Source organism: Peromyscus leucopus, chromosome 12 (genome assembly GCF_004664715.2).
Source record: "Peromyscus leucopus breed LL Stock chromosome 12, UCI_PerLeu_2.1, whole genome shotgun sequence".
NCBI lineage: Eukaryota > Metazoa > Chordata > Mammalia > Rodentia > Cricetidae > Peromyscus > Peromyscus leucopus.
In genome coordinates, this window is record NC_051073.1 from 46,916,273 (window position 1) to 47,060,451 (window position 144,179).

The window sequence follows — 144,179 nt, forward strand, 5'->3', positions numbered from 1 at the left end:
AATGTCTATAAATTAGCATATCTGGGTTTGGATATTACATTCCATCTTTCTGTAGCAAGTATTTAATTTTATTCCTCTAAACACAAATATTAATGGTTAAAATATGTAGAACACTGCCTTCTGACTTTGTAATCAGATGATGTACTGTAACACAGCAAACACATTCATGTGCATGCAGCACTCACACCCACACATGCGCTCTCTCTCTCTCTCTCTCTCTCTCTCTCTCTCTCTCTCTCTCTCTCTCTCACACACACACACACACACACACACACACACACACACACACACACACACGTTTCCAGAAAGCTATTGTGTTTGTCTGGCTCACAAGGAAGAACTCAAGGAGAACAAATTTATTATGAGACCGTGTTCCTCAAACTGAAGTAGCCCTTATCTCAAGCTGAGAATTATGGGAAGCAACTGGAGTAAACCGTGTAGCTGATGCCCTAAATTGTTTATTTTAGTCAATGAATTAAACATCATTTTTTTTTTTTTTGTATAAAAACTGGTACAGCTACTTGAAGGAGGAGAATGCAAATTTCCCATGAAAATTTAAAGACTGTAGCAACATAGACTGCAAAGAAATGTAGAACTTGAGGTAAAAACTGCTCGGGCTCTGTCAGAGTGCCAGTCTCACAGGTTCCGTTTGTTTCTTTGTTTAAGTGGGGAAGTCAGGCATTCTTGTACAGGCTTGGCATAGAGACACACACAGCAGCTGCCGCCCCACAGAAGCCAACGTGGAGACTAAAATGCCGCTCTCCTAACTAAGTCAACTCATGCACCGAGGGGTTCTGGGAACAGAGGTATCAGGACACCGTCAACAGCAGAGCCCCATGTCCTTGACCCCGGAACTTGAGAAGGGTCTCTATGTCAGCTTCCGCAGTTCTTATGCCCACCAGCTGACACTCCTTCCACACTCTCAGTTTCTCTCAGTTTCTGCGTTCTCACAGGTTTGTTTTCTAATTTTAGCACATATAAGATCTCCTTGTTAGCCTATATCCATGGTAAAAACGAGTTTCAGTATGACATTTTCACACATGTACATGATGTACTTTAAACATATTCACGATCCCATCCACACCCCTTGTACTCTTTCTCTCTTCAGCTGATCCCCCTCTTCTTCCTACACGGTCATCTTTCTATTCATGTCTTCCCATAACTTTGGGGGCCAACTTTCTCTCTGGGTCTTTGGCTCCTAATTTCATATCCCTAATGTCTAAATAAATTTGTATGTCAAATTTCTATCTCCACAAAGGTGAGAAAACAATTCCTTCATTTAAGCACAAGTATCCCCATTTTCACATAGATTTGGTGCTACACTGGCACAGAGCACACTCGCCAGCCTACACTCTGCCCCCGAGCTCACTGTTGGCTTTTGGAAGGGGCCACTGTGTAGTTGGGGTACCACGGTTTAAGGATTAAGGTCATTCAACTTTTGGATCGACCACGGTCGTGTTTCCTCTGCACAGCACTGGAAATAAGCTAGGGAAATCCTAACTCGCTCTGAAAGGTGTCAGATACTGATTCACTCAAAATGATGGCTCAGTGACAGAGTAAGATAAAGAGCCAAAAAAAGGCTTAACACTGAAACCAAAATTATACAGAAATGTGAAGAATGGGATCTCTAGTTGAATGAAGATTCCTGGATGTTGTGGATATCTTTTTTTTTTTAATATGTCTTTTCTTTTAAAAGTTTTTAAAAATTTTCTGTTAGAGGGATAACTTAAATATCCTTAGTACCAAGCCTACCATCACTATTCTCTAATAGAACCCTCGGCCTCAGAGTTAGTTATGTTGCTGTAACAAAACCCCTGCTATTAAATAGTTCTTTTAAAAGGAAAAAATGTACTTCTCACAGTCTTGCATGTTGGGAGTTCAAGATCAAGGACCTCTCAGGTTTAGTGTCTGCTGGAAGTCAAGTTTACACTTGTATTGTGTTGCCTTGTTGCTGCATTCTCTGGAAGGGAGGACATTTGGACTTCAGGTTAATGAGAGCCAGAGGAAGATTCCTTCAAGTCTGAGCCATATCATAAGAAAGCTAATCCTATTCACAAGGCCAGAGCCCTCAACTTACCTCCCAAAGACAACATTTCTTACCACATTGCGTTGGAGATTGTGATATATGTTTTAGTTTGGACCATGTGTTGTGTGACTTTTCTCTGAGAAATGTGAACGAATGTTTCTTTGTCCCAGGTACAGACCAAAGAAATGATTCACCCAAATATGGCTTAGCAGAGCAGTGCATTTATTGGAGTGAGTTATAGGAGAGGAGTGAGAGGTTATGCTGTGGGATGTCTTTCTGTACGTTGTGAATATATGTTGCTGTGATTGGGTGATAAATAAAGCTGCATTGGCCTATGGCAAGGCAGGATGGAGTCCGGTGGGAAAATCCAAGAGAGATAGTGGAAGGAGAAAGGAGAGAGAAGAGATGCTGCTAGCCGCCACCAGGAAAAGCAAGATGTAAAAGTACCAGTAAGCCACAAGCCACGTGGCAAAGTATAGATTTATAGAAATGGGTTAATTTAAGATGTAAGAGCTAGCTAGTAAGAAAGTTGAGTCATTAGGTCATATAGTTTAAAAATAATGTAAGCCTCTGTGTGTTTATCTGGGACCAAGCAGCTGCAGGACTTGGGTGGGAGAGATACATCCTGACCACAGGGCCCGGGCAGGACTGGAGAAATCTTCCAACTACAAGGTTACTTATAGAAACACAGATGACTCAAAGGCAGGTACATCACTAAAACATCCACCCCAGGTTGAGTGACAATTTAGGAGTACCACATCCCTGGAGCTTCCTGTCTTGCTTGCAGGCAGGTCTATATGCCAGAGAGTTTCTTCTCCCCAGAAATAGCTTTACTGCTTTTCTAATCTTGATTGTCAACTTGACACACTGAGGAAGAGGGAATCTTAATAGAAGAATTTCCTCATGGCAGATTTGTCTGTGAGCATGTCTGGGGGGCGGGGGGGCAGTGAGTTTCTTGATTGCTGATTGATGTGACAAGACCCAGCCAATCCACTATGGGAGGTGCTATTCTTGGGTGAATGGGCTATATAAGAAAGGCAGTTGACTGTGAGCCTGGGAGCAAGCCAGTAAGCAGCATTCCTCTGTGGTTACTGCTTCAGTCTCCTGTCTTGAAGTCCTGCTGTGGCATCCTTCAATGGCAGACTATAACTTGCAATCTAAAATGAACCTTTTCCTTGCCAAGTTTCTTTTGGTCATACTGTTTATCACAGCAACAGAAACAAACTAGAATGGAAATTGATAGCAGAAACAATGTGGAGTTGTTGCTGTGATGGACCAGACCATGTTGTTTGGGGAGTAGTTTGGGGAAATGTTTGAAATTGAGCTGGAAAAGCCATTGAGGGCTCATAGCTTAATATTACTCTCTGCAGGAGGTTGGGTGAGACTAATAGAATGAATGGAAAAAGGATCCATCCTTCTGCTGCCCCTAAGAACATCAATATCAAGAACAGACATCACCTCAGGGTAAAAGGATAGAAAAAGGTATTCCAAACAAATGGACCTAAGAAACAAGCTGGTGTAACCCTTTTAATTATCTGAAAAACTAGACTTCAAACCGAAACTAATCAAAAGAGATAGGGAAGGATACTACCTACCCATCATCAAAGGAAAGACTCATCCAGAGGATATTGCAGTTCTTAACATCTATGCATCAAAAACAAGGGCACCCAAGTTTGTAAAAGAAACGCTATTACAGCCTAAATCACATATTTACCCTCACACAATGACAGTTGGAGACTTCAATATCCCACTCTCACCAATAGACAGGCCATCCAGACAAAAACCAAGCAGAGAATTGTGGGAGATAACTGACGGTATAAATTAAATGGACCTAACCCGTATCTACAGAACATTTGACCCAAATACAAAAGAACCACATGGAACTTTCTCCAAAATTGACCACATACTCAGACACAAAGCAAGTTTTGACAGACAAGGAAACTGAAATAACTCCCTGCATCCCATCCGACCACCACAGATTAAAGCAGGATCTCAATAACAACAGAAACAGCAGAAAGCTTACAGACTCATGGGAACTGAACAACTCTCTACTGAACGAAAAATGGGTCAAGACAAATTGAGAAAGAAATGAAAAAGACTTTCTAGAATTAATGAGAATGAACACATAGCATACACAAACTTATGGAAACAAAATGCAGGTGGTTCTAAGGGACGAGCTCATATCACTAAGTGCTTACATTAAAAAAAAATGGAAGAAAAGGAAATCGAGAGACCTCATGCTAACTAACAGTGTACCTGAAAGCTCTAAAAGAAAAAGAAAAAAATCACAGCCAAAAGAAGTAGACAGCAAGAAATAATCAAACTCAGGGCTGAAATCAATAAAATCAAAACAAACAAACAAATACAAGAATCAATGAAATGAAGAATTGCTTCCTTGAGAAAATCAATAAGATAAACAAAACAAACCCTTATTCAAATTAACTAAAAGGTAGAGAGAGAATATCCAAATTGGCAAAGTCAGAAACGAAAAGGAGACCATAACAACAGACACCAAAGGAATCCAGAGAGTCAGATGGACATAGTTTAAAACCTGTACTCCACCAAATTGGAAAATCTAAAAGAAATGGATAATTCTCTCGATAGGTACCACTTACCAAAATTCAATAGAGATCAGATAGGCGATTTAAACAGACCTATAAATAAATCCTAGTGAAATAGAAATAGTCATTAAGTCTCCCAACCAAAAAAAGCCCAGGGCCACATATCGTTTTAGCGCAGAAGGTGGGGAGGAACTGGGAGGAGTAGAGGGAGGGGAAATCATTATCAGGATATATTATCAGAGGAAAAAAAACCCTCTATTTTTAATAAATGGAAAAATACAGGGGAAAGGAAGTGGGAATTAAAAAATAACTGAGCAAAATGGAGACAGTGGAGGTAAGAACGTGACATTTCTGATGGAAACAAAAACTGTATCGAGGCTGTTTGTGTGACATTCTGTGGACGTGAAACCTGTGCTTCCCTGGGATAACGGATGTCATCATCTGGGGCTGAAGAACCAGTTATGACAATTACGTGGCCAGCATCATTGAAGCAAAGGCTTCTGGGAAGTATTTTTGCAGAGTCAGCACACAGAAGCCATGCTGCAGCAGGGCCCAGGATGCATCTTAAATCGACAGTCTGATTTGGCAATGAATGAGTCTCTCGTTCGGTACTGGTTCCGGTGGCCTGGAAGCTATAAGACTGAAGGGGTCATGGAAAGAAGCTGAGGCTTGGAACCATGTGGCAGGGTTAGAGTCGCTAAGGAAAGCCAGGAGACGACACTGGTGAGGGTGAAGTCTCGCACAACGCAACGGAGGTCTCAAGAGATTGTAGATGCCAGGACTGTGGGTTACCAACAAGAGCAGTGACCGATATGGAATGGCGCCATCCTGAGCCTATGTGTGCTCTTCAGGTAGCAGAGCCAGAGAAAACGAGCTACTCAAGCCCTTTGGAGCCAGATCATGAGAGAGCCGCTGATGTCCGAAGCTGAGCCAACTCTACTATTGGAATTTGGTTTTACTTAAGTGTGATTAGAACTGTCCCTGGTTCTTCCATTTTGGAACTAGAAAGTACGCAATTTAGGCTTGATTTTTTATAGGAATCCACAAGTAAGAGGCTTTGGATTTTTAAAGAGACATTGGACTTTAAAAGTGTTGAAAAATTTAAAGCCCGTGAGACATTTGAAGTTGTGCTGTGTTTTATATTGTTACGTTAACATGTAATTTTTTTTTTTTTAAAAAAAAAAAAAGCAAAGGTTATAGTTTAGCAGTGATGTGTTTGTGTGTCAAGTTGACAAGGGGTAGACTTGTGATAGCTAGGCTTGGTTGTCCATTTGACATACTTAGGAAGAGAGAACCTCACTTGAAGAGCTGCCTCCTCCCGAGTAGCTTGTGAGCATGTCTGTGTGGTGTTCTCTAGTTTACTCATTGATGTGGGAGGGCCCAGCTCACTGTGGGTGATACCACTCCTGTGCAGGTGGTCCTGGGTTACCTAAGAAAGCCGTCTGTGCATGAGCTAGAGAGATAAAACCAGAACAGTGTTCCTCTGTGGTTCCTGTGTTAGTTCCAGCTTCCAGGTTCCTGCATTGGCCTCCTGCTCTAACTTCCTGTAATTATGGACTGTAACCTGAATAAACGATTTCCTTCCCAGGGTCATGGTGTTTACCACAGCAACAGGGGAGCACACTAGAACACTAAAGGTTGTTCAAATCCTGTAAGTTTTAGAAACTTCCTGGGTCTCGTACCATTTTTCATTTCATGAGTCTTAGGACCCTCCTTCCTCTCTCCAGGAGGGAATGTTTATACTAAGGGGAGATGGCTGCAGGTTTCCCAGATTATAAATCCCTAGCAACGGTGAATCATTCAAGTTCTAACCCCCCTGCCTCCAGTTAACCACAAAGAAAATCTCCAAACTACCTTAACCTGATAATAGCATCCTCCTTATTCTAGAAGAGTTTTGTCTTAATTCTCTAGAGAATTCTGCACAGAGGGGTTCAAATGGATCTGGATACACAGGCCTTGCTGGGTTCCTCTCCCAGCCTATAAACCAGCATGCCTATGTAATGGACCTTCATAAAATCTCTGAAGTTGAGAATCTTCTGGTTAACTGAACACAGGGACATTAGTAGAGAGTGGCTGGAGAGAGCTTAGACACTCATGGCCCTGTCTCCCAAACCCACCCTATATTTGTTCATTTGTACCCTTTATAATAACACACCTGCAAATATCAATATATGCTTCTCCAAGTTCCGTGAGTGACTCAAGCGAATTAATTAAATTCAAGGAAGAGGTGTGGGAACCATCTCCCTGTTACTCAAAAGCTCAGGTAGAATAATCTTGGGGTGTGCCTGGAATCCAAAGCAGTTTTGGGAACTGAGCCCTGATCTGTGAGGCCTGATGCCATTTCCAGGAAGGTGGTGTCGGAATTAAATGGGATTAGAGGACAGGATCTGGATTAGAGTGGAGCAGCTGGTGTCCACTGCCGCAAGACTGCTTGCAGGTTGGGGAAAATTTGTGTTTTGAGGTCACAGAAATTCTGTATTGACTGCAATGCGAGAATGGACGGAAGCAGGAAGCAGTTTTCTTTTTCTTGACACAGGGGTTAAACTAAAACATGAATTTGGAGCAAGGACAAAAACATTTCAACTACAACATCTTCTTTGATTGACTGACTGATGATTGACAGAACTACTCTCCACAATATGCATCACAGGTATTTTAACTGACACCTAGAACTCACTGTTTTATAAGAGCATCATCTTGCTACACACACACACACACACACACACACACACACACAAAAAAAAAAAAAAAAAAAAAAAAAAACCCTCTCTAATTTTTAGATAATTGTTTCTAATATTAAGCCAAAATGTCTTTACTGAAACTTGTTTTTAGTTGTCTCGGGTCTTTCTTGTAAAACCATATGGAAAAAGTCTATTTCTTCCCTCTTCAAAATAGAATCTCAACTCCATCAATTTAGCTACCATAACACCAGGGTTTTCACTTTCCCATGTGAAACATAGTGTTTCCTCACTAGTTCTTCATATAATATGGGATTAATATACCTCACCATTTAGTTACCTTCTCTTAAATACACTCTGTTTAACATGCATTTTTAAACTGTGGGTTGTATTAGTCAATCAATACAGAAGGAGGAGGAGAAATGGGGTGCAAATAACACCAGGGTTGTTTGATAAAACCCCAAGAAATCATAATATTTCAAATTTATCTAAAAGTATACTATATTTATGTATATCTTAAGGGAAGTATATCCAGTTGGGCTGATCATATTCCCTGCAAAAAAAAAAAAAAAAATAGACTAACAAATATCCCAGTACCAGTCAGGAGAAACCTCCTTCCCAGTGGTTGGTCAAGGTAGTCCAAGAGACTTCCAAAACAATAAGGACTACTAATGTCGCCCTTGGCTGCCTCTCTGAAGTTGAAGTTAAGCCCCTGCTGATGAGAACACAGGGTTTGGATTATTTGAGCTGGATCCAACCTGAAAACTCCCTTGCTGGAATTTAGTTTCCATAGCCAGAAAATCCTATGGAAGCTGCCAACGGAGGGAAGCAATTAATAGTTCTCCGCAGCAGTGATACCTATGAACTGCAACCAGGACCAACATGGCAAGATACCCTTAAAGGTACCTAAGTGGTACTCACATATTGGTGATAGCCCACAGCTGTCAAATTGGATTTAAGAACACTCAAGGGCGGGGGGTGGGAGTGGGGGGGGGGGGGGATCATGTCTGGTACCGGAAAGCTAGCCAGCATCCTGGGCTAGTGAGATCACATACTTGAGAAAAGAATCTGCTACTGCCTCTTTGCTAGACCAGAAAAGTTCCTAACTACATTCTAAACATTATTCTTATACCCACAGGTAAGTGTAGCTGCCACGCCTCATCAAAGAAGCTTCTCTTTACAGCAGATAGAGAGACCATCACAGAAAACCACAGCTGGACACAATGCTAGATCAACAGATTGTGGTGATCCCAACACCAATGAATACATCTCCATCCACAGCTCCTGCTCCTATGGCTCAGGGAACATCATGGAGAGGGGACAAAAAGACTGTAAGAAGCAGAATATCAGGAAATCAGCTATGAAATATTCTGTCCTAGAAATCATTGCATAGACAAGACCAGAACAATGGCAACATCAACAGACATGCTGATGTGGAAGGGGGAAAAGTTCAAGGATCTCACCCCTAGACAAAGAATTGCAGGTAACTAATGACTGTTGGGGAGAGAGAATTAGCCTTTCTTAGGGATAGTCCCCTTATTAGTTAGCAATAAAAAATAGTCAACCCTGAGACCATATATACACAAAAGACTAAAACAGACTCAGAGGTTGTATTTATGTATTTGTACATACATATACATATATGTGTGTGTGTGTGTGTGTGTGTGTGTGTGTGTGTGTGTGTGTAATAATAAGAAAGAAAAAAGGATAATTTGAGAGTTGGTGGGGACAGAAGAGTTTGGAGGGAGGATACCTGGGAGGGGCTGAAGGAGGAAAGTTATGTAATTCTGTTTTAATGTAAAATGTATACAAATTAAGAATGGTAAAAAATAATAAATAGGTTGCACTAGTCAGTTCTTTGTCACTTGAGGCAACTAATTAAGAAAAAAGACTTATTTTGGTTCACAGTTATGGAGATTCCAGGACAAAATTGAGCCCCGCCCCCTGGCTTGGGGTTCTGTAGTAAGGGTGACAACTCATGTCAGGAATGCAGGGCAAAGGACAACTTTGACCCCACGCTCCAATAAACAGGAGGAAACAGACAGAGAGCATGGGCCTACAGTCCCATGGCCTAGTAACCTCCCAGAGGTTCTTCTTCCTAATGGTTCAACCACTTCTCATCAGTACCACCCTGGGGAGCAAGCCTTCCCTACATGGCCCATGAAAGACATCCAACATCCAAACTCTAACAAGGTTATTAAACTACTTACATTTTTAAATATTCAAAAGTAGTTTGCTTCACCAGTACATGAAGTAAGGGCACAGCTTTGTCCCTCCCCACTTAAGTTCAAATTCTGCTAATGCCTTCTCAAATTTGTAGTAGTTTCTGTTCAAAATAATATTCCCCTTTTTGACCCTCATTGAACTTTAAATCTTCATCAAGTGAACTGCTGTCAATCTGAAGCTTGCCTACCTTGTATTTAAGTAGTTGATTCTTTGAACTTGGATGCAAAACTTAACATTTAACCCTATTAAGCGTATATTGTTAATTTCATTCCATTCTTCTCCTTTTCAAGGTCTTTTGACTTAAGTTTGATTTCTTTCAATCTGGTTTATCAGCTTTACCTCTAACTTTCCGTCATGTGTAAATTTGATAGGCCAAGTTTTTTTTTTTTTTTGTCTTGTTTTGTGTTTTGTGCTTTTGGTTTTTTAATGAGACAGGAACTCACTATGTAGTTCTGACTGGTCTGAAACTCATATGTACACCAGGCTACCCTTAAACTCACAGGGATCTGTCTGTCTCTGCCTCCTGGGTGCTAGGATTAAAGGTGTGTGTTGCCATACCTGGCCAGCCCGGGTGTATATTAGAATCCAAACTACTAACTGATTAAAATGTTGACAATTTTAGGAGGGTGGAGAATGACTTCACAGTAATTCTCAAATTTGAGAGTGTTAAAGAATCACTCAGGCCATGTGTTCAATATGCTTGATCCCTGAGTCTCATTTCCTGAAATTTGGATTCAGTGAGTCTGAGACGTGACTCCAGGAATGTGCATTTTTAACAAGCACCATATGCTATTCTGATGCTTTTGGTCTTAGGCCACATCTCGGAAGCATCTTCAGAAAGTTTCCTTAGGTTGAAGTTGATGATGCGCGCCCTAGTTTGAACAGGGTGCTGTGGCTTTCTGGCACAGTGTAGAATAGAGAATTAATAGGGACTGAGTGAAGGTGTGAACAAAGGAATGAAGGAATGGCAGGATGGTACTGGGCTAATAATTTAGCTATGTTTTCCAGCTTACTCGCGCAGACAATACGATCAGCCTTGTCAAATACTCTGTGTCTTTAAACTGATTGATACCGTTGATGCTCCTCACTGGGAGAAAAATAAAGAGGGAGGTTTTGCATGACCCATGCTTCAAGAACATATGTCATCTCTTAGTGATCACTGCTTTTCCTTTCCAAGTGCTCAGAAATCACATACTGCATCTGTTGGGACTCTGAGAATTAAGCAGTGTCTTGTCTTAACCTCCAGAAACTTCCTCCAATGCTTCCTGCTTCCCTTGCAAAAAATTAGGGTGTAGGGTTACGTGGCATTGTCTGTCCTCCTCTTTTTGTGTGTGTGTGTGTGTGTGTGTGTAGTCTACGCACTTCTACAGACTAAAGCAGTAATTCTCAACTTTCCTAATGCTGTGACCCTTTAATACACTTCCCCATGTTATGGTGACCTCAAGCGTAACATTATTTTGTTACTACTTCGTAACTGTAATTTTGCTACTGTTATGAATCATAATGTAAATATCTGAAATGCAACCCGCCCCCCCCCCAAAAAAAAAAAAGGTTTCCAACCTACAGGTTGAGAACCACTGGGCTAGAGGATAATCTCTCTCATTGTTCCTCAGGCACCTCACATTTCCCTTAACACAGGGTTTCTAACAGACCTGAACTTGTCAAACAAGCCAACAAGCCCCATGCTGGGTCACATGTGTGCTCTTTCATGGGTTCTAATGACCAAACCAAGATCCTCATGCTGCAAGGAAAGGACTTTATCAATGAAACCATAGCCCGTCTGTTGATTGTCCTTCTTCTTCTTCTTCTTTTTTTTTGGGGGGGGGGTAGGGGGTTTCAAGACAGGGTTTCTCTGTTTAGTCCTTGCTGTCTAGAACTCACTCTGTAGACCAGGCTGGCCTTGAACTCACAGAGATCCACCTGCCTCTGCCTCCCAAGTGCTGGGATTAAAGATCCACCACTGCTCAGCTGTCCATATTTCTTAATACTTCTTCAGAATAATAAGAATCTAAGGAAGAGGTACTTTAACCAGCAGGCATTTTTTTTTAGTATCCTCCAAATATAACTTCAAAGACTTTTAAGGATCACCAGAAAAACTCAGAAATAAGACACCGTTCTTAATCTAGATTAATGCCTGTTTGCATTTTGCCCTGCCTGTGAGGTTTTTTCCTGACCCAATGGATCCATGTACTTCTTCAGTCCCCTTTTAGAGAACAATTCCTCTGCCCTGTTTTCGGCCTTCCCAGATGGGCACTTGGGTTCTCAGAGTGTACTTAATTTTGTTTGCTTACTTTTTCCAGTTTTGTTTTTTAGACCAAACAGTAAAACGAAAGAGACTTTACCAAAGCCAAAGTTAAACATTGCTCCTGCAGGGAGAGGAGGGTTGTACTTAACTCTTCGCCACCGGTATGAAGGCATCTAGAGAGGGCTGATCTTAAAGTAAAAGAGGAAAGGAAGGCTGGAAGGAAGGATCTAGGCCACTGGGGAGTCAGAGGACACAGGAGAACCCTAAGGGATTTCTCCAACAAAGTCAGCCAACAGATCTATCCCCACCTCCCAGGAAGGGGCCTGCATTGGCTATCCCATTAGCTGAAAACAGTGGTGGAAAAGTGGCCTGGATACAGATAGACTGTAGACCCTAGTCCCTCAATCTGCAGTCTGAGGAGACCCAGGTGGTGACTCTCTCAGCTATGACACAAAGCCCCCATTTCAGTCCCTGGGTGACTCTCTTCTGATTGCTTGTGGAGACACAAAGGCCCCACTCTCACCCCAGCTTGGGGCAGACGTGGAAGTTTCTCCCTGAGGTTCTGAGAAGACTGCATCCCAGCTCAACCGCCCACTCTTGTCAGCCTGCCTTCTACTCTTCCTGGTTCCTGGTACTCCTGAATTTCGGGGCACCTTTCTGCGTACCCATCTACAGGCACTGCTCTGAACTCTTGCTGCCTGCAGAAATCTTGACAGCCCTGTGGTGTCCGTGCCAAGAGCACCCTCCATCCATCTTATTCCTGAGGTAACTGAGGCTCAAGAGAGTAGGCATGTAGCTGCTCCAAGGCACTCCTGACACTGGGAAGTGGACGACGTCATTCTAATTCTTTGCATCCCTCTCACCTGCCATTCACTGCGCCTCTTATTGACACAGAGACAGCAGTTGCTTCACAGGGCACTACAGAAGAGCTTCCTGAAGACCTACCGTGGGAGAGCGTTTGTTGCAGTTGTGGAAGACCGTCTGTGTGAAAGTCGGTGCTCGCCTTAGTCTTTACTCTTCCCCAGAGCCTTATGGGGGAGGTGGGACTTGTGTCATCAGTCCAGTGCATTTCCCAGGGCTCAGCTTTCCCCTGGCAACTGGAAGCCAAGGGCCACTCCCCCTCTACACAAGGAAAGCATATACACAGTGCCAGAATGAGAGACTGGCAGGCAGGCCCCTCTTCCTCAACACAAGAGTGACCTCCTTGAGTGCACATTGAGACTGAGTGATGTAGCTAAGCCGGATGGACAGTCTAAGCACTCTGCTCATTATTAACAAGCGCTTTAAGAGGTGACTTTGGCAGAAGTCTGCAAGGCCACTGTAGCCATAGCTATATGGACACCGAAGCAATTATTAAGACGAAGGTTGACATTTAGAGGGGAGATGTTTTTTTTATTAGAATGAGGCTCTCAGTCCAAAGGTAGGATGATGGCCAACTGTCCTCACTTCCTTGAGGATTTTGCAGAAGCAGAGAAGCCTTGGCAAACTGGGATAGTTGGTGGCACTACAGTGAACATTATATGGCTCAGCTTTTGTGGCTTTTAACTATGGAGTGTCTTCCCCTGTATTGAAGATACTTTCTGTTCTTTTCAATGGTGTTTATACGGCATTGCTCATCTAGGAAACTGCCTATTGAACCCGTAACAGGCAACAAAACGGGAAGTGAAAACTATCAGAGCCCATACTCTAGCAACCACTGTTTAAACCTTCCACAGCTTCCACATGTCCCTGTGTGCACGCGTGTGCATGTGTGTGTCATGAAGATAAAGCTGGGCAGTGCAAATATGTTTGCAGGCCATTTTCCCATCAATAAACATTCTTTAAAATCCCACTGCTAATGGCTGTATGGCCTCCATTGAGGATGCTCAATACTTTAACCACTTTCCAGTTGTTCAATATTTAGGCTAATTTCCACTATGAAAGGTAATGTTGCTGTGAATATTTTTAGGACTCTAATGATTTCTTTTGGAGAAGCTTCCGGGACTTTATTGAACAAAGCCTTGGAGGTGTAATTAAAAGCCACTGTATCTTATCTCTAGAGCACCTCTCGGAAGTCTGTACCTCACTTCGCAACCCCGCTCAACTCCCGCTAGTGTCTAGGTTTTCCATGTTCAGCAGCCCTAGAGTGAAGAGAAGAAAATTTCCCCACACATCCTTCATGTCTTTGTTTACTAGCACAGTTCAAACATCTTTCATCTCTTCCTCATTTGAATTTTTTTTCCTAAAATTGTTTGTTCATACACTTTCCCAGAACTTTTATTGAGTTTTAAGATCTTGCTTCTCATTTGCCTAAGCTAGTTACAAAGTTGCTACAATAAATCTTTTCATGACATCCTTGTTTTGAACACTTTCTTGACTGGAGTTTGGCAGACGTTTTAAAAAGTGCTGTCCCTCAAAAAATGTTAACCGTTTATAGCCTTTAAAGGAGTTAAACCTGTGCACATATCTCCACTGGAGATTCCTCCTACCCACTGTTAGCTCATTAGCACTGACCGAAATTGTTTTATAATGCCTGAAAATAATATGTCACGTACGTATGATGAGGAGCTTGAACTCCTCAGCTGCACTGTGCTGGAACCCCGCCCACCCCTCCCTGCCCCCACGTAGACCTTGATTTTTCCAACATGGGACTACCATGCCACTTGTGTTGTTATTGCTCCCTCTGCTTCGAACTCCTACCCCTAGTTTTATGATGTGTATGTGTGTTCCTCTAATCATGCATGTGCTTTTCTTACCTTTGAGCTTCAGGAAAAAAAACAAACACAAAAAACTTTGTAGTCTAAAGTTTTCCATGTCCTGCCCAATCCCGCAGTCACTGGGGCCCAAGTAAATACACAGAGGCTTATATTATTTACAAACTGTATGGCCTAATGTCTCAGGCTTTTCACTAGCTAGCTCTTATATCTTAAATCAACCCATTTCTATTAATCTATGTTTTGCCATGTTTTCTGTGGCTTTACGGATCTGCTGGCATCTTGCTTCTCCTTTGGCGGCTGCTGGCGGCTGTCTGCCTCTCCTTTCTCTTCCTCCTATCTGCTTGGATTTTCCTGCTTGGCTCCATCCTGCCCTGGCATAGGCCAATGAAGCTTTATTTATCAACCAATCAAAGCAACACATATTCACAGCATACAGAAAGACATCCCACAGCAGTTCTTCACAAAAATTTATTTTTTATCTCACTTATTTTATCTGACTTATTTTTTTCCCTCCATGGGTATAGAGTTTATCTATATTTTATAAAAAGATGTGGCTCAGTCATTTTCACCAGTGGATAATGTTTTGTTTTCTAAATATTTTTGGTATGCATATTCTTGGAGCCTATGGGTGAGGGTTTCTCTTGAGGCTACATGTAGGAGTAATATTACTAGATGGAAGTGTATTTGCATGATCTGTTTTACAAGCCAGGGCCAAGTAGTTTTTTCCAGTGGTTGTGCTAATTACATCCCCAACTGCAGACTTTAAGATCATGTTGTTGGGTTTCCTTGCCAATACTCTGATATTTTCAAGTACTGAAATCTGCTAGCCATTTTCACCCAGTGGATTCACACCAAGGTTTTAGGCTTTTTTTTTTTTTTCTTTTTTCTTTTTTTTGTCCAAGTTCCCGACACCTGAAAAGCAAATCTCAAAAACAAATCAAACCCCTCTTATTTGGCTTTTCAGTTTCTCTGTAGGGTCAGACACTTAGCAAACTGTTCATACCTGTCATACTGAGCCTGTTCTTGGGCCCTGGGAAGAGCCGGTCACATCACTGGGATGAGTGAACAGTAGATTGAGTAGAAATTAAGAAGCCGGTGTTCTAGCCTGCTTCCACCCCTGATGCTCTGTAGAGCAGGCATCTAAGTCACATCACCTCTGCATCCTAGTTGCTCACCAGGAACAACAGAGCTGACCTCTCTCCCCTCCCGCTGTGAGAATGAACATGCCACCGCCCCCTCCACACAGCATTTTGAAATCTTTGGATGGCAGAAAAGACAGAAGCGCCAAGTGTGATTGTTACCCGTGCCAGCAACACTAGAAGACAGCATAAAAATAGGAAGCAAAGAAAATTTCCCCTTGTACAAGCTTCAGTGAGAAAATTGGCTGGTCAGAATGTCATTCCCTGTTTTGGGTTCCATAGACATTGGCATTTATAAAATTAAGAGGGAAAAAAATAATGTGCACAGGCTTTTTTTTTTTTTTTTTTTTTTTTTTATCTTGGTCAGGCAGAAGTCTTGCGAGTACTCTGATTCTTGTGAGACCAGGTGAGTCGCTGCTTCAGAAGGAAGGGTGATGCCTGAGGAGCTCCGGTCAAAACAGTTCTTATGGATGCCCTTCACATCCACCTTTCATCCCAAGGCATCTAAGCCGTAAAGTCTGAGAGGATGTCACAGGCTGAGGACTGGGGAGAGTTGAAGCCTTGATAATGTCAGAAAATGGCACTTAATCTACTTGCAGCAGACACAGATCATCCTTTGGCTGTGGCCTACTACCTTCTGCTTCATCTTCTCAGACCTCCTTCCTGCCCTGTATGTGAGAACATGAGAGATGCAGAGAGGAGACGTTTTTTTCAGCAACCTTTGATATATTGGGAACCACAGAATAAAATGAGTCATGCCCATTAATGTGAAGGCTCATTCTAAAATTGCCTTAACCGTGATTTTAGTAGCTCATATCCATCTTGGTCTGCTGCTCTAAGTGAGTTGTGATGGGCCATAATCACCTTTACTTATAAATGCGATGGGCTGTGGAGACAGTTCCAAGCCACAGGAAAGGTGTTTCCCACTCTGAGCTTGGAATCTGAAATAGGAGGTTTCATTTGATTTTTTTTTTTTTCTCCTCTGCTCTAGATCTTTACACTGGAGATTTTAAAAGTCAAAATTGCACAGGGTGGTTTGGTTGCTGCACCCTACAGAGAAGTTCAGAAAGTAAAAGGTAAGGAGGTGTAGCCTTAGGCTGGTAAGGGGGATGTGAGTGACGTGTGTCCACCCACAGGAACTGTTCTGTGAAGTTATGAATCATAGAGTACTCGACTCCTAATTTTCACCCAGGAAGGGAAAGCTACCGAGCACTGTTGAAATGTTTTGTTCAAACGCTTCCCCCAGAGAGGGTCCTCATAATGCCTTCTAGGGTGAATGTGTGCTCTAATGGATGTAATGAAATTATTGCCCTAGAATTGGTGTGGTGTGGTTTCAGTAGGAATCCTTTCCATCAGGAAACATTTCTTAAGAAAAACATTGTCTACTCTGGTACCCAGCCACATGGCAAAGTGTTTATTCAATTCTTCCACCTCCTGAGGAGGGGCATGTTCTACAGATTTGGAATCACCTCCCTGAAGAGATTAGTTGAAAAATGGAATGCCAGCCTGCTGGTAGTTTCCTTTTTTGCCCACACCTAATAAATGGTTGAAGTGATCTTTCTCTTTAAATTGACAGATTATTTACTCCCATGTGAGTTACAATGTTGCTTGAATCTTTTCAAAAATTGTATGTGTATGTGTGTGTGTTTTAAGTTTAAAACTGTTCACAGTAACCTCAAATTCAGTTTCCCTTTACCAAGTTCATCTGTATCAGATTTCTTAACAATGACAAGAAAGGGAATAATCATCCAGCCTTGAAATGTCACCGTGATGGAGGGCATGGAGAAACATAGGAAAGTGATACAATGCTAAGTGGTATCCAATGGTGTGCTGTAGTTACAAGGTCCCTCCCGAATGCATACTGACATGGGACGCTATTGTAATCAGTGTTAAGGGGGTGCCAGACTTAAAAAGATGAAGTCTTTCTCGAGTGAATTAAAACTGTTCCGTGGGAGTGGGCTTTTGATGAAAGAGAAAGACCTTCTTCCCTCTTACTCTGTTGCATTCACTTACCTCACCACCATGTTAGGACTTGTATAGCACAGACAGCAGCCAGACGACACTCCCTGTCCTTGGACTTCCCACCTTCCAGAGCCATTATTCCTGTTGTTCATAAATGACCCAGCCTGCGTATTATGTTACAGAAGCATAACACGCATGAAGGCATCATGGTTTCGGCCTTATAAGTTGTGCATGTGAGTGAACATGGAAAAGAACCCAGAGAAGAGAGAGACAGATGGCTGGTTAAGATGGCGGACGCGTGAGAATTCCCTTCACCCTTTGTTTCCCATCAACATTCTTACACTATTGCTCGTATAATAAACATGGCTGTAAAGGTATTCAGGTAAATGCAAGAGAAGACATATAACGATGCTAATAAGGTGTAGGTTCCAGGTCCCTTCCTGTTCAGGGTGTTTGGTGTGAGTGCCTGGGTTGCTAAGGCTCCAGGTGGAGAGAGGAAGCCGGGTTATAATCAGCAAACGTTTCTGTGTCAGCATTTCTGGCAAAATCACTTGTAGGGATTTTTAGAAGAAAGGGGCCTAATTCTCCAGCACTCCTGTAATTTGTCACGATATAATTTCTCATTCTAAGTAAATATTCAGTTTCATGTCTAATTTTGTATTTGTAATTCCGCATCTTTTTCTTAACGAGGGTTCCTATAATTGGTTCAGCACCATGTCTCACCAACTCTGAAGGTGCCTTTGGTTAGGCGGGTCATGGGAACACAGCTATGCACAGTGAACTGGAAAGCAAGCCCTGGCTCCCATCCCTACGTTTCCTAAGAATCGCAGGACAAAATGCTACTGTGGCCAGTGCTTCTTCCTACCTCACCACATCCCCTGACTTCCCTGGCTTTCTAAGTGGCTTGGAGGTCTTATTCACAAGAAAGTCGGCTGGAAACACTGGTTGGGGGCGGGGGAAGCGGTGCCACAGTGACGTCATGTCCAGACATGCTCTTTTTTTCACGCTTGCCTTCATTTGAGGGGGTCTCTAGCCCAAAACCTTGGGTGTAGGCAACTCATAGAAAGATTTTCCTTTTCTGAAAAACCAGCCAGCTGCCACTGGTGTTACTGTAAACCTCTGGACTCGGTAGAACAAGTTATCAAATTAGATGATAGCGGCAGAGGAAAAGAGAAAGAAAGGAACATTAGCCACGCCCCCCCCGGCCCCCCACATTCCTTGTTAGTCATGCTGTGTGGTATTTCATTTAACCTCAATAACATTCTGAGAAGGGTATTGTTATTTTTAATATCTAAAATTGCCAGATTTAGCAACAAAAAAAAAAAAAAATAGAAGTTGACCAAATAAATTTGAATTTCAGATAAACATAGCTTTTTAATATATGGGCTCCCCAAATCGGAATTGACAAGACCGATTGAAGTGCCACTCATTTTGCCGGGCTATCTTACCATTATTCCCATTTGCGAGCTGATGAAACCAAAGCCCAGAGCTTCGTAAGAAGCCCAGCTGGTACTCAAGCCCAGGGCTTTGCCCTTTAAGCACGGTGTTAGTGCCCCCTCCTCATATCACGGAATTATGTGACATCAGCTCTCCTTCACCCCTAGATAAGTGAGGAATTAATTGGCCCTTAGAGGAGATCCTCCCAAGCTTTGAAAACAACAAGTGAACTCTTTGCTGAGAGAGTCCCCAGGAAATTGCATCTCAGAATTTCAACATTGCAGATGGCATTCCTGGGGAGAAAGCAACAGGGCCTCAGCTGGAGAAAACACTGAGAATGTGTGGCTTTCAGAGGGAGAAATTCGAACAGGGGACTGAAAGCCCTGAGCAGTGTTGCTCCTGGAAAGCAACCTCCCCTGAGGTCCCGACAGTGGGAGGGGAAAGAGGCTGGGGAGTTGTGGGTCTTCTCACCTGGGTGTTTGTTACTGGAGCCTGAGGCCGGCTCACATTTCCTGTCACCTCTGACGCTGCTGATTTACCTTCTACTCCCGTTCTACACTCTGCAGAACTAATTGCCTGCCTAATTGCCAAAACTAATTGCTCTGACGCCCATTGTTCATCTGCTCCCTTCTCCTGCTTGAATCTGGGCAGACTGGCTCCCCAGAGGGAAAAGCTAGGATAATTCTTGCTTCGGGATAGGGCGCTTCAGGCCCAGGAGTGTTTTTTTTTTTTTTTTCTTGTGGGTATCGACCAAGGAAGCATCTCCCTCACTTCCGGAAGGCCAAAAGCTCTCAGCGGGGCGGAAAGGCTTCCTGTGTCAGCCATGCTGTTCATTGTACTTCTGGGGTGTTTCTCTCTAATTGAGAGTTTAGCATTAGAGCTGGTGATTAAGGTGCCGAGACCCAGAAAGGTTAACGCTGTTCCCAAGTCACAAACCCCTTCATGGCTGGGTTGCATCTGTGACTTAATATTTCTCAATTTAGAGTCCAAGATTCCTATCATCCCATCCTGTAGTTATTAGAGCTATAATAATAATTCTTTTCATTTCCATGCAAACATTTATTAAACCACTTTTGAGTAACATTTTCTTGCTTGTAGCCAGAATATGACTCATTCACATCTATTGAGTTGTAATGGCTATTAAGCCTTTTCTAGGCATTATTCATATAATCATATAAAAAAGTATAAATGTCTACTTTAAGTAAAGGGAAACTGAGGCAAAGGATGGTTAATAACTTGCCATGTGCATACCATTCTTCTGATTCACGGATGACCTTTTGAAACCATTTTAGAGCTGAAGCTGGAGCAACACAAAATTAATTATGTAGAGGCAGGAACCATGTGTTCCCATGCCTCTCTACTGCTGAAATAAATACAAACGATTACAAGACCAGCTTGTAATGGACTTGAGGAGGTGTGAAGAATTTCTGCAATTTCCTGGGTAGTGGAAAATCCAGTGAATTGGGGGTGTGAGCTAGGTATATAGCCCCGGGGGTGCCTATGTGCCCCAGTTTCCTCAACTCTGAAATGAGGGGATTAGGCTCTATGGTCTGAAGACCCTGCCGGCCCGTTCTTCTCATATGGGTGGAAGCACACGATGTCAGAGGCTCACAGTGATCTTCATGATATTTCTCTAGTGGCCGCAAATGAGAGTCTGATCATTTGATAAGGTCTTCTCCCACACTGTGATGGAACGAATAATAAAAGCAATGATACTATAGTTTGGAATAAGCATTTTCTCATCCAGAAGAAAACGACGGCCTTTACAAACAGTAACCATTTGGAAGGTCCAAAAATAACTCATATAATTCATTGAATTTTGAGGGGGAAAAAGTTATGATACAGGAGAAAGAAGATTTAAAAGTGAAGAAAAAGGTTTATTATTTCATTAGCTAAAAAGGATCTACTAAACAGTAATTATGTGCATCAAGAAAGCACTATTTCTTAAGTGGACTTCTTTTAAGCGGACCTAAAAGGGACAGTCTAGGCATATAATAGGAGCATGGTGTGGGGGGAGGGTTTTATTTTTTCCCTGGAGGGGGAGGGTTGTCTTTATGAAAACCAGGGCTTTAAAATAAATATTTTTGTCATCGGTTCTTCTGTCAGTAGTTTTGGGTGACTTTATGAAGTGTTTGTGACCTTTGAACTTCCAAATCATTGCATGTAGGAAGAAGAGTGGTAAGATACAGAGGACAACCGTGGCTTCAGGAGTTCGTGCCTGCAGCCCGTAGTGCTGGAGACTCAAGGAAGTGGTGTGCCTCAGAGGCTGGGGGATTTTTCCTGCTCTGTGACCTTGGGCAAGTCCATCCCCTCTCACGGTCTCTTGGTGCTTGTCTTCCTATATGAACTTGTGGGACTGAACCCATTTGAAGTCTCCTAGGTTACATCTGGGCTTCTAACTATATATATAACAGGATAGCATTTTCTGGTTAGAGGCTGTTAGTCATCGAGGTCAAAGCCATGAAATCTCATCTTTAACACTGTTAGGTAGAAAGCGAATGTTTGTATGTATGTTTGTGTTTGTGTTCTGGGAATCCTGGTAATAGAATCAATTCTAGAGTGGTCCCCCTGCCTTCCATCCTGAAGGAGAAGAGAGGTAACTTGTTTTCCACCCTTTCTTGTGTTATTATGGTAGCACAAAACCTGGCCCCCTTAGAGCAGTAGGGACACCCATGTAACTGTCATTTGAAACTGCTCTGTGTGCAGACGAGGGATAATCATTCTGATCCCCACTCCCATCTCAGAGTCCAACAACACAGACCGGGTGACTGCTCACAATCTCGAGGTTAGAAAACCAAAGTCAAGATGTCAACAGGGTTGATTTCTTCTGAGGCCTCCTTCCTTGGCTCGTCGATGCCTTCCTTGTCATCCCCTTGTCTCATCACGGTGGGTTAGTTCACTCTTAATGGGTCTGCCTTTCTGCCCCTCCCCCCTCTTAATTAATAACACAGAAAGAAGTCTTCGTGGAATAGACATTCTGGCCATCTCCTTTACATTTTTACTGTGTGCCGTTCACTTTGTGTGTGTGTGAATGTGTGTAGGGGTGTGGGGAGTGGGAGTACGGGTACATATCATGGCCTGTGAGTTGAGGTGAGAGGACAACTCATAGAAGTCTGTTCTGTATCTTCACCATGTAGGTCCCAGGAATAAAAGTCCAGGAATAAAGCTCAGTGGCAGAATACCTTTACCTGCATCACCACACACGCGCACACACACAGAGTCTCTGAATAATGTGATAATTTTTAAAGGAGCTTGCTAGACTGTCTAGTCTAGAAAGATTGCCATCCTATTTTTAGAAAAGCCATCTCACTAGCCCTAACAACCTTTTAATTTGATTACCTCCGTAAACACCTTTCTCCAAATTGGCTTGCATTCTAAAACACTGGAGGCAAGGCTCTAACTTATCATTGGGAGAGCATCCAATATAACCATAACATGACTCACAAGGAAGAGACTTCCTACTGGTTTATGTTACCTGGAATCTGTCGAGAGAGCCTTCCTCTTCCTATGTGCAAAGGAGAAAACAATTCACTGCTGGCACTTTGCTCTGGCAGCAGGAAATTGCTGTAGGACACCGTTGGGGGAGCACCCGCATAATTCAGTTGTGACAGTAACTGTATTTCCTCTCACAAGCCCTGGCGGAGCTGCTCCATCTAGGGGATACAAGCATGTTCAGCATGGCCACTGTGAGCCAAGCCCGCACTTCCGCTGTAGGCTGGGCATGACACATGGAACAACTGTCATCTGGTGGGAGGCAAAAGCTGCCTATGAAAGGGAAACACCTGCCATAGAAGACTCACTGAAGCCTGAGAAAATAAAGGTCAAAGACTCTGGGCTGAGCCACTGCCATTCTCCACTGTTATTCCAGGGCAGAAGGCAGCTATCAATTCATAATGCTGTGAAAGAAAGTAAGAAAGGCCAGGGTGGTGAGTGCTGTCCTACAGAGATAATAAGCCCTGAAGGAGGGAGTCTGAGGAGCTGGGACTGAGGGGAAGTCAGGGAACACGATTAAGGACATTGGAGGGGTTGGATGTAATGGCCTAGGGCCTATGCCTCTCTCTATATATGACATGAAACCTGAAAGTGTGTGGGAATGTGTGTTTGTGTGTTTCGTATGCATGTGTGCAGGGGTTGTGAAGTATGTGCACCTGTTTATCTGGGTGAGTGACTGTGCAGGAGAAGGAGGAGGAAAGGGAGAGAAAAGAAAGTGTTAAAAGCATAACAAGTTGATAAGTAGCTGAAACATTTAATTGCTACATAGTGTTCTGAGGCCTTATTTACAGTCAGCTTATCCAAACTCTAGGTTACTACACTGTAGATGTCTGTGAAACTAATTTAGTCATACGGGGGTTCTTAATCTGAGGGTTGTTGACATGGACCCATTCTTCAAGGCCCAAGAAAAGGATTGACTTTTAATATAATTATTTCCTTTTGTGATCCTATGAGTTTTATTTTTATATGTTGTAAAACATTCAAAGCAGGGATGCACAGTCTTTATCATGTTGGTTAGAAATGGCATACACATATACAAAAAAGGTTAAACATTGCTAGATCAAAATTAGTATCTTAATTAGGCTGAATAGAATATGTTAAAATGAATTAAAAATGTGAATCTTGACTATAACAAGGAAAAAATGTTCTGTACAACTTTTTGTTTTAGGAATGCAAATATTTAAATGCTTATAAATATGTATGTTGTATATATTCATGTGATTGTATATTTATTTCCAGTTGTAGAACATGGTAAAAAATGTTTGATAGACAGTTATCTTCAGGCTACTAGACATTTGGGCGAAGACAAATCAATCCATTGTTCCAATGATGAATCAGGACCGTGGTGAGTCTTTTCTGGGTTAGACTGAAGTGGTCTGCTCACTTTAGGCGTGTTCTGGCCATCTTCCTAGTGAATGGTGACCACAGCCAGTAGAAGATGGCAGTATCCATCCTTGCTTTGCTAAGACCTGAGTGAATCTGAGTGCCTCTGAGACATGAGTCAGTTCCCAAGTCTGCAGAATGTGTTAGAATCAGAGGCCCTGTTTCCTGGGTAGAGGCTCTTCCTGTTATTGCTGCCAGGAAGTACCATCTTCTGGGCAGAGACATCAATGCCACCAGAAGATGCAGTGAATGGCTTTTTGGGAAGGTGACAGCAAAGGAGAAAAGCCAAAAGAAGTAGAGGGTAGGGAGGTGGGATGGAGCAAGCATTCAGGCAAGGAGGAGGAGCGCCAGTGAGCATGGAAAAAAATAGGAAGTGAGTAAAACAAGTAGCTGGGCCAGCTGAGCTGAGGGTATTAGAGGAATCTACTGCACCATGAGGGTAGTGGTGGTAGTGGTGGGGCTGTTAACCTCCTGCAGGTGTTACAGCATTAGGTAGAGTGGGATATAGTAGAGTAGTATATGGGATATAGTAGAGGAGTACAGTGGGATGCAATAGAGTAGTACAGTGGGATGCAATAGAGTAGTACAGTGGGATGCAGTAGAGTAGTACAGTGGGATATAGTAGAGTAGTACAGTGGGATGCAGTAGAGTAGTACAGTGGGATACAGTAGAGTAGTACAGTGGGATGCAGTTGAGTAGTACAGTGGGATATAGTAGAGTAGTACAGTGGGATGTGGTAGAGTAGTACAGTGGGATGTGGTAGAGTAGTACAGTGGGATGTGGTAGAGTAGTACAGTGGGATGCAGTAGAGTAGTACAGTGGGATACAGTAGAGTAGTACAGTGGGATACAGTAGAGTAGTACAGTGGGATGCAGTAGAGTAGTACAGTGGGATACAGTAGAGTAGTACAGTGGGATACAGTAGAGTAGTACAGTGGGATGCAGTAGAGTAGTACAGTGGGATACAGTAGAGTAGTACAGTGGGATGCAGTAGAGTAGTACAGTGGGATATAGTAGAGTAGTACAGTGGGATACTGTATAGTAGCACAGTGGGATACGGTAGAGTAGTACAGTGGATACAGTAGAGTAGTACAGTGGGATTCAGTAGAGTAGTACAGTGGGATACAGTAGAGTAGTACAGTGGGATGCAGTAGAGTAGTACAGTGGGATGCAGTAGAGTAGTACAGTGGGATGCAGTAGAGTAGTACAGTGGGAATTGTGGGACTGGGAGAAATAAGGCTGTTCATCTGGAAAGCTCAGCAGAAACAAATCTTGGAATGGAGCCATGCTGCTACTATTAGAGTTGAAGGAAGCCAGGATTACGGCTGCCGGTTACTGGCTATGGTTAACCTACTAGTAAATTTCAGCTGACTGGTGTTTACTTGGTTAATTTAGGAAATGCCAGATCCATTAGGGCAGGACCCTTTTCCTTCTCATTCCTCAGTATTCCCAGGGCCTTGGAGAGGCCTCAGCATACATTTGAAAAGGAATTTACATGGTCTGCTGGGAGCTGCTATTGGAAATTACTGGAAAGAGCTGGAGAGACAGTCCTACCAGCAAAGTACATGCCACATTAGGACCCAACATCCATCCCTCAAACCCATATTAAAAAGCCAGGCATGGTGATGAACACTTTTAATCTCTCAACACTGAAGAGCAAAGACAGGTTGATCAGCAGTATTCACCCATCAGCCAGCCTAGCAGAATCAGCAAGCTACAAGCCAGTGACCCTGTCTCACAAAACAAGATGGATGGCTCCTGAGGAATAACACTCAAGGTTGACTTCTGACCCTTATACACAGGCTCACACACACCCATATGTGCATACACCGGCACATGCAAGGACACACACACACACACACACACACACACACACACTCATAGGAAACTACTTGAAATAGTAGCAATACTAATAACTAAATTTAATATATCATGCTTAATAGTTAGAAATCAATTTCATGCATATTATCTCACTTAATCCTTACAGAGTTCCATCAAATATCACTGGTACGTTTTTCATTATAAAGTTGAGGATGCTGGTTCCGCGCCACTCTATGACAAATGTCTGGGATTTAATCAATATCTAATATCAAAGCCGACTTAGCATTTGGCGTATTTTTGTATGTTGGATATAAAAGCTTTACGGATCTGAGGAGGTGTTTCCCCAGCAGGCTTTCTGTTACTGTAACAAAATGCTGGAGATAAGAAGATACTGCCTTCGTATAAAGAGGAAGGACTTGGCCAGGTGGTGGTGGCATATGCCTTTAATCCCAGTGACTTGGAGGCCAGCCTGGTCTACAGAGTGATTTCCAGGATAGGCTCCAAAGCTACAGAGAAACCCTGTCTTGAAAAATCGAGGGGCGGGGGAGAGGAGAGAGGAGAGAGAGAGAGAGAGAGAGAGAGAGAGAGAGAGAGAGAGAGAGAGAGAGAGAGAGAGAGAGAGAGAGAAAGGACTTGTTTTGGCTTACAGCTTAGAAGGTCTTTGTCATGGTTGACTGGTTCTGATGCCTCTGGGCCTATGATGAGCAGCATTCACAGAGGAGAGCCCATGGAGGAACAAAACCATTCACATAGGTCATGGTGGCCAGGAACTGAAGAGAAGGTGAGGCCAATCCATGTCCTACACTCTCCCTCCAGATCCTGCCCCAGTGATATAGAATTAACCACTTTTAAATTATACCATGGTTACAAACTTTTAAAAGAAGGGCATCAGGGCATACTTCAGGTCTAAACTAAAGCAAAAGGTGTGTGTATTAGTCTGACTCTCCACAAAGCAGGAATCTCGACAGAGTTAGGAGTGTTTGTGGAAGAGAGGTTCCCAAGTGTGAGCCACGATGGGAGTGAATCAGGTGGACAGAGATGCTTACCTGTCAATTACCTCTCAACTATAGGAGGAGAGGTAGAAGGAAGTAGAGTCTGTCTAAGAATACTGTGGGTTATGATGCAGATCTAATGAGATTAGTCAATACACTGAGAGCCCCAGAGAAAAGTTATCTGCAGCCGAGTTCTGCATTAGGTAGAAAGGCCAAGGTGTGATTCTCCACCACGATCAGTCAGTGTTGGGTCTTTCAGACACGCTGGCCTTGGTGTGAAAGCTGAGGTAGATTCTCCAGCACTGTGGCTAGAAGCCACAGCTGGCTGGGTCTCTCTCTCTCTCTCTCTCTCTCTCTCTCTCTCTCTCTCTCTCTCTCTCTCTCTCCCTCTCCCCCTCCCTCCCTCTCCCTCTCCCTCTCTCTCTTTCTTTCCTCCTTTCTCTCCTTCCTTCTTTCTTCCTTTCTAAATTGTGTGTGCATGTGTGTGTGTGTGTGTGTGTGTGTGTGTGTGTGTGTGTGTGTGTGTTCATGAACATGAATACAGGTGTTTAAGGGAGCCAAAGACAGTGGGCTTCCCTGGACCTGGAGTTACAGGAAGTTGTAAGCTCTCTGGTCTGGGTTCTAGGAACTAAACTAGGATCCTCTGCTGGGTCCTCACCTAATAGCACTTGTTGCAAATGAATGGTCAATTTTCTTGCAGGGAGGGGCAAGTGGCACATTCCCACAACATCACAGCATAGAATAGTTGTTTTGAACCATGACATTTTCTCTACAATTTCAGCTGAAGTAGGTTGGTAGAATGTTGTTTTAGGTGGCATAGTATCACTTCCTAGTTTGTAAACTGATTACCACATAGTGACTAAATGTCCCAGTTTGAAGACAGTAGATTCCCACCCGAAGGGTTAACAGGGTTTCAAGTATTACATTAGGATGAGCAATTAAACTTGAATAGGCTGGACCAGGCCAACTGTTACAAAACACAAATGCATCACTCCATTTTTTTCATATCCGTGGCAGAGTTGGCCAATTGATCACAACACTCTTCCTTATAAGTTGTGTTGTCTGCCTCAAAATTATTCTCAACACAGTGATCCAGACAGCCACTACCCATCTATCAATGCTGACACCTGAGATGAAACCAATTTATCATCCTAACACTAGTGAAGAGGGCAAGTATAGGTCTTTGAGCAAATGTGTGTGTGTGTGTGTGTGTGTGTGTGTGTGTGTATTACGTGTGTGTGCATGTGTGCTAGCAAAAGTTCAAGCTTGGGGAGATATAATGAAAATGAACACCTGAGTTTGTTGAACAATTAGAAGTTTATGTTTCCTTTTTAAAGAGAATTATGCATCTGTTTGGAGGCAGAACACCTTTCTCTAGAAACAATTCTCTAATAAGTATTAGATGCAAAGTCAACAGCTAGATTTTCTTCTCACCCATACATAACTATCAGCGAGATGCTTTTGGACCCTAAAAACCTCAAAATTTATTGACTACAATGCACAAGAGCTTATAGGTTCAGGCTTCTAATTACAAATGCTTACAGTTCAATTACTGCCTCTTTCATAGTTGTAGAATGGTGTCTGTTAGTCCAGATATTGCTTCCAGTGCTGGAGAAATCCAGCCTCTTCCCAAGGGACTTCCATTTAGGTTCATGAACCATAACAGGATCACATAACTGTCCTGGTTTTAAAAATTAATAAAATTCTTATTTTATTTTCCAGTCTCTGTGGTAAGAGGCACTGATATAGAAAATGTTAGGAGTAGCTTTTGGATAGTTAACTGGTACGTGAAGGCGCTTAGAGCTAAAAGACATATAATTATATTCTAGAGTGAAAATGTCCCTTAGATACTTTTGAACAAGGAAGAAAATATCCTCTTTTCATTCTTCTACTAATTCCCACTTTCTGATAAAAAATGAACTATACAGAAATACATGTCTCTGTGCATTTTTTGGACATTATTGGACAAGGGTAGAGTCTATAGAGAGGTGTTTTAACAAATCTTCTATTTTGATTTTCAGTGTAGCAATGTTTTAAAATCTAATCATCAGGTAGTTTAAAGCCCAAATATTATTAGTATGTTACTATTCTTCATGTAATTTAACAAAACAATGTAACACAAATTAAAACAGAATTCAAAATTAAATGAATAATGTGTTATGCTTAAAATAGCAGAAATTGAAATCTTCATCCCACACATGACAACACTCAAAATATACAGCATATTTACTACAACTTACAGACATTCCAAAACATTTCCAGGTCTTTAAATGAGTCACATACCAAAATGAACAGCCTTTTGGTGCTATGTGATCTTTATAGAATATAAAATACGTCCTGTGGAAACTCTGATAATATGCTCATTTTAGATACCTTAATCTTTAGCCACACATAGTCAACCACTAGAGAGAAGCACTTCATCCTCCACAGGAAAGTTCAAGACATTGTCTCCTGACATTTGCTTCATAGAACTAAAGAAAGGACATTGTGTGTGTATGTGTGTGTGTGTGTGTGTGTGTGTGTGTGTGTGTGTGTGAGAGAGAGAGAGAGAGAGAGAGAGAGAGAAGACAGACAGAGACAGAGACAGAGAGACAGAGACAGAGACAGAGCAGATGGAGGGAGGAGGAGGAGAGAGAGAGAAAGAGAGAGAGAGAGAGAGAGAGAGAGAGAGAGAGAGAGAGAGAGAGAGAGAGTGTTAGTTTTAGGTCCATACACATCATAAATAACCAGGATATATTTGAAGAAAGCACCAGTTTGAACTGAATTTTTGGGAAAGGCCCCGAAGTCCTTCATAGCCTAATTTCCTTATCAGGTCAGAGTACTAACACAAAAGTCTATTTAAAACTAGGCTTTAGGTGGATCCATTTGTTGGAAATTTCAGGGTCACCAAGTTGGTTCTCCTAAAGGTAATTGCAGGAGCAAGGGCCTGAATCAGTTCTCGAAGCTCCTACCCATGACTAGTGTTCTTGTTCATATGTATTCTGTACCATGTATGTCTAGAGGTTATAGAATAAAATGCAGCATATTGAAGGCATTAAAAGGCTATTTCTTTTGAATATGCATAACAACCCCCAGCCCCAAGTCATTCTCATTTGTCTCTAATGGAAATTTATGGAGGCAGATGATTGCCTTCTCCAGGGATCAAGCCCTCCTGGAATTAATTTGAAACTGGGACCCACAAAGTGTCAAGATACACAACTGTCCCAAAGTTTTCCATTCTGTCCCTCTATCATCCCCTGGCTAGTACTATGTATTAGCTTACGTGTGGCATGCTGGTGTGTTGGGTGGCTTCCTTTTTGTCTCTCAGAATCATTTTACTCTCCGATAATTCATTCTACGTTCACAGGAAACACCGCTTTCCTCACCACTTCCAATTGCATGTGTGTGGAGGGGCAGGGCATGCCAGTAGGGGCCAGTGACCAAATCTCCCAGTATCCTCTTCTTCCCTCCTGTGTGAGACGGGCTCTCTCTTTTTGTTGTGCCCTACTGCAAATACCAGCTAGCTGGCCCACAAGCTTCCAGGGATTCTCCCATCTCCACTGTTCTTTCATCATAGGTGTACGAGGATGGAAGATGTATGCTACCACTCCTGGTCTTCCATGGGGTCTGGGTACTTGAACTCATGTCCTCACGCTTGCATGCAAGCATTTTAACTTCACTAAGCCATCTCCTCAGCCTATCACTTTCAGTTTCAAAAACTTTCTTTGTTTTCCATGCTAACTGTGTATTCAACATGGACCTTTAACATCTCCTAGCTCCTGGACTTATTGGACCAGATGGAGTTAACAAGTTAACGATGCTTGGAAATTTTTTTTTTTTTTTAAACAAGGTTTTCAAATGAAAGGAATGCAGTGATGGTGAACAATACAAAAAACAGCAGTATAGATTTCAGTATCGTGGCTGGCCCATGTAATCCTCACAGACAAATCCAGTTTTATTTAAAGACATCCATCCACAGATTAAATGTGGTAAACAGAACAACATCTGTAACTAGTCTTCTAATTTCACAGGTTTATTATTCGGTTAAAGTGAATGCTGTCCAAACTGTGAAGTGACATTGAAATCTTCCCACAATTCCACATTGAGGCATGATAAACAGATCTTTGTGGTGCAACAGGATTGTCAGCTCTAAGTTGGATTTCCTTGAAGATGGGAGAGAGAGGGTCCTGACTCATAGAAGTGTAGCCTCACTCACAGCAGGAGGCCAAGTAGAAGCAGAATGTCTATTACGAATAGCTTGTTAACACCTTTCATTTTGCATGAAAACACCTTCCAGAGTTTGCTTCATAGAGGGCACCTTTGCAGTCAATCACTCCACAAGAGTTCCGGATTGGATCAAAACAGGACACAGGTTAAGATTAGGGTTAGAGGTTTTATATTACATCTCTGAGTGCCTATATAATTACACTGTGGTGATTTTGAGTTGAAAGCTTGTAGATAATAAACAGAGGATTCATTTAGTGGTACTTCTGAAGCTCGGTGGGAATCAGGACACATCAGTGCTGGCACACGCTCCTGTCAAGCAGAGGATAACGAATTTTTAGGCTGAGTCTCCAGTCACACAAATGATACACTAAGGAGGGGTCCAAGAGACCATCCGAAGGAGGACAGAATGGGAAAACTTCCAGGCACACTTGTCTTAGCCCACAACAACTGTAGACACTTCATCAGACCTTTAAAAGCCATTTCCCTCTTCCCCTTCACTTCCACTATGGAAACCAAGCTGAGTATTTATTTTCCCTGCTGAGTGGGAGTGTCAGGAAGAGCTCAAGATTAGAGCAGGCTTAGGCAAAACTGTAATGTAGGTGAGATTGTTGCTGCAGCCTGCATGTTGTCTCTGTGTTCTGGCCCATCTGTATCACCAGCCACCCCACCTCTTCAGATGTAAACTCACCCACAGAAATGCTCCCGGCTCTTTAAACAGCGCCCTTGACTTGATCTCTCGCTCAGTGCCAGCTAACATGTAATGATTCTAATATTTATTTATCCAGGGCCTTGGCTTATGGACATGAACTTGTGCTAATATTTCTAGGATAGGATTCCTATGCTCTTAATAGCATTTCTGGCAAACGGTATTTAATTTTTAAAAGGCAAATAAATCCACGATGAGACTGATGTAAATATCTATTCCTCTAGGAAGCTTCTTCAGCCCACCTTATCTCCTGGGTTAGAGGCGGCCACTAAGGCTCCCCCACGTGTGTTTCCTGTCAGGCACATCAAAGGGATCACTTCTGTAACTGTCCCCTCCCAGTTCAGCTGTGTGCAGCCTCGTGTGTATTCATACACATAAGCCATTACACTAATTCCCGCTGCCCAGCGCTTTGCCTGAATGGTTGGAGGATCTTGATAAATATCTTCGTAGAACACACGAACAACGTTGAAGATCTCAGGAACTACAGCAAAGTGATGGGTTAGGGGAAAGCAAGGTGGTATTTGAAGGCCAGATGGCATTTCCTACTTAGCTATTTTATACGCCTCAAAAGTCCTGCTGATAAACTTCTGAAAATACCGCTTGAAAATAACAGATCTCAAGAACCCCTTAAGTGCCTCAGAAGCCCCTTCAGCATTGGAGGTAAATGGCTAAGGAACATAACCTTGATCTGCTCTGTTCATAAGTACCTTTAATACACAGAAAATATTCCTCAAGTGATTTGGTGTCTGTGTTTTATCCAGCGACAGAGTCTGTGCCTTATACGTTGACACAATACCTTCTACCGAAATAGGGCATAACACAGAAACAAAAATAAAAATAAAATCTCCCCATGGCCACAATCACAACACAAGTCTTGGTGGGGGGCAGAGGAGGACAGAGAAATATTTCAGTGGTATCTTAGGTAAATAAACCTAGGCGTCTGGGCTCAGTGTGCTATAGGCATGAATCTACCTTAATAACAATGAAGGCTCAGAGAGGTAAGTGAACTCAGAGGAAGTGAATTAGAATATGAGTGGCTAAGAACTCAGCCTCCCAGAGCATGCAGGGAAGGCTCCACTGGGTGAATATAAATAAGAAGGAGAGGAGACCTTGTCCCCTATGAGAGAGTATGCTACTAAATGCTCCCACGGAGTCGCAGTCCCTGGTGAGGGAGTTTGCAGTTTATGCTGGAGTTTCACTGTCTGTGACTAGGGTATGTGCTTCTAAGGAATGGCCTTCAGTCACTTTTGATAACCAGCCTTATCTTTCTTTCTTCCTTTCTTTCTTTCTTTCTTTCTTTCTTTCTTTCTTTCTTTCTTTCTTTCTTTCTTTCTTCTCTCTCTCTCTCTCTCTCTCTCTCTCTCTCTCTCTCTCTCTCTTTCTTTTTAAAATCACTTCTTCCTCCATCTTCCTATCTCTCTTTGTCTTCTTTCTTGGCTTTCGTTTAGTGCGTCAGTTGATAACTATCTACGGAAGTGGTATACCACAAAAAGCGTAGTACGTAAAACTCAGCCTGAATCTTTCACTGCAGCTCTCTTTCAGTCTGTTACATGTTACACACACACACACACACACACACACACACTGTTCGGTCTAGTTTTCTGTCAAATTGACGCAACCTGGATTTTTCTGAGAGGAAGAAACATCAATTGAGAAAATGTCTCCCTAAGATTGGTCTGTAAACAAGCCCTATGGGGCATTTTCTTAATTCGTGATTCATAGGGTAGGGTCCAAATCATTGTCTGTGTCCAACCCATGAACTGTGATCTTGGGGTAGGGGGGGACTATAAGAAAGCAGGCTAAGTAAAGCCCTGAGGAACAAGCCAGTAAGCTGCACTTCTGGAGAAGTGATGGCCTCTGGCATCAGCTCCTGCCTTGAGGTTCCTGCCCAGATTTCACTTGATGATGGACTGTGATGAGGAAGTATAGGCAAAATAAACTCGTTCCTTCCGAAGTTGGTTAGTTCATGGTGTTTTAACACAACAATAAAAATAATAACTAAGACACACACACACACACACACACACACACACACACACATACACACACGGTTCACTTAATTTCTCCCCAGAGTCTTACTCTCTAGTAATTTCATTTCCATGTCATTAGAATTAGTAAACAAATTCAGGTTAATTGATTTAACAGTGAAAAATTGCTAGAATACAGAGCCTGAATTTTAAGTTACGCAGTTTGGTTTCAGAGTCTGTACCTTTTTTTTTTTTTCTTTTATATCTTGGGATATAACAGATACAAAGTAGGTAAAGAACAAACTTTTTTTTTTTTTTCTTTTTGTGGTACTGGAGAGTGGAACCCAGACTCTGACACATGCTAGGTAGGATCTACTACTGAGTCTCATCCCCAGAATTCAATGGTGTATTTATAGTTTGCCTTGGATAATGATGCAATGTTTTTATTGTGGTCTATACTTCTCAATTTTGAATGAAAACATTGTTTTTTAAAACTATACGATATACATGAGAACCCAGAAGCTAAGGTATTTTGACACCCAGCAGCTTCATGATGTACTTCTGAGACTGGGCTGGCCTGGGCTGATGGACAGAATGCCTGCATTCTTGGCCTGGAGAGGTTAGCCACATCGGTGTTCCTGAACGGGAGTGTAGGGTTCCAAGGATTTGGTAGGTTCCTCCAGTGCAGCATACCTCATGGCTTCCCATGGACTACTTTCCCAGGTGACTGGCCTGCTTCAGGTACCGCTACAGCTCCTGTTGCTCCTGCTCTCCCATCTTTGACTTCCACTGTGACTTGGAACAGGATCAGAACATTGTTATCATTTGATGTACTTCTATGACAACTTAGTGTTCTTACTTGCAGCTCTTAGAATTGATGGGGAGCAATAATTTAGAATTCCTATGCATGGGCCAGGCATGTTGGCACATGCAAATAATCCAGGCACTTGGAAGATTGAGACAGAAAGATTACCACGGGTTTGATCCCACCCTTGGATAGATATCATGTACCAGGATAGCCAGGGCTCTATAGCATGATGCTATCTCTTAATAATGATGATAATGATAATGATACACAAGAGAAAGACTGCACACATGTGAACACTATGAAGAACCTTGAGCTTCACCTAAAGAGGAGATACACAAGACATTGCACTGAGAAAGTGTTGAGGAATGGCAAATGGAGAGAAGAAACATTTTGCTTAAGAAAAACAAACTGATCATAAACCCTTCATCCTGCTCAGCACATGATTTAACAGGTGTGTGATTTATTCATTTATTCACAGACTGTCTGACTAACCATTCCATCACAGCGCTATTGTCTGCAGAGCAAAAACACATTCACAGCAAGCTGCACCAGCTTCACAGAGAGGCGGAATTAGCCAATCTCTAGAAATCCTTTGTTTCCCAAAGAAAAAGAAGGTTAACATCACCAAAACAATGACCCTAAAAAAATTAAACATTACCTCAGTAAAGTCGCACCCATTGTAGAATCCTGGGTCATCCCACATAGCCCGCTATAAACAGTGCTTGATACTGAAAAGGAGAAAATAAAGCAGTGTGTTATTTTCATTGACAAAACACAAGGCTGTCTCCATATGCAGCCAATATCATCAGGGTCCTTCGTGGATAAGAAAGGCTTGCCTTTCCCAGGCAACTCATCTCTTTCCTCGGGGAGTCATTGTTGGGTTTAGTTCAGTTATTAGGGTTTCATAGAAGTTATACATGCCTGCCTCAAGTTGCCGTGGTCAACTTGCTCCAGCTCCATTTCTTGAATTTGCTTTTCACTTGTAGGGTGGGTGACTAGGAGTATTTTTGAGGTGTTTGGATGTTGATGTGCAGCCAAAGAAACTGGGGTTCAGCTGGTTTTCCTGCATGGTTTAAGGAAGAAACATGTACTCTTAGGTGAATTTTGCCCAGCTGACCCTGTGTTTGGATCGCACACCATATTATGCCATCCAGCTTCAAGCTGATACGTTGCCTTGGTCCTCTGCCTTTTCCTTTGGCCAGGTCCATAACTGTAAGGGACGTGATGGTTGAATGAGTGATTTTTACCCTGCCCCCAAACTCCAACGGAAGCAAGAGTTCCTGGAGAGACGCAGGACAGCAAGGAGATTGGGAATAAGAAAGAAGGGATCCTTAATGTGTACACCTGTGGGTGGGTGTGGAAAGAGCTACTTTTCAGTAGCTGCCTGACTTTAATACATTAGATTGTCCTAATTAAGGAAATGAAAGAGCTGCATCTGACAGTGTTCCCTGTGGCCACAATATGGTTGGCACAGTGGGAACCAGGCAATCAATAAGTAAACAGACAGTGCCAGTCTGAAGACCTTTCAGAAAAGCATTTCTATTCAGGGGGAAAAAAAAACACTTAGCAGTGGTTTTAGTCTCTTTAAATAACGTTCCTCAAGATCTTTTATATTTCAAGTGACACTGTTTTGCCTTTAAACAAGTACCCTTCACCCCATGCTTGTCTTTGGTAATGACCTAAGCTAGAGACCACTCAATATTCAACCTCTGAGTGCTTTAGCATCAGACTCCACCCACAGAAATTCACATGCAGTAAAATGAGTTTTGCTTACCAAGACAGATTCACTTTTTGCTCCCTTCAGCAATCCATCAATCCAATGGAAAAAAGAAAAGCTCTCATAATAATGGGAATAGACTTCAAGGAGCATGAGCTGATATCAACACTTTGTTTATTAATGTCAATTATATTGACTTTAGCAATTCTATTGCTATACATTTGATGCCAATCCAAATTTTATTTTAAACAAGTTTTCTTGTCATTCTGAATTCTCTCTCTCTCTCCCTCTCTTTCTCTCTCCTGATACCACATTTTACTAGCCTACTGTTGATGATGTTACTATCAACATTTTCAACACCTTAATAAGCATTTCTAGAACAGTCTAAATTTCTCTTTCAGCTGGGTTTTAGATCATGTAAAAATTTCTTAGTTGACATAATACAATCAGAAACAAAAAAATACACCTTTAAAAGATAACATAGAAGAGCAAGGTATGAATGTCAAATTTTCATACTTTTATATCAGAATTTATACAATATAGGTCACTTAAAATTTGTTAATGGATACATTGACATAAAATTATTTATAAGGAACTAGGTAATGTTTTCATGCATATATACATTATATAATGTTTAAACTGTTGCAGACAAGTCTCTCTTCTCAAACATTTGTCTTTTGTTTAAGATGAAAACTTTCAAAATCCTTTCTTCTACCTTCTTAAAATGTATAATACATCATTGTTATCTGTACTTACTTTACTGTGCATACTACAGCTTCTTGCTTATAGATGTAATTTAGCGTCCATCAATTCTTCTTGAGCTAACTATGAAACATTGGGTCTCCTCATGTCTTGGCCTTGGGTCATACTTACTGTGTGTTCTCTGAAAGCAGAGATCTGCTCTTCTTGAGTGATTGATAAAGTAGTTTCTGGATACTCAGAATCAAGCTAAAAGTTTAAATGAATCGAACCATTTAGAACTCCCAGGACTATTAGAGAGCAGTAGTGAATGTTTTGTTTCTGTTTTAGAAATAAAGGAAATTTCATTGAGGATATCTTAGTAATTTTTCACCTGGTCTCATGGCAAGGAAGTAACAATGGTAGATAGAAATACAAGCTGTTTAGTCAGATCCTGTGCTCTGAACCAGTGTGGCATATCACCATTCATTAGTGTAAAGATATTGCAGTGATTTCAGTCACACTTGAGAGTCCAAGTACCTTGAAAACACCAAGGACTTAAAAGTTTCAGTCACCTTCAAAAATCTGCACTCCAGTGCTGTGGGATGGTCTGTATGTCAAATTGCTCTGATTGGTCAATAAATAAAACACTGGTTGGCCAGTGGCCAGGCAGGAAGTAGGTGGGACAAGGAGAGAGGAGAATTCTGGGAAGTGGAAGGCCGACGTGGAGAGACACACTGCAGCCGCCACCATGACCAGCAGCATGTGAAGACACCGGTAAGCCACCAGCCACGTGGCAAGGTATAGATTTATGGAAATGGTCAATTTAAGCTATAAGAACAGTTAGCAAGAAGCCTGCCACAGCCATACAGTTTGTAAGCAATATAAGTCTCTGTGTTTACTTGGTTGGGTCTGAGCGGCTGTGGGACTGGCGGGTGACAAAGATTTGTCCTGACTGTGGGCAAGGCAGGAAAACTCTAGCTACACTCCAGTGTCTCAGAGACACTTCAAACTAAACACACCCCAAAGTGAATGCCTATTCCGCTCTTCAAATTCACTCTTTTCTTTGGTTTGGTTTGGTTTGGTTTGGTTTGGTGCCATAGTACCTTGCCCTGTAGCTCAGGCTGGCCTTGAACTTGCAAGTCCCTGAACTTGCAATTGCCTTCGTCTCTCTTTCAATCTTCTTAATTAAGTATTTTCCTATCAGCAATGGAAGACATCTTCCATTTGGTGGTATGATCCAGACACCTAGGAACCATCACTTACCTATTCTAGAACCCCGATAAGTATGCCTGGAAGCCTCTGCTCATTGTCTTAAAGCAAAACCTAGCTTGGATTCCAGGAACAACAGGGATTTCTATACTCTTCTAGCAAGAACAGTCATGTCATGGAAATAAGCATAATCCTTAAGTAATAAGGCCTTCTTCAGGACCGCCTTCCTGAACAAGAACTGAGTTAATAATCACCCAGACCATGCTTTGACCACGAGTGTGGAACTAAACATGCCTCTTGCTCTGCCACAATTCTTCCTCTATTTAAACTCGGAGCGCATGTCAGTACCTCAAAGATGGAATTGGGGTCATCGGACCCTTTCATCTATATTAGCCAATGTGGGCACATTAAATAAACCTTCTTTATCTGTCTCTCACTGCTGCCTGTCTCTTTAATTGGTGGTTAGATGAGTGGCTGAGCCTAATCTGTTAAGGTTCCTGGAGGGGGCTTTTGTCTTTAAACACCAGTAATAATACTCAATTTCAAGGAATTTAACTTTTTTTCTGGGTCAAAATTTTCTCTTTTGACCTTCGAAACATGCTCCAAATATCTCACTGAAGAATAACCTTCCGAAGGGCTCCTACAGTCCTTTTTATTTTCTCAATGGCCTTCAGCATGAGACAGCATGAAGCAGCTAGCCTGAGTCACCATCTCCAGATTCCCAGTTTCCTGCCTTCATGTTGGGACCTACTTGGCCGGGGAGATTCTAAAATTCTCTTCTTGTTTTACTCTTGGATTTTGTGTCTCTGCAGCTTTGGTGAGGATGGGGAAAGGTGGTTCGATGAAGATGGGATGCTATTGGTAATGCTGACAGCTGGGTTAATCCCTCAGTGTATGAATATCTGACCTGAAATCCAAGAGGCCTTGAGGAAAGCATGGAGTAATAAAATTACATGCAAGTGAGAGATGTTAGTAAGAATGACCGTTTTCAGTGTATGTAGGGAAAATGACCCGTGGGTTTCTCTTCTCTGAGACTGGTCTGGAAATCTGGATTCGAATCCAGCCCCGTCCCTTTTATATACCTTTTATTGCAGCTTGAACTAACACTAGCACAGTGATAGCTTTTATTCAAAACAATGTTAATACATATTCTAAAAACAAAACAAAATGAAAAGACAGAAAACAAAAGCTCTCTTCTGTATTTTCCTCTCAGTTTACTTGCTTGGCATAGCATGACGCATGTCCTACACAGGCTGATCTCTAGGACCCTCCCGAGAAGGAATATTAATAGGTATCATTATGTTTGCATTCTAAGACGCACAGAGGAGCAGTTACCTGTTTTTTTTTTTTTCTGTGAATCTCAGGAACATCTGTCAACCAACAGCTGCTGTTCTATATAGCAGGTGTATGCTAGAGATTGAAAAGATTAAAAAAAAATCATATGATGTCAGCTCAGATCACAACTTGCAGCCTGTCACTCCCGCCAAATGGGTCAGTTGAGATGGAAACCACACATTGAGCAGATGTCTGTTAATAATTTGGGGAAGTGTCACAATTGAAGTTTACAAAAATATAGAGGAAGGAGAGAGACGATGTGAAACCACCCAAGAGCCTCATTAATTCTTCCCCATTTTAAAGCTCTCATTCTCTCCTTAATTTTCTATAAGTATTAAATACTTTAAGACATTTTGCTTGCATATATACATATATATGTATACACACACACACACACACACACACACACACACACACACACATATATATATATATATATATATATATATATATATATATATATATTATATATTGTTTTTCCTGAGACAGAATCTCACTATGTGTCCCAGGTTGGCTTTGAATTTTTGGCTATCCTCTGCCTCAAGCCTACTGAATGCTAGCATCATGATTTCCCAAGACTTGATGAAGATGTTTGAACATAAGGAAGCATCTATATGAAAGTAGATGCATCAGAAGTTGGGTGAACCTGCATTGTCTAGTTCACATCTTTCATTACATACATATCTGAAGAAATATATGTCCAGGGATATGATCAAGCAAGGAGAAGAATGTGTTATCTATTATTATATCTGGAGCCCAAAGCAAAGCTAGAGTCTTAAGTGCCAAGCATAGTTCATTATTCTTTCTACACTGCCCTAAAGTCATGTAAAGAGCTCCAGGCACAAGGCATGTTTAATAATCTTGTCTCAAGTTCAAGTGTGCTGCCTGTGCTGTTGTCTATGGTAACCTGAGCATGCAGTATAGTGATAGACACATTCTGAGGACTTGACAAGTCTCCAGAAGGCCTACCTTTTTTTCCCCCAGAAGCTTTTATTTTGGAGCTTCTGAAAACCTAGAGCTGACTGTCCAAGAGTCCATGTAGGTGTACCCAGTTGAATAGCATCCTTCAAATTTCTGACCATCCACAACCTATGCATGCAACTCTATTAGGAATTAGGGATTTTTAAATACTTTAATCAAGTCAAAATGAAGTCCTACTGGGTAGATATACCAAAATCCAATGTCTGGTTTCCCTCTCAGAAGGCAGCATCAAGACATATGAAGAGAAGGCCTTGTAGTATGAGAGACAGATACTGGAGTAATGTAGCTATAAGCCAGGAAACATCACAACTGTGCCCAGCCATGGGCAGCTAAGAGCAAGGAAGGATTTTTCAGCTAGAGTTATCAGAAACACACCTTAAATTTGGACTTGCAGGTTTCAGAACTGAGAGAGTAGACATCCATTGTTTCAAAACACTCAGCTTGTAGTTCCTCAGGAAATAAGAAAAGTCTGGAAACTGCATGGAAAATGAATAAGGACCTGTTTTGCAGCAGCCTGGGGTGAATCTCTTGGATGACTGTAGCCCACTTGTGTCTGACACAGCTACATGAATGAACTCTAAGTAAAATAAACAGAATTGTTAAGGACTTCAAGCACATGAGCATCCTGGCATGAGACGTCTTAGATATTCTAGTTCAGTTGAGCCTCCAGATGATCAAATTTCCAGCTGTCATTATGTGTCATTGAAGAACCACCCCGCACACTGCAGTCAATGTACTAAATTGTGAAAGGTCAAAAAAAAAAAAAAAAAAAAAAAAAAAAAAAAAAAAAAAAAAAAGGATTGTTTGTTTTGATGAGAACAGCTTAGGTTCCAAAGGCTGAAAACAGGAAGTGGTTATTTGAAGATATCTTTGGAGGAAATGTGAAGCAGAATGGGAGAAGAGCAACAACAATGTGAGAAAAAACTAACAGTAAGAATGTATCATCAAGTGACCATCTGGGGAGGTCGAGTTTGACTGGGTCCTTCAGGGAGCCATGTTCATTCTTGTCCCCATCAAGGTCAAAGACCCTGGAGAACCCAAACTGCCCTACCCTTCAGACATTGGTTAAGGACTATTCCAAAGATGCATAGACAGGGACTTCTTTTTCTCTGAGGAGTAATTGCAGAGGGTTGGACAGTGGGAAAGACACCCTCTGAAAAGGGCATGAGAGATGTGCTTTGGGGGTGGATATGTACTCTAGGTAGCATGTGTAGAAATGGTGAGGATGGGTGGGTGTGGGAGCCCATTCTCAGGTTCCTCGTGGCTTTACCCAGCATGTCCACATAGAGGATGATTAGGACCACGGGCCTGAGTGCAGTTGTCTGAGATGGTCCTCACTTGGCTGTGCTGGGGGAGGAGGTCTTTTGCTCCACCCTTTGGCGTCTCTATAAAAACCCTGGGGCAGAGACAGTTGGGACCCATTGGAATAGGTTCCAGGCCCTCTCGAGGCTATCCTTTATTTTCTATCTGTCTATCTCCGCAAGATTCTCTGCAATAAATCCTTCTATCTAATATTTCCTGCTGCTAGCACTCAAGAAAACTCTGGGGAGCTGTGGGGTTGGTGGGTAAATGCCCCACAGGTGGGCAATATATACTGGTCATCACATTTGCAGTGTTCACATTTAAGTCCAAAAGTTATTATTCTGGAAACTCATAATCCTGGGCAAATGGAATAGTTGGTCACTATAGGAAGCCATCCCAGGAGATGTAGGGAGAGCTTGATGGTGTTGTGTATAATGGATGTAGAAATTTCCCCAAACTAGAATGACACTCAAGACACCTCCAGAGGTGGCATGTAGGAGGCCATGCATGCTAGAGGCCAACAGGGAACTGAGCCCACTTTTAATAATAATAACCTGCCACCTATGACAGGTATAGTGTAATTGTAATTCTTACTTGATATGTGTAATTGTACTAGGTTAAAGTCAAAACCTTCCCTTTTTTTTTTTTTAGAAAGAAAAGGGGAAGTGATGGGGGAATGTCTTCCTGTATGCTGTGAAAACAAAATATGTTGCTCTGATTGGTTGATAAATAAAGCCGTTTGGCCTATGGCAAGGCAACTTGGAGGCTGGTGGAAAATCTAAACAGATAGAGAGGAGGAGACAGACAGAACAGAGGAGATGCAGCCAGATGCCACCATGAAAAGCAAGATGTAAAAGTACTGGTAAGCCACAAGCCATGTGGCAAAGTATAGATTTATAGAAATGAGTTAATTTAAGATATAAGAACAAGAAACCTGTCATGGCCATAGTTTAAAAATAATATTAGCCTGTGTGTGTTTATTTGGGCAGCTGTGGAACTGGCAGGTGAGAGAGATTTGTCCTGACCACGGGCCAGGCGGAACACAGGAAAACTTACAGCTACAGTATAGATGGTTTCACATAGTTTTGAACACTGTAGAAGGGCAGAAGGTGATAAACATCTTTTAGTTTGCAAACACAAGCATGGGTGAGGAAAGAGAAAAAAGCATCATGCTAAGTCTAAGAGCTGGGCTAGAGTACATTACTCAACAATGTATAGACACAACATCATCCTTAGTTGCAGATGTAAAAAGAACATGAGTCTGTCCAGAAACAGGGAGATAGAGGGAGGATGGAGAACAGGAAGAGAGGACTCAACTCTAAGGATTTGGTATGAGGATATCTCAAGTTAGAAGGATCATTTTATGAATATTTTCTAAGAGAACAGTTTATGAGTAAAATGGTACTGTGAGATAGTTGTGGATGTGTGTGTGTGTGTGTGTGTGTGTGTGTGTGTGTGTGTGTGTGTGAAGATAATGGCTGGTGGCTTTAATGGAGGAAGGCATAGAGTCCAAGTCATCTTTGTTACAAGTAGGGAAACATTTACTTAAATCAATTTGTAAAGCTAGCATGATGGAAATAAGGCATTTGTCATTAGGAATCAAAACTCTTCAGTGATAGGAAGCTAAGGGGAAATTGTACTAAGCATTATAGAAAAATACATGGGTTGAGGGCAACAAAAAGGCACATGTTTGTTGACTCTCAGCCTATGAAATGAAAAGGGGTTTTTGAAATCAGGAAGGGCATTTCTAAAGGGATAAACAAGAAGAATCCTACTTTATTTGACTCCCACGGGGAAATATATAGAAAAGTTATGCTAATAGGGCACAACACTTAACTATCAAAGAGATCAGCTCATATGGGAAACTTTCAGTTAAAATATACATATACGTATACACAGATTTACATGTATTGCAGGCATTTTTAGGTAGAGAACTCATAGTAATGGTTCCTTATGACTTTTCAGACATCCTTATTGTTGTTTTACCATCCTCTCTCCTTCTTTGTATTTATCTCCTTCCTCCCTTCCTAATTAAGTCCCTTTGTTTCCCATTTCTCTCTCTGATCACTTATACTCTGCTCTTCTCCCCCCCACCTCTTGCTCCCCCTCTAAAGGTCTCTTTTTACTCCCCTGGTTTCTGTAATTATTCCAGGTAATAAAATCACATCTGAGGATTTGGAGCTAGGAACTTCAGATGATCAAGAACATGCAGTGTTTGTCTTTTTGGTTCTGGGTTAACTCGATTAATATGATCTTTGCCAGCTCCATTCATTTATGTATAAAAGTCATAATATCATTTTTCTTTTCAGCCCAATAGTATTCTATTGCATATGTGTAGCGCATTTGCGTTATTCAGTTATTGTTTGAAGGACATTTAGGTTGTTTTCGTTTCCTAGCTATTGGGAATAGAACAGCAATAAACGTGGCTGAGAAAGTATCTGTGAAGTAGGATGGTGAGTCCTTTGGGCGTTTGCCAATGAGTGGTATATCTGGGGTAGACTGAGTTTTAGCTTCTTGAAGATTCTTCACATTAATTTCTAAGGAGAGTGGCTGTACCAGTTTGTAATCTGGCCAACAAATGAGGATTCCCTTTTTGCCACTTCCTCTCTAGCATGCGTTGTTCATTGTTTTGTTGATCTTAACCATTTGATTGGCGTAAGGGGAAATCTCAGAGTTATTTTGATTTACATTTCTCTACTTGCTAAGGACAATCAACATTTGTTTTTGAGATATTTCTTAGTCATTTTAATTTCTTCTTTTGCGAACTCTCTGTTTCGATTCCACGCCCTTTTATCTGAATAGGTCTTTTCTTAAATTTTGACTCTTTGTCTTTTGAGTTCTTTATATATTTGGAATATTTATTTTCTCTCAGATGTATAGCTAGCAATGACTATCTCCTATTCTGTGGTCTGCCCCTTTGCCTGCTTTATTGTTTTGTTAGCTGTGTGGGATGATCTGTAACCCAGCACTTGGCTGGGTGGTGGGGAGAAGAGGTGGATCCCAGGATGTCATTGGAATGCCAGCCTTGCGGAATTGGTGAGCTCCAGGTTCAATGAGAGACTCTGTCTCAAATACTATGGTTGGAGAATGATCGAGGAAGATGCCTGACATTGACCTTTGGCCTCTATATACACACACACACACACACACACACACACACACACACACACACACACACACACTGATGCTTTCTTGTTTGCCTCTTTGTTTTAGCTTGTGGTCCTGCTTGTCAGTCATTGACCTTAGTCCTTGTGCAAATGGAGTCCTATTGAGAAAGTCCTTTCCTACATCTATATCTTTTGGGCTACTCTCTATGTTTTCTTCTAGCAGTTCTAGTGTGTCAGGTTTCCCATTTAGATCTTTGGTCTATTTGGAGTTAGTTTTTGTGGAAGGTTATGCATAAGAGTCTAATTTCATTTTTATGCATATGGACATCCAGTTTTCTCAGCACAATTTGTTGAAGATGTTTTCTTTTCTCCAGCATATGTTTTTGGTATCTTGGTTAAATATTCAATGTCTGTAGTTATGTGTACTCATGTTCAGACCTTTGATTTTTTTTCCCTTGTTGGTCTACATGTCTGTTTTTGTGCCAGTACCATATTATTTTATTACTGTTAATATTAATAATAATATTATGCTAATAATAATATTATTATTACTATAGCTTGAGATCTAGAATTGTAATCCCCTTAGCATTATTCTTTTTGCTCAAGATTATTTTGGCTCCTTTAGGTCTTTTGTGGTTCTATATAAATTTTAAAATTTTTTTTCATGATATGTATGCTATTGCTGTTGTCCTTGATTGACTTCAGAGATGAGAGTTAAGTCCCTGTTGCTGATCACATCATGCACTTTGGTAAAAGGACCCAGAGGGCTTGAGCTGGATCTGACTTGAAAGCCTCCTCCTTGAGGACTAGCTTTGATGGTTCTAGAAGACATCATGCAAGATTCCAATGCATGGAAGAAACCAATAACTCTACCCAGCTATGATGCCTATAAACCACCACAACAATCAACATGACAAGACAACCCTATGGGTGCAATAATGGTACACATACCTTTGTGGGAACCAATAGCTTTCTAATTGGCTTTAAGGCTCACTTAACAAGGGGATTTTATACCTGATACTGGAAACCAGCCAACAACCCAGGGCCAGCAAAGTCATGGATCTTGGAAGATAACCACTTTATTTTTTAAAAATAGCATAATATCTAACTACATTCTAAAGACTTATCTTTATATCCACAGATAAGTGTAGTTTCTCACCCCTCATCAAGAAAACTTCTCTTTGCAATAGATAGAGACCATTACAGAAAACTGTAACTGGCCAAAATGCAGAGTTGTGGGACCCTGTCACAACTGATACATCTACAGCCCAACTCCTGCACTTAAGGCTCAGAGATCAGTATGAAAGAGAAAAGAAAAACTATAAGAGCCAGAGGATCAAGGTGTTTGCTATGATTTTTGTGTTTTCTAGAAAGGTCAGAGAAGCTACACCTATGAAGTCTTAACATGGCTGTCTCAACATGACCTGAACAAGGGTGACATCAATAGACATGCTAATTTGGATGGGGGAAGGCTCACAAGGCCTCAAGTCTAGACAAAGAATTACAGGCAATTAAGGAATGCTAAGAGTGGGAAAAATAGTCTTCCCCAGGAAAAAGCACATCAATTGCTCATCCAATACCAAATGGTCAGTTCTGAAAACATACGTGAGTAACGTTATAAGGACTGAGCAGGTTGTATGTTGTGGAATATTAGTGTAAGATGTGTTACATTCATTTACGCTGTGTAATATTTGTTTAATGATACAAAGATGTGTTGCATTCTTTTATGCTGCATTTGTTTAACTCTATAAAGCTGTGTTACTTTGCCTGCCTAAAACACCTGATTGGTCTAATAAAGAGCTAAATGGCCAATAGTTAGGCAGGAGAAAAGAAAATAGAATAGAATAAAGAAAGGTAAAAAGCCCAGAGGCAAAACATAAAGAGAAATGGGATAATTTAAGTAGGTTAGAAAAGCTGACTAGAAACAAGCCAAGCTAAGGCCAGACATTTGTAAGTAAGAATAAGTCTCCATGAATTCATTTAGGATCTGGGTGGTGGGCCCCCAAAGATTTAAAAAAAAACCCAACTACAGTTGTATTTATGTAATTAGGAATACAGACACACAGAAATACACATACAATTTTCATGTGCATGTATAACAAAAATTAAAACAAAAAGAGGCCATGAGTTTAAAAAAGAGGAATGAGGAGTATTTGGGAGGGGTTGGAGGGAAGAAAAGGAAGGTTGGAATGATATAATTATATTATTATTTAAAAAAAAATTTAAAATCAAGACAAATTTGGACAAACTAGTGAGTGCAGCTCCATATTAAATTAATGAGAAAAAGTACTTAATATTGTTTATTCATTTTTAAATTTGTATTTTTCTTGTCTTAATTATTTTAAAGATATGAAAGTCCAATATAGGCCAATCTCTGCTTTTCCTATGAGGAATCACCATTACAGGTTTCTTGTGTCTTCTCTAAGATATTGAAAATACTTACAGAACAAATATGTATTGTCTTCTTGAGGGCCAGGAAGTTTGGTGTGTTTTCTTTCTTGCTGTTGTGTCCCCATTAGGAAAACATTTCCTCAGATATAGATGTCTAGTAAGCTAATGTGAACTGACTGAAAATGTTCACTCCCAGCTTTCACTTGAGTATATTTACACTTGAATTTGCTCATGTTCCATCATTGACTTATCAGTACATCCTGGAGATCACTCTTAATGGTATAAGAAGATTGCATTCGCCTTTTTTTTTTTTTTTTTTTTTTAAGAACTAATTTGTATTCCATCATATGAATGTACCACATTCTACCCAGTCAATTTCTTATTCATGAACACTTGGTTTATTCCTAAGTTTTTGCCATTACAAAATCACTTTGATGGTGTTTGGATCATGAAGTGAAGTTCTTACATGCCAACACTAGCTTTTAAGAAGCCATGCCTGCCTACAAGTGTTTTAAATGCCAGTGGTAAGGGTCTGAATCAAGTAAGCACAGATTTATCTTGCATGACATTTCTCATATGAAAGACTGTGACATGTTGGAATCGGCGAGGTTGCTGCCAGGATACTCAAGATCATATCTGATGATTACAACAGAAATCAAACACCCTAGCTCTTGGGTGGTACCTGCTTGGATTACTAAGCTGGCTTTGCACAGGGTGATTTAGGTTTTAATGTCACCGTATAACACTACACACCTGTGATTTTAATGTTTTCAAAGACATTTGGGCATCCAGGCCAATCCATAATGTTTCTTTAGTCAACTTTCCTTCATCATAGCCTTTCATCCCCATTACAGTGTGGGGCTTTGAGCTTATTATTTTGATCAGCCTCTGACTGTGGGGACATCAGGCTGAAATGACAGTCTCCTCTTCATTTCATCTCAGCATTTCTTCTTGCAAGGGAGAGCAAAGCCGAATCAGACATGGATGACAGTGCTAAAAACAAACAGGCTTAGAATTTTTAAGCCAGACACACACGCTATGCTTCTTTTTGTGCCTCGTTTCCAAGTGACATGGGTAGATAGAGGCACACGCCCACACCCTTGGAGGGTGCAGTGGTGAATATTAATAACATATGTTTCCAATCTCGTTTGAGCTCCTCGGGCCTGAAGTTCTTGATAAAATTGGGTTATAGAATTACTGAGATAAAGGAATACTTTCAAACCATGACCATATTTCATTATAGACTACCTTGACAGCTGCTTTAAGCCTCTTACGCCAACACAACATCTATGAACTTTCCAATAGAGTGCATATGTATTTTTAATATTCTGCTCTAGCTTCTTATGTGCTTACTTCTGGGAACTGTGGAGTTTATTCACTCACATGTCTTTTAGATACTCAGTCCTTTCTGGTGGATGCATCAGTCTCAGGAACAGCCAGGGTCTGCCAGGCTGGGGAGTTACATTTCTCTGACTCCACTCCAACCACATGAGTGGACTTGAGGAGGAGCCTCAGGTCCTTTCTCAGGGAATCATATCAATGACTTCACTGTAAATACACAACATGCCCCTTGCAGTTCAAGGATCAATGAGGAGTAACTTTATTACACAAATATGTTCAACAGAAAATCAATTTAAAAATTAAGATTATTATTATTGATATCTACATAGAATATTTCTTCAAATTATAAAGGAAGTTGAGATGTTGTTAAACAAGGCCTACATGTTTAGTCCAGGACTTCCTGCCTTCAACTAAACTATATATATATAACTAATATATCTACATTTTCTACTTTGATATGTAATAATCATATGTGCTTATCTATACATACACAGTAAAATATATGTACACACATAAATATATGTATAAAATATACATACACAGTAAAATATGTGTATAAAAATGCAATATGAATACAAAATATAAGGATACCAATATTTTAGCATCAGCAATCAGCAACAACAGAAAGTACATTCGGAGCCAGGCATGGTGGCACATGCCTTTAACCCCAGCACTGGGTAGGCAGAGGCAAGTAGATCTCTGTTGAGTTCAAGGCCAGCCTGATCTATAATATAGTGAGTTCCAGGCCAGCCTGGGCTACATAGTGAGACCCTGTCTAAAAACTCTGGCGAAAACAAAAAAGGTATTTTTGGTTTTGGTTCACATTGAACTGGGATAGCAAGGGAGAAGTTTTTCCTCTCACCTGGAAGAGTTAGGAAATGTCAAAGGACCCAGTGCCAAGCTCGAGTATATTCTGTCCCACGGCCTTTGGATGGTCTCAGGAGCCTGGTACCATGTTTCTTATGAGAGTTCCAGGGAAACACAATGGGAAAATAATCTATTGGTCTTTTTTCTTTTCTTTTTTCTTTCTTTCTTTCTTTTTTTTTTTTTTACTTTAGTGGCTGGCTAAGTGGGGACTGATCTGGTAGACATGGTAGAGCTGATAGTCAAGTAGGCATGAAAGAATTCCCTAGACTGCACTTACAGGCTGACAGTGCCAGGCAGAGAATGCACAAGAGTAGAACAGGGAAGCCCAGCATGTGTATCATCCACTTTCGTTGTGTTCAGTGCTCAGAATCGCAACTGCTTCATTTCCAGGAGGCAGCAGGGAGTGGGGAGGACTGAAGTACAGAGCAGAGCCTTGTGCTGTTGGCTCGATCTGGATTTTAATGGGAATTTTTTCTTTTCTAAACATTAGCGTGTGTGTGTGTACCGGTGTCTGTGCAATCCCAGATGGTCATGTGTGACAAGCTGACGTGACTTTCTTGGGGACCTATGGGTCCTGGAGTGGTGGAGAGAAGGTGCCACGGGACCCTGGTGATCACTGAGCACCAGGGTGGCACTCACTCTACCTGCTGTTTTCACTTCTTTCCAGGAGCTTCACCTGAATCTCCAGGGACCAAATGGGGGGGTTTCTTGGCCATCATGCAAAAGCTTGTCCCTTCCTGGGGACTGGCAGACAGGAGATGCTGTTTCTGAAATGCTTTAGCATCTCCGTGGCTTGCCAGTTCTCCTGGATTCCTTAGCCATAGACACTTAAGGTGTGTAATGGAAACGTGCTCCGAAGGCTGCGGGAGTTTCTAAGCTAAACTACATAAGCTAGGTTATTGGAAGGGTGGGACTGTGAAGCAGATTACCCCTATGATAATGAGCACCGAGCTACTTCTAGTAAAGGGGAAGGTTGGTCTAGCAAAAGGGAAGTAAACAGGTCGGTGATTACCACCTTTGTACTTGGGCGATGGCCTTGCTGAAGCAGAGCAGCTGAGCAACAGACCTCTCCCAAAGTGATTCTCGGGAACTGGTTTGTTCCAGTATTAGAAGGATAAGTAGTACTAAATGATTCATTGTCTTGTTTCTTTCCCTCCATGAAACGTTCCTGAACACTAAGCAACAGGAAGGAAACTGAAGAAGGCATTTCAGTTCCCTGATTGTCTCAATTTTCTCACCCATGAAAGGGCAGAGACAAAGAACGCTTTCCCAACGTACGGTAAACGCTGATTTGGAAACCAAAGGCTAGATTGTTTTCTTTTTCTCTCAGTGTGTAGAAATCACCCACACCCACTTAAATCAACCCCATTTCTGTTTGATGATAAGATCAAAGGACTAATAATCCACAATGAGTAAGATGTGTAACCTCAGGGAAGGGGGAAGAGGCCCCAGTACTGGAGGCGGTTCTAAGGAACACAAATCGAAGACTACCTTTTCCCATGTGACTTCCCTGTGATAGAGGCAGCGAAACTCTTCTTACGGTCAAGGGGTCTTCCTTTAGAAGCTTTGTTCCTATTATAAGTCAAAGCTGTAACCAATACTGTGATACCTAGGAAATGAGAGGAGAAGATAAAGATGACTTAGGAATCCATACTTTCCTCACACTGTCTGTTGAAATCTAGCCCCCCCCCCCTCCCGCGCACTGGCCAGTCCTTAAGAGTAGGGATTCCCAGCCCTTGGCCCTGTGTATTTTCTGAGCAGTTTCACTCTTAGCTCAAGATGCAGTTTCTAGGTAGAAAAATCTATCTCTAGCCCTGGCTCTGTTCTAAGTCGTAAAGTCTGGCCAACCCCTGCTCACGTATAAGTGGTATGTGTTGGAGCCAGCCCCAGTGAGATTCTACTAAACAGAATCAGTTTAAACCAAGAGGACAGGATATTCCTAAAGGTAGCACTTTTAGGCCAGCTACATCCTCTGGAAAGCTGCTGGCTGACAAATGGTTTGTGAGGGCTGTGCATAATTTACTTTAATGAGGGAATCATATCCACCCTAATAACCCTGTATACTCCCTACTTTCCTACCTGCACTGGGCCTGGGAAAGGCCCATCTCACTTTCATTCTGTATGCTGGCATTACCACCAGCTCAGCATTTTGTACCACGCTGACTCTAATACCTGGTTTGTAATTGCTTAATTCAAATTCTGGAATTGCCACTTCTTGATTTGGGAGTTAATCATGACAGCTCCGAGCAGATTTGGTCTTTGCCCTGCTGGCCTCATCTAAAGAAAGGGAAGCTTGGTCCAAGCTCTCACATTCCATTTGTCCTACCATCTCTCATGTTAAACTATCCCACCCCAGTCTTTGATGGAAAGTATCTGCAGTTGTCTTTTTTAGCATACCCGTGTGGATGCTTCCAATAGACTTCAACAGTATTCACATCGAGTAGGGTCTCCCTTCTCACACCAAATATCCTGAATATTAGTGTGTGTGTTTCTTTTCTGTGAAGCTCGCTGTGCTGTGGGCTTTACATAAGAGTCAATGGCAGTGGATATAGAATACAAGTGTAGTCATCTCAAAAGTTCTTGGTATCTCGGTTGATACCTCTTTGGACAGCCATAATTGATGGTATTCTTCATGCCTCTCTTCCATCCCCAATCCCTCTGCCTTTTCTATGTGGGAAGATTTTCTAATTTTGACATTTCTAATTTTTTAATTTGATCTTTTTTCCCTCTTAAGATTGTTGTGATGGTTCAATACATACATAAAGGTCCTTGTACAACAGTATTCACTCAATAAAAGGTAATTATAACTTGGGGAATCTTTTTATATCATAAACAATTGGAGTTTATTCTTCTCCTCATGTATCACATGCGAGGCACGATGGGCTCACATCCTTTGGTATTTAGCTTAGCTTCTCTGGATCATTTTCAAATGTGCAAGTGGAAATAACACCTCCCTCAGTTACAATAAAATGTGTAATAAAATGAGACTGGAGATGTATCGGTCAGCTTTGTGTTACTGTAACAAAATACCCGCAAAAAACAACTTAGAGGGAAGAAAATTTATTTTTGCTTGGTCAGTTTCAGAGGTCTGTGGTTGTTTGATTCCATTGCTTTGAGCCCGAGATGTAGCTGGATGTCATGGTGGAGAAGGGATTATGGATAAAGCCTCACTGTGCCCTTGAAAGAGAGAGGAGAAGAGGGAGGGAGGGAAAAAGAGAAGGCACAAGAGGCAGAGATAGAGAGAGACAGACAGAGACAGAGAGGCAGAGACAGAGAGAAAGATAGAGACAGACACAGAGAGAGACAGAGAGAATTCCAGGGCCAAGGATGACTACAATCTTCAGAAACTGAGCCTCATTACACTTACATCTCCAGCTAGGCCCTACCTTTTGGAGTTCTTGTGTCTTCCAATAGAGGTGTCAGGTTCAGGCCAAACTTTTATTTCTTTAGAAAGATTATATTTGTGTATTCTCTTTGTCTCTGTCTCTATCTCTCTGTGTATATATGTGTTTGGGGGTGGGGTGGGAAGGGGTGTCAACTTGTGCCACAGCATGTATGTGGAGGTCGGAGGAGTTGAGTCTTTCCTTTTACCATGTGGGTTCTAAGGACTGGACTCAAGTAGTCAGGCTTGGCAGCAGGCACTCTTACTCCAGTGAGCCATCTTGGCAGCTTGAGGACCACGCATTTAACACACAGCTTTGAGAAGACATTTACAATCCAAGGCATAACAACAACATAGTTAGCACGGTGCAGGGACACCATCCCTGTTTCTATTCTCGTGTCTTCTCTCATGCTGGTTCCATTTCCTGTCACTTCTTATCTTTCTCAATTTGAAAACTTCTAGAAGCCTCCATTCTACACATCGCTTCAACTATGTTCTGCTGCATGCAGCTCTACCATCACATTATCATAATTTATTATCCAGTGTCCATTCCCTTCCTAAACTTTTTCTGCAGGGATTCTTGACCTTCAGGTCCCCCCTTTCATCTCCCTTTTCTTCTAGTGTTCTGTCAACACCCACCCTTGTGACTCCATGATGTCCACCCACACCTTCATGACTTCATGTCTAGTTGTCTGTGTGGCATATCCCTCTTTTTCCTTGCTATTGGAATCTTGCCATCCTTCAAGACTAATTCGACAACTATTTCTTTGTTTTCTTAAAGTTAGAATTATTTTCTTATCCCAGTTTGCACTGCTGTTTGTCTCTCTATCATGAAACTTACTATTATGAACATTTTAATTATGTGTGTGTATCTTTCCCATTGGACTGTGAGCTGCTGAAGAAAATGATTATGCTTCATTTGTATGTGGCTCCCTTAATACCTCATACCGCATCACAGAAAAGTGGTTATCTGTCAAATGTTTATTGACTCTGTACCACATATATGTACTAAGTGGCAGCTGCCTAAACCAAGAGGCTAGAAATACAACTGAAAGTAGTTTTTCTAGGTCACCAGCAACCTCCGTGATGCTGGAGGACTGCTGAATGGTTCCCAGGGGCAGAATGAATATGACGGCTTAAATTCATCACAATATCTCTCTGAAATAAAATGTCCGGTCACGAGCAGGAGCAGGGACTAGCACTTAATGACTTTCGAAGTCCAGAAAGTACATGAGAAATCAGGCCATATGCAAGACAAATGCATCAGTTAGAATAAGAAATACTGAATAAAGCCTGGTTATGATAGTTTTTAGTCACCACACGTAAGATAGAGTCCTTAGTGAAATGTATGGTTATAGAAAAGTGGCCGTTTCCATTTTCAGGACAGTTGGGTCAGGGACGTTTCCTGTTATCAATAGGAAACTGCTGTACAATTAAATGGATCAATGATGCAGTGAACTAAATTAGGTTTTTTTATAGTCAAATAATTGGACTAGCTCTGTATTCTACATTATTTCGGTTTGTACGAGCACGATCTTTGAATCCATCGTATAGGAAGATGCCTGGACTGCTCTAGCCTATTGATTTGAGAAGCAGTAAAAGGTGATAGCTGGGAAGGGCCATGAAGTAGTATCAATAAAATGGTTCAGGGGATACACATCTGAAACACAGAGAGGCTTTATGTAGCCTTAATGATTTTTTTAGAACAATTTACAAATCTGGCCTAATTCAACCAATACTACAGTAATTTGCCTGAAAATATGGCACAACATACTGTCATGCATTTCCTGTGTTTAGGCCAGGTTTATGGAACATTGTATGGCTTGTGGTCAGTGGTATGTGAGTAAATTGGCTCTTTGTCTAAAGCTCTGATTCGTAGTGCTTTTCTTTTTCCGTGGTGTAAACACTCACAGTGGGCCGGTGATAAACTATTTACAGTTACCCTGCTCCCAAAATCTCTAAATATCCAACAATGAGCTTCAAAGATGGATGGGAGGAGCTGACTCTAGAAGACCTCTGCCAGTTAATGCACACGATGGCAAGAGCCTGGAAATCGTGCACTTTGGGACTACAAGCCTTTAGACTATCCCAGCTCGACCAGTCACTTTAGGAATGCTTTGTGCTTCGACTAGCACATCTGGACTCATGGGACAGCATCCCATGCAGAAGCTTTTACATACGGTAAAAGAAGAGCAACTGGCCATGAGTGAAAACGTAACTCTAGCCCCTTGCAGGAGAAAACGGAGGACCAGTGATGGCTCAAGAGCCGAGCAAAAAGATCTTAGCTGAGATATTGTGACACGGGCAGAAGTAAGTTTTGGCCGTTGCCTGAGGTTCCTGGCATGAGTTTCCAAATGGTTTGCAATTTCTTGAAATGTTGAGGGCTTCAAGCACACATAATGAAACCTCTATGAAAAACTAAAGGGGTTCAGAGTCTTCCAAGTGGGGGAACACATGGAAATGTTAGGACAGAGGTGTGCCTGAGGATGGCAAAAGGATGTTTCACCCTTTTTTATAATCTACCTGGTGTATTTTCTGTTGCTATCACAGAATGATACAGACTGGATAACTGAGAAACAATCAAAGCTTTTTTGGCTCATGGTTCTGACTGAGAAGTCTAAGAACATTCCTTGTACTGTTATCTGACAAGAACCTATATGCGGAGTCACAGCATGGCAGAAGGGCCAGTGAACATGTGCAAGACAGAAGAAATGAAGTATAGGGGGCCAGGACTCTTGACTGGTGTCTGCGGTGGGGGCAGACTTGAGGACAGCCTTTTCCTAGAGGCCTTACTAAACTCCGAGTAGGTAGTGTCAGAATCGAGTTGTTGGACACTAAAGAGCTTTAAGAAAATTAACTGTCAGGAAAAGCTCATATATTTAGTGCCAGAAGTGTTGGGACTATAACAATATTTTTCTTCCTAGCAAACTTGGAACTGGAATCTGGTTGGCTGGACTTCTGAGGCAGTGTTCTATGCACAAGCTTTTGAGAGAGGAGCAGGGCAAGATCACCAAGAGGCATGCATGGAAGCAGGATGTGTGATCTTGATAAAGAGTGTGGATGGGACAGTGTGACTGGGAGGAGATGTGGTTTGAAGTTCTCCCAGGGAGGTGGGGGGAACAAACTGGGAGAACTATTTGGCAACTGGGAAGATAGTAACAGACTTTGGTTTTTAAATGGGTAGCAGATTTTCTTTTCTTCTCCCTTTCTCTCTCTCTCTTTTCTCTCCCCCCTCTCTCATTTCTAACCTTGTGTATTAATTTATCTATAAGGTGGGGCTACTATTAAAGCAATCCATAGGGTACATTTTAAGAAAAATAACTTTAGGTCCTCTTTAAAGGTCTCCTCACACTGAAATGTTTTGCCTACTTGTACCCAGGGAGGAAAATCTTTGGATGGGTGATTCTGTAGATAATTGTGTATCAACATTAGCTGAGGAGCTTTTGAAAATCCCTGATAACCCTCCCCCAATTGGGATAAAAAGACATCCACCCATGGCTATGAGGTACAAATTGAGAAGGGGACTTTGGTACTTAGATATTTTTAAAAGTATTTTTTACTAATTATTTGACAGTTCCCTACAATGTATTTTTATACACTCACTCTTCCTCCCTCAACTCCTTCTAGATCCAGCTTTTACCTTCTTACCCAACTTCATTTCTTTTTAAACTCACTGACCCCAATTTGTGTCACCCAAACACTTTTTAATGTGGGGACATCGAAAACATGGTAGACCTAGGAGGGTTACACCATTGAAGAAAACTGATTCTTCCCCGCTCTGTCTTAATTATGTTCTATGTCTGCGAGGAGACACCATAACCAAGACAACTTATGGAAGAGTTTATTGGGGCTTACAGTTCCTAAGGGTGAGTCAGTGACCATCACTGCAGGGAGCAGGCAGCAGGAGCTTGGCATAGTACTGGAACAGTAGCTAGGAGCTTACATCCCTAGACAACCAACATGAGACCAAGACAGAGCCAACTGAAACGGTGTGGGCTTTTGAAACCTCAAAGCCTACCACCAGTGACAGACCACACCTCCTAATCCTTCCCAACGTTTCCACCAATAAGACTCAGCGATCAATCATGGCAGCCATTCTCACGCAAAACACTACTCCCTCCCAGAAGCTAGCAGTTGCCAATAGCTCCTTAGCTAGGGATGGGGGCACATCGGTGTTTTGATTATGCACTTCGCTGTTAAAGAGAGCGCCTTGCAGGGCCGGAGAGTAGTAGCCAGGCAGTTACTGCTGAGTCATACAAAAGGGGCTATGCATTGGACCTTGAAGACATCCAAGAGCTTCTGGGAGCAACAATTCGGGCAGCAGTGGCTGTAGGGTGCAGTCTGATGGCCAGTTTGGAAGGGTCGGTGTCTTACTTAGTGCAAGGACAGAGAACAAAGGGGACAGCCCAGGCCTGAAACAAGGCGCTAGGGGTGAGGCGGCAGCTCAGGTTGGAAGTTTGGGTCTTAGTTAATAGCACACAATGCCAGAACTCTAAGGCTTGAGACATTGCATAGACATGTTAATATGAGCACCATCACCAATGCTCTCCTCTCCTGCATTTTAAATTATAAAAGAGTGTGTAAAGATGTGAATTCAAACCAATTCTACTCATTTAAAAGAGTACGTTTCTAATTAAAAAAAATATAATAAACAGTTTGTTTGTGGTTTGATTGTTAGATACATGTTGAAAAAAGTGAAGCTATGATAACCGTTGCAGTTTGACCACAAACAGGGCCATATATTCTGCCTTCTAAAATTCTATTGTAATATTTTTTATTACACACACACACAAACTATATATATATATACATATACATATACATATATATATATGAAGGTGGTGTTGCTAGGGACTCAGCCGATGGCCCTATACATGATAGCCTTGCGGTTTACCACTGAGTTACACCCCCAGTTCCCTGACGACAGTTCTTACTTGTACACAAAGTTTTAAGTAGAAGATTTGGCTTTGAAATCTTAGGTTGGCCAGCGAATCCATACCCGACATCTTTGGGCTATTGCATACAGGGAGCATGGAATGCTTGCATCCTTCATGCTGGGAGCTCTGAGTCAAATCCCATTGGTGTCTCATCTTCTCACACAGGCTATTGGAACCAATGAAGGGATGGAACAGGGAACCAGACTGCCTATGGTTATTACACCTATTTATATGGAGGCTTGTTCTCTGTGAATTCTTACGAAAGATGTTCTGACACTATTAAAAAAACTAATGTAATAAAATAATAATAATAATAATAATAATAATAATAATAATACCTAAGCACCACCTGCAAATTTAAGGAAGAGGACAATAGGGAAAAAACTTGTTTGGAGTGATCAAGAATTTGTTCTGCTTTGTCAGTGAATACAACTGAAACTTTGTTTTACTCAGTGAACTGCAGAATTTCAATGGAAGGGCATACTGTTTTAATAAATGGATTGGGCATTTAAATGAAGATGAGGCTGTGAAGCCTGTGTCACCCGTAAGAACTATTACTTCAGATTTGCAAGAAAGTTGAAACAGTCTAATAGATTTCTACATATCCCTTTCCCAGATTCTCAAGATGTTAACAATTTATCATAATTTCCATTGTTTCTTAGTGAAAGCTTTTAATGATTAGTTAACAATATTATGTCACAGTGATTCTTTTATATTCAGTACAATCCTAGGCACCTGCTGGGAAGAGACTTGAGGGATAGAATCCAAAAACCATTCAGAAAAGAATTTTTACTGCTATGTTTTTTAATTAGCATGCAAGTTGTACATATTAATGGAGTACAGTATGATTTCTGATTTCAACACATGAATACAATGTGCACTGAAATCAAATCAAGGTAATCGGGATTTAACTATTATGTCATGATTTATCACTTTCATCTTTCTCTGTACATGCTTAACTGCATACATACACACACAGACACACACACACACACACACACACACACACAACTTCACTCCCTGAATCATTGAAGCTGCTGCCATGACCCTTTATACCTAAATCATTATATGTATTATTATTCATAAATTCTTTTCAATAGCCACAGCTCAAATAATCCAACTCAAGAAGTTAAGATGCAATTATCTAATTTACAAACCTTATTCAACTTTTTTCTATGTCAAGACATACATTGTAGCTACAGTCCCTATATTCTTCCTGGTCCAGGGTCCAGTCCAGAACTACTGTTACATTCAGAAGTCGTCATGCCTCTGTCTCCTTTAGTCAGGACCAGTTCCTTGGTCCTTATCTCTCATCACCTATCAGTTTTGAAGCATACAGGCTATTTTGTACAAGTCTCTCCATTGTCTGACATTCTGTTATTAGATTCAGGGTATGCATCTCCAGGAGGATTCACACAAATGCACTCTCTTCAGGAGGAAAATGGTATTTGCTCATGGCTGGTGATGTTAACTTTGATCAACTTAATGTGAGTGGTGTGCACCAAATTTTCTAGTGAAAAACTGACAATTTTCTTTCTTTGTGTAGTATCTTTCCTACATTGAGACCATGCAGTCGCTCCATTTCCCATCAAATTTCCACCTAGTAGTTCCAGCATCCATCAACAACTCTCACTCCAATTAGCTACCGTGCTAGTGGCCAGTGGGGACTTTTCTACACCCAGCATTCATTTCACACATCAGCCATTCTACTGTAAGAAGATCATTCCCATCTCCTCATTTATCCACCCATTTATTTATGTCTGTATGGGCCGGTGGTCATTCTGCAGTTATAAGTCATCACTATGATGCTCAAGTTGTCTCTGAACCTGGCTGTCCATTGGACATTTCCCCATCATTCTTTGAGTGCTTTCTTTATGGCAGAAACAGGTATTGCACATACTTGTAGTTGGGCAGCCACTGTCTCTAGACCCTTGCCGAGCACACAACTAGGAAATGGGCTGGGGAGATGGAAACTGCTTGTGCATGCATGAACATCCCTAGCACCCAACACAAAGCCTGGTGTGGTCAAATGTGTCTGTAAACCCAGCCCTCAGAGACAGAGGGGACAGGAAGATCGTTGGGGCTCACTGGCTAGTCAGGCTATTGGTGACATCCAGGCTCAGTGAGAGACTATCTCAAAATTAGGGTGAAGACCCATATGGTAGATATCCAGACACCTAATGTTGACCTCTGGCATCCACAGCTAAGACAGAACCTAGGCAGGGAAGTTCCCAGGGCCAACTGCTGTGCGTCACATTTTCTGCTAGGCTCCTGCACTGAGCACAGTGCAAGAAGATTTTAGACTTTCATACTGCCTATCATCCCACTGTGGATTAGTCCTCCTTACAAATTAAATAAACTGTCTTATTTGCCATTGTATTGATTCTCATCTTGGGTGGTAGACATCAATTTTCTCTTACCCAAACTTAGAGAGTTTTAGTGAACACAAAAGATGTGCTCGTGTGTGTGTGTGTGTGTGTGTGTGTGTGTGTGTGTGTGTGTGTGTGTGTTGGGGTATATATCTAGAAAGTAAGTATTAAGATAATTTTTAGGGGAGAAAGATATTAGGATTAAAATAATAATATTTCAATAGGCTGTTCCTAAACATACAACATTTGAAATCAAAACTTGCTCCCAGTGCTTTTATTTCTTCAAAGTACTGAAGGCCATCTCTTGCTTTGTGATGCTCTCACTAGTTTTTCTCCCCCAGGTTAAAGACTGTTCTTTTGTTTTTGCTTTTCTAAGACAGGATCTCATGCACACCTGGCTGGCCTCAACGTCACTGTGTAGTCCAAGAGGACCTTGAACTTTTTAAACGTTTAACTTTATATTATTGATTGATTGATTGATGTGTGTGTGTGTGTGTGTGTGTGTGTGTGTCCATGTGTGCATGCATGTAGACCATGGTGCTTGTGTGGAGGTTAAAGGACAACTTTTGGGACCTGGGGATAACACTCTAGTTATCAGGTTTGGTAGCAAGTGCCTTTACCCACTGAACCATCTTGCAGGTCCATGAGTTTGAACCTGTGACTCTCCCACCTCCACCCCGTGAACGCTACGTTATAGGTGTGAATCACCAACTGGTTTACACAGTGCTAAGGATCAAATCCAGGGCTTGATGCCTTTTAGACAAGAACTCTTGTTAACTGAGATATACCCCCAGCCCCTAAAAGCTGCTCTTCAATATTGCTTATTTGGCTGATTTAGAAATTCTAGTCTAGAAAATCGCTGAGGAAGGTTCCTCAGAAAAGAGTGTCAGTACCAGACGCTGATCATAAGACTCATTATGGCGGGTTCCACAGAACACTGCTTAGCATAGCTGACTCCACACAAAAGGGTAGGATGCAGACCCAGGCACACTCATTTTTTCCCTCGTTCCAGCAGCTGAGCCAAACATGGCTGAATTAGTAATTAATTGAAGAAAAGTAATAGGCTGCACATGTCCACATGGATACTGATTTTTTTTTATAGTTAAGGTGGTAATATCATATAACTGTAGAGCTGTGGCAAGGGAAGTTTGGCTTCCTATGAAGAGTTCCACCACCTGTCCTCAGCTTCCCTAATACATAAGGACCAGTGGTCACTGCAGAGGGAGACCCGCTCTGGAGATCACCAGAGGTACCAGTCCTGTGTCAGTAGTCTAGGCCATGACACCGGCAGTGGACAAGTGATACATGGGTCACATACACAAGGAATACTAACATAATGAGCTAATCAATACTCAGAGTAGGACACTGGGAATGACAGCGAAAGCTCCTTTGAACATGAGAATTTTTAAGTACTTTATTAAATACTAGATTCATTGAAACGGCTTTAGCCATCATAATCACCATGATACAATACCTGTGCAAAAATATCCACTGAACATGCTTGAGAGGTATAAATTGTGTTTGGAAATCCATGCAACATTAAAAAATAATTTGATAGAGAAAACAAATAATCAGAAGCATGAAAGCCCATATGTTTTAATAGAAGCCTATCGCTGATTCTGGGGTAACAGCCGCGTGCATGTCTCTAGTCATATTGCTTTTCTCCTTCAGCTTGGACTGCAGCAGGGTGTGCTCCACCACCCCAATTCTAATGTCCATCTGAACGGTTTCTTGCTTCAGCTTGGTTAAGCTCTGCTTAATCTTCACCAAAGGAGCTGTAGAAGAAAAACAGCATGGGAGAAAAATGTTCATTTGGAGTATCGGTTTGTTAGAGACTGGCCTGACATTTTCCCCACTTTGTCTTAAGCCAGAAATAGGGTTAAAACACAGCCAGTGACTCGCTGACATTCACACCGCTTTGCACTGGTATTTGAAACACCTGAGACTTTCAGGATGGGAACTGGTTCAATATTTGATGTACTGAGGCTGGATTTTCTAACTGTTCTAGGAAAAGAAGCGCTAAGTGGGTATTTAAGGATGTGTTCAACGTGGTTTTGTCTACAGGAACAGGGAACAGAATACTTAGAGAGGGAAGAGAGATATATTTGAGACACAATGAGCCCATTGAAAACAGTGCAAGAAAATCCCCACACCCCACTCTGGATTCCCAGTCTGCATGCAGAGCATCACAGCCCTAGACAATCTTTCTGACATGAAAAGCCTGAGGTGATGACCACTGGCCTGTGTCAAACCGAACAGTTGGTAATGGAGGATAATTACTGAGAGATTAATTCTTCTCCATTTGAACCCTGCTCTGTCAGGACTTCCTGGAAGGAGGGGGAAGCCCCAAGGGCCATCACATCACTGTCCTGGTGTCATTTGGGATATTCTTAAAGTCTTTTGTACATAAAATGATGAAAACAGAATAATATATTTTTAAACACTGTTAGAAGAAAGCACTTACTTGAAATTCCCACCCTATCTTTGAGTTATTAGCTAGAATCAATAAAAACTAAACTAGAGCAAAAAAAAAAATTGTCAGTTGACTTATAACAAACTTAGCATTCTGAGGATCAGACATCATTTTCGTACCACACCTCTCCCTTAAAACAAGTAAAAATTGATAATTTATTTATATAATATTTATATCGATATGTGCGTGCACATGTGCAGGTGTGCACATATTTGTACGTATGTGTGGACATCGGAAGACACAGATTTCAGGAGCTGGTTGTCTCCTTCTCTCATGGGGTCTGAGACAGAACTGAGGATGCCAGGCTCAGTGGCAAGCTCCTCCACACACACACACACACACACACACACACACACACACACACACACAGACGTCAGCTGACTTTGGGAAGGTGATCTTGTATGTGACCCGAGGTCAGCCCGAAGGGAACGTGTACTCACTGCCGTCCGTCATGCTGCTGCCCTTCTCCTCCATTTCCTGTTTTACCTTTTCTAACTCTTCCGTAACCTTTTATTGAAAAACAACAAACAACAGCAAAAAACCTCCCGTGAGTGCTGAATGTTCATGAACCTTGAAATGTTTTGAATGCTGTATTGAGGAAAATCAATTTAGATATAAGGAAATCAAACATTAAGAATATCCAAATAAAAGATAATGTACTCAGAAACACAAAGCTTTTCATTTTTTAAGAACTGCTTATAAAACAGTAGCAAATTACTTTCACATTAGCTTCCTCATGCTGCGATATTATAGAATGAAAATCAAGTTGTTTGCAGTACGAAGCTCTCAAACTGTGCAATTATCACTAGCATTTACCATATTGCTCTCCAAAAATTAGTTATTAGTAAATACAATGTTACTAGAACCCCGATTTGGTTTTCTAGGGATCTTTCTTAATAGTATAGTTATTTGGAGACCACGTTATCTTTCCTTGTCTAGGCTAGTAAGAAAATGCTTATATCCTATGATGAGATACAAAAGTGCTCGATTGCCTTCTCCAGGCCAGGAGCTCTGAACTCTAGAGATGTAAGAGCGGTCACAAAGATTTCAGATGAATCTGCACTTGATATCAAGATACACCACTGCAGGCGAAATTCTACATCAGCAGTATAATCTCTAAAATTATATAGAAAATATAATCTCTGAAATTGGAGAAGTTGTTTTTACATCATCCAGGGCTATGCTGTAATTACAGTAACTTAGTAGGCTTTATTTCTATCATGCTGGTGAGTAAAACCTTCCCAGGGAATAAAGTGCTCATCCAGGCAAAGCAAATTAATTTCTTCCAGGCACCTGAAACATCACAACTGGGGACAACTACCGACTCCAGAGGACTAAGTGGTCCCTGGACGCCCTTCCAGCGTTCATTTACCCCACATTAGTGAGGACTTTCCTTCTGAGGAATGTTTTATTTGCCTAGAAACACAACAGGACTGCAGTCTAAATATTTCTAATGTTATATGTTAAAATAAATATTTCTGAACTGCTCTTCATAAGAGAAACTCAATTCCTCCACCAAAGCTTATGAAAACTGTGCTGCTCTGTAACTCTAGACAGTCTCAAATCTTAGTCTCATACTGGCTTCTGACATAGCTGTAAAGTCTTTGGACTTTTGAACCTCATCATCTCCTGTGAAAAATGAGAATATCTATCAGGTCCTTGTTCTCTTGTAAGACGAAGGGAACAAAATCCAATGGCATTTTAAGTCCCTGAATGAAGAGGTTTCCAGTTTTCTCAATGGTGGATAGAGCTATCCTCTGGATCACACACACGATTAACAGCAATCACAATAAGCTTTACATCTCAAAGCGCCACATTAACACCAGCTACAGACTCCTCCCATAGTGCTTTGTCTGCTCTTCTATTATTAATTACTATGTTAAATAAAGATTAGGAAGGTTATCAATGTGCTGATAATACGAGCAAGTTTAATGATTAATTTAATTCAGCAACTTTAGACGTCTTAAAGAAACAAGAGAAGGATAATTGGTTCACTTGTTAGGGGACTTCTAAAGCTGATGACTGCAAGCTGGGAGAGGAACTCATTGGAATCAGAAGTGTTCAGTCAGTGGATAGCTGTGCCTGGCTCGGGCCCAGCTGACAGGTGACATCATATCAGGGTGCTGATGTGTACCTCAGACAGGAGTCTGGTCCTTTCAGTCACTCCGCCATTCCCCTGCTGGTAGCGCTCCCTTGCCTGAGGAGGAGAGAACACTGTGTTTAACGACAAATCTCCAACACGAGCAGATTACTTAAATATGACCTCTGTGTGTGCGCGGTTTCTGCACAGCATTTTATGACACCCCCTTATTTGTGAATACATTTATGAAAGTGACATTTAACTGTAGCTATTTCATGTCCTTATTAATAGGGCCATGCATTTAAGTGAAGCACTATAATATGATGAACTACTGCAGCCTTCCCATGGCAGCTGAGTAACTCGAATGGGCACGGCTGACAATAAAAACTGCCCTCCACCCTGTCTAAACACTCCGGGAGGGTGACTCTCGGTCAATCTAATTTGTGTGCTATGCAAGAGAAAATTAGTTCTAAAAAGAAAAAAAAAATCAATCAAAGTAGAGTATGAAGTTCAGCAATTAATAAGGATTAATAAAGTGGATGACGGTGCAGCCAGCTAGAATATGTTCTCAGGAACTAATCTAGCAATCAATTATTCAATGCTAGTGTTAGATACACAGTGGTTGTAACCAGAGGGCATTTTAAAGTAAAGATGCTCATGAATTCATGTATATATAAGTGAATAATGAATTCAAGGAGAATATAATAAACAGTGAAAATAATTTTCAACTCAATCTTTGAGAACTTCTGAAATTACCAGTTATCTCAAACTTATTTTCATTTTATTTCTGCAAGTATTCTTTAAAATTATCATTTGCTGACAATTTCATAAGTGTCCATGCAATGCATTCTGATCATTTTTACCTTCACTGCTCTCTCCTAGCCCCGCTACTGCTGAACCCCTTATTTGCATGTATTCTTACTAGTCTAGCTTAACCTAAGCACATACGGGATTTTCCTTACACATTCCCAAGGAAAGCTATGGGATTCCATGGTTATTTTCAAGAGCTGGGGATTTTATTTTTTGATCAAAATTTCTAAAACATTGAAAGACTGAAAAACCAGTTTCATCTAATTAATCAAATTGTTTGTCTCTGAATTCATCTTGCTTTTGTGTTCCTTAGTCTGTAGATGTACGCCATTGTGGCAAGGGCTGCTTCTTCCCTTGGGTACATGAAAATGCACACTGTTCTTTCTCCTGCTTTTACAGTGAATTAGGGACAGACTTAGAAATGAAACACAACATCCTGACACTCTCTCCTTGTTTATGATCGCCAGCAACAAACCTATATTTATCTAAATAAAACAAAGAAGTGTGTTTAGGGACTCCTAGGAGATAATCATTTCTATCATCTATATGAAATGGAGAGTCGTGTGCCCCCCCACCCCCCACCCCCAGGCTTCAAGTGGGCAGAATGTATATGCTTATGTTGATGAAAAAATTTAAACATTATATGTTCTTTGATCAGTTCACACTTGGATACAATGTATTTAGATCATATCCACCTCAAACTCTCCCCCTTTACAAATTCACAATTTATGAACAAAGTACGTTGTTTTAGGGATTAGGGTCATGAATTGGAATAAACCCCTGAAAAGCATTCCTAAATTACCTCACTCAGCTGGGCCTGGGCCCCACGATATTCTTGAACCAAGTGCTCAAGTTGATTGTTGATGTACTTTTCTCGGCTACCAATCTTTTCCAGAGTCCGGCTAATTTCATTATGGAGCTTGTCCAAAAATCCCTAGATATTCCATGAGATTTTTAGTAGATAAAAGAATATGTAAGTTTTGCAAAACTGGTAAAAACAAGTTAAATATTCTTCAATCCACTCCACAAATGATCAGTCATGTGTGCAAAAGACGACAGCTTGAAACTTCAACAGTAAACAAAGTTTATGATTAGAAATACTTTAATCACACCATATTTTTTTTAAGGAAGCCAGATGTGATTGTTCAATTCTGTAATCCAAGGACCCTGGAGGCTGAAGCAAAGGACCTGCACCTGGACCCTGTCTCCAGAAAAGAAGAGCCCTGGCTGTGTTCGCCACGTCTTGTCCTCATGCACACCTAAACACCTACAGTTTATTTCGTTGTAATAAGTTGTATTTAAACTTCAAAGTCAAAGTAGCTAAGGAATAATATGACTTAATGAAGTCACAGTTCAAAGCTGATAGGAATATCACAGTTATAAGGAAAGTCCCAGATCTGCAGCTGGTCTAGCCTGGGACCCATAGCCTTGCACTCAAGCTTGCTTCTTTGTGGCATTACCTAAAGATCCCACTTCTGCCATGGAAACAAGGCTGGGAGAGCTACACGTGCTAGCCATTGTCAGCCTGGGGTGCATGCGATATTGGCAATCAGGAGAAAGACTGATTTGTGTCTAAAACATCTACTAGACATATGTGTGTAGTATGTGATATCCATATATATATTTAAAATACAAACAGATTATAGGAGTGGACTACCATGTCTGACTATAAATAGCTTCTATATAAGTAGCTTGATTTCCTTGGTGTAGGCACCAGGGCTGTGAAGATGTAATGTGGTATATGCAATTAATTATCTCCTGAAAGATCAGGATTCTATCTGTTCTCCTTTCATGTTCTACCACAATAGATCTAGATGAGCAAACCCACGTTGATTTGTCTGAAGTAATTCGAGTACCTTGGTTTCCTTTAGAGCAGATTCAATTCCACTTTTGTGCTGGTGCATTTGGTCAACATGGATCCTCCAATCCTGTTGGTGCAAGCACACACGGACAAAGTGAAAGACACCCCATTTCCTCCTTTCACCTGTCTGTCGGTTAGCTGCATTCTTTATCCTCATTACTTGGTAGTAGTCCTATTTCAGGTGGCACAGTCCTATATATAGCTTGCAATCAGAGTGTAAAGAAGCATGCATAGGGTACTTTAGGATAAAAGGTCCTAAGTAAATGTAAATGATTTTATGTGTTCGCAGAGTGATATCTGGTAATTTGAATACAAATTATTCCTGCACTGCTGGTGGTTAATATTTATGACTACCCATCAAAATGAAAAAAATCTAATTATTAGCAAAGAAATACTTGCTTAAGCAGTAACGATTATGTTTGCCAGAAGCAACTATCAACTCTTTACTCAAATATCATGTATCAAAGATTAGTTTGTCTCTTGGAAAGGAAAATAGGCTTTTTCTTCAGCAAGACTTCTGAATTCCGTCCTTAATAAAGGAAGTCTATACTGATTACTAGAGCCCAATGCTACTGGCCTCATTTTAAATTGATGTCAACTGTGTAGTCCCCTAAAAAATACCTTCAAAATATTTCAGTTTATATCATTATAAGTAAACGCTTTAAATGACTTCAGAAATACCAATCATGAGAGGTAAATTGAAGTAAGTGATGGGACTAGGCTATTCTCAATCTCATAAATCTGTGTGCATAAATTGACAGGCTTGCTTGCGCTATCTACACAACTTTCTGAAAGAAAAAAAATGTGAATAGTTCACTCTACTGACTTTTTCACTTTGAAACATGCTGATGGCAACAGGGTGTAAAATGTCTTGGGTGCTTCAAACATACCAAATTATCAAGTTACAATGTATCTAAGCTGCAGAGACCCCAAGAAGCACCTCATCTCACACTCCTCATCCCCCAGAAAAACAAGCAGAGGCCTGGCCTCAGGAGAGGGCGCAGCCAAGGACATGTGCATAGTAGTGTAAGTTCCTGCTTGACACATACTGCTAGTTCAGGGGTAAGGGGACGGCAACTGTCACGTGATACTAGTGAGGACGGCAAAACAGAGAACGAAGAAGCACTGTCCTTTTCTGGATCTTTCTGCATCATTAACAAAACACCTCAAAACACAAGGGCTGGAGAGGACCTTCAAGGTAATCTCCTTACCCATTTAACAATTAGGTAGCTCAACATTGCCATTTTACAGTCCAAAGACCTCTTGAGCACCCAGGTCTGACTGTGCATATCTGGCACAGGACAAAGTCCTTTCCAGTCAGCAAGCAACACTGGAAAAGCAGGTGCAGAAGCAGGAGACAGGCACTCAGTCAGTCCAGGAAAACCTCCATGGAAAGAAGGAGCCTGACGACTACCATATTCATTAGAACAATGGCAGCACAAATTGGACTCCGGGGCGGGGGTCGGTCTGGGAGGAGTTCGGGAGGGAGTAAATATAATTAAAACACATGATATGAAATTATCAAAGAACAAATAACAATTTAAAAGAGACACTATGATCCAACACCTCCCAAAATTATTCGTATACCTTGGTTCCCAAAAAGCTTTTAATAGTCTTAATGAATACCAAGATTAAGTATTTATACATTTTTCTCTCTACCTATCACTCTGTTTCTGTCTTTGTCTGCTATTCTCCAAATAAATGTATACAGAAACACACACGCATGGTCCTAATTTATTATAGTGGAAACATTTAAAATGTGGTCTCCTTTTTCTACCCAGAATTATACACACAAATATATTTCTGCAAGCATTGACATTCAAAATATTTTGAAGTCGGCAACTTGACTCATCCATGTTAATTATGATAACTTACATTGATATAAAGCTCTATAGAGGAGCTAGAATCTCCATGGTGCCTTAAAGCACAAGTAACATCTCAATAGGATACACAAGAGGAGAGGAAGGTTAGGTTGAAAGAGTGACGCAAATAAGGCTGGCTCAAGTATAAAACACAGAACTCTGGAGTGGGGGTAGAGAGTCTTGATCATGAAGAAATAAAACTGAAGGGGTGGAGTATATTGTTTCAGGACTTTGTTCCTAGCAAGTGAAGAGTGTGGCTTTTACAACGTGGACAGTGATACGCTATTAAATGTTGTTGGTTTGAATTTTAAAGTCAAGTCTGTGCTTTAAGAAAGGACCCATTAGGAAAGCAAGATTTGGAAGACCGGTGGGAGACCAGTCAGGAGGCTGTGCAGTGGTCCAGTTGGGAGGGGGGGGGGGGGGGGGGGGGGGGGGGGGGGGCTGTGCAGTGGTCCAGCTGGGAGGCTGTGCAGTGGTCCAGTGGAGGCTGTGCAGTGGTCCAGCTGGGAGGCTGTGCAGTGGTCCAGCTGGGAGGCTGTGCAGTGGTCCAGCTGGGAGGCTGTGCAGTGGTCCAGCTGGGAGGCTGTGCAGTGGTCCAGCTGGGAGGCTGTGCAGTGGTCCAGCTCACACAGATTTGAAAGGAAGAGAGGGATATAGCCAAGGAATTTGGTTTTGGACTTGTTAAATTTTTTCTAATTTTTATAAGCAATTAAAGTACAACACTAGTCATGATTGAGAATTATCTGCCAGAAAAATCCAAAAACATATATTTTTAAAATCTCCATGGACACACTGATGAACACTTATTTTAAAGAAAACAAACAAATCTTTAAAATATTCTTATCTTTTAATCTAGAAATTTTAACTCCAGAAAGTATTCCCACCCAAACCGGAAACACACATAGATTCATGTACATGTTTTCTGTTAAAGTAAAACACCAGAAAATAATATTGCTAATTTTGTATCATTCATTCTACTATTACAAACAATGCACACAGTATAAAACAATTCTTATAAACTTCAAAACCAAGCAGAACTCAGCAAAACACTGTTGAGAGATACACACAGGTAAATACACCCAGAAAAGTGGGAAGCGCCAAGAATAGTCCACAGACTCAAGAATGGTAGTTACCATGGACGGGGAAGGAAAGGATACAGAAGAACACACAGGTAACTTGAGGGTGCTCAAAACTCAAGTCAGGAAATGGGATGGTTTTATTTTTGAAATCTGAAAATCTGTATTTTCAGTACATATACATTAATATGGATTAAATGATAAGTTCATGTCCCTTTAATGATTAGCAAAAATGTATGCTACTAGCATACAGAAAATAGAAAACACAGTCCCCAAAGACTAGGTATTTAAATTATTAAACGTTAGTATTATATATGTTTAGGTATATATATTATGGTTATGCTTGTGTGTCTTTACATTAACATATAGGTTTGATACAGAATAATTTAAGTTTCATTTTTATTCTTTAAAATTTTTAAGCTTTCTAGAGAATTTTTATCACATTAATTATCAGAGGAAAAAGAGAGGAAAAAAAATTTCATAGTTGCCCAAGCAGTTCCTGCGAAGGTTTTAACATAGTTATAATGGGAAGTAAGTGTGATTCTAACTGTGCCATTTTAAAAACATGAATATAAAGGAGGGAAGGCATACATCTGAGAACCAACAACTGAGATAGCTGAAAGCTTTACAAAGGTTTGTGTGGTGAGAATGGAGAAGTGATGGGTTTTAATGATACGTAAGGACGTGACGCCTACCTGGAGTCTAGAAATAAGTAACATTAAAAGGAACTATTCAACAGGGCTGGCAATTCAGACATTGGTGGAGAATGCATTAAGTTACAGCCACTTGAATGTAACTTTACATATTTGAAACACAAAGGTTTGCAGAGATAAGTAGATACTGTCTTCTGAACCATTTCTCTCTTCTCTACACAGTTTAGTGAGACTTTCTGGCTGCTAATTGGAGGAATGGACTTCCCTGCTCCACTGATGGTCTTGGCTGTGTGACTCTTTTTCAGTAGAGCGACAGACTGTATAGAAGTTGGGAGAGGTATCCACCTAAGAGTGCCCTTGTCCTATCTTTCAGCCAAGACAAGGAGGCTGTCTTACTCTGATGTCTTTCAGCCTGAGCTTGGGACTGAGAAATTCTCACTTGAATTAAGGAGTAGCTGACCACATATCAGCTAATGTTATCTGGAGCCAGGCTGATTGATATTGTTACGGTAAGCCACTGTGGTTTGGAGATGTTTGTTGCAGAGGAGACAACTACACACACACTTTACAGTGAGAAACACTAGGAGTCAGGTAGGCTACAGGAACTTTTCAGTGTTCTGCCTGGATAACGTACTTCCAAACCTGTGGATTTTCATACGTCATATATGATTTTCTTTGTGACCAAACAGACTGCCATGGAGTTTATAAGGTTGAATTATGGCCTCTTTCTGTTATGTATCCAGTGAGCACTGTGTGCTACTGGAGTCTACTGGCCTCCTAGCCTACATACTCAGAGTCTACTGGCCTCCTAGCCTACATGCTCAGAGTCTACTGGCCACCTAGCCTACATGCTCTGAGTCTACTGGCCATCTAGCCTATGTGCTCTGAGTCTACTGGCCACCTAGCCTACATGCTCTGAGTCTACTGGTCACCTAGCCTCTGTGCTCTGAGTCTACTAGCCACCTAGCCTCTGTGCTCTGAGTCATGGTTTAGTGTTCTTTAACCATTTATCCTGTCTGCTGAAGATTTCACTTCATTTCACAGACTTTCTCTCTCAATGGAATGGAGAGCAGTAAGGATCCAGCACACTACTTCCTTCAACTTGCTTCTATGTGCAATGTTTATGATTGAACCCTGGGCATTGAGCATGCTGAGGACTAACCATTCATCTAGAGTCCCAGTTCCTTAGGCTTGTTATCTTTCAAAATTATTTCATACAAAATCTCCTATAATTCTATCACTCATGAGGATCAATAACAAAAGTATTCTTAGCATTTTCTTTCTCTTCACTCTGAGTTCTTTGGCATTAAATTACATTCCGAATCTCCTCCTTCCAGAAGTGGAGAATTATGAAGAAGTATGTCTAGCTGGTGATTTACAGAACAACATACAATCAAAATGGGTGCGAGCTGGCTGCAGCTATTAGGTGGCTGTGAGTCTACAAGGTTCTTATCACCTGACTGGTCTCTTTTGCATAGGCAGATTCAGTTTAGTGTCTTTTTCTTTTCTGGGAGTGTGGGTAGGTGGTGGTTCCAACTCAATGACTAAAAGCTTCTTTTTGAAACTATGGGGCAAGGGACTCAAGGATTAAACCATTGAGTTAGTGTTCCTTGTATGTCTGTTGTATAAGATGTATTAACATGTAACTCGTAAAATGTTGTAGAATATTATTTTAAGGTATGTTACTATTTTTATATTGCATTTGTTTAACTCTGTGGAGCTGTGTTACTATTCCTGTCTATAACACCTGATGGTCTAAGAAAGAGCTGAATGGCCAATAGTGAGGCAGGATAAAGGATAGGTGGGGCTGGCAGGCAGACAGAATTAATAGAAGGAGAAATCCGGAGAGAAAGGACATAGCCAGAGAAGGAGGAGGACTCCAGGGGCCAGCCACCCAGCTACACAGCCAGCCACAGAGTAAGAGTTAAGATTCACAAAAGTAAGAAAACAGGAAAAGCCCAGAGACAAAAGGTAGATGGGATAATTTAAATTAAGGAAAACAAGCCAAGCTATGGCCAGACATTTATAAGTAAGAAAAGCCTCTGTGTACTTATTTGGGAGGTGGGTAGCAGGCCCCGCAAAAGAGTAGAAAAAAACAAACAACAGTGAAATGTCTGACTCTCCCTTCCATGTTAAATCAAGCTGGAGCTTCTGTGCTCACGGGCAGACACAGCGTTCAAGTCTGTGACACAAAAGCCAAAGCAGGAGCCTTCTGTGTGCTGGGGTGTATTCTAGGCACCACACAGTAGAACCTACTAGTTCTCGGGGGCTACCAGAAGCATTTGCTTCTCCCCTCAGAGCAGGAACAGGCCCAAAGCTCTGTTGTATCTTGGATCACTACTTCACAAGGACAACAATGCCACCTCTGTTCTGCCATGGGCCTCCTTTTCTCTTTTGTTTTCACTGTCTCTACCCCGGATCCACTGCTGATAATTACTAGTGAAATCTCAATTCAATGAGGCTTTGCAGTTGCAGTTTAATAAATATAAGAAGTGTGTCTTAGGGCTCCTATAGGTTCTATTTTAGACAGTTATCTCATTTTTCCCATTCAATTTCAATTTCTCTAGAAGTTTTCATGGTTACTGTAGTGTATAAAGGAAGAAATCCTGTACTCCAGCTCACAGGCTAGGAAACAAGCTGAGGCTGTTTGATTTTCACAGTTTATCGTTAATTGAAAAGGAAACCAAATGTCCTTTTCTGTCACAGGTTTTCCTTTATAAAGCAGTCACTTTCATTTTCTTATCCTGTCCCCAGTTTCAAAAAGAAAAACAGAGGTTAAAATAATAACCCTCTATTCAAATATGCACACTGAATGAAATCATTTTCCTGTTGTTTGGCTAAAGTATAGACACTGGAGAATCTTACTGCTTCTAATCTGTTCCAGATGAACAAACTAGATAACCCTGCTAGGACTATCTCTAACACAAAATAAACAACTTACAAAGATGGATTATGGGACTTTCTTACAAATAAATGAGCTTCAGTAGATATGTACATGTGTGTATACATATACATAAATAAATAATACATGTACACACATATACTTAAATATATAATACATATAGACATATGATAGACATACATGTACATATAATACACATTCACACATATGCATATCTACATACATCTAATACATATATACACACACATATATTCATACACACAAAATACATGGGTGCACACCACATGTATGCATTTTGGTGACTCAGAATCCTTGCTGCTGCTGCCTTGCTCTAGTGTAGATTAGGATCTCAACAGTCACAAGGGTCCTAGAGTCTCTTTAAGTCTAATGAAGACAACCACAATGTTAACAAGCATTACATTTCATATATGTAAGCATTATGCTAAGAACTACTGGAATCTCAGGACATATATTTTGTCTAGAGAGTCTATTGAAATGCAGATATCAAAACTTAGCTACTTTTAAGTATAAGCCCCGAATCACACAGGTAAATCCATCATCAAGCTCAAAATGACACGGACTATCTAACATAAACATAAATTTTCCAATGAAAAATGCACTAAGATATAACTCGAATTTTAAGAGGACAGTGGGTAATCATGACTGTAATCTTATTTGTGGTAAAATTTGCATCTTCGTAGCTTCTAAAGTCTCAAGCCCTGGGGCTTGATTTCTAGGAGGCATTAGGAGGGGGTAGAAACTTGAAGTGGGGCTAGTGAAAGATGTCTGAGTGACTATGTGCAGGTCCTTGAAAAGGGTAGTGGGACCTCAGCCTCTTCTCTCTCCCATGTTCTGGCCATGAAGTGAGCTGTTTACCACACTTCTAAAACAAAAATAAAGTATTATATGCTGCCACCAGCAGTAACAGGGCCAGCAGAAACTCCCGGATCGTCACTCAAGTGAGCCTTTCTCTCTATCATGCTTCTGTTAGCATAAAGGCAAAGTTAACACCATTTTTAATATTTGAAAATTCATGAGTTAATCTATATATCAACTGTCCTAAAATGAATTTAAAATGTTCACAGGATCAACAAATATAATTGAAAACATTCTCATTAGGAAATATCCAGACCCAGATGGCTTGAACAGTGAATTTCCCAAACAGTTAATTAAATAGGAAATAACAATCATGTACAAAGTCTACTGCAAAGTAGAAAAAAGTAAGGGGTGGAAAGTGGGAGGAAGGAAGGGAGGGGAAGGAGGAGGGAGGAGGATGAGAGGAGAAGAGAGGGAGGGAGGGAGGGAGGGAGGGAGGGAGGGAGAGAGAGAGAGAGAGAGAGAGAGAGAGAGAGAGAGAGAGAGAGAGAGAGAATTTGTTTCACGAGGCTCATATAGCATTACATTAAAAGTTGACAAAGGTACCAGAAGCCAAAACCAGCCAACCAGGCAACAACAAATTATAGATCAATACCTTCTGTACCTTTTATAAAAGAGTTATAAATATACTAAACAAAAAATTACCAAATCAAATGTAGGAATGAAAAAAAGATAAAAAGATAATATGCTTTTTATGTATGCTCAAGTAGAGTTTGTATTTAAATTTATTTCAAAATACAAGATTGGTTTTATACTCAAAAATTGGTACTTAAAAGAAGGTGACATCAGCAAGTTAGGAGCTTGACATGCTTTCCTCAACACAAAATGGCCATAAATAAATAAATAAAGAAAGAAAGAAAAAAGAAAGAAATAAAGAAATCGATCTGCTAGTCTACAAGTATATGAGGAAGATTATTGAAGTTCAGTAGCGATGTGGCAGAGATGCGGCCTTAGAAAGAAAGGGACAGAGTCCGTATCAGTCACCATGTTTCCTACTCTAATTTAAACCCTGAACCAAGAGGGACTCCACACGGCAAAACTGGGTTAACAGCAGGCCAATATAATTTCCTACTAATACCGTGGACTCCTGAAACATTTGCTCCTTGAGAAACTTGCACTCATCCCTCAAGTTCTAGCAGAGTTTAGGGAGAAGCTGGGGAACACAAGCTCCTTCAACAGCCTGGAGAAAGAGTTTAGACCATGTGTCTTCTCAAGCTGCTCTACAGAGAACCATCCTGAGACGTTAAGCACCTTTGATACTAGAAAGCGGCCAGAGGGAGAGCTAGACCCAGGTACCAGGTAGCAAATATATCTACTTTCACCTGATCACAGCTTTTGCAAAAGCTCCTCTGCAGCCCTTGAGAAACAGTGGGCACCCTCCCGCTTAGGCCACTAGTATGGTCCAGACTATGGAGCCAACGAACACTGCTGCTGCTGGGAACATTATCTGCCAAGGACCACCAGAATGGCTGGATCCTCCATTTAGCATGCATACATTAATATTATAGGTGCTCCATCTCTGCTCTTGAACCTACTGTATCATGCCTACCTGAACCTGTCTATCCCTCCTTTCCTCTGTGCATCCTTCACAAAGTGATGGTGATCCCAGCTTCACTGATGTGTACCATTCTGAGATCACTTGGCTGGACAGGCAATAGCACAGACTCCTGCAGCTGAGATCACTTAGATACTTGCAGGCATTGCCAACACTGATTACAGCTAAAGAATATTGACAGTGAGTGTTCTACTGTGTCCACCTGAGACACAAGTCAATGTACCATACACAATTGCTATCACAGGACATGCTGCCAAGAGAAAGCCTTTTGCTATAAAAGCCCTCATATGAATTGATAGGGTCAACAGATCTGATGCAAATAACATATGTACAGTATGAAAAAAGAAGGTTAAATCATGCCTCCAAAGAAACACATATTAACTTTCTAGCAATGGACCCTAAAGAAAATGAAATAGATGAGTTATTTGGAAAAAAAAAATCTAAGTGATGTCTTTAAAGGAAGTTCAGTGAAATATAAGAAATTTGGAAAGTTTAATAAAGCAAGAAAAAAGAACTTTAATCTGAACAAGAAATTTAGCAAAAATAAAGAGATTACAATAAAATAAGGGATAATAGGCTGGGGAGATGGCTCAATGGGAAAGCACTTGCTATGCAAGCCTGAGGATCTGAGTCTGGATCCTTAGCCAATGCTGTGCACATAGGCACTGATCTGTAACTCCAGCGCTGGGGCTGCAGGTGCGTGAGTAGAGACAGGCAGATCACAGAGGCTCGCTGGCCAGCCAGATCAGCTGACGCAGCAAACTCCAGCTTCAGAGAAAGTCTCTGTCTCAAAGGTTGCATTCATGTATGATTGCATGTACATATTTATGTACACACACACTATTCACCATGATCAAATGAAATTTATCAAACCAGCAGATTGTTCAGAGGGTAGAGGTTCCTGCTGTGCAAGCCAAGTCTGGTGACCAAAGTTTGATTTCTGGAACTCACGTAAGTGTGCATGGAGAAAATCAACTCCATACAGTTGTCCTTTGACCTCCAAATGCATACGGTGGCAAGAAAGCTCTGGGTGATGTGGGTACACACAGTAGCAGTGGTTGTCTAAATATAGCTGCACCAAATCAAGACAGTCAGCATCCTAGCATGAATAGGGGAGGACAAGGAAGCTTCTACCCCTAGCCAAGTAGGTACTAAGAGTTGATAGCTTCTAAAAAAAGGAGAGTCAGTTTTCATTAGGGTGTGGTCCATGGTAGGCTGATCATGTTTCAGTGATAGTCCCCACAACCATGTGCTGTATAACCCAGTACTCAATGAGTTATTAAAAAATAAACAGGGCATGAAGTTGAAAGGGGCACGTGGTGGGGGAAATCCAGAAGTTGGAGCAATGCATAAAGAAAATGTACATAATTGCAACAGAATGCTTTGTAGCATTAACGGGAATGGGATTTTGGCATCTGCAGTAATAGTGATGGAATAGAGGACATTATGTTAAGTGGAATAAGCCATTGCATTAGTCAGCTTCTCTTCAATTTGACAAATGACTCAAGAAAAATCAACTGAAGGGAGAAAACATTCTTTTGCCTCATGGTTTTACTCACTGGTTGGCTGTTTTCACTGCTTTCAGACCTGTGGCAAGGTACAAGAGTCCACCGGGGACCTTTGAGCACACACACTGTGGAAGCCGAAACAACTGTTGTACAAACCTGTAGTGTGTGTTGAAGTTGACTTGTTTCAGGGGGTGTGGGAAGAATCACTCGTAATGTTTCTTTGGGAAGTTCCTCTTTTCTGACTATTCTTCTCATTGTAGAGAAACAGTCAACCATGCACACGGTGGCAAAGCATGGCCACTCAGAAGGAGCACAGGTATCCTCACACCTGCCTATAATCTAATTCAAACTGGAGACCCAGAGTTCTCAAGGTAATATCTTGTTAGTTAAACAATCACACCTCTAGCTGTGTGCAGAGATTATCCTTACTGACTACCACCTGCTACTAAAGAGCCTTCACGTGTTAACTAAGGACTGTCATTCATGGCTATCCCATGCTGCACTTCTTTGATATGACTACACAGACCTTGTGGAGGGCTTACAGGCTTCAGAAAGCCATGCCCAGAGCAGAGATCTCACAAGGCCAACACTCACAGGTCAAGTTAGAAATCAGAGTCGATATCATGTGATACTGAGCAACTACTGTGGAGAACTGATGAATAAGCTTGCCGCCACATGTTCCAGTTGGGTTGCCTGCTGTGATAAACATCAACCAAAAGCAACTCAGGAAAGGAAAGGGTTCATTTCATCCTACACTTCAAGGGTTCATCAGAAAGAGAAGTCAGGGCGGGAACCCACACAGGAACTGAAGCAGAAACCATGCAGGAAGGCTGCTTATTGAATTGTTCTCTCAGGCTTGTTGTGATCCGACAACCCAAGGACAGCCTTCCCAAGAGTGCCATTGCCCATAGTGAGCTGGGCCCTCCCAAATCCATCAACAACCACGGCAGTTCTCCGTAGAGCTGGCCACAGACCAATCTAATCGGGCCATCCCTTGAGACTCTCTTCCCAGGTGACTTGGTTTTGTGTCAAGCCTCTAACCCAAGCTTAAGAATTTGCTGATCAAAACTTAGATCTAAGACTGACATTCAACATCCTTCCAGTAAACAAACAAAAAATAGTTGTCTTCTACATTTGTAAAGAAACAAGAAACATAAACCATTTCTTTGATATAAAGAGACAGGCAAAAATAATGAGATAAAAACCACAGGAATAAAATTTTGTTCCAACATTAAGAAATTTCAAATAAAACAGAGTGATAGTGAGAATGACTCTAACATGGCTGATTAGAAAAATGAGTCAAGCCAATAAAAACTACATTTTGTCGGGAGGTCCATGTGACAAATGGTTTCTGCTTCAATTCATATTTTATATTAAGCAATTCAAGGGAAACATTAAATCATACTTTACAATAATGAAATATTTAGGCAGTCTAGACATTTTAATTATAATCAATATATATTAATTCCCTGCTCTCAATCACAGGTGTCTATTTGAGGTCTGTGGGCAGTGAGGCATTGGGCTCTTGCCTTCGCAGTATTAACAAAGCATGCAGTTTTCACTGCTTATTTCCTGGTAATCAGCATTCACTGCTGATGCTCTTTAGTTACAGCTAATGGTAATCACTAAGACACAAACATTCTTCAGCTTTAATTTGTGATACATGGGACCTTTACCTGATCCAGTTCAAACATTTCTCATACTCAAGGTAAACAGAAAGGAAGGCATCATCAGCCATGCTTAAACAAACAATATGCAGAGTGTTCAGCAAGAGGACCACAAAAGTAACTTAGGATCTTGTGTTGATGAGGGAGACTGGCTTTGTCTCCACTCCTTTGCTCTATTATTTAGGATAATTTTAAGCACAATAGACCTTTCCCATCACGTGGTATGTATCCATGATCCACATGCAACAAAGCAACAAAACCAAAATGCAACAGCTGACCTTGCAAATACAACTTCCAGTGCACAAAATCCTATTTTGTCTGAAAGAATACAACAGTCTCAAAGAATAGCCGCTTTGTGCAATCTCTTTTGAAGAATGCTTGCTATAAAAGTCCATCAGCGAGTATTTTCCCTCGTTCTGAGATGATGTGGCAGTTGAGTAATCACGCAGGCTGTTCTAAAAATGTATGTGTGTCTAGTTAATTTAGGCAGTTTATTTTGATAGCATTCACCTCTTTTTGATTATAGCAGGTGTTTCAAGGATAAATTTACTGAAAATTGTATTTTGTTTAAACAACAGCAGCATGTACATTTATGGCCCTGTTATATTAAAAAGCATTTATTGTCTGGCAGCAATAGATACAATTACAAACATTTGTGACAGTAATTGAAGCTATTACTCCTGCATGGAGCCTCATGGAGATCAACTTATTGCCACCTGTATTTACATTTGTTGCTATAATTGTAAAAGCCGACTTTTAAAATTGGGTGTCTTATTTTTCTTTAAATTACGTGAATATTTTTAATAGAAGGTCTACCAGAAAATCTCTAAGAATTATAAATGCAGTTTCTCCATTATGCAAATAGCAGGCAGAATCCTGTTTTGATAATGATCATGTACATGGAATTCATCCCTGTATTCCAACCCACAGAATACATTACATCTCTTGGCTTGTGGATACAAGAATTCTATTAATATTTTCTACCCCAAAACTAGAGAATAAGTCTTAAGAAATGTTCCCATTCCCAAACTATAACAATACATAAATATTTAGAAAAGTTAACTTTTGCTAACACCTTCTCATGCTGTATCCAAATCAGTTATAGGCACAAGGCCAAGAAAACTAGTCTCTCTATTGCTTTGGAATGAGAGAAATGCTTTCAATTGCTCCCAGGTACAGATTTGTCTGCAATAATAAAGAGAAAGAGCCTGCCCCGGTAACTTTCTGCAGGACTTGGCTTCCAATTTGAAGAGACTGAGATCTAATGCAGTAATTCCGTGGTCCCTCCAGGTTCATTTAAATGGAATTCCACCTGCTGATTAATGAAGGGCCTCTTCTGCCTCTTAGGTTTTAGCACTCATGGTGACTGAGGAGCCCAAAGGCTCAAAACTATTGCAGTGATTTTATCCTAAGCACAATGACTCTTCCCAAAAGGTCTCCCGCTGTAAGTCACCTAAGGCAACACCTGAGCCCTTTATTTACTTTAAAACAAAATCCAATTGTGTGGAGTTGAAATTTAAAGTTTAAGATTCTTTTGACGACAGTTCAGGAAAGTCAGATGCCGCAGGACAGGAAGGTTGGTAAAAACAGTTCAGTGACTCAGAGCTTTAAAATAATTAGAAATATATGTTGTAATACTTTCAAAGCTTTCAAAAATAATCACTTCATCTAAATTCCTTGTAATGAATCTGAAGATTTACATAATTACTTGAGACACTTTGGCAAAAGGAAGGAGGTACCTACCCAACTATCTCTTAGAAAAACAAAGCAGGAAACATTTAATTATAATTTGGAAAAAAATCTATTTAAGACATTAATCAAATTTTTAATTACTATATCCATGGGGCATTGAAGCATATTAGAACATTTGTTCATTCCATTAAATAACTAATATTAAATCATCATAATGTACAATCTTTTAGAAATAAGCACTGCATAAATGAAAAGTGCCTATGTTAAAATTTAGCTGAAAACTGATTTCACACTTCCTGTTTTTCCTTATTTTTGAGGAATAAAAGTATTTGAGGAATAAATATTTGTAGGATTCACTTGGCTTTTACTGTGGTAAAACAAACAAAACACCATTAATTTGAAATAAAAAGGAATTTCTGTGATAGAGACTAATAGGATTGATGATTTTAAAAATATACAAATAGACCACGACAACACCAAGACACACACCAAAGCAGAATTTGAATCCACCATGTGCAGCATCTGGTCCAAGAAGCCGAACCATGGGCTCTGTAGTAATTAGCCCCACACTGACTGACCTTGGTCAATCACTTCCAACTTGGGACCAGCCCGTAGACAAAGCCATGTCCTCCCTGTGATGATGAATTTCACTTGTCAACTAGACAAGGGATGGAATCATCTGGGAGATGGTTATCTGGGTAAATATGTGGGTGACTGTACTGATCATGTCAATGGAGGGGAGAAGACAAGCTCACAGTGAGCTGCACCACTCCCTAGCTGGGATCCTCAACTGTGTAAGGGAAGAAAGGGATGTGAGCGGCAGCCTTCATTCATTCATTCTTCTCTGCTTCTTGGCTGTCAATGAAATGTGGCCAGTGCAACTTCAGTTCTTGCTGCTTTGGCTCTTCCCATGTTGTACTGTACTCTTGACTAAGAGCCAAAATGAATCCTTTCTTCCCTAAGTTGCTTTCTTCAGGGTATTTTTACCACAGCAACAGAGAACTTTTACTAAGACACTGCCCTGGGTGGGGACCCGTTCCCATCTTTTTCCCCCAGGGTACTCTTGAGGAGTGAGGAATAAGAGATTTAGATAGAAATATAGAGGGGAAAGAGAGACAGATGGAAACACAGGATAGCCTCAGGAGGACCTGGATCCTTATCCATCAGCCCCTTCTGTCTTTTCTAAAGGGCTTTTTAAAGGAAAGCCAAGGGGTGGAGCAAAAGAACTCCCCCAGCACAGCCCAAGTGAAGACCCTTCCAAACACCTGGTAACCATACACATAGTCAATCCATCCCCTTATGCAGCCCTGCTGGGTAAAGCAAGCTCAGGTCTCACTAGGAAGCCTCTGTGGGCTCCCATACTGCCCTACCCAACCAATTGCATAAAATGGTCTGCTTCTGATCTTACTTTACTGCAGATTTCCAGTCCTACCTAAACATAAATGAATCTTTCACTTATTCTCTAACAAAATCTTTTAAACTTCCCTACCAGCCTTTGAAGCTCTGTCAAACCCAAGAGATGGTGAATGAGCCCCTTGACATGGAGAGCTCTGGAAAAAAAAAAAAAAAAAAAAAAAAACAACAACTCTGCTTGGTCCCATCTGAATAGTCTCCAAAGTCAAAGATTCATTTTAAGAAATCTCAAGACGATAAAATACTCTAGAGAATCAAAGTTATCAGTAACACAGAAGGTGAAAATCTAAACAAACATTCACCCGCATCTCAGAAATACTGGGCATGTAGAATTCTTTGGAATGTCTCAACACCTTGTCAACTGAGTCACTTAAAATAAAAAAAAAAAAAAGTTATTCTTTTGTAATGCAAAAAACATTTAAGTCATTTAGGAAAAGATTTCCTTTGATAATTATCTTGAAGATAATTACCTTCACAGAAAAATTCTCAAGAAAATTAGCTTCAAACTAGAGATTGTTTTAAGTGTACATGCTGCAGCCTAAGACTGTTCTGACTGTGCATGCTGAGGCCTAAGACTGTTCTGACTGTGCATGCTGAGGCCTAAGACTGTTCTGACTGTACATGCTGCAGCCTAGACACTGTTCTGACTGTGCATGCTGCAGCCTAGACACTGTTCTGACTGTACATGCTGCAGCCTAGAGACTGTTCTGACTGTACATGTTGCAGCCCAAGACTGTTCTGACTGTGCATGCTGAGGCCTAAGACTGTTCTGACTGTACATGCTGCAGCCTAGACACTGTTCTGACTGTACATGCTGCAGTAGAAGTTTTGGATATTCCAAATCTACTTTACATTTAATCTGCATCTGCCTCCTCTCTCCCACATCGCTGTTCCTCTCAAAAGAGTCATCTGGACAACCCATGCATTTCTAGGGGTCTGCACTCAGTCCTTGTGGTCCTTGTGCCTGCCCATAGGCTAGCCACCCTCGCTGCTGTAGAACACTGTTGTGCTCTTTCCCTACCCAGATCCCAACTCCGGTTTGATTCCAACCTGCTGAGCTGGGACAAGCTAGCCCTACTGCCTGGAAATCAGGTGAGTACTGACGGTACAGTGCAAGGACTGTCAACAGCCAGTAATGTCACCATCCCTATTTATTAACAATGTCTGGAAATCCATATAATGCAATGTTATATTTCTAAAAAATAGCACAATATCAGTTATATGAATAAAATGTACAGAAATAATGGTCAGCATGTAGTGGTACTTTGACATTATCCTATGTGCTTTATGTATGTTCACTCATTTGGTTTTTTGTAACTCCTTAAGTGAGGCATTATATTAAATTTCATGGGGAAATTAAGGCAGAGGGTGTTGGAGTCGCCCACCACTGTAATCTGTAGTCATGTGACCTGGGTTGAGAACTTCTGCTCTTAATCGTATGATACATTGTCTCTTCTCGAACAGTTAAAAGCCTGCCTTGTCATTCAGACAGTTTTCCTCATTTATAAAAGCAAATTACTTTTCTGTTCACAGTTCCGCATTTGAGGTAAAAGGTATTTGCATTTCTGAGTGGTAGAAAGGGCTAAGTTAGCTAATGCACATGCAGTGCTAGGATCAGCTCCTGGCACATAGTAAGTAGCAAATGTCAATTATCACAATGATATTTTATTATGTGCACAGTTATTGGGGAAAATGGAAAGACTTAGCAAAGGATAGTGACATGAACCATGTAAGAATATGGATATAATAATGTGGATGTTTATATATACTTCTTAAATTACTGCGCATACTTTGTAAACCTTCCTGAATACTGATTAGGCACTCAAAGTAAAAGAACATGATAATAATAATAATATTTATTAGATATTGACACATTCTGTCATAATTGCTTTTTTACTTTTTTATTGCTGTGACAAAATACCATGACCAACTCAACTTATAAAAGAAAGCATTTAATTTGAGGCTCACAGTTCCAAATGGTTAGAGTGCATGACCATTATGGTGAGGAGCTTGGCAGCAGGCAGGCATCCATGATACTAGAGAAGTAGCTGAGAGCTTACACAAACATAAGGCAAAGAGAGAGAGAGAGAGATAACTGGGAATTGTGTGGGCTTTTGAAACCTCCAAACCCCAGTGGCACACCTCCTTCAACCAGACCACACCTCCTAATCCTTCCCACACAGTTCCACCAACTGGTGACCATGCATTCTAAATTATGAGCATATGGGGGCCATTCTCATCAACTACATTCCACTTCCTGGTACCCATGGGCTTGTGGCCATATCATAATGCAAAATGAATTTAATTCAACTTCCAAAGTCTCCATAGTCTTTTAGTCTTAACACAGTTTAAAATCCCAAATTTCAAGTCCCTTCTGAGATTCAGGGTAATTTCTTAATTGAAAGCTCTGTAAAATCAAAAAGTAAAATACATACTTCTAACACACAGTGTCACAGACTATACATTACCATTCCAAAAGGGAAGAGTTTGGGCCTAGAGAGCACACACTGGACTAAAGCAAGACAGACAGAAGTCCCTCAAGGCAAGCCCCAAATCCTGCAGCTCTATTTCCATGTCAAAGGATTTAGATTGCTCTGCTATTCCAGCTTTGTTGACTACAACACACTACCTTTTCTGTCTGTCTGTCTGTCAGGCTGGTCCCATTTTATGTTTGCATCTCTGTTTGGCAGATATCCCATGGCTCTGGCATCTCCAACATCTTGGGTCTCCAACACATTCTAGCCTTCACTTTAACAGCTTTCTACAATGGTCTCTCTGGGCTCCCCTGGCACATGCCTGGCCTGTGCAGTTTTCCTTAACTTTGAAGGAGGACTGCACAACAGCTTTACTCCTGTGTCCTTCATGACTCTAAAGCTAGAACCATGTGATTAATGCTGCCAAGTTCTGCTGCCTGCTGGGGATGGAAACTGACCTGCTCCTTGAATTACATTTGCATGAACTTGGTTTGTTGCTGTTCTATTAGCAGTAGATAACTCCTTAGGTGTTTTGTTTTTAGAAGTTGCAAGATCAGCTGGGCAGAGTCTCACCCTAAGGGTGTCAACTCCCTTTATTTCATTTCTCCCAATGTCTTTCAGCACAAGTCATGATTCCAATATTAAATTTCCTGGTGTTCTTGTTCTCCTCAAAATGTACATTTTGTATTTCTTTTTGCCCAATTGACTCTTTTTCATTGTGTATCTGCACAAGAGTATTACTAATAACCACATAACAGAGTCAATGTAAGGCTGTCTTGAAATTTTTTCTGCCAGCGAAATTAGTCCCACACTCTTCAATTTAGCTTCAGGTAGATTCCTAGGACCACCTTCTTTGCCAAACTATAACAAGAATGGTTCCTAGCCTAGTCACCAATATTATTCCCCTTGAAACCTTTTGAGCTGGGCCTCTATAGTTCACACTGCTCTCTGCGCTCTTGTCTTCCAGTTCTTACTAGGATGTCCACTAAGCTCTGCAGACAGCCTTCCACTGCTTTCCTAGTCCAAAGTCTCAACATCTTCCACATTTCTCTAAAAAACAGCATGGTCAGGCTATCCCAGCAATAGCCCATTCTCTGGTAACAATTTCTGTCTTAGTTACTTTTCTATTGTTCTGCTAAGATACCATGACCAACTTATATAAGTCTAGGAGAGGTAGTTACTGCCCATAATGAGCTGGACATTCCTATTAATCATTAATCAAAAAAATACAGACTTGCTTGGCCAATCTTATGAAATAATTTTTCCAAGATATATCTAGGTTGGTGTCAGGTAGACAAAAATCAACTAGAAAAATGAATAAACTTTGGATCTAATTTATCGCACACTCCCAGCCTCTTCCTCTTTGTAACATTACTTGCATATTACTTTCATAATTAAAAACAAAACTGAATTTAAACTATCGCTGTATATTCATTATATACAGTGATGGGTTTCACAAAGACATTTTCATCAGAATACATCATGTTCTCTGACCATCTCAACCTCTCCTCCATATCATCATGTCTTGACTGTCCTCCTCTTCTGTTAATTTCCTTCCTTCCCCCAAACAATGTCTCTGCAATTTTCATATATATATATATATATATATATTATATATATAATAAATATATATATAATATATATATATATGATATAGTTGTGTGCTTGTGTGTGTGTGTGTGTGTGTGTGTGTGTGTGTGTGTGTGTGTGTATGTGGCATGCATGCGCGTCATACCACATCCAAAGCAACTTGGGAGGAAAGGGTTTATTTGGCTTATACTTCCACAGCACTGTTCATTATCAAAGGAAGTTAGGACAGGAACTCAAAGAGGGCAGGAACCTGGAAGAAGGAGTTGATGTAGAAGCCATGGAGGAGGGCTGCTTACTGGGGTACTTGGGGTGCTGCTTTCTGGCTTGTTCCTCATGACTTGCTCAACCTGTCTTTTTATAGAACGAACCCATGACCATCAGCCCGGGGTGGTGGTGGTGGTGGTGGTGGCCCCATCCACAATGGGCTGGACCCTTTCCCATCAATCATTAAGAAAATGCCCTACAGGCTTACCTACAGCCTGATAGTATGGAAGCAGTTTCTCAATTGAGGTTCTCTCCTCTCAAATGACTCTAGCTTGTGTCAAGTTGATATAAAACTAGCCAGCATAACACAGTTTTATGTATCTATACTATATCATGAAATATTCATCTGAGTTGTTATTTTCTATTTGCCAATGACACAATTTATTTGTTTATTGCTGAATAAAACTCTGTTATGCATATATATATTTTCTTGGCTCATTCATTTGTTGAAGCACACCTTGGCTGCGTCTATAACCTGTATAGGTGAAAAGCCCTGTGATACACATGAATGTGTAAGTGTCTCTGAGGTATGTTGATCTAGTGGCCTTCAGGTATATGCCCAGGAGCTGTATTGTTGGGTCATATGATATTATTCTTCATAGGTTTTTTTTTTTTTTTTTTTTTTTTTTTTTTTTTTTTGAGGAAAATTCATGCTGAGTTCCATAACGTTTCATCAGTTTATATTTCCATCAGCAGTGAATAACGGTCCCTACCAGGCCCCAGTCTTGCTAGTGTTTGTTATTGTTTTCCTAATGATAGCCATTCTCACTGGGATGAGATAGAATCTTAATGTAGTTTTAATTGCATTTCTCTGATAGCTGAGACTGTTGTGGGTTTTTTTTTTTTTTTTTCTTTTGCATGCTTATTGGCCATTTGTACTTCTCTGGAGAACTGTTTGTCTTATTAGCCTATTTGTTGATTGGTGCTTTCTTTGGCAAATTTTTGAGTTCTTTACAGATGTTAGATAATAATTCTGTGTTAGAAATATTTTGTTTTACAATCCTATAGGTTGGATAGTTTTTCCTGGCAGTTTCTTTTTTTCTGATCTATAGGTTGTTTCCTCATTTGATTGTTTTTCCTTTGCTGTCCTGAAGCTTTTTAATTGAATTCAGATTAGCATGCAACCAGACCTTTGTCTTCAGTCAAGTACACATTATTTGTATTTTTGGCACGTATTCTTTTTCCTAATTCTATTTTGTTTCTGCTAATATTAAAATTAGTTTCTATTCTTTGGAAACAGGCAACAGTAGCAAGTAGTACGACATAACAGATACAAACTACTTTAGCAAAAAAACCCAACCAACCCCCAGCCCCCCCAAAAAAACCCAAAACAAAACAAAACACAACTGCACCATTATGGAAAGGATTCAAAGAAAAGTATTAGCATATGATGGAAGGAATCTATTTTTACAAATGTAATATGTAAAAAAACATATTCCCAAACTAAAAGATTCCTTTCTTTTTTTTTTTAATTCTCTGCAAGAAAGTATAGAAGTAAAAACTTAGCTTGAGAGGAAAAGTGGAAAACCTTTTATCCTGTGGCAGACAAATATGAAACTTATTTACTACTAATGTAAGGTCATTTAAAATAAATTTATAATGAGTTTAAATAATGAGACCCTTTATTATGTGCCTCCCAGAATCTCTAAGCTATTCAAATATTAATACGTGATAACCAGTAAAACACATTGGCTCTCCAAATATTTAATTTCTTTTTTCCCCCTCAAATATGAAATGAAATAAAAATGGTTCTAAATGTCCCAAGTAGCCTGTGCTGAGTGAAAGGTTATAGGTCAAACAAAGGCTGTGATTTGGACAGGGCCGAGAGTCAAGGACAAGGTCAAGGCAAAGTAGGCTGTGCCCCTCAGCTGCAGCCTCCGTCAAAGGCAGGACATCTGAGAAGAAGACTCACATGTATCTCCATTACTTTTTATTCATTTTTTAATTTTTGAGAGATGATAATCCACTTTCTATTCACTAGACCCTTAATGCTTTTAAATCATGGTATAATTTCATTTTTCTTAAGCTGAATAAATACTGACCCTAATGCTGTGCTTTTCCTTTGGTACATCTGAAGAGCTCAGAAAAAAAGAGGCCGTGAAACACTGGCTATAAGGATCAAAGAACTCACCAAAGAATTCTGACAAAGCAATCAAGTGTCAGTGCCTTCGGTCAGTATGTTTTAGCCATAAGAACCAAAATTCAAACCAATATCCTCATATCCTAAAAAATCCCAAGAAATCAAAACGTCTGCTCTTGGGGATGTTGCTCACATAACTGACTGTATAAATAATTGGGCACAGTCAATCCTCTGGAGACTAAGCTGGTAGCATGTGGTGGGAGGCAGTGTCCAATTTTAAATTAGTTAATTATTTCCCAAATCCAAGGGACACTGACTCTTCACAAATCCAGGATTCTGAGTTGGTCCACTCTAGAACCTGAACTGTACCTACTTCTGCAAAATAATATAGTGTTAGTGGCTCTGGTTACACCCTTTCTTTCTTGGTTACTTCTAGTGTGTAGAAATCAGTGGCTGTAGTTAAAACACACACACAAAACCCATTAGGTTCTAAATGAGATGTCTGACTCTAAGAGTATTCTTAGAATGAAATAAACAAGTTAAATTTGCTTTCTTCTGTGATTAAACTGATCCCAACTACATAGTTATTTTAACATGTTATTATATCTAGAATCACAATAGTAACTTTTTAATTTCATAGAGAATTTGTTCTGACAATATCAAAGAACTAGAAATCGCATTTATTTTGCAAAAAAAAAAAAAGAAAAGGAAACACATTACTTCTTTTTGAAAGGTTTGATTTCTAGCAGAGATCTAATCAGTGAAGAAATTCTTATTAATAGATAATTTACACATGACATACAAACAAAGCATTCACCTTCAGTATGGTAGAATGCCAGCTGTTCTCCACAATGACTGGGTAAGCAGAGTGACCAGGCTGCAGGATTCTTCCACTGATCCTGACAGACTTGTCTCTCACTGTCTAATAACTCTGTAGCCTCACCCTGTTCTCGGATGTTGCAGGAGTCTAGGCTACTTCTTAAGGGTTGGGGGACATAGCTAAAGGATGAATATTCTTCCAGACTCTCAGAAAACAGCAATCTTTGTGGAGTTCCTACTTTGAGCATAGACATAAATCCGTGGTTTCCAGTAATGATCTTCCATAGAACTTTGTTCCCTAATTCTGAGTTTATGTTTAGCCTCTATGGATGAATGTTCTCCTTCAGTCCCATTACCTAGATGTCCCCTTAGTCCTTTCTGCAGAGATTATTAATGTTAGTGATAATTGAATCCTCAGCTCTCCTATGTGCTTTTGCTCACCCTGAAGTAATTACTTATAATACCATAGGCAAAAAACAAAACAAAAACAAAACAAACAAACAAAAAAAACCCCCAAAACTAAACAAAAAACAGTACCTTGATTCAGAAGCAACTCCTTTGCTCAATTATCCAATCCTTATCTTATTATATATTTCTTGTCTTCTTAATAATGACCTGGAATTCCTGATCCCCTTGCCTCAACCACCTTAGTGCTGGGAACACGGGCAGAAACCCTGCCCTGGGTGTTCATTTCCAGTCACCCATAGTACAGTACAGATTATCTAAGACAACATCTAGGTTACACTCAATTGTGCTAAGCAGCAAGTTCTAAAACATCTTTTAGCTCTTATCAACTGGTATCATCACAGAATTCCGGTTGACCTCAAGAGAATATGATTTTCAATAAATTACATTAAAGTTATTGACAAAAACTCCTCAATCCAAGCAAAAAATTATTTCAAAGATTTTTTTCCCTCCTCGTACTGTATTACAGTATTCATTCAATTTGCTAAACTCTTGTTAAGATAAGCACAGACCAGGCAAGGAGGCACATGCCTATAATTTCAACACTGGAGGTGCTGAGGCAGGAAAACCACAGGCCAGCAGGCTGAACACTAAACCTTCTCCCACTTCTCCCATTCTCAACCTGAAAGCACCTGCTAAGGTGGGTTCTTGGGGCAAATGTGCTCTCTCTCTGGTACCTTATTGTCAGTTCTGATCGTGACTTTCAGCTGTGGTAGTACACGTTCCACTTCTAGACTCCATTCCGCAGCATCTGTCGTAGATTCCAAAATATCTTCTTGTTTGGCAGACTCGTTTGTGTCCTAAGAAAGGAAAGATATCACAAGATTTGGAGTTTATAAAAAGAACTGGAAAAATCTTGAGGCATTTAGGCAGCGCTGCACAATTTAAATCGAGGATAGTAGTGTTAAAATTATAGTGTGGTAGAAAGTCTTTTCTGTCTTCCCACCCAGGTTGCAAGAGAATTTGGTAGAATAGCAAAATAAGTATTTAAAAATGAGGTGAATATATGATCTGATCATTTTATAGTGGATAATGCTTGGGTAATATCAGATTGAACTCAATGATGATTTTACCAACTAGACATACCACTTAGGAATTTTAACTGGTATTAGCAGAGAAATACAAATACTCATGTTTGGTAAGAAAATGTTAGTTGAATTTATGATACAGAAACACAAAGCCAAAATGTGAAAGAAAAAAAGAGATACAATTTCAGACACAAAGTGTTTAGTATTTACAAACTCTATATTTGTAATTAGACTGGTCTTTTGGCCAGGGCAAAGGACAGGGCACTTTAAAATGAGACACAACACAGACATGCTTCAACTCCAAAGGGAGGGGCCCTTTGGCTGCTGACCTTGAATGACAAAGTCAATTCATGGCTATTGAATCACAGAAAGAAAATCTCCCCTCCCTCTGCTTTTCTCAGCTTTTCATATTTTAGCATTACATGCCGGGAATCTAAAAATGTAGAAAATTTACACATTAATGATTTAAAAATAAAGCCCCAAGCATTAATTTTGAAGGCCGTTTTCCGCTTTAAACTCCCTTGATCAATTATAAGTGATTCTAAAGAAAAATTAAATAGTTATATATAATAAGAGATACAAGAAGCATAAATAGCTAAATACATGAGCCTTATATGAATTCTAATTAAAAATAATATGTAAAATATTTTTATTTTAATTTTTAAAATGTTTATTGCACCCAAGTGAGTATATATGTGCGTGCATGTGTGTGTGTGTGTGTGTGAGAGAGAGAGAGAGAGAGAAGAGAGAGAGAGAGAGAGAGAGAGAGAGAGAGAGAGAGAGAGAGAGAGAGAGTATGCCTGCTACTTGCTACTTAAGTGTGCATACATGGAGGCCAGGGCTTGGCATGAGATATCTCACGCTATTGTTCTGTACTTTATTTTTATTTGCTGAAATATGTCTTTCATTGAACCTGGATCTTTTCATTTAGGTTAGGCTAGCTGGCCAGGGAGCTTCCAGAAACTATGTTTCTACCCTCCAATGCTAGGGCTATAGGTATTTGCCACCATGCCTGATCATTACATGGACATTGGAGATGCAAACTTAGGTCCTACTTCTTCAATAGCAAGAAACTTACCCTGTGAGCCATCTTCCCATCCCTTTGTGAAATGCCATTTATGATTGTTATATGTGTGTATTACATGGTATGTATGTGTTGATGTGCACATGTGCAAGCAGGAACTCATGCATGTGTGTGTGTGTGCATTGTGTGTCTTCCCCCATCATTCTCCTCACTATCTTTTGAGACAGGGTCTCTCACTGAACCTGGAGCTTACCACCTGGGAGAGACTGGCTGGTGGGCAAGTTGCAGGGATCTGTGTGTCTCTGCTCCTCAGTGCTGGGGTTACAGGTGTGCACTGCAGCACCTTGCTTTCATGTGGGTTTTCATGTTGGCATGGAAAGCACTTTACCGATTGGGCCCTTGAGTGATAGACCATTAAGACATTGAATGCAGAAATTGCTGGACATCAGGAAATGGTTAATTCTAGAGGGATAACTTGGTATGGTGGTAATATTAAAAAACAAAAACAAAAACAAAACCTTATAAGTTAGAATATATGCCAAGCTTTTACAGATGTTTGAAATTCCCCTTAAAATAGTTTGGGACAAAAAAAAAGTAAGCTTAGGTGAAACACGATTGAAAAAATATTAACAACTTAAAAACAGGCAATGGTGCATAAGGGGCCATTATCTAATTCTAATTTTGTGATGTTTGAAATGCTCTGTAATATAAAATTCAACAATAAACACCATATAAGCATAAAACTTTAAAAACTATGTAAATATCATAGTGAAATTACACTCTCAATGTGAATTTTATACCACTGAAAGACATTTCTTAAATGTCTACTTACAGTGTTTTGCATTTTTGTGGAAGCCTGAGGTCTCTAGTAACTGAACTCACTCACAAGACTGTATAATGCTGACACAGTTATGCATCCCTACTTATTACAAGTCCTGATAGACTCAGAGCCTTTAAAGAGAGGATATATTGCTTTTATACTTCTATTCCCATCATCTGAGGATAGATAAATAACATGTGCATGCATACTTGATTATGTATATTCTGCATTTATTCAGTTCTATTCTATTTCGAAGGCCTCAAATTACTTGTTTTTTAAACTATAAAGTACCTTAAAAAAACTACAAGTATTTGTCACAGTAAATGTGGACATCTAAGTGGAAATAGCTCAAGATTGGATCTCGGGCACCACAGCTCCCATTTAATATTGGAACCTTTGCTTTGAGCACTTCTTAGAATGCTGTATGGTGTAGAAACTGAACGCGGGCAGCATGGGAGCACTGAGCACCAGAGCTGGGAACTCGAGGGGGTTGCAAGGTTCACGAAGCAGACACGTGAAGTCTGTGGGAGCATGAGTCATGGCGGGGGCTGAGAGGCAGGGAAAGGTTCTCTATCATTTGATTTGCTCTGGCACTCATAACATGCTTGCTCTGGGAAGGGCAGCATGTGCACATTCACTAGCACATCTGGTTACTATCCTGGCTCATGAAGGCCCCAGTTCTGACCAGTTCAGTTGCACCAAACAGGTTAGAGTAACAGGGCTAATGGAAGTGAGATTGTTTGCCTTAACCGTGCGAAGCTTGGGTGGGATACCCAGGCTGCTCCTGCCAGGGTTAAGGGCCCCACATCACAATTCCATAAAGCCAGACTGAGCCAAGAGGACATGTCTTCTTAGTAGCAAGTTGGCTTGGTTCTTAATAGAATGTAGATGTTGTGGTCACTGATATAAAATATGTTTGAATTATGGAGCCATCACTTAAATTATGTGAAGCCACATGTGGTAGATTGAACCCAGAGCTGGTGCTGTTCAACCTCATCCCTTCATTTCTGCTTCTTCTCCTTGCTGCCTTTCAAAGGCTGAATTCTAGAATGGCCAAACCTGGAAAGAAAGGACCACCTGCTGCATTTTCTTTAGGCTGGGACACAGGATTTCCATCTGTGGAAATACTGAGTTCTAGTGTTTTCCTCAAACAGTGGCCTCGCTTTGCTAAGACCCAGAATCTGAATTTGTAGGATGAAGACCAAATGCTGTGTTAGGATGCACCAGTGCACAAGCATGTACTTTAACACTGGCCCTTTAAAAAAGTCCTGTTTACTATTCCTGGCTTATTTAGTTCTCTTTTGCACTAATTTACTAACACCTACTCCCAGTGTCTTAAGGCACTCACACATTTTTACTCATTCAGGCCATAATATACCAGAGAAAGAGCCCAGCTGCTGAAAAGAAAAGGTAACCAGAGAACTGGAGCAGCTTAGGCTTGGGAGAGTACCACTAACTTCCTCCACGTCTGCTTCCATATTTGCATGTTTATTTCATAACTTCTTCCTCCTTCAACATCTCTCAACATCTGTAAACATGAACTACCAAAGATAAACCATGTAAAAATTACAACACTTGGAGAAAACCGCTTCTTTTCATTTAACAAATGGTGTTTTATGTGTGGCTATTAGTAAAGACAAAACTGCTGTTTTGATATGGTCAAAATGTTGGGTCCTTCTCTTGAGCAGTATTAAATAAGGTCAGGCTTGGCTCTCAGAAAACTGCATTTTCCAGTTACTGCTGTGGAAGAGACAATTAGAAGTCAGGAGACATAGGCTATCTAGTAGTTTTACTTATAATTAATTAACGTAACCAATAATTCATTTGTTGAATTCTTAGAACATTTGAGACAGGAATCCAGGTACTGTACTCGGTTTGGAAAGATAAAACACTCTAATTCCTGCCTGCAAGGGGTTTACAGCTTCTCAGGAAGGAAGCATTTGAGGTCGGCTAATGGACGTGAAATTTGGTCTCAGGTAAAAGGAGGACTAATGAAATGAGAGGTGATCCTCGCTGCGAAAGGAAGAATTGATGATAATAGTCCAAACCCTCCCATAAAGGAACCTTGGGATCAAACAGTGGGGACAAGATCAAAGTCAGTTCAGAGATCAAACATGAAATGTTAATAGTCTTCCCAGAGCCTTGTGCCAGTAAGTAGCCTCTCTCTCCCAGGCAATATTAATAAGACAAGACAGTTAAACATCTAAAGAGAGACTGTATTATATACACACATATATATAGACATGTATATGAATGTGTATATGTTCTCCAAATTAAAAAACATATATAATATGTACACATACTTATAAACACACAACATCCTTATAGAGACACATGAATTCATCTGAAGCATTCAATTCATACATCTACCAAGATAAATTTCAAATGGAGTTAACTGACTGCCAAGACTAAATAGTCCTACCTAGGTGTGGGACACATGACTGCAATCTCAACACTCAGGTTGGCAACCAAAACAGAATCATGAGTCTGAGACCAGCCTGTGCTACAGAGCAAGTTCCAGGCTAGCCTGGTCTATATGAGTCTTTGTCCAAAATAAAAAAGAAATGAAATAATCCCAAGATTGCGTGGAGGGAACAAAGCCACCTTCAGAGAGAGTCACAACAGTACATTGTACACAACACGATGGCAGATCTCAAATCTCATCTCTTATCACTTGTGTTGTAACTTTCTCCTGACCCCTCCCCACTGATCTTTAACATAAATTATGTGATTTTATACATTCCAATTTCTTAGTGTTTTATTTTTCACTTTGTTTTTTTTTTCATATTATGTATTATCATGTCTAACTGTACCTGTGAGGTTAACACTTTTCATTCATGTTTCTACTTATTACTTTGCTCTTCTTCTTCTACCTGTTGATCCATGGGGAGTTTACATAGGCATAATAAATAGGGAAGACTCTAGCTTTTTCTCCACATTAATAGCCTGCTTATTATTTGAATAATAATATGGATTATTATTCAACTTCTGTCACTGATCAACATCGTTTCATATATTAATTTTGCCACATATTTGGATTATTTCATGGATTCTAAACTAGTTTACTGTTCTATTTCTATGCCAGCCATTCCCACCCTAATTTTCATAAAAAGCACAAACAATTCTATGTACCTTCATCCAGATTCTGAAATAGCAGGATCTTACATAAACTGAGGGCAACGAAAGAATAAAGGGTATAATGTTTATGTCTAGATGCTGAGATGTGGAGATAGTTTCACATTTTTCCTACTGTACTATTTTGTGCTTTGTGGTGATACATTGTATACCCTATTAAAATTTGCCTGAAGATCAGAGGACAGAACAAGCCACTAGATTAAACTAGATGCCAGGCAGTGGCAGTACACACCTTTAATCCTAGCACTCGGGAGGCAGAGATCCATCTGGATCTCTGTGATTTTAAAGCCACCCTGGACTACATGAGATTGACTCAGTCTAGGACAGCAACAGAGCCAGGCAGTGGTGGCCCACACCTTTAATCCCAGTATTTGGGAAGCACACATACCATTAATCCCAGCACTAGAAAGGAAAAGATGGCTGGGCAGAGAAAGGCATATAAGGCATTAGGAGACAGGAACTAGAGGCTTTTCAGGCTGAAGAGTCCTAGAGGTAAGAGGTGGCTTGTTCCTTTGTCTCTGATCTTTCAGCATTTACCCCAATATCTGGCTCAGGGGTTTTTATTAAAAGACCTATTAGAATTTGAGTTACAGTGCTTTAATTTACAGGAAACATACTTGTTTTTTAAATAATAAAAATGGAAGCATTTTTCTGCCTACACATCACATGTACATAGATTGTGGCAACAATAAGGTTTTGGTCAGGCTTTGATTTGAAAATCTGGCAACTAATCACATATCTAAAGAACCTTGTTCTTTCTCTCCCCCGACAGTTTCTTTTAATTCAAGGTTAGGCAATTCCCTCCTCAGCTTTCAAACATGTGTGACTACACTAGTATCCTCCCCACCCCCACCCACCCATGTTGTGTGTGTGTGTGTGTGTGTATCTGTCTGTCTGTGTCTGTGTTTGTGTGTGTCTGTGTGTATGAAGGTGCCTGTGGGGGCCAGGAGTAAAATATAAGTAGTTAAAAATAAAATTTTAACTAACTTTCAAGAATAAGATGGAATATAGGTGGGCAGGCTTTAGGGTTTAAGTGAGAAATGAAGAAGTGTGTTTTATGGCAATAGTGAGATTTAAATTTATCCCTATGAAGATGTATGGGATGCAGAGCAGCGGAGGAGAAAGAAAGTCAGGTGTTTACAATGACGAAAATAGCATAAGCCAGAACTCTGAAATAGGAATGAACACAGCTTGAAAAAAAATCACAATGAGAAGCATGGTCAGGGGCTTAGAGAGGAGAACACGGAAAATCTAGGTCATAGAATGTGCATTTGTCCTTTGGGCTGGAGAAGAGGCAGAATTACAAGTAAGGTACGATGGCTTCTTTCACTTAGCATAGAAATACTTACTTGGCGCCTACTATTGCCACATACTGTGCCCGTCCGGGAATAATGAAGAAAACGAAAACCTGCCTGCAGAAGTATTCTAGTTTTGCTTCATAAAGATCTATGTGTTGTGGGTTTGTGGGCCACAGGGTTGACTGGGGTGGAGTGACAAGAAGTGTCACTGAGGAGAGAGGATCTGAGCTGAACCTTAGCCGGTAGAGCTAATGACTTAAAGACAAAGACAGAAGGGTGCCATGGAAGGGTGGGGTGGTGCTTCAGTCCCTAAAGTGCTTGCCTTGACAGCACAGAGCCTAAGGTCAACCCCCTAGAAGCCAGATAACCAAGGCCAGGCTCAGTGGCATGGCTTTGATCTCAGCACTGGGGAGGCAGAGATGGATCCCTGGGCCTCACTGCCCAGCTCACCCAGCTTACTTGTGAGTAAACAATAACAGATCTTATCTCAAAAACCAAGACAGATAGCTTCTAAGGAATGACAGCCTAGTCATCCTCCACAGACATAGGCAAATACACACACACACACACACACACACACACACACACACACCACTCACACACAAACCAACACATGTACACACACACATAACACAGAGAAAAACAGAGAAAGACTGTTAGTTATAAAAGTTGGAAAGCCAAGGAGGAAACTGGCTTAACTTGAATCATAAGGGTTTGTGGACAAAGGAACAAGGTTCGGTACATGAACGGTCGCTAAACTGCAAACGGAAGCCTGGTCAGAATCTTACTGTTTCACAATCTATGTACATAAACTTGGAGGCAGAAAAAAAAAAAGCCTCAAAAGTGAATAGAGCCAGAATAGTCTTATAAAAGTCATGCACTGGTATTCAAATGTTTGAGCAGGGTGACGGTATTTTGGAAGAGTGGCAGGGTGGGACTTAGGGTAAGTACGGAAGACCATTGAAACCTAACTGACTGAAGGATCAGACAGCGGTAGAGCACATGGCCTTGAGCTACAGCCGAAAGGATGAAAAGGAGACACATGTAGCATCCACATGTCATGGTGACGACATAGAAGTCTCTGGTGAACATGAATCAGTCAGATATGCAATACACCAATGTTTTCTAGGAGTGAGTCATGAGGAAGGGCTGGAGGCTGTGGGTAGAGGACTAAAAACATACTCATCTTATGGGTGCCCATCTTACACACTCAATTACACAGTAAATATTTACTCCTAGAGTTGATGCAGGAAACAGTGTGTTCATTTATATAAGAACAGTTTGCAAACGATACCTGAAAAACAAACGCATTAGTTTTTAATAAATGCTCCTGTCCTGTGACATTTCTGTAGGAGAAACCATATGACAGAAAATGCAGTCTAGTGGCCACCAGTCATAACCCATGTGACAGATTATGAAAGTTAAGCTATGACAGTGCCAGGGTTTCCTAATTTACGCTGAAATGCAAGCTCACTGATAGCTTGTCCCTATGTAGCCTTCTTACTAAAGATGACAGCAGCCGGAAGAGCTGTTTGGATCAAGGGAGTAGGGCCTTTTTAGTTTTCCTACGGCGCACACAAATGTGGTAACTGATCCCAGCCTCGAGGAAAGGTGAACATTCTTACAGACTAAGAAATAAGCAAGCACATGGTCTGTGCCAGCTCCGCGCCAGGTGCGGTCTGTCCACAAGTTAGGTTCTATTAATCTCAAAAGCAGCCTGGGAGAAATTGTGTCCCCACATTACAGATAAGAAAGCAGCGTCAAGGAGAGGTTAATTAACTTGCCAGGGTCGTGTGGCTAGCAACATACAGTCAGGACTTTCATCAAAGGCTATTTTGGTCATAGCATCTACCTTTAAGGCTCAGACTTGGAGTTGAGCAAGGACCTTGAAAAGTCCTTGTTCCCTATTCTTGCTAAGTCTGCAAGGACCAAGATGGAAATAAGGATGTCTATTCAAGTGTGGATTCAAAAGCTAACTAAAGATCAAGTGAACTGTCTTTTACACCCAGCAAGAACTGCCATTTTAGCCTTCTCTGAGCAGAGGGAGGCTGAGCTTTCTTCTCTGGCCTAGATTTCCTGTTCTCCGGTGGATATAAAACTGACGGGGTGGTACAGGTTAGCTGCCAGAGAAAGAAAAGCATTTACTTAGCCATAAAGTCCCATCCCAGTCAAATGTGAGGCATTTTAATCCTTTCTCTGGCAAATTACCAACCACAGACTACTCTCACAACACAGACAGCCCTACCTCTCAAATCAGTGATTGCGGAGAGGAGAGAAATGGCTCCTTCAGACCAGGACCAGAATCCACGGTAGACTACGAGGCGAGCTGTGTTGTACAGCAGCCAGCCGCTCGCCATCCCCTCACCCCGACCCCCACCACACTACCCTTGTTTTACCACGGAGCTCCCCTATACTACTCAGAAAGGACGTTTTGTTGAGAAAGAAGGTCTAAGGTGAAGTGAGATAACATTCAAGTTACTTTAAGGCATTCGTCGGGTAACCCATCCCTACCCCTGCTTTGACTACATGACAGCAGACCTGCCTGGATGACAGTCTAAAATTACAGTGAAGTTCGCATTCAAACGCTTTATTTTTACTTCCTTTCAGCTTTTGCTTTTGAAGCTAAAAAGTCTCTCATTCTTGGTACAATGACTTTTTTCCTCTTTCTTTTCTTCTTTTTTTTCTTTTTCTAAGTAATTAAAAACCAATTGTGTTTAAGGCTTTTGAGAGACTTGGTTTTATGCTGCATAACTCAGGATCGGGTTTCTAAAACCTCAAATTTAGCATCTCAAGGAAGAATAGGATCTATGGCATGTTTGAAAAAATGTTTTGAAATGAAGTGATGGGCATTTAAAAATAGACTTCGGCAGAGCACGCTTAGCTCCTGCTCATTTCTTTTTCACTGGGGCTGGAAAGTGACACAGCTGCCTTATGCAGACAGAACAGTGTGGCTGTGATTCTGGGGGCTTTATAATGGGTGGGAATGCCGGCAAAGCCACCCTGGACGTGCTGGCAGCTTTCACACATAACCAATGCGACATGGAAGCACAGTGACAGGCACACGTTCCTGACGCTCTGCCACCACAGTTTGCCCTCCGTGTGCCCGCTCTGATCTCTGAACATGCTACGGCACGCACGGCCTTCAACAGGTCCTGCCCAGCCCTCAGGACTTCAGGGCACCACTGCTGTCCTCCTTCCGGTGGGGGGGTGAGGGGTGGGGTCCAGTTTCAAGAACACTCTGAGATTGGAGAATGTGGAAATTCGTGGTCCAGCCTCAAAGCCAAGTATCAGTTCATAAAGTTCTCCTTCTAAGAAAGGCTATCTCAAAATCCAGATAATTAACCAACAGCTGAAACTTGGGGAAACAATACATCTCTCATTAATTGTGGCTGTTTCCTGAAAGGTATGTTTGGCAAGTTCACAATCAGGGAGAGGAAGTTATATGGGAAACTTGGACAATAAGAATGGCTGTAAAGACATTGTCTTAAATCTGAAAGTAAACAAATGCTCTGGGCAGTACGCCTCCTCCCAAACAAACCAACTGCACAACCCTCAGCATGGACCACCCAGAGGAAGGGCCTTCGCTTTCCTCAGTGCTTGAGAGGTTCCTGCTGTGTTATGATTTGCTCAGGCAGTCCTTTACAAGTTAAGTCCACGGAGGATGGTAATTCCATACATCGTATTCTTCAAGTTAGTAGGTGCAGGCTTCAATACATTAAGATGGTAAAGAAGAGGGGCTGCCAGGTTTTCTATCAGGTGGGGCTTACCTACCAAGCTGCAGGGAATGTGAGAGGCAAGTGGTCTCCTGCTGTCTGCTCCAGGGTGTCTCACCCTGGAGCATGGCCTTTTTGGGCAGTCTGCTTCCAGGGACTGGGCGAGGCAGGAGGCTTGCTCTAGTGCTCCTCCCCAGGTAGTCTACACTGTATCACAATTAGAGTCCCCTCCCTGTCCTTTGCAGCTTCCTGCCCTCTTCTGTTCATCACCATCATTCTAACTGAATGAGCATCTTGCCTCTAAACTCTGTTTTCATTGACTGCTTCTTGAGAACATGACCCGTGACATGTCATTTCATTGGCCTTTCTTCTTGCTCCATCTTACCAAAACTCAGGAAAACAGACATTTTTCTAAATCCTGGAATTGCTCTACTTAGCACACTTTCAGGGTTCAGGCTTCACTACTTAATGAGAGGAAGAAATATATATGGAACAATCACACACACACACACACACACACACACACACACACACACACACACATATATATATATATATATATATATATATATATATATATAGAGAGAGAGAGAGAGAGAGATAGTTTTCTTCCTGTTTTTCATATGTGGTACATAGAAGCAACAACTACTATTGAAAAGATCTTTTCTCTAAGGAGACTAAATTACACCTTGCCTACAAAATTCCATATATATTATATACTCAGCACGTGTTCATTCAGTATTATTGATTATTGAGGAGCTTCCACACACCAGGCACAGGTTTTAAAAAGGCACTAATAAGCTCCTGCTGTAGAGGAGTGTGCATTCTGGAGATGAGACAGACAATGAACAGGACAGTAATTACTATAATAGAATACTGGGTCTCTTCAAAAAAGGCAGGGTGAGAGGATAGAGAACGATGCTGGAAGCATCCGCTGTTTTAAAGCCACAGGTAAAAATGGCTTGCTTTCACGCGTCCCTTCCCAGGTTTGCAGTTACATACATACTCAGTGATTGGTTTCCTTGACGGTCTGTAGACCAGCAACCTTACTGAAAGGGTATTTCTGCAGTGTTGTGAGCCCACCTGCCACATTAAATGTAAGACCTTAAATCTATATTACTAACCTACACAGCAATCTGTCTTGGGGAAAGAGCAGTCTACGCCATTAGAAGCTGGAGTTAGTCACAGCTGTCCCAGGCAGATGGCTTTAGTGGGCAATATGATAAGCCTGCCAGGTTTCTCAAAATATGAAAGGGTTTTTCTGTCTCATTAGTACTTCATGGTTGACCATCCCCAAACACCTGGTGTTCAGACTTTTTCCTCCCATGATAATGTCCCATAGTTTTAATTCCAAAGGATATATATTATGTAATCTTTGCCAAATGAGTTAATATGTAAATAAGTTAATAAGCACACATATAGGAGGAAAATTCTTCATATAGCCTAATTTCAGTGACAAATTAAATTAGCGGTAGAAGTAAATTAAGCTACTTTTGTACTTCTCAACATTCCAATTATTTGTTCAAAGGGAATTCCACCTTCACACACTATTTACCCCATCAACAGACATCAACCACACAAATGAGTTTCTAAGAATAACTGCAGATTCATCTCTACTTTGTTTTTCTTGTTTTAGAAGAAAGTGTCATCATCTGCAACACATACACCAAATGAATACAAGCAAAACAATGTACTTGCTCCAAGTAAGAATCACACCATATTCAAACTTTGTCAAACCTGTTATGAGGTGGAAGGGGGAAGACCTGGATTTTGAAGAAATACTTTAAACTCAGGTAGTATAATTTATTAACTTTTAAAAATGTGAAGACCTTGAAGTTATAAATATTAATGCTTATATTTATGAAAATAATGTAACTACATAAATACATCAAAAGAGTAGAAAGTATTTTAAAATAATTTGAGTACTAAAAAGTGATCTGAAAATGTAAGGTATAAATAAAACTTGAGTTTATTTATTTGGACATAAATGTTAATATTATTTTACATAATCTTAACAAAGCAATAAAAAATACCTTCATTCAGAGGGAAATGGGAAAATGGGGGAAGGCTTAAATTAAGGAGGGGATGGAAGTCAAAATAGAAGGAGAGAAAAGGAGGAGTGAACAAAACACTATGAATGTTTGGTATACTGCCAAGGGAGGGAAGAAACCAATAGTCCTATCCAGCTGTGAAGACTGTGAACCACAACAATGACCAACATGGCAATATATCCCTAAAGGTGCAATAGTGGCACTCATATCTTGGCAGTCACCAACAGCTCTCTAGTTGGATTTACGGTCCACTCAAGGTCAGGAAGGAGATCACGCCTGGAACTGGAAACCTAGCAAACTACCTGGGGCTAGTGAACTCATTGATCTTAGAGGAGAACCCACTACCAGCACTTTACTAGCCAGCATAAATCCTAACTGCTTTTTAAAGTATTTATCCTTATATCCACAGACAAATGTAGCTCCCAACCCTCACGAAAGAAGCTTCTCTTTACAACAGACACAGACCATCACAGAAAATGACAACCATCAAAATGCAGGGAACAACTGACCACAGAGTACCAGCCCCTGTGGATACATCTACAACATCACTCCTGCACCCAAGGCTGAGGGGACACTGCAGACGAGGAGGCTCACAGACTCTAAGAGCCAGAAGACCAGGAAATCTGTTGTGAGATTATGTTTTCTAGAAATGACAGGGAAACTTCATCCACGATACTTCAATAATCCGGATACCTAAACAGGACCCAAACAAGGACAACACCAACAGATGCCTAAGGCAGGAAGGGAAATCTCACAGGCCTCCACCCTAGACAAAGAGCTATAGGGAGCTAAGGGATGCTGAGAGCAGAAGTTTTTGCCAGGGAGAAGCCCCCTAGTTGGTTATTCAACATTAAGTGGTCATCCCTGAAATACTTTACATACATGCAACATTTAATGACTCAGAAGGCTGTATTTATGTTTATGCATGTGTGTGTGTGTGTGTGTGTGTGTGTGTGTGTGTGTAAAACAATAACAATTAAAAGAAGAAGAGACCAGGGATTTCAGAGGGAGCTAAGGAGGCGAGGCATGGGAGGAGCTAGAGGAAGGAGAGTGAATGGAGGTAAATAACATACTTATATTTTAATTTAAAAATAAGTTTTAAATGTGTTCATTTATTGAAGAAGTATTTATTCAGCACTTTGTGTTTTATATCATGAGAAATAGGAAAAGGACAATTATCCTTGTCATGAAGGAACTTACAAATCAGACATACGAGGACATGGGAAAGATTGATAATGCTTTTGGATAGCATGTGATGAACATTTTCTAGGTGATAGATGCTATTCTTATAATGCTTTGCATGTAAGTCTTTTAATCATAGAAATCTTATGAACAGGTTAACATTTTCCAAGAAGTTTGGAAATTTGCCCAAGGTTAGAATCCAGTAAAGTACTGAGCTCAAGCCAGACACTTGGCAAAAGAGCCTCAATATTACATTCCATTTCAAGTTGGGACACACATATATGCACATACACACACATGCACACACACACAAGCAACACACATGTGGGTATATACATGCATGCACACAGACATGCATATGCACACATACACACTGGTGATAATTACTGAAAATCAACAATATTAAGGCAGTAAATAATATGTAATAACAGAACATCTTGGGTAGCTTGAGGAAGTTGTCATATGAAACAAAAACTAGATCCAAACTTGCTTTGAGGATTCAGACATGAAAATAGAGGGCAAGTAAGACTATACTGCATACATCTTTTTTTGAGGGTATATAGGTACATACTTTATTGAAATATAACATACATATACAATGCAAAAATGCCACATGTACACTTAAAATACTCATTGGCAGTAAGTATACTCTCATAGACTATATTTATTTTGTAATCAAAATGAGGGAAAATCTGTCTTAAAGCAATGCCTGACTATGTAAGAGGATTAATTTTACTTCATAGAAATACAATTTAAGTATTTTCCTACAAACAAAAATCATCCACTCCTGGTCTCCTGATCTATTTCAATGTCTAGTATCTTGAGAGAGAACAATTTACAGCTTTGCATAATTAAAAATGTCATCTAGAAAATATATTTTGAGTTTGCCCCAGAAGCACCATGTTGGTTTCCACATGCAGGAGGCAGTTTCACTCACCCTTCTGGATCTTTATGTTTGTTATAATTGTGTGCATAGATATATATGCATGTGTGCATGTGTGCGTGTGTGTGTGTGTGTGTGTGTGTGTGTGTATAATTTTCCTATGTATATTGTTTTGTACATAGAAAAACAATTTTCATAACTACTTTGCAAGGAATACACAAAATAATGCCTGGCAAACAGCTTCTTCTCATTGGATTTCCAGCAGAATACATAGGCTGATTGCTTGCTGATTTCTTGTTTAGCCAATGACACTTACCAAGCGATAGGTCTGGGCCTTTAAAACGTTGAGATCAATAAAGTTTTCTTCATTATCTGTCTCCTCTTCCTTTGAAAAATAAAAATATTTTACATTTATAAAAACTTAAATACACATTTGTAAATATATAATATTTTAAGCTATGCTAAGCGTACTATGACTGACTCAGTAAAGCATATTTAAAAGCCTAATAAATATGTATAAAGTAGGGCACACAATTATTAACAGCTCATATGTTCTTTGAAGTTTTGATGGTGCCATTTAAAGGACCTGTTTTTGCAGACACTGAAGAAAGGAGGGAAAAAAGAGGGAGAAGCAGGAGTAATTGCTATAATTCATGAATAAACATAAAAACAAGAGGCATATATGAAATAGTGGAGGGAGTTATGGGAATTCTGAATAACAAGACTTAACTGAAAAAAGAAAGGAAGGCCGAAGGACACACACCGTTTCCTTGTTCCAGGGACTGACTACATGTAGATGCACTATTTCATTTACCTGTTGGTGTCTTTGTCTGTGTCTGCATGCTACCTGTGTGCCGGGGCTCATGGGAGACAGGAGAAGGTTGGATGTTGGGTCTTTGGGAAGAGCGGCAAGTTTTTAAGCACTGAGCTATCTCCCCAGCATTTTTCACACTGAGTGTGAGCATTCTGGGTGCTCAAGCTTGTTAAGGTAATGAATAGTAGTAATGTTTGGTGTATGGCCCTCACCTCCATTTCAAAGGACAATCTAGAGGGATTCCAAGCTGGCCTCGTCTGACAGCAGTTGGTTGTGGGGGTGTGGGTAGGAAGTAACCCTTTGAGATGCAATCTGCTGTATATACAGAAAACAAGCTGGAGGGTCTATTACATATAAAACAACATGAGCTTCTCCTTCTCTTCTAATGTCATTGTGGTGACAAGCAGCATAATTGGAGAAAGTAATCTAACAAGAATATTTCAATCTTATGGACACTGGGCATCATAATAATGCCAACAAAGATGGTCCCCGAGTCATGTGATCTCATGAACAAAAACACAAGCCAGGCCAAAAGTGAGTGTCAGCTCATAAACCTTTCTACAAGCAGACTGTTCAAAGCTGCAGTGGGAGGTTTCAGAGATAACCCTGACCTTCATTCAGACTTGAGATATGTGACTCAGTGGTTCTCAAAATGTGGTTCTGAGAACAGTAACATTAGGATAGCCTGGGGACTTCTGGAATGAAAAGTCTAAGGTTCTGTTCCAGATCTGTCCCACTGAAGTAAGACTTGAGAACTAACTTCGCCCTAAGCCTTGGAGAACTGGAAAGAATCCAGACCTCACAAGACAGTATAGACACACTTGATACACTGGCTTGATATTTGTTTTTCTTGAGGTGGGGAATAACGGGGGCAGAGATATGCAGACAACACTGATTTGTTCATGTATTAAGTCATGCACATATTTATACTTCTGAAAAGTGACTTAGGCACATTCTGTGCTTGTACTACTTAATGAGCAGAGTAATTCATTGAAATGCCAATGACTCAGTGTTGTTAGGAGGAACAAGGTCACAATACTTTACCATGACCTCATCAGTACTGTTTGCATGGGTGATCGGCAGATACTTGTACACTAACATGCCAAAGCTTTAATACTAGATACTAGCACAAACCATCATCCAGTATATGGTACTGTTTCTTTCAGACAAAATTCACAGGTTCACAGGGTCAGGAATTAAGGAGTGTACCATTACTTCTAATTAGCCACTAGGAAAATCTTTGTTTCTGGTTCCTGTGACTTTATCATTCTGTTAGCCAACAGGTCTTAATTCCAAATGGAAGAATGCTTCCCCTAGGAGACACAATGATGAGTCTACTGAACTGCATGCTAAGAACACTATTTGGCTACTTAGGGCTCCCCACTCTTCTGCATCAATAGCCAAGAGAAGAGCTACTGTGTGGACTGGCTGACTAATCCTGACTGCCAAGGGGAAATTAGGCTACCATTACAACAGAGGTATGACAGAGGATGTCTGGACCACAGGCAATCCTTCAGTGTATCTTCTAGTACTGCCACACCCACTAATCATGGTCAATGGAAAACTATAACGACCTAATCCAGACAAGACTTTTGCTGTCCCCTTAGGAATGAAGGTTTGGATCACCCACCGGGTAAATTCTGAAGGCAAAGGGACTGCAGGACGGGCGGTGAATGAAGGAGGTTATAAGTGCAAGTATAAGGTTTATACCTGTGTAACTACTTATAAAATAAGGACTGCACTGTCACGCATATTTCTCCCAAATCTATTTGAAAATACATTTCTGTCATCCTTTTTCATAAACTATAAGATACTTTGACTGCGTGATACAGTTAAGCAGAATTATGATCCTGCTACTGCCTTTATTTGGAAATAAAATGAGATTTAAATGGTGTCAAGTTGACAAGGGATGGAAATGTAGTGGTTAGTTCTATGTGACAATTTGATTGACCATGGGATGCTGAGATAATTTATTAAATATTATTCAGAATGTGTCTTTGAGAATACTTCTGGGTGAAATAAATGTTTGAAACAATAGAATTGAGTAAAGTGGGCTGTCTTTTCCAGGGTGGGTATGTCTCTACAATCTGAGTAGTCTGAACAGGAAAAGCACACCAACAAGCTTTCCTCTCTGCCTTGCTTTAAGTCAGGACCTTGGTCTTCTGCCTGTGGCATAAAATTCAGACAGAAACCCGAGGCATCATTCTCCTTGGGATCTTTGCAGTCACACTGGAACTAGACCATCAGTTATCCAGGGTCCAGCTTGTCAAGAGCAGACCTTGGGACTTCTCAGACCCCATAGCCGAGTGACTCAATTCCATATAAACACTTTCTCACAGCCAAGCTTACAGTACAGAGCTGTAATTCTAGTTAATCTGGAGGCTACGGCAGGAATATCCAAAGTTTAAGGCCCTCCTAAGCTACATAGTGTGTTCAAGGGCAGCTTAACCCTGGGTGAATTAGAAACAGTGTATCTCAAACAGGCACTGTGTTGGAGACCAGTGTTGGGGTCCTGCCCCACCCTATCAAAGGGTTCCTTGAAATGGGGAGTGAGGAGTTGAGAAATGTTAAATAGGAAATATAGAAGTAGACGAAGAAAAAAGATAGAGACACAGGATAGCTTCGGGAGGGCCCTGGGTCAATGCCCGGGAGTTTATTTCTTTTTTTTTTTTTTTTTTTTGGTTTTTCGAGACAGGGTTTTTCTGTGTAGCTTTGCGCCTTTCCTGGAACTCACTTGGTAGCCCAGGCTGGCCTCGAACTCACAGAGATCTGCCTGCCTCTGCCTCCCAAGTGCTGGGATTAAAGGCGTGCGCCACCACCGCCCGGCTGGGAGTTTATTTCTAATGGGCTTTTTATACATTAGCAAGGGGAGAGGTAAAAGAGCTCCCCCTTTCAAGATCAAAGCACAGCATACAACCAAGTGTAGCCCCCCTCAAAACACCTGGTAACCACGCCTTTGGCCAAATCATTCTATTATGCAGCCCTGCTGGGCAAAGCAAGTTCAGACTTTTTGACCTTTAGTAGGACCTTAGGAGGGAGCCTCTGTGGGCTCTCAGCACTGTGGCTCAGCTCAGGGGAGAATACTTACATGGTATGAATGAGGCTTTGGCTTCAATCCAATCCCCAGCACTCCAGGGGGAAAAAGTTATTTTCTCTAAAAGTGTGTGTGTATATGTGTGTGTAAGTGTGAGTATGTGCATCCTATCAGTTCTGTTTCTTAGAGAATCCAGACAAACAAACAGAAAAAGAATATTACTTACTAACTACTATGAACAGAAGACTTAAAAGGCATTCAGACATAAAGAAGTTCAGAAGAAAAAGCTTTAAAATAAGTTAGGGTTCTCCATAATTTATCTCGGTAATTCAGAAAGCACAATTTCCTGCCATTTCCTTGGTTAATTTGCACTTTAATTCCCTTCCTGCTTGTTACTAAAGGTATGATCACATAAACTGAGACTACTCTGCATCATTATTAATTTTAAGAACTAATTGCCAGGGTGACTGATTTTGATGTGGCACGTTCTAGCTGAAGGTCCCTACTTTCTAGACGATAGGAGCCGAAGTGTCAGAAGTTATCTTCGCCATCCTGGACCCACCCCAAAGCTCTGCCAACAGTATCAGTGGGTCCCTTACAAGGCTCTGCAGGCACCAACCCAGCTTTCCTTAGGAACAGTGACAGGAGACGACAGGAGAAGGAGGAGAGAGGATCTCAAAGTAATGTGAAGAGCAGGAAGAAAGGAAAGGAACACATCAAGAGACTTGAGCCAATGCACACGAAGAGCTCCAGAGACAATTCCTCTGCGGAAGGCCTATGGTTTGGTCTTATCCTAGAAGGTCGTTCCCTCCCGGCTTAGAATAGTATAAAGAGGTTGTTGTCTTGTTTATTTCCTTAACTTTATAAACACAATAACTCCATTTTGAATTAAAAAAAATTCATGGAAAAATTAGCTAAGATTTTGAAAAGTTACACAACAGTATCCTGAGAGATTCTATAGTCAAATACTGAAACCTGACACACATTAAGTCATGAACGGTAATCTGGGGCCGTGACACGGAGCAAAGTGAGACAGTTTCTGTCTTAATTTACCCCTCCTGATGAGTGGAGTTTTTTCTTCCTTTGACTAGTACATTTTGAGTGACAGCACTGAAGTTAAATATTGGTATTTAAGACCCAGGTACATTGGTATACTAGAACCTGGTACAGATCAATGCACTATTAGTTATTAAGAAGACCATGGAAATACCCAAGTGAATGGGGCAAGTTAAGAATAAATGAGGGCTTTATTTCTGAATCTGAACGGAAAGTCTATTGAACAATGAAGTCTAAACTTCTTTAAATGTCCAAATTCTCTTTCCGGTTTATCTGAAGCTATGTCCCACCCAATCCCAGAAGCTACGGTTTTCTCAGTTTCTAGGTCACACCTGGTTCCTTCCTGCCTTTGAGCTTTAGAATATGCTGAAACAGAGCTACCTACTACCTGCACACAACAGGGTTGGACAGCTACATGCAGAATTGATGGCTGCATTTTTTTTTGCCTTGAATTTCAAAATTTTATCATATTAAAAATTTGTTTTAAACCAACTAGTTTTATTGTGGTCTAGTTTGAGAATTGGAGGCCAGTCTGGGCTATACAGTGAATGTTCTAGGAAAGCCTCAGATCAGAAGCCAACCTGGGCTACATAGTAAGTGTTTCAGAAGAGCCTAGGTACAGTGAGATTCAGCCTTGGGAGCTAAAAAAGTAGCAAAGACATGTAAGGTTATATATTTTAATATGATTAAAAGTATTCTTTATATTTCTAATAAAATATACATTAAAACGCTTGAAAATATAAAGAAATATTAAACAGGAGCATCCATAATTATTCTATCCATTTATAACAAATATTAATATACTGGTATTTTTATATATTTTACATATTTACACAGTTATGATCATGATAATAGCTAATTTTGTAAAATAAAGTACAAATTGTCATTTTCATATTACTAATGTCTATAATTAAGTTATATCATCTACATACATGTATTTGGATATACCCCAATTTACTTAATGGCTACTTATTAACTTTTACTATTAGGATAATTCAACAACTAGCAACTTTGTAGCTTATACCAGTTTATTTAAGCTGAAATATGGAATGGATTATCTACTAATTAAAAAAAATGAAATCTTCAATTGGCTTGTGACAGCAAAATACTACAAAAGTTCTTTCCCCCACCATGTGTCCAGTTCAGATCATGTGGATATATTCTACAATACTCAGCTCAATCCACTTCCAATTCGAAGAAAGAATCATTTTGAGAAATACTCTTTGGTTTCTACTGTCTTACTAGCCTTATTACTATAGAGAATTGGTCACTGAGCTTCATACCATGGAGAGGAAATTAAACATGAAAAATGTGTAGATGGAGCAAACAACTTAAATAATGTTGGTTACTTAAAAGCATTTTAACAAAATTTCATCAGGGTAGTATTCACACTAATTGAAAAAAATAAAGCAATTCCCTAAAAACAAATAGTATTTATAGGAAGCAGAATGCACTGATTATGAATTCTTAGGGCATTCTGAAAATGTTGTGTTTTGTTACAATATCATCTTGCTATGTAGCCTGAGTCCTACAGCTTGCTGTGCAGTAGACACTAGCCTTGAACTGGGGACTCTCTAATCTCTGCCTCCTAAAATCTGGGGACACAGGTGTGCACAACACATTTAACCAAAGATGAACTGAGTGTTAGCTTTCTGTTCTAAATTCTTTGTTAGTTATGGTTTCTCAAGATCATGCTTGGTTGTTAATAAAACATGACTCATATAACTAGTGATATATATGTATATGCATATATGTATACATATGTACATGTGTAAACAGATTTAGAACCTCTTCTCAAATTGACTAAAGACCATGCATATTAGCTTAAGCAAAGGCCTAAAGGACTGATAATGGCACTGAACTTAGAAACAATTAAAACACAGTCCAGGAAAATGAGGAGGGGAGTCAGGAGAGGGGACAGGAGCCATGGGCAAGGTTGGAGACAGCTCAGCTCTACACTTACCACAAATTCTTCATCCACTTTACTTAATGTTAATTCTGCATCATCTTCTGGAACAGTTTCTTCTTCTAATTCTTCCACTGGGTATGATGGCCTGAAATAACATTTATTCAATGTTAAAAAAAAATTCAGTAAAAATAAAACTCTAATGAGGAATGGTAAAGATGTTTCCATATAAGACTGTGTTCTCTTTGCTAATTGTTTTGTTTCTTTCTGAAATTTTGAATGTTGAAAAGAGCAAAGATCTACCTCTAAAAGCACATTTATAAAAAGAAGTTGATACTGTATATACTGTTATCACATACATTCATCCATAAAATATATATACTGTTAGTTATCATGTACATACATACACGCACATAAAATGCACACTATATATATATATATATATTACATAATATGCATTATGTTCAAATGAACAGCAGTACTACAATTAAACTGTCAGTCTATGACTAAAACATTGGTATTGTTTCTATTATTTGCTAGATAATATTGCAAAGATCATATTTGTAGGTTTATTACTAGACACATCTTTAAAATAGATTTGTCCATGTGGAATGGCTACACCAACAACTTTGTACATGTTATTGTTTTGCTGAGTACTGCCAAAATTGTCTTCTAAAATGCGATCCTAATTTATACTCCCAAGAATAGTGAGGAATGGCATGTCTGTTTCAATATGTTCACCAATATGTGTAAAATAATCTGTGCCAATAAAACAAGTGAAAAAAATATCATTGTGTTCTTTAACTGAATTTCATTAGCATGAAAGTGATTGAACAACAACTTTATATATTTTAATTGATTACTCATTTTTTTTCTCAGTGAAACACATTTATACTCTTTGTCTTTTGTCAATTAAGAAAATTAATGTTTGCCTATTCTATGATGTTCCCTAGTTTCATTACTTAGAATCAAGAATAGTCAAGACTGTTATAATTCTTACTGGGTGGATCTGGCAACTTTTCTGTCCAGACCCTAGATTTACCATAATACATTTAAAGCATTCCCCTGAGCCACATCTCCTGTATCTCTCTTTTAGTGTGCCTGTAACTCCATGTTTCAATTCACATCACTGAAATCTGCAGGTTATTTTTATATAGGAAACAAGCTTGATTCTTCCTTCTAAAATCCAATTAGTGGTTCTAACATTAAGTATTGGACAACCATTTCTCCCTTAAGATCTACTTATTTCCACATTAAAAATATCCAGATGTATCTACATTTATTTTGACAACTAGTTTTAAGAACGTATATTTCAAACCTGTTAAGACAATATAACAATTAACGCATAACAGGAAGAAAGGAAAGTATTATGAACCAAGTCAATATTGTATGATAAATTTCCCAATTTTTCATTAGTTGGAATTAGATAATTATCTCAAAAAACAATGTTCTTCTAAGAATAGTTTCACATATGTATAAAAACAATCATTTATAAATAAGAGAGTTGTGTGAAATTTGTGTATTACATAGTTCATATAGTTTCCAATGTTTATTCTTTTTAAGTTTCTCCTTTCTTCTTCCACGTTTAAACAATTCCTACAAATTATCCAAGTCATAACTCATAGGCCAAGACAAAGATTTTACTAGGAACAAAGGAAGTACAAATTGAAAAGTAGTTGAGACATTAATAGCTTGGAATGCAATAATGATAGACTGGGCTACGGAGTTAGTATCGGAAAAACTAGGGCAGCACATCATGCACTTTATCTTGAAATCTAACCAACAGTATGAGGGATTGCAGAGTCATTCTTCACAATGTACGGAATGGAAATGTTTGGGGAGAAGCAAAGGAAAGCGCCACACTTTAGCTTGAAAGTGAACAGATATCAGTTATTTAACACACTTCAATCCAATGGTAGCCTAAATCAAGGAAGTTTTAACACTTTTTTTTGAGATTAATTATTTCACTTCCCCCTTTCCTTTCTTTCCTCCAAATTCTCCCATATATCCACCCCCTTGTTCTCTTTCAAATTCATGGCCTTTTTTTCTTTCATTGCTGTTACATATATGTGTGTGTGTATAAATATTCTTAAATATATAAATATAACTTGTTCAGTCCACATAATCTTCCTTGCATATATGTGTACACATGTTTTGGGAAGTTTTTAAAAAGTACTTACTAAAAGGAAGTAGATTTTCACCTAAACGTAATTGCATATGTTGTATTAATATATTAACATGGAATAATACATACCTCTCTATCTTCAGAGTTTGCTCAAATCTAAAACCAATATTGTCATATCTTTTTGCATCATGTCTTTCACATTCTAATTTATCAATAATCCTAACTTTAAAAAGATGAACTGTGCCGGGCGGTGGTGGCGCACGCCTTTAATCCCAGCACTCGGGAGGCAGAGGCAGGCGGATCTCTGCGAGTTCGAGGCCAGCCTGGGCTACCAAGTGAGTTCCAGGAAAGGCGCAAAGCTACACAGAGAAACCCTGTCTCGAAAAACCAAAAAAAAAAAAAAAAAAAAAAGATGAACTGTATCTATTTTAATCATACCCTATATAAACCAATGGTTTCTGATTTTATTTATTCACCAATACTTACTGAACATATATGACGAATTAAGTACTGTGCTAATTAACATAGAATACATATGATGCATGATTAGCAAGATTTGTAACAACGAATCTACACTGGTAAATAAATTATTTTAATACCATAAAATATAAACAATGTACTTTCAGGTCAGAGAGAAGCTATGGACACTGTTCAAGAGAATGTCCAGTGGCTTCTTCAGTGTAATTCTTGCCACTAAGCAAAAAGAAAATCCCACACTCGGTACTATATTAATCTCCTTTTACACACACACACACACACACACACACACACACACACACACACACACACTGGCTGTAGGTATAAATAAACATAGGCACAAAGAGAATTATAGAAAGTTTTTCCAAACTGGCATGGATGCATGCAGTGACAGCTAACCCTTCAATAATTACAGACAGGGAAGAGGCATTGGGATAGATAGATGTATTTCCATATATTTCAGAACACATTTGGAAGGCATTCTGGTTTTATCTAGACTTAATCTTCGGTACCACTGTCGATTTAGAACAGTCAGCTCTTGTCAGTTTAATTAGACAACTCTGCACTCTAGAAAAAAAAATGTTAAGTGCATGACATCAATATTGCCTGTGAGGTAATAGTTACCTTTTCCAAGTGAAACCAATATATTTTAATGCTTCCTCAGCTAAACAGTCAAGAACGTAACATACATGTTCTCCATAACCAGACTTTAATTTTGAAGGAGGAAAATCTGCAGTCCTCCCCTGAAAAGATAAAGGTATTATTTGTTAGGTATAGTCCAGATGTCAAGATTATTTCAGCAAAGAATCACTGAGCACATGTATAATTTTCCCACTTTTCAAATGATTTGAGAAAAAGGTAATTGCTTTGCTTCTTAGACATTCATTTCTTAAGTCTCTTCAATCAATTGATACAGTTACACTAAGGAAAATACAGACACTTTATTGTTCAAAGTACCAAAATAAAAGGCAGTTATATCATAGCAGGAAGACAAATCACTCATTAAAAAACAAAACAAAACAAAAAAACAAAAGTAAACCAAAAAGTAGTAAAAACTACTCCCATGGTAAAATATATTTTTAAACAAAGATCCAGTGACTCATTTATTAAAAATTAGCAACCTGTGTCAAAATGTCTTATTGCCTTTCCCCAGGAAAAGTCAGAAATGAAAGTACCACTGAGGACTCCTAATAAATCCAAGATCCTTTCAAAGTGCAGGATTCGGCTTTGTAAGCCTCAGTCTTCCTTTGAGAGGAAGGACTAACCAATCACCTAACTGTTCACTTTTGAGAGCTACCAAAATTAAGACAAATATTATTACTCTGGGCTAAAGAGAGTCTAGAGTAACATTTTTAGAAGTAGAATTAATGTTGTATGTAATGTCAACTATTATCTGTCTGTCTGTCTACTATTCTGAAAGAGTCATCTCTTTGGCTAGCATCTGTTGCTGAATTGCTAATATTGAAACCCACAGCTGAAGAATACTTACAAACGAGCGAAGCTCAAAGAGTATGTTAGATATAGTTGCATTGGGATCGTCGTATTCCTGAGGCTGCTCAAAGGGACGCCCTGTTTTGTTGATCAGCCACGCAGCAAGAGTGCAAAACATGTAGAACTGCTCACCTGGGTTGGTAGGCAGAGCAAAGTAGTGTCTGCATCAAAGCGAGGGAGGATGGGAAAGGTGAGAGAAAGCGAATCGACTAGGACTAAGCAACAGAGTCAAGTCCAAAGTTGCTAAATTTGCCCCTCAGCAGCCTTCACCAACGCGCTTGAACCGTGGAGGGATTCCGAGCTCACAGAGTTTTGAATCAGGATGACTGGGGCAATCACTACCATAGACAAAACATTTGATCAAAAGCCTTACAGTCAGGGAATGGAAGGCAGTATATTTTGGAGAATAAATACATGAAACTTTTGTCAAACTCACTTAAGTGTCTAATTATAAGTGAGTTCCCCCTAAAAATGGTAATTCTGGATTATGAGAATCTTGGCATTTAAGAGACACAAATAATTTACCATGTGTTTGCTGTTTGTAACCTATCAGCTATGCCAAACAGTTGTTTTCATCTCTGCTGCGCATTCAAATCAACTCCTAAAAGTACTGCTAGATGGTGAAAGCCAGGTCTGCCCCATCCATGGCTAATCACAACGTGGGGGAACAGAACACAGCACAGGAAGACTTCAAAAGTCCCAACTTAGATGGTCCAGGGGTAACACAAGGGATAAGAACCCCTGCCACGTCCCCCAGCATCACAACTGCTAGATTTTGCTAAACTTCTTATTGTAGTAAATATGCTCCAATGGGGATATGATTTATACAGAGCCATAGAGGACATAAAAGGTATAAGTAACATCACTCAAGAAAGTTGAAGCAGGGATCTGCTCTGCTTTCTTTATGTAGCTATGACTATTACACTGATATATATCACAATTATAACCAATGACATAAGAACCAGTGGTCTAATACTTCTGTTTTCTAAAACTTTTTACATGAAGAAAATATAAATGTTCTAGAAGTAAAGAGAAAGCTAGGCAGTTTTAAAGGGTCATGAAGTCTTTGCAGGCATAGGCTTATAAAGAATCTACCCACCAACAACTGTGTTTTCCTTATCAACAGGCACTCCTCAAGGACAGAGGAATGCACCCTGACAGACACTGTGGGCCTGTGATGATGGTTCTCAAGCACAAAGGTACATCAGAATCATCCAGAGGGGTTGAGAAAACATTTTGTGTCCAGAACTTCTGAAAAGACAGACCTGGACAGTGTCTTCCTCCATTCCTAGGTGATGCGACATGCTGGACGTGACACCTTGAACCACTGACTAGAATACGTCCACACAAATCCATGGTACAAAGTATTTTGCTCCCCCTTTGAGGTTCAGTAAAAGGTATTCATAGTAACATAAGGCCATTTTCCTTTTGACAAATGCATTTGAAAAAAAATGAACACAGTCTTATCAACACCGAACATGTTTGCCATCTATATTATTGTGATCAATTCATTTTAAATAATAATCCAATCCTAAAACATCTTTTGTGGATCAGGATCAAGATGAACTTCCTTCTCTAACTTTTCTCCTTTTACAGACTAACTCAGCATTATGGACAGTTTGCATAAAAGCCTGACTATTCTTTCAACACAAGCGTCTGGAAGAGGGCAAGAGCTGAAAACTATCAAGGGAATTTATTTGAGCCTACCTGTAAACAGTAAAGTACTCAGGTAATTCTTTTTATTTGCTTCTTACAGAATAAAACAAATACAAGCTTTAAAGGAACAGCAATAAATCACAGTTATCACTAAGCTATCATGATTACATGACAGCGTGCTGTCTGTCACTCTAGGCAACTAATGGCACTGCCTTTCCGGTATTCCCAACTTTTTCCACCACAGGAAGCACAGAACGTTAGGTTCTATAATGGGGACGAGATTCCAACCTTATCATTTCAATTGCCTTCTCCACTTTCAGTTTCTAAGAGTATTGTTGCTGCAAAAGCATTAAGTCTTTTGAACCATAGCAATTAGTACACAAGTTTACTACATAAAAAGTGCTCCTCAGCAAGGTCCTAAGTACCCACAGTTGTTAGTTTACAAAGTCTAGCAAAGGAAAACAAAAACTGGAAAGAGATCTCAATGGTAAGGGCATTCATCTCTAGAGAGCAGTTTTTCTATCCTTTTTACTATGAGTATTTTATCACCTTTAAAACAAGACATGTGTTTGGTTGACGGTGCGTGTATGTTTTAAAGAATGGACAGGCTCTTTCCTGGGCCTCCCTGCCATTACAAAACTTGTGTACTTTCTCCACAAATGACCAAGCCTGAAAACTTCACCTCGCTCTGTGCAGAAGTTCCCTTTCTGGGCAAGGAAGGCAGAGGAAGGGAATGTGCTGTGCTGATCTGAGCCCCGGGTCCTCGCCTCACCGAGGAGGAGCGTCCCCTGGGCCCAGCCAGCAAGGGGCGCCAGGGGGGCAAGGCACGCACCTGGACGGGGGCTTCAGATTGCTCTTTCGGAGGAGCTCCTCCTCGTAGCGGAGCAGCTTCAGCTTCTCCACCAGGTCCTCCATCACCACGAACATGTGGTAGGCCGCGCCGGGCCCGCGCTCCACCACCGCCTCCCCTGCGCCTTCCCCGCGAGCCCGAGACACCCCATCCTCCAAGCCCGACGGCGAGATCACCGCTGCCGCGGCAGCCATCGCAGCTCAGACCCACAGAGCCAGGCGTGGGCTCGGGCCAGGATCTCCGCGGCCTCCGCCGCCAGCACCGCGTAGCCCGCACAGCCGCCACCGTTACCTGGAGACCGCAGGGCAGCCGGTCACCACGGCAACCAGACCCCGCCTCCTTCGCGCCCAGCCTGCCTCTCTAAATTCTCGCCAACCAAAGCTGGATTCCTCCATGACGTCACGCTATGCCCGCCCCTGGCCTGGGGTGTAGCCCCGCCCCATGGGCGTGGCGATCCTTCTTCCTCCGCCTCTTTGGCGACTCTTTCCCTCGCGCCTTAAAGAGGCAGGATCGGCGGCTGTCTGGCTCTGCAAGCTCCGTCCAGCTCCTAGAGGAGAGCAGGATCTGGTGGTTTGTTCCGGGCTGGTGAATGAACGGACGTCTAGTTACCTGGGTAGCGATTCAAAGGACTGAAGCGAAGCGGAACGCAGTGTTGAAGGCTACTCTCCCACTGATCCGTAGTTGTCGAAGTTGTGAAACTCGCTGTCCTTAGTTTCACAGTACCTCAGAGATTCCAACCACAGGACTGCTTTTGTCTATTTCTTAACTGTTTATTAGGTAGTGCTAGATTTAATAGTGTATTCTAAATAAGGCTTGAGGTCTTACTATGACCCTACCTTACTTCAATGTTAGGAAATTGATTGATAGGAGGGAGGGGAAGGGGAGGGAAAGGGGCACGCGGAGGTTGAAGTGAGAAGAGTGGGTCTGGGGAAGGATTTGTACCTCCCTCACATCCTTGGGTTCAAGTGAAATCCAACAAAATATACTATCTGGAAAGAAACGGCTGCATTGAGCGCTTATCAACATAAGGACATTTTTATTACTATGTCTACAGGTATTGACCTAGAAAATACAAAGGAGACATAAATGACCACAGGTGCGATTATCCTTACAATTCTAAGAAAAATAGTGCATCAGGCAGGCTTCTGACAGAGTAGAAGTGAAGCAGAGTGGATGCCCCGTCACTTCTTAAAAGATAACTCAGAAGCAAGAGGTCAAACATTTGTTAGTTTAATCCTGTGGCTGTCAAGGGGTCATTATGTCTTGTACCACACTCTAAAGAACGCAGAAGAATCACATTCTTTACATAGCTGAAATCTGAAACATATTTGTAAAACTTTTGCTTTGTGATAATTAAATGAAGAATATGCTTTTCATTTTAATCAGTCTTGCTTCTAATACTAATGAAGTATCCAAATGAAAAATTATTCTGTTTGTCCGATAGAAGACACACATAGAACTACTGATTTATATAGAAAATAAACGGAAGGGGAGAAGTCCACAGAAAATCGTATTTCTTTAAGTCTTTATCATCTATTTAGCTATCTCTGTGTACAGTGAATGTGTGTGCACGTTCCCATGCTTCACTTGTGGAGCTCAGATGCTAATTCCAGAATCAGTCCTCAACCACCACTTTGAGACAGGGTCTCTTGTTGCTTGTTAGGCATATACCAGGACAGCTGCTTGTGAGCTTCTAGGGAATTCTACTGTTTCTGCCTCTCATACTGGTGGACCACAGACCCACACTACAGTGTCCATCTTTGTATAGGTTCTGGGGATCTGAACTTAGGTCTACATACCTGCAGCACAGTGTTTACCCACTGAGCCATATCCACAACCTAAGAATTGCTCTTTAGATCACATTGTTTATTAGTCATGAGCCAGTGGCTGTTAGTAAAGATAAATGGGAAGATTGAGTCTGCCTCTAGCCCACTGTCAGTCAAATTAGTCTTTCATTGGCTAAACTATTCTACAACAGTGAATTCCCTAGACACATCTACATCCAATGACCACATGTGGAAGCTGAGAGGATTATAAGATGGATGTGAAGCTTTCTAGGAACAAAATAAGAGCCACGGTTATTCAGATATATGTTTTGGGGAATTTCATTTACCAACGAGCAGCCCATGGCTTTTAATGCTTCTCGAAAGGCTCTCAGATAGGAGAAATGTGTGGTTCACACCCAAAGGGGTAGGGTTCACACTGAGCGTGCTGCCTACATAAGATGTTCTGACATGCTTGGAAGGTTATGCAGCAAGCACAGTAGGAAATAGTCAAACACTGCTTTCTGGCTGACTTTTCAATAATGCATGCATTTTGACTTGGGGGAAAATCCAGCCGCTACCTTCCCTGACTTGGCCTGGTTTGTAAGCAGGTAAAGAATCAGTTTTCCATTATAAATGTGGAGAGAGAGAGAGAGAGAGAGAGAGAGAGAGAGAGAGAGAGAGAGGTGGGGGCGGGGAGAGACTAAAGTATAAACTATCCCCAATAATCCTGGCACATAGAGAATAAAAACAGAGAAAATCAAATTCTTCCACACATTATGGTTTTCCATGGGGAAAAAGTAGGAAAGAACACAGAAATATCATTCATATTTAAAAGGCCCAGATGTTTTCACATTTTCTTATTTACCTGCAATAGTGCCAGCAACCAGCAGCCTTTTCCTTGATGGAGTAGTTCCCTTCATGAGAATATACACTCATATCGTCTTCTGGTTCTCTCATCCACTTGGAACCTCCACACTGTATTTTTAATAGCTTTTTTTTTTTTCCTGCAAGACTAACTCTTTGACTTGGGGCTTAGATAGAGCTTAAAGAGATCGCAGTGTGGCAGGATGTGCAGACTTCCTACAAAGACTTATCCTCACACCCCTTTTGACCACTAGTTGTGGCAGGCTTCAGATGATTTTATTCCTTACAAACCATCTATGAAATGCTTGGAAGTAGTTCGTAAGACTTTTAAAAGCCTTTCCACGTCTGCATGCAAGCTAATCTCGGAAAACTAAACAGAATCCCAGCCAAAGCTGCTTTAAGCTAAATGGATTTCCCTGAAAGGTGCTTAGCAAAGCTGATAGGAAAAGGGGGAAGTTCAAAGATGGAGGGAGGCTTTTTTGATGAGTCTCCCCAATACAGGGAATAAGCTTTGCAAGATTGGGCAGGCTTAAAAACAAAAACAAAAACAAAACAAACAAAAAAAAACCTTTTTTTTTTTTTTGTTAAGTTGGCCTGTTGGGAGGGTTTTGGGTCCTGAAGGAAGAGCTCCCCTGACAGTAGTAATGGTCTTATAGATAGCATAGATTAGTGGAAATTTGATTTGTTTTCTCTCCATGCACATGCTCTGTTTCGACTTCTCCCTTCTGCCATGAGTTGGCAAAACATGAGACCAACACAAGAAGCTATTAAACATCTGTACTATCCTTCTGGATGTCCACAACTCCACAATCATGACCCAAAGGGATCTCATGTCTTTATAAATTTCTCAATCTCAGCTACTCGGTTATATAGCAACAGAGACCAACTAAAATCCTTTCGTTGGTTCATCATGGGTTCAGTGGCACCCACTGGGGATGCTAACAAGTCAGAAAAACACTAATCAAATTAAATACTGTAGGGCTAAAATCCTTTCCTTTTGCTTTCCTTCCTTCCTTCCTTCCTTCCTTCCTTCCTTCCTTCCTTCCTTCCTTCCTTCCTCCCTCCCTCCTTCCCTCCCTCTCTCTCTCCTCCTCCTTTTCTTTGTCCTTTTTGGGTTCTGTGATTCGGCTCGAGAATTAAATTACATACTAATAGCTTAACAAAAGAAAAGCACACACATTTTATTTAATTGCACCACGTGCACATGAAATCCTGCTTAGGAAAAAAGTAGTTACAATCAAAAGCATATATACTCCCTGATTTTTTATTAATACAAAGAATGATACATTTGTAGCAAAGTGGAAAGACAAAGAAAATGAATTCAAGCTTCAAAGGGGTGATAAATTGTAGGAAAATTATTAGGAAATGTGTGCTTAAAATTAATGGAAGATGGAGGTTGTCTTAATAGATTTGTCTATACACACTCATTTCAGTAGCAACTTCTAATGTCCAGTAATAAAAGTAATTAGTACAGAAAAGGAATCTTTCTCATGGGAAACCTCAGATCTGCTTTTAAGTAGTAATTGAGGCCAGAGACAAAAAGTGTGCGTCTGATATTTCACAAGTGCCACCCACTCAAACCAATCAATATGCAACATCAGTATCTGGGCAGAAAATTTTAAATTCCTTCAGTCTGGTAAGTGCTGTGAAAATTCTAGAAAGAAAAAAAAAGGTCATATTCAAATGTGAACACTAGAATGATTGATTGCCCTAAGCAAGATGAAAACATATAACCAGTACACTATGTACTACAGCTGGACCCTTTCATGATGTAAGCAAAGGAATTCTAAGGGTCTAGGAAGAAACTACTGAGAGAGCTGATTTTTCCATGCATCATAACCAAACTAAAGAAAATTCCCTGGAGACAGAGAAACAAACAATAAAGTCAATTCCAAATATGTGTGAGTCTGGAAATAAATCTGTCATTTTATGGTGAAAAATTGTTAAACCCTGCTTAAATCTAAGTGCATAAAAGTTTTTAAAAATGAGAAAATTAGTATCATCACCAAGTTTATAAACTCCATGTCAGTCAAAGACTTCTGATCCAGTGCTTTATACACAAAAGTATACTTTAGAGAAATATAAGGATGGAATTACAGTAGAATATAGCAAGTTGCCTAATAAAGGTGAAACTTCCTATTATAGTAGTAATCAGGAAATAGCCTGGGAATAGATTTGGCTTTCCATGGAAATTCAGTACACTGACGATGTGGGAAAAGATGAACTCATTGATAAGAAGTTAGGAGCGATCAACGTAGAAACAATCACATTTCTGATTCCCATCATTGAAATCCCACTTGTATTGAAGATAGCATTGTGAAGTACGTTTGATGTGTTTAGACCAGTAGTTCTCAACCTGTAGGTCAGGACCCCCTTGGCAAGCCTCTATCTCTCAAAATACTGACATTACAATTCATGACAGTAGCAAAATTACAATTTTTGAAGTAGCAATGAAAATGATTTTATGGTCGGGGTCACCACAGCAAGAGGAACTGTATTAAACTGTCACAGTATTAGGAAAGAACCATTGGTTTAGAGGAAGACAGAAGATTATTAACTTCAGTGAAGGATCTTGTAAAATAAATAAGTCTGAAAATTGAAAAGACAAGCTCATAATAATTTAGTTACAAAGGTATAAAATAAGACTAGGCAATCACCAAAAAAAAAAAAAAAAAAAAAAAAAGAAGTTTGTGACCCATATAGTAGAAAGATGTTTGTGATCTACATAATGTCTCTAAAGCACATAAATTATCACTACAAATCCATGTTAGGAAACTGTAGGTGTGATCTAGATTCAAGTTTCCTGGACTTGACACAATGAACAGCTTAGACTGGATTGTTTCTTGGTTTGTGTCCATGGGTAGGAACTGTTCTGTTCTGTGGATTTTTGAAAATATAGCTGGTCTGTTAGACTGAGGTAACACCTGTGCTGTTTTGATGGCCAAAAATGTCTTTAGACATTGTCAAATGTTCTCTAATGGTGTGTATGTCTAGTAGGGGCAAAGGGGGTCACTTCTGGTAGAGAGCTACCGTTTGACATTGTAAATGGCCTTTGAAGTGCTGGATGCCAACGGTTAAATGAATGCCCTGTGTGAGTGGACTGTTGGGAATAGAAAACTCACCTTCTCAAAGACAGGGCATTTTTGTTATGCAAGAATTTGTTTTGCCACAAGCATTGATTTTTGTAAAGATCTGAATATTATACATCAGTGCTTGAGGATGACCTTTATGCACAGGAGATACGTCTGGGGATACTTTTACTGTTAAAGAAACTTGATTTAATAATGCATTAAAGCTCACATTTAAACAGCCTTATTCTGAAGTTTTTAGCTTGTTATTCAAATCTTATTCAGTTTACAAATGTAGATTTGATACAGTCAAGCATAAGGGGTAGTTACAACTTATACTTCTATGCAGATTTTTTTAAACTGTTCACAAATGTGCTGAAGTTCTTTTAATGGTGGCTGGCAAACTAATCCAGACACAGATTACTCTTCCCAGTCTGAAAGTAAAGGATGAGACAAAGATTAAATTCTATTGAGTATTCTAACACACAAACATGAACTTCAATGTAAAGCTAAGGTTTTTAATAAGTTACTCTGTTACTGCTGTGGTTTGAATGTGTATCCTCAAAGTTATGTTGCAAACTTGATCATTAGTGAAGAACTATTGGGTGGTAGAGCTACTAGTGAGGTGTTTAGATGGTGGAGACAGCCTTCCACTCTGATGAATGAGTTAACACTTATTATGGAAGAGGGTTTCCTCTGTCTCTTCATCTATAATGTACTTGCTCTTCCCTTTTCCACTATGGGCTGATTCAACTAAACGATCCTTTCCAGATGTGGGCCCCTCAACCTTAAACTTTCTAGCCTGTAGAACTGTAAGAATTATTTTAATTACAGCAGCATAGAATGGATTAACACAATACATATGATAAACTTAAGTCACAAGTTTGTTTTTCTAATAGACCCAAAATATCACATATACGTATTTAGATATTAAATATGCACAGGTAATTATTTTAGCGCAACCATTACTGCTATGGTTTGAGTTTTGTCATTATTGTACTTAATGTTACAACTTTTGATAAGTGAAATGTGCTCAATCTGGGAAATAAACGTCATCTTGACCTGTGATTATAGAGTTTCCCATTCTGTGAGCCAAGAGTCCTGGGTCAAATGTAGAAGAGATTCTTGCCCAGAGCATCAAGCACTGATGTGCACTTTCCATGAGTTAGGAAGGAAAATGATTTTATAACCTGTTCCCTTGGGCTTACTTCATTCGGTGGTTGTTTTCTACAGATGAAATTCTTCTAACCCCATTAAGATTACACGTAACTGTGTCAACTAACATTGACTCTCAAGGTGGATTAGTATCACCCAGTTGCTTTATAAACCTTAACGCTTTGATGGGCTCAATGATTTTGTTTTCTTGTGGGAAAATGAACCATGTGTGCGAATCACCGAGTATGTAACATCTGTGTAGGATATAGGAGTGACTATTTAAGGAATTCAAGAATGTGTGTGTGTGTGTGTGTGTGTGTGTGTGTGTGTGTGTGTGTGTGTTGGGGAGAAGGATGTAAGGTGAATGAGTTTTTTTTCAGATTTTTTTCTTTTATTGAAAATAGGTTTTTTTTCTCACATTATATGTGGTGGTTTTAATAAGAATGGCCCCCATAGGGTCATAGATTTGAGTGCTTGGCCATTAGGGAATGGTGCTACTTGACAGGGATTAGAAGGTGTGCCCCATCCCCTTTGTTCCTATTTCTCTGCATGCTACCTGTGGATCCAGATGTAGAACTCTCAGCTCTTCTCCAGCACCATGTCTGCCTGCATGCTGCCATGCTTCCCACCATGATAACAAAGGACTAACCTCTGAACTGTAAACAAGGCCCAACTAAATATATTCCTTATAAGAGTTGCTGTGAGCTGGGTGGTGGTGGTGGTGGGGCACACCTTTAATCCCAGCACTCAGGAGGCAGAGTCAGGCAGATCTCTGTGAGTTCGAGGCCAGCTTGGTCTACAGAGCGAGGTCCAGGACAGGCACCAAAACTACACAGAGAAACCCTGTCATGAAAAACAACAAACCAAAAAAAGACAAAAACAAAACAAAAAAAAACAAACAACAACAACAACAACAAAAAAGAGTTGCTGTGGTCATGGTGTCTCTTCACAGCAACAGAACATTTGAGGACTAAGACATAATATATTCTGATTACAGTTTCCCCTCCCTCGACTCCTCCCAGTTTCTCCCTTTTAGATCCACCCTCTTTCTATCTCTTATTTGACAACAAATAAAAAAAAATTCTAAAGAATAATAATGAAGTAAAATATACCATTATAAAAAAAAAAACATTGACATTGGACAAAACAAACAGATGAAAAGGAGCCCAAGAAAAGACGCACGAGTCAGAGACCCACTTGTTCACACACTCAGGGAGATGGATGACTTTGCAATGTGCATTTAGCACTTGGCAACGGAATATAAAAGGGAATGTCGGAAGGTGAAAATTGATCCCAGAGATAGTTTCCATAGTTGGGATGAATATGTTCTTAAACTGGAGTAGCTGGCAACCAGAATTGTGGGAAGGGTGTTAGTTATCAAAACTTAGGGAAACAACTTTTTATCTGGTGTAAGATATGTTCTAGAACATAGGCAGCACTCCAGAATTTCCCATTGCAGGAGAAGAATGTTAGCTTTTGTGGCTTTGTCCCATTGGATGCTTTGAGCTTCTCCAAGCACTTATGAATGAGGGGACTCATTGATGAGAAAGGTGAAGCTGTGAAGACTTCCATGTGATGGTCTTAATAACTGGGGAAGAGCAACATGAACCCAGTGAAAGAAGGAAATATCAACTTTTGACACAGCAGTTGACATTAAAGATTTATGTTAGTTTTTAATTATGTGCAGATATGCATGTCTGCGTGTGGGAATGTGAGCATGTGAGTGCAGATGCCCATTGTGTCCAGAAGAAGGCATCTGATCCCATGGGTACTGGGAACTGAACTTGGGTCCTCTGTAAGAGCACTACATGTGCTTAACTACTGAGCTCTCTCCAGTTCCAATAGTAGACAATTTATTCCCATTTACTCAAAGTGCTGAGGCAGGAGGATCTCTGAGAATCAAGACCAGCCGGGTCCACATATTGTGTTCCAGGTCAGCCAGAGCTACACAGTTAGAATCTGTCTCAAATGAAAAAGGAGGGAAGGAAGTAAGGGAGGGAGGGAGGGAGGAGAGGAGGGAGGAAGGACATATGTCCACCAGAGCAGATATTCTTAGATGTATAACAAAAAAGATGAGGTGTAAACTTCAGACAGGAGAAAGAGCACATCAAGTCACCCTCCAAATATTCCAGCATTCACCTGATATCCTGATGAGGCTTCTACTATTACATATGATAGTAACACTTTGATTTGATCAATATTGGGTGCTAACTAGAAGGATTGATCTGATTTGTCAGAGTATTTAAGGTTAGATAGAAACCCATTTATTTTTCAAGAGCCAGATTTAAAAGATCCAATTACTTTACAGCCTGGGACAGTGATTTGTCTTTGAGAAGAATTAATTTAAGCTGGAAAGTAAATAATAAATGCCATAGTAGAAATCCCACTTAATGGGGCTCCCTGGAGCCTAATAAAAATGTCTGGGAGATACTATCTCAGGTGGAATTACACACCTTCATGGTTCAAGCCTTCATCTCAGTGTTCAGTGTGCCAGCCTTTCTGATTTCCTGATTTACCAACAATTGGCATCTTGTTTTGGGTTTTAGAATCTGTTGCCCAAACCATCACATTGTAATAAAATGTTGAATTTAGAAGCTTTATTTTTGTTCCTTGATCTTTAGTGCCTATTGCTTTACTCTATATCTATACAGTTCACTTGGTGAACAGAAAAATGTCCTCTCATTTTGGGGAGGTGGGTATGAAAGCCCAAATTCTTATATACAGTGCACTCTGTTGTTTTTTGACATCGACAGAGTGCAATTTTCTAACACTATCTTTCATTTGAATACTGGTAACATCTTAGGCACTGGGTATGAACATAAAAGGATGCATGAGCCTGGTCTCTGTGCCCAACAGTCATGCCTTATTGTGGAGTGTGGTGGCACATGCCTTAATCCCAACACTAGTTAACCATGGAGGTCTGGAGGTCTGTACAGACAGACAGAAAGTGACAGAGCTGGGCAGGAAGAGGAAGTGAGGTAGCTGGACAGAGAGCAAACCAGATGGCAGAACAGCAAGGCATATAGCTGTGGGTAGACAGGAAGTAACTCGAATTTGGAAGCTGCAGTTGGTGAGGTAAAGTTGACTGGTGGCCTTCCCTGTTTCCCTGATCTCTCTAAGGCTTTCACCCCTATATTTGGCTCCATGTTTCTTATTTAATCAGACCATTTAGAAATTCATCTACGGTGGAGATCTATAGAGTTGGAAATTGCAACCGTACAAGTACATGACGGATAAGCCAATTTTGAGGGAAAAGGATCTCCTGTCCAGTTTTCTTTCTGCTCTCCACAAAAGCACTGGCTTCCCTTCCATTCCCCTCCTACATCTTGTGGTATGATCTTCATTAAGAGTCTCACTATGCCTTCTTGTTTCAAAGGGGGAGAACAATTAGAGGAAATCTGTAGAAGTCGAACTTCAGAGCTAAGTTCCTGGATCTATCCTGTGTGCCCAGTGTGGGGTCTGATGTCCTCCAGCCCCTGGCTTAGTGTGCAGGGCCATGAGTTGACGTGTGTGTGTGTGTGTGTGTGTGTGTGTGTGTGTGTGTGTGTGTGTGTGTGTGTGTGTGTGTGTGTTTGAAAACTTCAGTAAACTCTGCCATATTCAGCCAGGTATTCCTGTAATCTAGAAACAACAGGAATCTCTTATCTAGCCACTGAGAATGCAAATCAAAGTTTATGTAAGTATTCTAAAGCACTTTCTCCAAAATAGCCCCAAATCAGGAGCATAAACTCGAATCTGTCCTGGCAACTTCATAACAACTTGTCATTTTCACGCAGTTTTTCTTTGGCATGCTCTATATGCCAAGCGTATACTTAAAAATTTTATAATGCAGACTTCAGCGGCATGCTCATAATCTGTGCATAAGACTTCTCTTCCCCATTACACCCCAGGCAGAGACACTTTCACAAGAAGAGTGTACGGCAAGTTGTATAGAGATTGTGTGGCTGTCTGAGCCCCCTGAAAGACAGGAGGGCTTTCCCACTCATGGAACAAGGGTAAAGGCTTTTCCTTCACCCCACAATTGTGAAAACAAGCTAAACACCTACAAGTTCATTCCTTTTTTGAAATTGATGTGGAATGTTTACATTTATTTGGCCTGTTTGCAGAATTCAAGTTCCTAGTTAACTTCAGTGAATTTCTTGGCTGAGGTCTGTAAAACTGCTTTTGTTTAGTTAATTTTGCTTTGCAACTTTAAAATAAGATTAAACTGGGCGGTAGTGGTGCACACCTTTAATCCCAGCACTAGGGAGGCAGAGGCAGGCAGATCTCTGTGAGTTTGAGGCCAGCCTGGTCTATAGATAAAGTAAGATTGAACATCTGGTAGAAAGTCTACTTCTGTGTCTTCTTGATATTAAATGAAGCCATATTTATGAATATTAAAACATTTGTTGTAAATATACTTTTAAAGAAGTTGACTCTACCTCCCAGAGACATAACTTATACTATCTCTCACTCATTTGAAATCACTGAAGTCACTGAAAATTTCCCCATTTTCTATTTTTAAACTGACAGTTCATTTTAAGACAGACACTCGCTATTTCCTTTAAGGTAGCCGTGTTGAGCACAGACACCTCACATTTTACTTTTGGAAGGCAAAGACTGACTATAAGACTCTTTACTCAGGTTCTCTGGAAGAAAAAACCACTTCCTCAATGAGGTAGAGGGAGGAGCGCTTTCCCAAGTCATATTAGAAATCCCCCAGAGGAGCTGGCTCATTCAAAGGCAACACCAGCTCCCTTTGTCAAATAAAAAGCAAAAAGGTCTTTATTCTTACTTGAAATACAATAATGACTTCCTTCTCCTTTCCCTCCAGATCTGATCCTCTTCCAGTCTTTTGTCTACATCGTTCCCAAAGTAATCTTCCTACAAATGCAAATATGGACTTGCTGCTATCACTTCATGGACCCTCTATTCAGGACAGCAAAATTTGTAGCTTGCTATATAAGCCTCCAGGGACAAATTCAGGCTTTGTGAGGCTCAAAGCTCGTGCAGCTGAGGGTAGGAATCATAAGAAGAAATACAAAAGTTTGAATTCTAATTCAGGTTCTAGGCTTTAGCAAGGGCCATTGGGATGAGCCTCCCTAAGGCATCAATTTCACCAGTCTCCTGGTATACCTTCTCTGTTAAGGGAATTGCTTAATTATCTCAAATGAGCTGAGGTTAAGGGATCAATAAATAATGAGCAGGATTAAGGAATGAGTGACTGACAAGCTGAACTTTTGTGTAGCTCAGTTATCGCTGACTAAAACCAAGACTGAAGGTTGCTGAGTTTGGCTAGAGAATTTCTTCCTAACATGAAAGAAATGAATTGAGTATTTATTATAGTTACCTTGGTCGAGGAGATATAGGGTCCATCATTTTCAGATGACATTGATTTCAAATGGAGTTGATCTTCAAATGGCTTAAATATGATTAAGTGTATCTATCTCTACAACATAAGGTGGCAACATGCAACTCTGGCAGCTACTCACTTCCTTCACTAACCCTCTAGTCTTTGAATGAAATATTTGCTTAATAGTTTTCCTCTTCTGATGAGCTGTATTCTTGGTAACAGTTTAATGGTAGGTGGTTGGATTTGGGATCTCTCACAGCACTGTCTGGCTTATGTAGTTAACACAACTAAAATCATGCCAGCAAGGGCCCTGGTTAACTCCCTCACACCAGAGGGTCTAGTTTCTACCCACTTGAGACTGGAGATGATTTAAGGAGTTGGTATGCATATCCTGTCATCATCCATATAAAAATCTCTTCTTCATTCTGTGACTCCAATACCCCCTTTTGTTTTCCCTGCAGCCTCTTTTGAAAAGTGAGCAGTGAATTCCTGATTTCTGTGTTTTTTTTTTTTTTTCTCTCTAAAGTATTTCTGCTAGCGTGGGTCCTCCAAGAAGCAGAGGCCAAAAAGAAAAAAGAAAAAAAAATGGGATTAGACACATAAGAATTTTATTAGGCTGTATGCCTAAGATAGAAAATGGGAAAGAAATTGGCAAAGACCGGGACAGAAGTTAGACCCTGGTACAAGAGTAGTGCCAAGAGGAGAATAAGAAGAAGGCAGGCTGGAGAGAGCAGCCTCTGTGGTGCCAGGCAGTCTAATGACCTCACTTAGAGCTGGAAGCCTCGCGCATCATCCTGTATGCCCATCAAATTAATATACCTAAATTTGCAATGTCCTGTCTCCAGAAGCAAAAGAGATTTTCCCAGTGTCTTAGTTCTTTCTCTGTGTAGGAGATAGAAGATACAGAAATTTGTCTTTTGCAGAAGCTGGGGAGATGGGATGATGGCTCAGTGGGAAAGTTCTTGCCTTACTAGCCTGAGGAGGAGTTCCAATCCACTGTACCCACACAAAAGCAAGGCAGGTGGGCTTGGTAGCCTTTCTGTAACCCTAGCAATGGGAGCAGGGACAGGGCATTCTTGTGAGCTCCAAGTTCAGAGAGAGAGGGGTGGGGGGAGAGGCCCTGTCTCAGTAAGCAAAGCAGAGAGCAATGGAGGGAAACACATCATACTGACCCCATCTCCACATGCACATGCATGCCCCCCCCCGGCATTTAGTATCCACACATACACATGCATACATGTACTACACGTGCACTATAAATTAATCAATCAATCAATCAATCAATCAATAATTGGTCTTTTGCTTGGGGTGGCGATAGTCCCAGCATGCTCCTAATCGTTGAATCCTTAACACACTACTGAGATTCATAGTGTAATCCTCTCCCTCCACGGTGCATTCATCTTAACACCACTTCCAGCCTAGCAGCCGCCTCTTGCTCCCGTTCCATCAGCATTATGTCATGCATGTGATGAATCAACTTGATGTTCTCTAGGATGTCCTGGAGGTTTTGAGTCCTCTGCGCTCTGTATGACTTGGCTACTTAAAATACTCAGAGGTAAAACTTTTAATGAATACTGTTGTCCATCCATGTGAATGCAAACTCTTTCCAAGTTCTTTCTTTCTTTTTTACGTTTCTTGGTTGAGATTGGATAGGATGCAATCCCCAGCCACCCGTTGCCTATTGTGTGTCTGAGGTCACATGAATTGATTCTATCAATCATACCATCCATAGTACAACAGCTACAATCGGCCCTGCTTCTTGGTTGAGTTTGTGATGGTCTAGAGTAACTTTCTCGGTCCATCTTGTTTTTGAAGAGACTAGAGTAGCATATCAAATAACGACGTGAACCACCATGGGAACCACTACTCGCCTCCTCCAACTATTTAGCATGGCTATGCCATTTATTAGTTTATTTTACCACATCCCACCATGAAACAATGCATTATTTTTAGTTTAGAATTTTGGAGCCGTTTCTGAGGTTTCCATTCAGCTGTCCACTGTGAGAGCTCGCCACAGTCTCAGGACATGGTGAAGGGATCATTCTACCTGCCAATTGTCTAAATGAGTGCAGGCAAGGACACGGCTGCCATGGTTGGGCAGTCTTTCCTCCTAGGTCCCATCTCTTTGTTTAGTCAGTGGGTTACAAATGGGAAAATGATTCATGGTCCGAGGACCGAACAGGTGATTGTGGCTTTGTTAGGCAATCACTCTCAGCCTCCTCCATCCATTTTTGTCTTCTGGCTGTAGTTTTAAACAGCATGCTTGTTATCTGCCAATCTGTTTTGTTCCTAGACATCTATGCTGAATTAACCACCTCTACAGCTCCCCATAGGTCAAAGCTCTGCCTGTGATTGTGATAATTGCAACCACCTGGAACACACGGGCTAAGTGCTGTCATTAGGTCTGTATTACTTGAAGATCTCATCATCTTCATGGATGTTAATTAGTCCTGTGTGGATGCTTCTGGGATTATAGTCTCTTGTCCTGTTGAGGGAGCACCATAGAACTTCTTAGCCCTACCTTGTCTTGATAGCTCTTGTAAAGGCTGTGTGCTTGGGGCCCTCATGAGGAACATAACTGATGATCTTCCAGCCTTCTGTCAATGTATCTGTTCTACATATCAGCTTTCCTTGGCCTCTTCTTTCCTTCTTCTACTGTCTGCTAGGACATCTAAGGTTTTTCTATGTGGTTGAGTATTGGTCAGGCTTCTAGGAATTACACTAGCTGTTTGATTACCCATTCTAAGGTGCTTGCTTGGGTATTAAACCTGGAGTCTTAAAAAAATCCTATCCCCAAGTTAATGAGTCCTTATATACTGAATTATGTATTCTGGCTGCCTTGATCAAGCACTTCCAGCATCCAATCCTAGGAGTAACTCTCTGACTACTGCTAATATAATGCTAGCTTGGATGAATGCATATTTCTTCAGATGTAGGGGGGGTGTGGCTCTGTTGCTTTACAGCTCTCTGCCATCAGCATCCATGATTTCTACCCTTGATAACTAACACTCTTTAGCTGATGCTTTCATTTACTTTTGTTTCTCTATCCCATGTTCTGCTTCATCTGGTTCCGAGGTATTTAAGAGGCATTCTACCATCTGGGTTGCCTACTAACTTATATATGATTGTGTACGATTTAAGACAATAAAATTAAAAGTTCAAATGATTCAGCAAGTATCATAAGAGATAACATTCCTTTTTGTCTCACCCATATTAAATACAGGTTGATGAAAAGCGAGAATTACCCCCAAAACAAAGCACAGGGAGCCATTTCAGGGTTCTTTTCTTCCCTCTGAGGTGGTTGATTAACATTTCAGCTCTAGCCTGACACATAATTCCAAAATAATAAAACCCAAATTTGCCTTCTGAAATGGCCTTTTCGAAATGGGAATTGGGGAGCTGAGTTCCTATCCAAAAGCAATTAAATGGCCTTCAGCAGGTAACTTGTGGTCTCATGATAGCTTCCGTGATGTATTCTAGAGCAATGCTCTAACACTGAATGAGAAAGGAAGGAACAATAGCCGATTGTAGTTAGCCTTGCATTAGTCCTGTATTCCTTTAAAAATCTTATCAAAATGTAAACGGGGGTTCGATAATGAGACAGATTAGAGTATTTCATTGCTGTCTACACGGGAGTTAAAATGCAGTGCTGCAGGAGAAACAAAGGGAAGTCAATGAGATCAACCCAAATACACCTTATGACTGTGCACCGAATCAGCCTTCAATTTATCTAATCTTCGCGTCGTTTAGACTTGAAGAGCCGGCTAATTTGTGATATTGTTTGGAGAATTCAGAGGTATCAGAGTGAAGCCATTTTTTTTTCCAAAGTAAAATTAGTTGGAAAGATAAGAAAATCCACCATTTAAAATAAATTGGCTCGGGGACTCACTAAAACTCAAGACAGAGCTATATCACAAATGAAATCCTTATTGGAAACTTAGCTTTGACTTATCAGGGAAGATAAAAATCCTCATCTTAGTGGGAAAACAATAGATGTGAGTTACTTATAATTTTGATTTTTCTGGTGACAATTGGTATTGTTTGATAACTGAAGAAACAGAGAATTTTAAAGAGAAAGTTGCATTGAAATTAGAAAAAAAATTTTCATACCAATCTGCCTTTTATTATTTGTTTACTAAAATAGGTTTACTTTGGATTGTACAGAATCTAATGTTTGAACTCTGACCTCTCTTTCTTGAGAAGTGCTAGGATCACAAGTTATGTGTCTCACGTTTTGTTATCTTTCCATAGTCAGTCTCGAATAGGGTGAGGAGACCTGCTTTCTCCACCTCCTCATCTCAAGTTCAGCAGGCCTAGGCAAAGAGAGACTACCACGTGGGGGCAGAGCATAGATTCCCATCGCTTTAGCATGAATGCTACTGATTTGACAAGTTTAAATAATAGTGACTAGTGCAATGTTTCCAGAAAGAGCCTGCTGGGTAGAAACATCTTGATTAGAAATGGGTTTTAGTTATGAAAAGAGGGGAAACAGGGCAGCTACGTCTGATTTTAATGTAGTCTATGAGAAAAAAAAAAGAAAAGAAAAGATTTTAAAATTTGGGAAATCCTTGATTTATTTGACTCTTAAGATAGCCCAGTCATTCCATGTATACTTAGAAGTATATGAGTTTACCGATACCTTTTTGTCAACAGTTGCTGGAAACGGTGTATGTATCAGTTACTATTACATGACTGTGACTAAAACTACCTCACATAAGCTGACGGGAGGATGGTTTATTTGGCCCCGGCTTTAGTGAGATTTCAGCCCATCATGGCAGGGAGGCCACCCTGGTGGGGCAACTCTGTCAGTGCTTGGAGCCAGTGGCAGCCCATCAAATGTTGGCAACTCTGTGAAACAGTACCTGGAATCAAGAGTCTGGAGTCATCACCTTCAATTCAGAGTCCTTCTTTTAGTAATCTACTTCCACCAGTGAGACCCTACCTCCCAGGGCCCCACCTTCCCCTCAACAGTGCTGCCAGTCAGGAAGCTAGGGTTCAGAACATGAGCGTATTGGCTGCACCTCAGATTTTAACTGTAAAAGCGTAATTAACGGAGAAGCCTTTTAGGTCGTTAAAATAGCCTTTGGCGTTCCTTTTGTTGTCTTTATCAGTCTTCTTAAGCATGCAGGCTAAGCGATCCTGGCTCACCCACCATCTGTTCTCTAGTTGCTTATACAGATGCCAGCTCCTACCAACCCTTAAGGATGTTCTGACTTACACTGGATGGAGTCTGTAGAGATATATGTTTAAAATTTCCTCAGCTGAATCCTATATGTAGCCAGGAGTTGTATCACTCTCCCAGGAAAGTACCTGCCTCTATATAGCATCTTGCTACTGTGGATAAGGAATCAGAACTACCATCCTGTTCAGGAATAGCACTTGTCCTGTGATATCTTGAGATGTAGTGACCACTTTGCTCCATCAATCTTGAGCTCCCCACCTTACAGTGAAACAGTTTTTCCTTATGAAGGAAGACTCAAAATGAAATTAAGTGGCTCTGCCTTCTTTCAGTCTATGGCTTTTTAAAACATCGTATTCTTTGAGCGGTGGGATCTGTCTTGTCTATATTGTTATTTTCTGCAAGTCTAATTTTGACTTCCTGAGGCAGCCCGTTACTGGTTTTAGTTATAGCTGCTTCCTTGAGACTGCATTTGTCTTGTTTGTTTAGTCTGTCTCTGTACTTGTTCTTTCCTTAGCTCCCGAGCTGTAGTGAAACCTCCCACAAGTCCTAAACTGCCTGTCACTATAGTAGACTATCTGACAATGGAATGCTCTAACTAGTTTTGAAATAAACCTTCTTAGTACCTGGCACATTTTACAATGTCCTTGACATCCTCTCCTTGGTTGTAACAGATTTGGTTGTTTTTGTTTGTTTTATTTTTTTCTTTCTTCAAGACTTTTTATTCTCCTCCACTAATTTATGGTCAAAATGAATTTAATTCAAGGGAAAATATACTTTTTTTTCCCTATTTTTAAAGAAGCATCTTAAACGTCCAGCTTCATTCTTTTCAGAAGGATTCATCAGGCAGATCGAGAACTGAGCATTTATCTTTTCCCTTCAAACTCCCTCTCCATAAAACATTGCTACATCAAAGTCAATGCAAAGGTTTATGTAAACAGAATTTTCCTATTAGTTTGTACAATAGAAAAATAATTGGAAACAGCTAGCATGTCCAGTGATACATAGTTAATATTCTATTGAATATATGGTGCTTACTTAGACAACATTAGAAAAGATGGTGTGGGATACTTAATGACATGAAAAAATGCTCATGCAATCACAAAGCAGGTTTGAAGATTATGTAAAGAGCACAGCAACAGCTTTCTAAAAATATATCAAAATGAATCATCGTGTTAACAACAGTTCTACTACTAGATTATTGTGGTATTTGTGTTTTTTCTTTCATTTTCTAAATGCCTTATAACCATGTGGTCCTTTAAATATAAGAAAAATATATTCAATCGGTTTTATCACAGATACATATATCTCCATCTTTGGTTGTCCGCTTGGTTAGAATTCTCTTTTATTTTTATACCTGGTCTTAAAATCTATTCAAGTTTCAGCTATCAAAGATAATGAAAAGGACAGAGGAGATGACCGCTTGCTAAGTAATTCTGACTCCCTGCTAGCTAACATTTGAGTCTGACTGTATGTCAAGTGAAGCACTTGCGGGTTAGAATACTCAGCTCTTTATTTATCAATATAGGCACTATCTCACACTAACCTTAAAGAGTATTTAGTGTTTTGTGGATGCAGACACTAGGTTCATATTGTCCAAAGGCACACAGTTGGTATGGCATAGGTTGTCTGTGACCTAGCATCTCCAATGACAAACTTATAATCTTTCCACTACATTCCAAACTCAATCATGTAGCAGCCTCCAACAAAATTACTAAATTATATACCACAAGAGCTTCCATTTCCTAGCCCTTCAATGAGTCATTTTTAAATTGAATTTTACTGTTTATTTTGAAATAATTATAAATCCACATGCGCTTGTAAAAAAAAAAAAAATAGTAAAGATCCCGTATCTCTTAACCCACCAAACTCCACAGGTAAGATTGTACAAAAAGTGGTACCAGATCATCATTAAGATACTGGCGTTGATACAGTCAAGATACGAAACATATTCGTCACTACGCAGATACTTCAGCTTGATCTTTTCTAGCCATACCCACTTTCCTCATCACCCTACTTAGTCCCTGATGACTACTGAGTTGTTCTAGTTGTATAGTATCATCAATGATGAATGCTGTCTGAATAGAACCATGCAGTATGGAACCTTTGGGGATCTTCGGTCTTAAAACTGATCCTTATTCTCTGGACACTCATATGTTCTGTTGTATGTAACAATTGTTGGTTCCTTTTTATTGCTGAGCTGTAGTCTGTGTTATGGAAACACTACAGTTAACCCACACACGCACTAAAGGATTATCTACACTGTTTCCAGTTTGGGGCTACGATTAACGAAGCCTCTGTAGTATTATTGTATAGGTTTTTGTATAACTATCATTCTAGGATACGTTTTTAGGGTTAATTACTGAGTTGTATGTTCTGTTTTAACGAATCTGGCAAAAGTATTTTTAGACACCTCTAACAGCAGTGTAGAAGTGACCCAGTTTCTCTCCATCTTTTTCCTCCTGGTGTTGCCATTGGCTTTTATAGTCGTCATTCTGGTCGGTGTATGATGGTAGCTCATATTTGCAATAATGTTGATCATATTTTCATGTAAATCTTCTTATATTCTCTTGGATGAAATGTCCTCACATCATTTGCCCATTGTGCTATGCGTTCATTGCTTTTTATCGTTGAAATGTGATAGTCCAGATATGAGTCCTTCGCCAGACAAGAGGCCTACAAAGAAAAGCTTCTTTGTCCCCTCATGTGTTCTTCTCTGCCTGAAAGTCTTAACATTTTAACAAATTCCACTTCACGATTTTTCCTTTTCTGAATCATAATTTCAGTGTTCAGTCTAAGAAATGTCTATCTGTAATAATACAAGACTTTTCTCAGATTGTTTGCACTGAAAGTATTACAATTTTACATCTTATACAACTATGCCTCCTTTATGATAGGGTTACATTTTGAGAAAAGCATTGGGGAATTTCATCACTGTGAAAATATCAGAAGCCGTATTACATAAGCCTAGATGGTACAGCATCTGGTATACACCCAAACTGTTCAGTTTAACTTGTTGCTTCATTGATAAAAGTCTGTACAACACACTGCTTCACTGAACACTATAGGTGTTGGTAAATATCTGTGTACCTAGGCACAGGAAAAGTAGAGGAAAAATGTGGTAGAGAGATTTTAAAAAATAGTATGCATACACAGGGCAGTTATGAAGAGTGGAGTCTCCATGACTGGAAATCATTATGAGTGAATCAGTGAGTGAATGATGTGTGAGCATAAAGCCTAGGACATTATTGTGCACAGATGTATGGACTTTATAAGCACTGTACACTTGGGCTATCCCAATCTTATAAACAAATATCCCTTTAATAATAAACTAGCTTTGGCTCACTATATATTTTTGCTTTATAAATATTTATATTTCAACTTTTTGGCTCACAAAAGCAGTTTAAAACTGAGATGCACTGTACAAGCGTGGAAAATTATTCTTTGTTATTTCCTTATCCACAGGACTTTTCTTCTATTTAAATATTTTGATTGTTTGATTTAGATCATATTTTTAAAGCTAACATAGAACTTGTTATCATAGGCTTTCACAGGGTCAGGATTGTTGATAATTGATGTTGTTTTCTCTACTTCCTCATCTTGTCCTGGTGGGAGATTTTCTGCATTAATACCACTCAAGGAAATGTCAGCGTCACCTCCTATGATGAAGGCATTGTCTTCTGGAATGTCTCCCTACAGATTTGCCTGAGACTGTTTTTAGGTGAACATTTTCAATAAACAGGAGTGGTAGACTCTGGAGATTAAAAAAGTATAAAATGGTAAATACAAAAACTGATAGCATAGTTGTTTATTACCATCATTATCAAATATTGTATAGTGGATGCAATTGCATGAGCTCTGTTTTTACATGACGAACCACACAATAGGCTTCTCTGTACCATGGTCACTGAAAGCATGAGTACTCCAATGTGATGGTATCAATGACCAAAAGGGATATTTCTGATTCACTATAATATTATGATATTCCATAATATGAAACCTATCATTGACTGAAATCCTTTACGCAGTGTGTGACTGCGTCTAAGTCATCACATCTTGGATATTTCCAGCCCCACTGCTAGAATCAGTCATTTCTCAAAAGAACTGTGGTTATTTTTAAAGTGGTTTAGAAACAGAGACTTGGCTTCTAGATGTACTTGTTGCTAAGTTATCTTTGCTCCTAGATTCTCTCTATCAACACAATAAAGAGGCTTGTGTTATGCTATCCTTAAACTAATAATTGCACATAGGCATCTATAAATACTTCCCTACGCAAGCATATATACCTGTGTCAGTCTAAATGAGTTTGTAATGCTATCTGTAACTATTATTTGGTCTATTTCCACACAGATCATTCTAGCCTTTTGTCTTTGTTTGCTTGTAGACTCTCAATGTTCTTTCCTGGTATCAGTACTATGTGGGAAGGAACTGTATCTACAGAGTGCTGGCCTTTCTTTTGTATTCACATCAGACATTCTACCCCTTTCCTGAATTACTACCTGCCCTCTTCAGTAAGGTTGTTCTAAACATTACCAATACATTTAGGCTGTCTACACAGTCTGCATTTGACACATAGACTACTAGACCTTGTAAGTATTTTTATTTGCATATGCATTTTTGTGCTATACACTTCTGTGAGTTTTACAAGTGTAACAATATGCATCTATAATCACAATTTGCGGAACTGGTGCCTAGAAAAAATATTCAATATTTCACCTATTTAACCTTCTGCCCTTGCCTGGCAACCACTAATCACTTTAAGATCTCTATCGCTTTGTGTCTTATTACTTGCATCATACATGATGTAGATTTTCAGACTGGCCTCTTCTACTTTTTATTGTGCATATAAGAGGCATCTGTGTCTTTCTGTGGTGTGATAGTTCAATTCTTCTTTTAATCCATGATTAGTAGTGCACTGTACAGACACATCATGGCGGTTTACCTAGTAACCTATTGAGGAGGGATAGCTTGATTTCTTTCAGCTTTTTTTGCAACTGTGAATAAAGCTGCAATAAGCACTGACAAGTAGATTGTTGTGTAAACATAAATATGCAAATCATTTGGGTAAGCATCACAAGCATGATTGCTGGGTTATATGGTCAAATTATATTTAGCTTTGTAAGAGGATGCCAAACTGTTTTTCGTAATGACTGTACTTTTCTGCATTCCCACCACCAACAAATAAGGGTTTGTTTTCCTCTCCATCCTCAGCAGCAGTTACTATTGTTAGTTTTTTGCCATTGTAATTGATGTGTAGTTGTTGTATTTTAATTGTTAAAAAACAGCTGGAAGACAGGTGGCCCTTTTGGCAATTCAGGATACTAGAAAATAAAAAGTTCTGTTCAGCTACTTATAAACAGTTGTTTGGCCTTACTCTCTGAGGAATGGCTTCAAGACCCACACAAGCCCATGTTTCTAAACATTCCCTTAAATTCATAGTTCTCAGCCCTATCAGAATCAATGTTCCCTTATGACAAATGTCTGTGATGTCAAATGAAGTTCATCATAATGTACCTAGGTATGTGGGTTTTAAATAGCAAAGTGATGCTTTATTATAACATTAAAGAGAAACTTAAATATTATAGTTAAATTGTATGTGCCAATGTTTCCCATAATATTCTAGTTACATGAAAGTCAATGAAGCGGCCAGATATTAATATCTTAGTCTTTAACAAGAAGATGAGAATAGCCAATGTCTCTCCATGAAGACAAGGATGTTGAAGCTGTGGCACCTCAGTCTGTTGTCACCACTGAGTGCCTTCAACAAACTTTCACTTCCCATAATTCCCAAAGGCTTGAAGTTCCGGATGAGAGTGATGTCAGTAAAGTTGGGCTCTCAGTGATTCCTTTTAAGTTGAAGAATAAAATTTCTTGTTGTGTGCTCACAAGCTGAAAGAGGACCAGAGGGTCCTCCTGTTCTCTTTTATGAGGTCATTAATCCTGTTAATAAAGTTTATACCTTCTTGTCTTAATTTATTTTTCAAAGGCACACACCAGTACATCATGTTGGTAACTAGAATTTTGACTTGAATTTTTGAGAGAGATACAAACTTTCAGCCTTCACAAGAAGGATGGGTGGATACTACAATTAATATATTCATCTTGTGGAAGAGAAAAAGAGTGCCTATCTGGATGCTAAGGGAGGACATCTCCCCATCTGGAGTAGAACATGCCAAGCTAAATGTTGCTGGGGTGGAAACAAGGAGAACATAAAGTTTTTACAAATGAGACCAGTGTGCATATAATGTTAATGTTTCTTATATTACAATACACGGTATGATAGTGACAAAATGTCATGTTTCCTGTTTTGAGATTCTGTCCATGTTGGGACATGCATTTAGTCTCATCTACCAAGTCAGAGAAGGCTATATTCTTCAGTGAGCCATTGGAACTACATTATGCATTAAAATAAGACACTGTAGGGAAAAATGTGTGTTAAATGATCGGAAATAGTGTTGAAGTAATTGCTGAAAGATAAGCAACTCCAAAAAAATTTTATTGTTATTTTCACAGCATAAAGTTTTATCCTTGTACCAGAAAAAATAATGTAAGATGGCTAAGGATGTAAAATTTTAATGCACTTTTTGTAGTGAAATGCACTAAGCTTTCCATATGTTCCTCTAATTTGATAATATTTGGCATCTAATCACTTAAAAGGAGTCCCAAATCTATGATACATTTGCAATCTGCCTGTGGTTTTTGCCGTAATTGCACATCTGTACTTTTAACTAATATGTACTTGGAAGTGCTATGCTACATTGAGTAGGTAGAAACCAGAAAGTAAGTCAATTATCCAATAGTTTAAAAATAATGTCTTTATCCCATTTAAGCTTCTCTCTGAGCAATATCCCCTTAACTTACATTGACTTTTTGTATGAGTATATGTAAATTTTCAGTCTTTTATTTAATGAGGTATCGATTTATTTTTGTAGTGGATTTGACACCCTAGGACACTAAAAAAAAAATGTACGACAGTATTTCCTGAGTGGGATTTTCTTGCGTGTATTAGAATATCTGGAGTGCTTAGTCTCTACTCACAACATGCCTGAGTTTCCACATCTTTACCGCTAATCATCAGAAAATGGCAATGCTCCCCAGTCACCAAGACGTTACCTCATTTACAAAGCCTGACTCACTGATGATCACACAATTCAATTATGGGTTCCTGCCCTTTTATGGAGAGTATTGTGAGGTTCAGCTGTGGTGTCTGTAAACACTGTGTAGGTACATAGAAGCTCTCTGATAACTTCCTGGTAGCAGCGGGATAGATGATCAAAAGGGTGTTATGGTAAAGGTCCTTGAGGAGTACAATAATTATCAGCAAAGAACATGTCAGCCAAGCAAAAAGTTAACCTAGCTCTTGCGTTCTTTTTATTTTTGTTTTGTTTTTGTTATAACCTTGGTTATAATGAGAAAACCAGTTGAAAAGAAACTGCTACGTAAGCATGTACTATATGCTAACGGCTATATTGATGATTCCACATCTAATTTTCACAAAAGGCCTCAGAAGATTTTATTGTCCTTATGTAATATTCACTTAGTAGAAGAAGAAAAACAGAATCCGCCACAAAAGAACAAGGAGATAAACTAGGCGTTGGAGGAGAGTCCGTGGAATTGGCTGCAGCATTGAATAGGTCAGCAGTAAGGACCGCTGATATGCTGTTGGTTGTTTTTTTTAAAAATGAAAGGCATTTTTGAGAAGTCAGATGCAGGCATTCTGTCTTCTCACCTTGTTTAAGGTCCTCTGTCCAACTTGTAGGACTATATACCTGTTCGGTCTTGTTCCTTACTTCTAGGAACAGACGTAGCACCAGCACCCAAGGTTCAGGATTTGCGGCTCAGCTGGAGCTGTCAGTGGGCCTCCACTTAATAAAGCGATTTATGCATGTGCAACAGTTAAACGTTTCAACTTGAAAGATGGAAGAAGGTCCCCTTAGCTCAGATTAAAGATTCAGTGCAAGCTAAATAAAGTGCTTTCTGAGAGCTTGTGTACGGAAAATGTCGAAGTGTTTGTTTTATGTGCCACCCTTGCATGATCTGCGTTTAAATCAGCCGGCCCTGTGCTTTGAATCTGGAGCCTCCAAGGTGGCATGTGGGAACACACTCCTAGAAGCTCCTGAAGGTCCACTGTGAAATTTTAAGAGCTCTGCCATCTGTTAGTCCAGTGATTGATAGTTTAAAATCAGCCA

General features: G+C 40.3%; 1 protein-coding gene across 1 annotated transcript; it reads right to left on the reverse strand.

The window, feature by feature from the left end:
* Nucleotides 1–61,351: 61,351 nt before the first annotated feature.
* Nucleotides 61,352–118,951, reverse strand: Ift57 (intraflagellar transport 57). The gene is made up of 11 exons (XM_028867467.2): nt 118,609–118,951; nt 116,119–116,281; nt 115,254–115,372; nt 112,085–112,175; nt 105,534–105,602; nt 90,761–90,883; nt 67,183–67,254; nt 66,129–66,260; nt 64,571–64,633; nt 62,877–62,943; nt 61,352–61,738 (listed from the first exon to the last, which is right to left on the reverse strand). Exons 1-11 carry the CDS (start codon nt 118,818–118,820, stop codon nt 61,560–61,562), a joined length of 1,290 nt encoding a protein of 429 aa, XP_028723300.1. The 5' UTR covers nt 118,821–118,951; the 3' UTR covers nt 61,352–61,559.
* Between the last annotated feature and the right edge of the window lie 25,228 nt (nt 118,952–144,179).

Excerpts from the sequence above, each read along its gene's own strand:
- Ift57 (XM_028867467.2), bottom strand. The coding sequence starts at position 118,820 with ATGGCTGCCGCGGCAGCGGTGATCTCGCCGTCGGGCTTGGAGGATGGG. Across the intron at positions 90,884-105,533 it reads AGGCCCAGACCTATCGCTTG|GACACAAACGAGTCTGCCAA; the intron begins GTAAGTGTCATT and ends TTCCTTTCTTAG. Across the intron at positions 66,261-67,182 it reads CTGCTCTAAAGGAAACCAAG|GGATTTTTGGACAAGCTCCA; the intron begins GTACTCGAATTA and ends TGGAATATCTAG.